Below are 140,619 nucleotides of genomic sequence, written 5' to 3' on the forward strand. Positions count from 1 at the left end.
TGCTTAATTACCCCTAGACTAAAACTCCCTCTCTTCCCCCCAATATTGTGATTTTTTTTTTACTCTGTACCTCATCTCTATTGTTGAACCACCAGGGTTCAGGCACCACCACAATACTCTGTTAGCTCTACTCAAAAGCAATTAAACCAAGAGATCAGCACATCACCGAGCTCCAATTTTTGCTTACCACAAAACCTGCAATTAAGGGCCTTCACCGTACGACGAGTTTCATGATTGCTACCCGAGCTGTAATAGTCATTGAGCGATGTGTGAGTGTCTGGGAGAGGAATTCGAGACCTCGAGTAGAAAAATTCAATAATTGAAATGGAGATGAGAAGTTTAGAGAGGAGAAACACATAAGGAGAAGAGAGTTTTCGTCTAACGGCAATTTAGTCTTTTGAACATCAATTTTGGTTAGTTTTCCCCTAAACCCCAGCTTACAAGGAAAGAGTGCCCAAGATGTCATAAACCACGCCAAGACATGCTATTTTTTCAACATGGGGCAATTGGATCCTAACATTCCCACACGTTTTAAAGGCCGCACAAGCATGAGTTGGAACGACCGGCCAAGCACGGCATGTACCAAAAAACTAGATCCCTCAGATTTCCAATGAAATGGGAACAACAGATTAAAAAGCAAGACCATAAGTTCCATGTGCTCTCAAATGTCACCAACGTACGTTTTTCAGTACCCAAAACAAACAAAAAAAGGTTCGTCTCGGGTTCGACCACCGAACAATTCCATAATTAGTGGATAAGCATTGAGGGCAAGAAGAAGATTATACAAACACAACCCTACAAGAATGAGGTAACATGTTGTTTCTCTATTTTATACACGAGCACATGATAGTAGTAACCTCAAAATACAACCAAAGCCACAGGTCCTTGTTTTCCCCAAATATGCCGCTTGCAGTGTCGGGCAAATATGCGCCATGCACGTTGTAAAGCTTTTCCCGGCTATAACGAAAAGGGTTCCTGTGCAGGTTGTTTTGTATTACCAAATTGAAGTCCTTATCCCGAGGCCATTGCACGTCAATATAAGACCTTTGTAGCGGTTTAGGTACTCCTGTGGTCAACAAACAGTAAGTTAGAAGGAAGAAAACCACAGAAGGAAATGTAGATGCTGGAAAAGAAACATATCTGATGGTACAGAAAGAGGGAATTCTTACACTTATATTATAGTCGTAGACGTAAAGCATCCCTTTTTTGTCATATTCTATTCTCTTCGCTGGATCACTCAAAACTGTTTAATAAAATCAAAACTCTTGGTCAGATCCAAATCATTTGCTAGACATTTCATTAGAGTTATATTATGGGTCCTCCAAGAAGCAAGAACCCATTTGTGGAACTACCAAAAACGAAAAATAAATTGTACATAGAAGCCAAGTGACATCTGAGTTCTCTTGGGGAATGTACCAAGGAGAAATAGATATATACATGTACAAGGAAAATTAAAAGGCATGAAGGCCTCACTCGGCTAAAATAAGTTTAATGTAAATCAGTTGAGTTACAATATTCTTCTTCTGACTTTATATATTGTTCAGTGTAGCATATCCAATCATCAAGCAGCATAGTCTAGATGTTACCTTTGGGAAGCATGCCTTCCGAAGGTTAACGGTTAACACACATATGGCTAACGGGAAACTCATATCTAGATAGTATTTCCCAGATACCTTTTCGTCAAGTTGGAAAACTTAATGGATGAACTACACTGAAGAACAAGCTGGCAAATCCGTTTTTGCAAAAATTTGCTTCCCCGCTGTATTTTTTTTGCAAGCCTTTCCAGTAATTCCCCATATTGTCCATGTTTCGTTTGATGTTTTGTCATCCAGAGGTCATTTCTAATTATACAGTAATCTAAGGAGCCAGTAATTTCAGTACCGAATACCAACTTCACACTCCTTCAGCTTTCTAAAAACTCCAGATTATACTCGTATATTTGGTAATAAAACAATCATGCATCAAGCGGACATCTATTGGACTATTATCACTGTAGGGCTCAAAAACTACTTTCATACAGCCTCTGTCATAATACGTTTGGTGAGCCATGGAAAATTGATGAAACACAGATGGATTCGATTAAATTACTAATAGATGTTGGTTTGAATCAACTACAGCATGAACCAGATAAGCCACAAGTCTACACCTCTAAATTAAATTGTCATATGAAATGCTTGCTGCAAGTGCCATGGCCAACCTTCCTCGAAATCTCATCTGGCCATAAAGGGCAACCCCAGTCCCCAGGTTCCCAAATAACAGCTGATTCATTAAACCCTACACGAAAAGTCGAAAGTCATCTGGACACACCAGAGACTAATCAAAGTAGCTACGAGTATGATGAGAAAATGATTGAAACACCTGCTAAAAATGGTGGTGTGACTCAGGGAAACTGGTGACACCTAATTTTACAACAGAGTTCTCTAAGAATGGACAAGTAACAACTACCTAAATGGTCGACTGTTAGGTAGTTGCAACAATCCACCAAACAAGAGATGTTTACACTCAACAACCCTCTTCACTAACATACAGTTCCGTAAAAAAAACTTAACACCGCCCCAGACTTCCTAGCCCAAAATTTAAACCCCACATCACCGTATCTGATAACAAAGTCTCTGATTACTCCGAAATCAAAACTAATGTGTCAATGTGCACATATGGTCCTAAATTAGCACACAAATTACTCCACTCAAGTAGTATGTTCTAGCTCAAATTTTGCAGCAAACCCATTATTTCCGAGAATCCGAAAACTCTAAGCAACCGTCGCTAGCTCAAAAGTATGGCAAAATGCAAAACGGCAAGAATGTAAAATTGACCTTGGTAAGCTTCGTTTATCTCTTGGAACCTGGAGGTGGCACTGTCCTGGTCCTTGTGCTTATCCGGATGCCATTTCTGCACCCACAAACCACAAAGACGCAAACTTTAAAGCATTTCAATCAGCAAAAAAAGGAACCCAAGTAATAAAAAACAAAAAAAATAGTGTAAAATAATCGAAAATACAAACCAATGCGAGGCGGATGTAGTTAGAGCGAATGGCGTCATCATTGGCATCATAATCCACTTCCAATATCTTGTAGTAGTCCTACATACAGCAACACCCACGTAATTAACTAAATTACCAGCTCAAAATATCGAAAACAAATTATTAAGAAAACCCTAATTGTGCTGGGGAAAGAAGAAGACCTTGGGTTTGGAGAGGTCGGAGAAGAAATCGAAATTGAGGTGAGAATCCTGGTCGGATTGTTGTTGTTGTTGTTGGTCGGCGTCGGAGAAAATGGTGTCGTCCCACTCGTCCCACATCATGCTGGTGTTGTCGATGCCTCGGCGAGAGAGAGAGAGAGAGAGAGAGAGAGAGAGAGAGATTTGAGCTGAGTTTTCGGGAGAAGGGAGAAATGGGGGAGAATAATGGTGTGAATTTAATTTGTGTGATGAATCTGAGGTGGTCCAGCTACTGCTTTTCCTCTCTCTCTGTTTATGGCGACAAGAGGCTGCGTGAATTGGTAAAAATGTATATCTTTTATCCGTTTATGTAACCTCCTTGCTTCACTTCCTTCTTTTATTTGAGTTGCGGTCGCTCACCGTTTGATTTTAATTTAACTGTAAATTCTAATTTAATAGTTAAGACGAAGTATAATTTTCTGTTTGATTTTAATTTAACAGTAAATTCTAATTTAATAGTTAAGAGGAAAGTATAATTTTTTGAACTCTCTGGTCATAGGGAACAAGTGTGTTATTTTTCCTTCATTTTATTATTTTTATTTTTATAACAAAAACTAATAAAAAAATTGTGAATAATGCGGCATTACTATTGACCAAACACAAAAAGGAGAATGGAGCTACAAATACTGGGATCCTTACTTTGACTTTATTTGAAGAAAAAAAAAATGTTGAACACTATTGTGGGTGTTAAATATCGAATTGAAAGATAATTTGATTGATTTTGTTGTTGGGTTGTGGATTGATAAGTAGACCTATATTTTCTGAACCAGGAAAAGCTAAGTGTGGATTTTTCGGTAACTGATGGAGAAATATCTTTGAACTAGTTTGTCCATGTTTCTTGTCAAAACTTGAACCAGAAATATTTGGAGGAAAATAAAACTCATTCCACAAAGATGAAAAAGAAAATATCTATTTTTATTTTAAATTAGGCAAGATTTTATTTAAGCTTTGAGGAATACCACCAACGAGAGAGTAACACAAAATTTCTTATATTCCTCTAGAATAAGACATGTATTCAATTGGGATTTTTTTGTTCAAGGATTTTAATGCTTTATACACATTCAGGGACTATTATATCAAAATTTTAAAAGTGACGTATTCAATTGATTTTTAAGAGAGTTTATAAAAATTTACAAAATCCAAGTTTATTCAATTAGAATTTTAAAATAACTCGCAAAATTCAGGTGTATTAAAAGAGCCTATAAATTAGGAATTAGAATTTTAAGAGAGTTTATAAGTTAGGAATTGATTTCTAGAACTATTATTAGCATTCATAAAAATTTCATTATACACTCATACGTGTATTTTTTTTGTTCTAGATATAAAAAATTTGGAGTGCAAAATGAAAATTTTGGAATACCAACGATAATTTCCTAGTTTTTTTTTTTATGATTTTAAAAACTAAAGGATTTCGATAGAATTGGTAGTGTATTTAAGCATCACAACTCACCTCTTCCTCTGATATTTTGAAAGATTTACTTAAATTTGTGCATGGAATCTCAATATATCAATTAAAATCCATCAAACTTTGAAATTCCTCAAAATCTCAATTGATTATACTCTCAAAACCCATCATAGGCAAATTATGACGCAACTATGCAGTCTTGAGATCAGGGGCGTGATAAAGATGCTCTGCAGTCTCAAGTCAAAAACTTTTAAGATGGAAGTTTAATTCTACTAAGACAAGGAAATTTCCATTCTATAAGTCTTTCTACCTTGAATAACACCTTTTGTTTTATAAAGGTAATCACCCAAAGTAAGGGTCTTCATTGCTTGCTCTTTGAGTTTTGAATTGAGTTTTGGTTCACCATTTATGAGGTTTTAAATTTCATGGGAAACAATTTTTAATTTTTCATGTTAATCTGTGTTTCTTTCAATCGCATTTTAAATGTACGTGTTACTCAAATACTCCTCTTTCAGACAAAATTTTCCTTCAATTAGAGACTTATTAGAGCCTTCCTATACTTACTTATAGGGGTGGGCGCGGTGCGGTTCGATGCGGTTTCGAGTGAAACCACAACCGAAATCGAAACTTTTTACGGTACGGTGTGGTGCGGTTTTGAAGCCAAAACCGAAATGAAACCAAACCGTTTGGTTCGGTTCGGTGCAGTTTCAAATGGTTTCGGTTTGGTTTTTGAGGAAAAAATGTACAATTTAAAATATACACCTATTTATGCATAAGACGATCTTATTTTCCTTATATATTAATTAATGAATATGCAGCAAAATTGCAACAAAAACAGCAACAATGCAGCAAAAAACAGTGGCAAAACTGCAAAAAAAATGCAGCAAAAAACAGCACCAAAACTGCATAAAAACGCAGTAAAACAACAGAAAAACAGCACCAAAACTGCAACAAAAAACTTAGCAAAGCTGCACCAAACATGCAGCAAAAAACTGCATGAAAACTGCAGAAAATCTGCACCAAAACTGGAGCAAAAAATTGCAACAAAACTGCACCAAAAAGGAGTTTTAAGAAGATGAGTTAAGGAGATGTGTTTCAACCTTCAAGAGTCGATGGGCAAAACTAGATGATAATGATAGTCTAGTAACCTAGTTGAACTAATTAAAATTTTAAAATATAACATTTATTTATTAATTTTATTATATGGTGCGATTTTGGTTTCGGTGTGGTTTTGAAAACCCAAAACCGAAACCAAACCGTTTTCTTTGCCGCGGTTCGGTTTCGAAACCAAAACCGCAAAACCAAACCGTTCGGTGCGGTTTGATTCGATTCGTGTTTCGGTTTCGGTTTTCGGTTCCAAGTGCCCACCCCTACTTACTTAGGCAGCCTACAGGTAGAGCTACGAGGGTCCGACGACCATATCCCCTAAAGAGAAACATGTCTACTTGTGGGTCATTTGGGTACCGTTTGGTACGTGAGACATGACGGAATAGAGTGGGACGAGACGTTCCGTCCCACGTTTGGTGTGCCTAAAACATGTGGAACATGCTGTATTACAGGACAAGTTTTGGGTGATTTTTCATTCCGCTTCCCCCCTATAACGACTTGTTTCATGTCCGTGGAACATAAATTTATAACATTTAAAGACAAAAATACCCCTTGTCTTTTTCAATATTTACACCATCTAAATCATACAATAAACCCTAACTATCATCTTCTCTTCTCTGCCGCTGTGAACTTCTTCAACTCTGCATCTCCGCTTCGCAACCTTCCTCCTCATCCTCTTCCATGTAGCTTATCTGTGAACTTCAGCTTTGCATCTCCATTCCAAGTTCGATCTAATTGTGATTGTGTAGCCTCTCGGTCTCTCTTTCTTTGTATTTTGTAGTGCTTCAATCTACCCAATATTGTATCTGCAACTGAAAATAACAAAATTGCTTCCAGGAGGTCCTTTAATTAATTTTGATGTAAATTTGAAGTGGCATTATTATTCTTTTCTGATTTGCTTGTTTCGATGTCATTAACACCCAGTTCCTAATTTTGCTAAATTGCTTTTGTATTTTGCAGTGCTTCGATTTCTTTATATTCTTTTCTGATTTGCTTGTTTCGATTTCTTTGTATTTTGTAGTGCTTCGATCTGCCCAATACTGCATCTGCAACCAAAGATCCGCCTCTGTTTATTTGCTTCCACTCCCCCTATTGAGTAGTATTGCATTCAGAGGTATCTCTCTATCTGGATTTATTTTTTCAATGTTCAAGTTTCGATTTTTATGTGCTAAAATCTATAAATCTGATGTCTTGGGGTTCTGTTGGATTGGATTGGGTTACATGTTTTGGATTTTCCTCTGTTGGATTGGGTTCTGTGTTATTTTTTTAAACCTAATACGTTTTTGTTGCCCCAAAAACTTATGTTGTGATGTTTCATTTTTGAAAAGAGTTGTAGACATGGCAAAAGAAAGCTCTTTCAAGCATAAATATCCTCAGGGTTTATTTGTTTGCTAATTTGCTTTATATCTAGTTGTGTTACTCTTGCGTTTCGAATGAACTGGAGATCTCAAGTTCCTGCTGGGGAATGAGGAACCTCACCAACACTTATCCCAGATGATTGCACGGAATCAAGATGGAAATGCTTAAAGGTAAGCATCATAGTAAAATCATTAATAACATAATTATTTGTAGTTGCTAATTAATATAAGTTTTTCTTTTGTCTGGGGTTGCTTAAAGGTAACATACATAGAGGTCATTGTGCCTGATGTCGATAGACCAAGATATAGAACAAGGAAGGGTCATATAGCAACTAATGTGTTAGGTGTATGCACACATGACCTCAAATTCGTATATGTGTTATCCGGTTGGGAGGGATCAGCTACTGCTTCAAGAGTTCTTGGTGACGCTGTTACTAGAGCTAATGGTCTCAAGGTCCCAACTGGTAAGATAGACAAGTACCTAGTATTCTTCCTTACCTTTGTTGGCCAACAACTAAAATTTATTATCAACTAATATAGGTACATACTATTTGGTTGATTCTGGATATACAAATGGTGAGGGTTTTCTGGCACCATATAGAGGCACTAGATACCATTTGCAAGAGTGGGAAGACAATGCACGTGCACCTGGGAATCGTGAAGAATATTTTAATATGAAACACTCACGTGCTAGGAATGTCATTGAGAGATGTTTTGGCCTTCTCAAAAGACGTTGGGCTATCTTGTGAAGTTCTTCCTACTATCCAATCAAGATTCAGGGACGAATGATCATCGCATGTAGTTTGCTTTATAATTTTATCAGAATGTATATGGCGGTTGATCCTGAGGAAAATGCAAGGCTTGCATTTGATGAATTGCCTATAATGGAAGATTTACCAGAAATATTAGCCTACATTGAAACCGTTGAGTCAAGCCAGACATGGACTCAATGGAAGGATGATCTTGCAAGAGAAATATATGATGAGTGGAAAGGAATGAGAGCTTGAAAATTGGTTGACATGATAGTTGTTGTAATTGTCTTTTATTGAGATGTGGACTCAATATAGTTGTTGTAATTGGTTTGAAAATTCATAACATCAAGACTATTGACATGTTTGTTATTGTTTTTTATTTGCTGGAATGAGTTGTTTCCGCATGGTGATTTTTTAATTGTATGATAAATTTTCCAATGTTTTAGATTATAAGAATGAATTGCATGATACTCTTCAATTATGCACAACTTTTTCTACTGATCAGTAGTACATTAGAATTCAGCATGAAATATCTTAAACTTGCAATTCGTAACATAGATCGATAGCTTTATACGTTTGCAGCAAACTGATTGCAATGGCCTTTTCATTTCTTCATATTGTAGAATCAAGCATATGAATATAGAAGACAAACAAACGTTGGTTGCAATGGCATTTTCATTTCTTCATTTTAGTCCCTTCTTATTTGTCGTAAGTTGTCTTACTAGCTAATAATTAGGAGAATACTGCTGGAATTATTCCCAACAACTACAAGTGCTTGCAAAGACGCTAAATGAGTTAGTATCGTTTGTCCCATTTGGGGTATGTGTATTGAGTTTATGTTTCGATTGGAAAAATGGTGTATCGAAATAAGTAGACTTGAATTTGTAATGTGGTAATTGGGAGTTATCTGGATGTTATGGCTGATAAAGCTTGATGTCTTTTTCTTTACTGAATGAGAGTTCTTTTGTTTATGGCTAAATGAGAGTTATCTGGATGTTATGGCTGATAAAGCCTGGTCTTTTATTTGGTGTTCTCGTATACGCTTATCTCTCCTCCTTGTATATGGTTGTTCTATTGTTTAAGTGTTGAATGAATTACCATCTAAAAAAAACACGATGATTTGGAATTATCACGAAATTGTTCATCATTGCTTGCTGATCAATTATGTGGGTACCATACAGGGACGTCATCAAGTACTCATATTGTAGTACATTTTTTGGTTTCTTTCCTCCATCATAGTCTTACTTCTGTGCAAGGTAATTTTATTCTACCTTGATTTCTAGTAGGCAATAGATTATAATCTTACTAATATGTTTATTTGTGTTACTTATGTATTATATGGCTTCTTTGATAAATTATATGGCCACCTCACATAATTGGATTGATCATGAGGAGGATGTACTACTTACCATCCTCGAGGAGATGGTTGCTGATGGTGTTAGGTGTGAGACTGGCAGTTTTAAGGCTGGTACTTTTGTAATGGTTGCCTCCAAGATGAGGGAACATATTCCTGGCATTAATATAAAGTTGAAGCATATACAAAACAAATTGAAACATCTAAAAGAAAAGTATTCATCTGCATATGACATGATGAATACATCTGGATTTGGTTAGGATGATGAGAAAAAAATGTGTTGTTGTGGATAGTGACAAAATACTACATAAGTGGGTGAAGGTAAATTTTGTTTCTTATTCTTTCTCAATTAGTTGCTTTGAAAGTCTTAACCTTGATTTCTTTGGGTTCTTATTGTAGAAACATTCCAATGCATCTTGCAAACCAAATAAGCCATTCTCGTTGTATCTATGGTTATGTACAGTGTTTGGGAGAAACTAAGCCACATGTAGTATGGCTGAATTAGCAGCAGATGCAATCGAAAATATGGGTTTGGAAAGTGAGGATTGCGAGACTTCCAAGATGCCTCTGCCTTCACCTACCCCATCTCCCTATATTGCTACATCTAGTGCATCTTAACCTGTTAGGAAAAGGAAGAGGAGTATGAATGATGGTGATGCAAATATTGTATCTGTTATCAGTGAAGGTTGGAATAAAGCTGTTACTAAAATGTAGAAATTAGGGGAAAGTTTTACTTTCGGATAAACGAAAGCTAGACTACCTTCTGAGCTTTAGGCAATGGGTCTTTCGTACGATCAGGTGCTAAGAATTTCAATGAAGTTAGCGAAATATATCGATCTGATGTGTATTTGGTCTACCTTAAATGACTCATAGAAGCTAGATTTCATTAAAGTGTTTATGGAAAGCCTTTGAGAATTTAGGGTTTTAGTATTTGTGGTTTTAGTACGATGAACTTTATCAACTTCTAGTGTTTTCATTATTGCTTTAGCAACTTTAGCAAGACATTATTTGTTTTTTAAGTTAGGATGAATGTTTGATTTCGGATATTTCATGTTTAAGTTTTGGATATTTCATTTTCTTTGTTTAAGTTTTGAATGCTTAAACCCTAAAACGTTTACGACATGCATGATCATTAAACTTATATATTTTTCAACATTGCATGGCAACCATGACCATAGAGACAGAACGATCTCAGCCATCTCATTCATGCTAACCATCTCATTACGTCCAATGTTCACTGGCTCGAGGAAGTCTGACTTCATCAACCTAAACCATAGAAGACGTAAATTACAAATTTTAAAGGGGTTTGCATGTGGAACACAACATATACCTAATAAAATTTGGACCAAGAAAAACAAATAATGGATAAGCATATAGTGTTTAAATTTGAACAAGTTATAAAAAATAAAAAATAAATAAAAAAAAAGTCTTATCCCGTTCCACGCATAAATATTGTACCAAATAACATATGGAACATGGGTATTTTAGTCATTTAATCTTTTGGTTCCGTTCCATCCATGCGTTACCAAACGCAGAACGGAACAACCGTCTTGTTCCTTCCTGCGTATACCAAACATAACACGAAACATCCATTTTGTCTCGTCCCTGTCTGCGTACCAATCGGTACCTTGAGTTGGATCAACCTACTTCATACACAAAGGGTCGGTCGAGACACTTGAATCTTAACTAGCCTCATTTGAGTTGGATCAGCCTACATCATGCACGAGCAGATACCACCCATACCTTCCTAATATGATGTAAAGGTATTGCGAAACCGCTTGAAGATCCAACAAGAAAGAAGTGAACAAAATAGCTTGACTGCCTCAAAGATTAAAGTTATAATCTTTACACCTTCATTTGTGGGATCAGATCAAATTATGGGTCTAGAAAAGGGGCAAGCATGACTATCTAAGGCATGGCGCGAAACAAGACCTATAAAAATCGATACCCAAATCTGTCTCGAATTAATATCCGAAGCTAACCTCATCAATACTTGTTACACAAATTCACTATAAACCGACTAGTCAACTTCCTTCTACTCCCAACCAATGGCGGACTAAGGCCCATTGAAGAAAATTATGGTATTATCTTAGGAAAGTAGTTTTGAAAGAACGTTCCATTTGGTCAAAACGACAGACATTTATTTTCATTCATTCTATCAACCCAAGCAATGTTTTAAAAATTGGCCTAGGCGCTCGATGGTGGTGTTTTGATTCGATTCAAGCCAAAATGTTCAGAAAATCAAGGAGGATTTAGGCGGCTCTAGACGGCAGTCTAGGCAATGTGAGCGGTGTGGACATTCAGCGGAAACATCAACCTGCTATCGAACAACTCGCATCGATTTGCTTTGCTTACTGTGAATCTCGAAACGATGTACACCAATGGTTTAGATATCGACTGATAAGGTCGGATTTCAAACTTAATGAAAGCCAAAATCAACCAAAAGCAGAAAAATCAAAGCCAAATCACCATTGGCGGGCTGAGATGCAGACCTTCGCGAGGAAGAAGAAGTCTCTGAACTATTCTATTTTTTTCTAAGAGATGACGTCGTCTAGGTAGTTAGTAAAGTGAAATGTGTTTGTGGAAAAGTGAAACAAGCAGGTTTGGTGTTTATGTGGCATTAAATCCCTAATTCCTAGAATCCTAATGCTTTATAATTATAGAAAAAATAGAAAAAGAAAATTATTCCTAAAATCCTAATACCACGTAATCACACATAAAAGAGAATTGTTAATAAAAGTTATTCAAATACTCATAATATTTAGTGTGTACTATAATTTGTAATTAAATATATGTAACATATATACTTTTTAGTTATGTATTTCTTAGATGAGTTATATATGGTTTTTAGTATAATGATATAACCTAATTTTTATACAAAATATATTATTTTTTAAGTATAAGTGTGCACTTATTTATTTTTTATACAATAAATTTCCTTAAACCGCCTAATTTGCCTGAACCCAAGGCTTCAACAAGTAGCTTTGCTTCTTCCCCAGATCTGAATAGTGCATAAGGGATCTATTCTTGCTGGTCGAGCCCATTTCTCACAACTTCAGCGCAAGGAAATGGAATTGTTCCATGATATACTCCTTTAGGTAATTTAAAACATTCACATATACATGCAGTTAACGGAAGAGCAACAACCTTCCATTCTTCAACGGACTAATCTACTTAGCCCATTAGGGTTAAAGTAGCAGTCTGCTCACACAATCAATATAATTTCATCACATTGATTATAATTCACGTGCCATACTTTGATTGGACGTAGTTAATTTATGTCTTCACACCACCATCATGAGTAACCCTTCCCTTCTCTCTTATTTGAGAATTTACTTTTTCACTTCGGGGGAAGTGGGTTGATTTGATCTTTGTTTCGCTATATATTAGAGGAGATAGTGAATGGGTTGATGGGATGAAATGTGAGTACATTTTTTTGTAACGCCCCAAAATATTCGGAAGCTAAACATAGTGGTAGGCCAAAACAAAGCCATGGTTAATCTTTAGTCTATTAACCACAATGAGTTTCCTTATTTGAAACTTACTCATAAAATTTACTTTGGTTGGATCTAACTTTAGAGTTAGATTGCCTACGTACCATGTGAAGGGATTAAGCTAATCGTAGTTCACAATCATATTTAAACCGTTTACTATAACATTCAAGTGGTGGACATTAACGAAACTAGGTTCAAACTATAGAATTTCATTGAACGGATATCAAATATAGAATTAGAGTATCAAATTTAACCTAAAAAGACAAAGTCGGCCCACTGGCCACGCGCTGTCGCATGCGGCAGTTTTTGGTGAATGAAAACCAAAATTTCTGACCAACTCCAAAAATCACCAAATTTCACAGGATTGTAGAACATAACAAAGGGAAAGATTTTCATACCTGCGACAGAGTTTAATTTCGTAAGGAATTTCCTGAAATCCGTGAGAGGCTGCCGGAAACCCTAGGATTGGTGCCCTTCAAATTGTCATCCACTTGGACTCCAACGCCTCAATCAATGCTTAGGATTTGTTCCTGGGTTCAAGGGGAATCTACTAGTGTTGGTGGTCAAGGGAATAACCTTCAAAAACAGTGGATCGCCACCGCGGAATCCACGAACTCGCCGGAGGAGTTCATTACTAAATTGGGATAAAACTGAGTCGAGTTTGGGTGGGAATTAAAGATGAAAGGTCGGTGAGTAGTGTGGTGGTGATGGGTGGTTTCATCTCGTCGAAAAATCGACGGAAATGACTTCGGAAATTTCGCGAGGGACCGGGTTGGAAATCGGGTCTCATGCGGGTCAAGGGGATCTGGGTGCTGGCTCCCCCTTCTCCCATTTTTTTCACATTTCCCTCCTTTCTTCCTCTCCTCCTTGGGTAACCCCCCCTCTAATTTCTCTCATTTCCTTCCCTTCTCCAATCACAGCCACACACATGGCTTTTCTTTGCCAGAATATTGATCTAGCAAGAGCCTTCTAGAAATTGATGGTCCAATAACCATTGTGCCTTTGTCTTTGCTCATTTATTACTCCTTTGTTATAATTCTGATTTACGAACAGTTCTCACATACACGCTTATGAGATCGAGCTCTATCCAAATATGCCAAGAAATACAGTGAAACATGGAAGTAGTGAAATGATCAAATTACTCTTTCATGGTGTGCAATGTTTCTATTTAACGACAATCTAGATGAAATGCATAGAACATAGAAGCCGAGGGAAATTAGCTAAAAAAAATTGTTTGAGTCCTTAACTCTCAACATAATGTTTTTTATTTAAGAATTAAAAAATCAAAAGTAGTTATCAAACAATGGAAACTGAAAACTCAATTGGAAACCAATAGACGAAAATGAAAAAAGATAAAATTACAAGAACTCAAGTGGAAACCTCCATAATCTACAGGGCCTCTCAGTGCAATTTGGCCAAACAAAAGAACTCTCGGTTGATTCCACGCAGGATTTAAATAATCAACGGCACTGAAGCGGATGGATGCCTTTTGACCAAATTGTCCTTTCGAGACATCCGGTAGCCAAATCTGCGCGCCGGCAAAATGACCAAGAGCACAAAAGAGCGCGATGGCAAGGAAACGCAAGGTTATTCGCGGGCATTCCCGTAATAACACCACCAACGGAGGCCATTTCCGTCAACGAAATAATTAACTACCAACCAATCAATGTGTGAACCATGTCAAACGCCGGCCGCTCACGCCTAAAATACGTACCGAGAGAGAAAAGGCCAAAAAGCCGAACGCATTTCTCAACTGCAACTCCCGAGCACACATCCATGGTGTGACTGGGTGTGGGAGCACCAAAATCCTCAAAAGTTCCTCAATTGGCGATTCCAATGGCTTCAATCTCCGGCATTTACTCTGCTTCTCCGACGATCACGCGCCACCTGAAACCGGCGAGTTCGCTGCGGAAGGATTCCGCTTCGGTTTCTGTTGCGTTTCCCGGCCGGATCAAATCGGCCGATCGCGGCTTTGCTCTGTCGGTGGCTCGGGACGTCTCGGCGGAGTTAGCGAAGACCACCGATGGGGCTCCGAGTAAGAAGAAGGGGCTGGTGAAGGACCCACACGCTCTGTGGCGGAGGTACGTTGACTGGCTGTACCAGCACAAGGAGCTCGGGTTGTTTCTGGATGTGAGTCGGGTCGGGTTCACGGACGAGTTCGTTTCCGAAATGGAGCCCCGGTTCCAGGCGGCGTTCAAGGCCATGGAGGAGCTGGAGAAGGGCGCGATTGCTAATCCCGATGAGCGCCGCATGGTCGGCCATTACTGGCTCCGAAACCCAAAGCTCGCCCCCACCTCGTTCCTCAGGTTGCAGATTGAGAAGACCCTCGAGGCACTTCTGAAGTTCTCGAACGACGTCGTCAGCGGTAAGGTCAGATTTTTGTGTTTTAATTGGTTAATCTGATTAGTTACTGATAGTTTGATAAATAGATATGTTCGTATGATAATTTGATGAAATGGGATTTGTTGGAAATTGCAGATTAAGCCGCCATCTTCGCCGGAAGGTCGGTTTACTCAGATACTATCAGTTGGAATTGGAGGCTCAGCACTTGGACCACAGTTCGTTGCTGAGGCATTAGCTCCGGATAACCCTCCTCTTAAGGTACATTTATACGTGCATTGTGCTTTCTGCCCACATGCAAGCTTTTCTGTCACATTATAGACTTCCCCCTTCGAACTAAAATCGGTGTACCATATTTACATGCTTGAAGAATGCTAAGATTCGGTCCTGGTATGAAATATGCTAGCTACTGGGTGTAGTTCAATGCCAATCACTCTATCCCCTCCTATTTTGATCCTTTATATATATATATATATATATATATGTGCAAATGATTATTTTTGTTTTTGTCTTGTTTGCAGATAAGATTTATTGACAATACCGATCCAGGAGGAATTGATCATCAGATTGCACAGCTTGGGCCCGAGCTGGCTTCAACACTTGTCATTGTGATTTCAAAGGTTTGAATACAAAATCTCTTTGCCCTTTTTCTGTTATTATGCATTAATTGTACTACACGTCCGGTGAAATAGGTGTGATGGTATGGTTTAAAACACATCTAATTAGTGCTTGATAAACCTAAGAGAATATTTTTTACTTTACGCTATAACGAACAATTTTACTTCATCCACACTTTCCTGACAAAGCCACATGGACTGCAGATTTTTTCCAATTAGTTTGTAGTATCCCCAGAGGTCGCACTTGGTGCGATGGCAAGTGCCTTCGCCCATGAGCGGTAGGTCTCGGGTTCGAGACTTGGGAGCAGCCTCTCCATAAATGGGGGTAAGGTTAGCCGACATTCACCTCTCCCAGACCCTGCGTAAAGCGGGAGCCTTGTGCACTGGGTACGACCTTTTTTTTTAGTTTGTAGTATCCCCAGAGGTCGCACTTGGTGCGATGGCAAGTGCCTTCGCCCATGAGCGGTAGGTCTCGGGTTCGAGACTTGGGAGCAGCCTCTCCATAAATGGGGGTAAGGCTAGCCGACATTCACCTCTCCCAGACCCTGCGTAAAGCGGGAGCCTTGTGCACTGGGTACGACCTTTTTTAGTTTGTAGTATCCCCATATTTACGAAAAATAAGCCTTTTGTGGTACCATAAATGTGAGAAACTAATATGAGAGGAGACACAATGCGTACATTCAGTGTACATTTCCATCTAATTTTGTATTCTAAATTCTTTTTCTTGATTATGTTGTAATCCAAGTTGCTGATATGATGTCAATTTCAAATTATTAATTTCAGAGTGGAGGTACTCCTGAAACTAGAAATGGGTTACTGGAAGTACAGAAGGCCTTCCGTGAGGCTGGCCTGAACTTTGCAAAACAGGTTTTGATCTCAGGTTTTTCTTTCTGCTTTATTAATGTTCTGACAGTCAACTTATCAAATGTTAAATCTCGTCATTATAGAAAACTAGAAATCTGTGATGGCGCTATTGGAGCTAGAGTTGTGGAGAAGGATATTAGGTTTATTAGGTTGTAGAAAGGTGATGTTAAGCTCTATTTTATTTATTTATTATCATTTATGGTGTCCAACACTTTGACTGACCAACATGCCACATGCATTAGGAAATCGCATTGATCATCTTCCTTTTCTATGATTTAAGATGATGGGGAGCATAGGTACCTGTCATGGTATATTGTTCCTATTGGCTGTATCTTCAAAAACCTTTCCTTGAAAACACTATTGTTTTGTTCTGATTTGCCGGTTTTAGCCAACAATTCTAACAAATCCCTTGCATTTCCTTTTGTCTAAAGTGATGGTTAAGCCTCTAACCTCTTATTTTAATGAGTGCTTTGGACTATTAATCAAAGGGGCTTAGTTGTCTACACAACACCACCACCATTTGATGTTTAATTTCAATCAATTTTTATGGCTGGCTTCTTTTCATAATTTATAAGGAGTTTTAGAGCTATTTGGATTTCTCTATTTGTCTGTATCAGATTCCCTATTTTAAAGGTGAGATAGAACCTCATTGATCGAACTTTCACCTCATATTTAGTGTTGGGCAGTGCTTGCTGCTATATGGTGATGTAACTTGTAGTTTCATTTTTGCCAGTACTCTTATTTAGGTCTTTCTTCTCTTATTGTAATCGTCAACTTGTCATGTATTGCTATGTGCATGTGTAGGGTGTCGCTATAACTCAAGAAAATTCATTATTGGACAACACTGCCAGAATTGAGGGATGGTTAGCTAGATTCCCCATGTTTGACTGGGTTGGTGGCAGAACATCTGAAATGTCTGCAGTTGGTCTTCTTCCGGCAGCACTGCAGGTTGTAGACCTTAAATTCAGGTTTTGATATGATCATCATTCATTTTTATCATGGGTAACTCTTATATAATTTATCCTCTTCAGGGGATTGATATTAAAGAAATGCTCGCTGGTGGAGACTTGATGGATGAGGCAAACCGAACCACTGTGGTGAGCATCAGTTTGCTAGCTCTGTTCTTTATGGTTGATTGGATATAGTGCTGCCTGGTTGGTCAGAGCAAATTTTCTGAATCACAATGTCAGTGGGGTTGTATACGATAGTTTACATATTGAAAAAATCATTTTTTCTATTTTGATGGATAATTCTGCTGTTTTGCAAATTTTTCTATAATTTAACTTGATGTAATAGGAGTTGTGTAATATAGGTGTGAACCCTTTTCGGTTGGAAATTATTCCTTTACCTTGTAATGAAAAAAAAGTACCCAGCTGGCAGTAAAAAAAAAATTAAATAGAAGTACTGGCTGAGCTGCACCTTTCAGAGAACCTTCAGTGAAGTCAATTCCAGTGTACTTATGTGCCTTACACCACTGGCTCCTCCAATTTGATAGTTCTCTTTGGAGAAGTCATCGACTTACCTGCTCTCTTGCTGCTATATTCTGTTACTCTCAGCAGTAAAGTTATTTCTTCTTTTTAGTTTTTGGTAATACAGTTAGTCGTTTTCCCCAGCGGTGAATGATTTTCCAGTCTGACCTCAAGTTGAACTCCATGAGAGTAAAATTGCATAATTAAGTGGGAAGTAATGAGTAATGACTAGTTATGTTGTTTGGCTAGTACCCGAAATAGGAGTGGAAAACAAATAACCAATGTATTTCATGCTTTTTGGTTCAGCTTAGGAATAATCCGGCTGCGTTGCTTGCTTTATGCTGGTATTGGGCTTCTGATGGGGTGGGATCAAAGGTACTTTTTATTTGCTCTATTCTATACTCCCTAAATACTATCAAATTTTAGTGTGATCTCTTAGTGATGCTGTCCATTTCGAAGTTTCTAAATGTTTGCTCTTCCCACTTTGTCAGGATATGGTTGTTCTTCCTTACAAGGATAGCCTATTATTATTTAGTCGGTATTTACAACAGCTGGTCATGGAATCTATTGGGAAGGAATTTGACCTTGATGGAAATCGGGTACGTGCAACAATCTGTATGCCACTCTTTTGTTCATTTACTTCTATTTTGAGTGGGAAAAAGTTGATCACCTGAAAACATTTAGTTCAGTTTCCAAGATAGACTTGGATTTTGCGATATTTTTAGATTTTGCCTTCTGCGGGTAGGTATTTGCACTAAAAAATGGGAGTCTAGTTTAGTTTTGACTTCCGTACCATGTTTTTGCCCTTGTATAAGTTCCCAAGGCGATCAGGCTTCAATGCTTCATCACTTAGACCGGTTCACATATGTGATGTGTTTAGTGCTAACGTGGAATAATATGATATTTAAATGTGAACAAGCTTTGACTTTGTGTATGTAGCCTCGCAGATAGTGTCAAGCTTTTATTAAGTTCTGTAAGTCCTGCTCTTTGAATTTTGATCCCTCTCAGAATGTGTGTAGCTCCATTAGTTGATTACATAGGAATTCAGCATAGATTGCTTTCTGAACCCTCTTGATGATCAACATACTAGATTATTTAAGACTGTTCGTGCCCTAATTAGTAGTATCTGTTAGAGGTGCTCCAACGGTGGGTTATTTTTTGTAATCGATAGTTTTAGTGCGCACCTTTCTTTCACAGGTGAATCAAGGACTTACTGTCTATGGAAATAAAGGGAGCACAGATCAGCATGCGTAAGTCTTCAATTTTCATTACTAAGTTGATCCATCAATTGATGTATACTATTTGTGAGCTTCATGAACCTGTTTCAACAGCTACATTCAACAACTGAGAGACGGCGTGCACAATTTCTTTGCGACATTCATTGAAGTACTACGTGATAGGCCGCCAGGTCATGATTGGGAGCTTGAACCCGGCGTCACATGTGGTGACTACCTGTTCGGAATGCTGCAGGTTAGATTCATTATAAGAGCCGGTTATAAGTGACTATCTGTTGGGGTGTCACTTCCTGTTTTATTGTTTTATTAGCTATAACTTGTTTGCTACATTTTTATTTCCTAGCATACATGCATCAATGTTAAGATTCTAAACTGAGGTTTTGCAGGGAACAAGGTCAGCTCTTTATTCAAACGACCGAGAGTCGATTACGGTTACAGTGGAAGAAGTGACACCAAGATCTGTTGGCGCTCTTATAGCACTTTATGAGAGAGCAGTCGGGATATATGCTTCACTTGTCAACATTAACGCTTACCATCAACCTGGTAAATAACATGTTTTGACCATCCTTGGGTCTGGAAGTGAATGAGTAGACATGAAAGGTTATTTGTTTTATTTAGTTTTTGTGCATTATGCATTTGTCCCCAATATAGGTAGTAACAGAGAACGTTCATTTGTTATTGATATGTGACGTGAGTTACCTTCTTTTGTCTCTGTTAATCCTCTGTATTTAATTGTTGTCTCAGGTGTTGAAGCTGGGAAAAAGGCAGCTGGAGAAGTATTAGCCCTTCAGAAGCGGGTTTTAGCAGTGCTCAATGAGGCCAGGTATGCCGTCAAATTATTAGCAAACTAGCTCATTTTATGCATAGGTTCTGAAATGAACACTTTTGCAATTCTCTGTTCATCGTCCTCGCATATGATTTTATATTTTCACTAAATTAAAGTACAAAACCAATTTCTTTACAAACATTTCCCAAATGAAAGAAAACTTCTGCAACTGTAACAACAGGATCATTAGTTGAAAGATTCTTACAGAGAATCCGGATCAAGTAATTTTGTATTTTTATGAAATAAAAAGGAGTGGCAATTTGCTACAGAAATTTTTTTTCTGTCACTTTCTTGTGGGGAAGGTCTTATCTGTTGCACTAACACGAAATTCACAACCTTGTCATTGATTGGAAAAGAAACAAAATCCGAATGAAGGACCACTTCTACCGTATGTCACATAAGCAATGTGACCGGGGTGGTCATTGTTTGTTTCTAATTCTCACCGCCACTATCTGTGTTTCAGCTGCAAGGATCCTGTCGAACCATTAACGCTTGAAGAAGTAGCTGACCGGTGCCACGCTACTGAAGATGTATTACCAGTTTGCCCTTTTCATATCTTCCTTATTAACAGAAAACTCTGTTTCACGGAGTAGTTCATTTCTTTCACTAACGTTGTTACCTTATTCCTTCAGATTGAAATGATCTACAAGATCATCGCTCACATGGCGGCCAATGACAGAGCAATTATCGCTGAAGGCAACTGCGGTTCACCGCGAAGCATCAAAGTTTTCGGCGGGGAGTGTAATGTTGATGCGTTGTACGGTTAAGTTGTGTGTTTTCCTGTATTATGCATGTATTGGAAATTACACATCCGGAAAACTTCATCTTCTTCCCTTTGTATTTTGTCTTGTATTTGGAATCGCGAATCTGGTCGAGTTAACCCGGAAATAAAATTCCATTTACGACTTGTCGTTTTGAGCGTTTGTCACAAACGATGACGATGTAATTAGGAATAATAAGGTGGTTTATTTCAGAATATTATACTTTAAATCATCCTCCTTTGTCAACATTTTCTGCACACTATCGATATTGGCACACTAATTGTGTTAGTGCTATATTCTAATGTTGATTTGATTATAGTAATAATAATTGCAGACATTCCAATAACTCAATTATCTCTTGGTGCATATTTTCACGAGGGGTTCTTATGTGAGACTGTCGATGTGGTTGGTCATGGAAGAACAGGATTCTATTCGGATTCTCTTTGTGAGGATACTAATTCATCATATTCATTCGTCAGTTATTTTGCATTCATAAATTATTTTGAAATTTTATTTAAAATTGAACACAAATAATATTTAACGAAAGCTGGCTGCATAATGTACGATGAACGACTAAGATGAATTGATTCCTAAGATCCTTATAAAAAGGATCCGGAGAGAATCCTCATTCGGTCATGGATGTGGTGGGACACAAAATGAGGCTGAGTGAAAATGAAAAAATCAAAGGGGTGGGTAGGGAAATTTTCTAGTGTCTAGTATCCGCAAGGACACGTGTTCCAAATGTCGAACTCTAGAGTTTCCTTATTTTCATACATTCTTTTTAACGTCTCTTACAATTTTCTTTATTTTAGTTTGTTGAATGAACAAATCAAATAAAAATAAAGGATATAATTAAACAAAAGTGTAAAGAAAATTAAAAATAATATGTGTTTATCATTTTTCTAATCGAAAAGAGCATATGAAAGTTTTGTTGATGGAAAGGATTGAATATTCAAAGTCCAGCACTAGAAAATGACAGACAATCATAGTCAATAATCAAAAGCAAAACTAATGAAAATGATTTGAAAACTTTGAGTTTTAACGATAAAGATAAAATAAAGGGTAAAATAAATAGTAATAGAATTGACTTTTTAATATAAAAATATAATTTTCGTTAAAATGAACAGTATCGAAAATTTTTCATTAAAATTCTTGTGAGAAATTCAAATCCAATTTGTCAATATCAGTCGGTCATTGTCCATCTCCAACTGTTGCCTGCTACTTTCCACTTTAAGCCAGCCAGCACACGCCTAATTAAGGCTTATTGTCTCCAATTATTTGAAATGTCTATTTGTGGAAGCGGACTGAAACTCTTAATTTTTACTGCTTTTTCATGAAGCGTTTTTTAAAGAAAATATTTTTAACGAATGCGTTTATGAGTACAAATATATTTTAATTTTAACCCTTTTTTAGTTATTTGAAATCATTTTTAGTCATTAAAAAAATAGTTTCAAACAAATTCTAAACTTTATTGTGGGACGAAGTTAATTTTTTTTGCGAAATTCCATCATGTGCATATAATTATTATGTCCTTGTAAGCAGAAAGAAAAAATTATTATGTTTTCAATTTTTTCGGTACACAAATATTCTCTCACCTTTCATAATGCAGTAGCATCTTTCATTGATCTTATGATTTTTATAGTTTTGTACACTTTAAGAAAAAAATATCAACTGGTGGCTTCGCATTGAATGTATTGAAAATTTGAAACTCACTACTTTATAAAATAAAAATAAGCATCAGATTACTTGTACTCGGATTAACCGATTAGGATTTAAAGATGCTACATCAATATGGTATCCAAAATAATTAAAGATATAAGATTTGGAAAATGATTCATATATGAGATAAATCTTTTCCTTGACGAACTAGAACCAAAAAGTCCTTCCTACTATTCATTTTATGTGTTTAGCTTCTGTGGGATAAAGATAATTGTCAAGTTAATCCAAAATGCATATATGCAAAATCTTGAAGGAGTTAATCTAGTGCAAAAAGCAAGTGTTTGAAACTTACCACTCGAGTTCAAGTTTCCACAAATTCAAACATATTCATTTTTTGAAAGTTAAAATTATGTTGCTGTCTCATGTGATACGAAAAGTACATTGAGAGGGATATTAGCTACGATTTACTGTTGTGTCAGGGCTCATACGCATGATAATATTTCTTCAAAATTTGTTGACGTTGTTTCATATCGCCCGTACCCGTTCTTGTGTTTGAAAATTGCAAAATATTTGGTAGGAGAGTGAGTTTTAGAGTTACGCTTCTAGATGTGTACAGCTCAATGTCAGACAAAAATGACAGAGACGAATTAAAAGTCTTTGAGGATGTTTGGTTGGCAGTGTGAGTAGCATGTGGCTGGTGGCTCCCACCCCATGCAGAAATAGCTTAAGGACTAAGGCACTAAACAACCACTAATCTAGTAGATTTAGTTAATAAGCAGTGGGTTGGTCAATTCCAATCTCAAGTGGTATTGTAAAGTTTGAATTTTTTGTTTCAAATTAAAGTAGTGCCCAAAACCCCACCAATGACTTTACATTTTACCCATAACAAGCCAAGTCTGTAAATTACAGTTACATACACAAAAGTTATTTAATAAAATTACAAATTCAGTGTTATAAGTTTTTTAATGTTAGAGGTGTTCTATATGAAATTTATCTAAATGACAAAGAGAAAGATTCAAACATAATTACGTAAATAATAGCAAGTGATCATTTATCACAGTGGTGGAGATGAATGTTGTCAGTGTTGCCCTTACGGCGTGGTTCGAACCCTTTCGACTCTCTAATTTAACATCTAATTTAATAAATTTATCGTTTGACAGAAGAAAAATATGGTTAACTGGGTTCGAGGGGAAGGGAGGAAAAAAGGTGGGAGATTGTCGATGTGAGGAGGGCTAGAAGACTGTTTGATTTCACTATACCACTAACTTATTCATGTTGTTACAGTTAACTTGACTATAATTTTTGTTTAGCTGCATGCTGCAAAATCACAATCACAATGTATGTATAAAACAAATATTAAAATCACAAAAATATCTTGTCATGCATATCTTCTATATATAAAGCCAGGGTTTTTTAACAGTGATTTTTGGGATCACAAGCTTCATAAAAACAAAGTGCACAGAAATGTCCTTTAAACAAAATACTTCAAAAGCAGTTCAAAATAATACATCAAATGTGGTAGGGGTATTTTCGTTATATAAACAGTGATAAACAATGTTTTTAATATTTAACTTTTTCATGTATAGTGTTTTTTTAAATTTTTTTTTATAATTAGTACCTCACAAGGGGTTAGTAATAATATGATTCAATCAGTTATTTATTAAATATTATTTTCTCAATTCTTAATGGAAATTCAATAGAATGTAGATCGAAATTGAAATATTGATTTTATTATGTGGATTCAGCTGCTTTGATTGATTTATAAGAGGTTTCTTCTAGTATGATATAATATTATTCATCTAAAACGTGTAAGTCGCACGTAACACGCTGTGATTCAAAAAATATCTTCTCACGGGTGCATGAAGGCTAGTCGAATAAGTTACAAAAGATTTGCATGCAGTCTAATATCATGTAGAACAATGTATTGGATTTTCATCCATGTGTTGAACGTTCAGAACTTCCAATCCTCTTAATTTGTAATAACTCCGAATCTTTCTCTTCTCGATAAAAAAAAATTTAAAAAAAAATTACAAAAGAAGAAAAGTATGGCATGTGGGACCCCACCCCACTGCAGCACCAATCCATGTGAGTGGAAAAAAATATAGTTTAGCGCGAAATTAGACCAAAAAGGCGTGACCCCACTACAACGTTCGGAATTTAGGAACATTATTATTATTATTTTTCTCAGCTGATATAAATAATTCAAAAAAGGCTGAAAAACAAAAGCTCCGCTCTGCCACGTCGACTACCCGTTACTTTGTTGGCGGCTACGTCGGAAAAGCATTTTATTTTCCATTAATAATCTAACGTTAGAACTTTTAATTAATTTAATAAATAGCCTTTTTTGGTGAAGATTAATTAATTACACAATCCAATTTATTTCCTTCTACGTCGCCGTTCTGGCTTCCAAATCCAAAATATTCTTGCCGAGTCGACCACGTACGAGATTTGTAGGGATTTTTGAAAATCCCAACAAAGAAAAGGAAAGCAGTAGACAAAATCCTAAATAATTAAGAAAAGAAAAGAGAAAGAAAGAAGTCAGAATATAGTTCACAGTGTGAGTGACAGATTTCCACACCCAGAAGAAACAGAGAGATCATTAAACAAGCACGACTTCTGAAATTGCTTTTTGCAGAAGCACTTTTCTCTTCCGAAATCTCGCTGATTTTACTTCTTCTTCTCTGAAATCCCTCTCTCTCATTTGGGTTTTCTGCATTGCCATATGTAAGTTATTTGTGGGTGGTGGGAAGATTCTGGAGAAAAAAAGTTGATTTTTTTTAAAATTTTTTTTGGTTTGTGGGTTTTGAATCAGGTAAAGGAAGAATCGAGAAGAGATATGTTCACTGAAGGACTTGATAGAAGCGCCCTTCGTTGGGTTAGAGAGGTTTGTGAAGATAAATCATGCCCTCTTTCCTTTTTTTTTTTTTTTTTTTAAGTATAAATAAATAAATAATAAAGTAGAGTTTGATTTATACTGTTGTTTGGGTGAATGCTGCTTCTTGTTCGACTGTGTTTAGGAATTTAGGATCTGGGTTTGTGTTAATTTTGCATGTGTGCTTCAAAGTCAGAAAATTTTGTTCTGAATTCTGAGATTTGGATTTATGGGTTTTGTTGCTTAATCAGAAGGAGGAAGTTCCATTTTCGGGTTCTAATTTGCGGCCTAGGATTGATCCGATTATGCACATTCGCAGTGGTAGTGGCGGCAGGGGGTTTGGACTCCCCCCTCCGTCTAAATTTAGAAGTGGACACTTGCCCTCCAATGCCATACCGGTTCGGACAATTCCAGCTGATGGGGATGAGAGTGGGTCTGCTTCTGATAATGACAGAACCACTGATTCAGAAGATGGAGTTTATGGTGGCAGGTACTCGCTGGATTCGTCACCGCAAGATGATAGGGTTCCCAGTGCTGCTGCTCATAGGTATGGGAAGCCGTCGCAAGGGCAGACCAATTATGGCAGTGATTATACTTATTCAGACGTCAGTTCCTCCATGGACACTGTTGTGGGGAGACAGAAACCTGTGGCAGAGAGATTGGTGAGGGGAGCGAGGAAGTATCCAGTCGCGCAGAATGGTTATACGGAGGACGAGTCATCTGATTCGGCTGCAAGCTCCGAGTTTTCTACTTCACAAGCCGGAGGAAGCATCAAGAGTGGGTTGCCTCATAATAAAGCCTATGCTTCTGAGGGTTATGCCTCAAGTGCACCTTCACGTAGGAACTTGGAAAGTGCTGCTGAAAAGGTTTGTGAATTTATATCTTTAATTGTATGTGGATTGTTGTTTGACATCCAAGACAGCATGCTATCACTCACACTCCCACTTGAGATTCTATAGTTATGCTGACTAAATCATTGTTAGTTAATAACTGTTGGATAACATTTCCTTTTATTCACCCCTACTAAAAAACAGTTGGTAAAGCTAAAATTGGTAAGGCAAAAGTTTTATTTATGTATCGAGGGACTTTCTATCTAACAGACCAGCATTGCAGCATAATAACTTTTAAGGTATCTAAATGGTGTACTACCGCACTGATACTCTTTCTGAACCTGTCCATTTTGCAGAATTTGCATTCCACAAACCTGCAGAGTAAAAAATTTCCTGATGACGATGTTCCCAGTGCACCACCCTTTTGTGGTGCAACTCAGGAAATTAAACAGGATGATGAGAAAAGTCCTACTAGAGTGCATAGGACACCGCGTGCTACTTCTCCATCTGAATTCAAAACAACCCCCGGTAAAAAGCAGGATGGCGTTACTGGAAATGGGAATCTTGAACACTTTGCAAGGTATGCATATTACTGCAGTCCTATTTGGAAACAATGGCATGCATCTGTGCTTATGTTGGAAAGAAACATGAAACTTTTTGTTTCACAAACTTAGTACTTGAAGCATGCTGCTATTTTACATTTCTTAGTCATACAGTTTGTCACATAAGTATGTTTTAGTTTCGGTAACTGGACCAACTTATGTCAATCTCTGTTCACAGAACTACAACTAGTTCTGAAGCTGCTGCGCCATCATGCCCAGCTCGGCTCCCAACATATTATGCAAGGTATCTCTAACCAATGCCATAATTGTACTTGGTTTTTAAGTTTAACCTTTGTTTCTGCCATCTAAAATTTATTGACTTTATGTGCCATAAACCAATATCAGTGCTCTAGGGCCATGGCATGGTGTTATTGCATATGATGCATGTGTGCGTTTGTGCCTTCATGCTTGGGCAATGGAATGCATGGAAGCTCCCATGTTCTTGGAAAATGAATGTGCTCTTCTACGAGATGCATTTAGGTGAGTCCATGCTCTTTATCACCTTATTCTCCTATCTTAAACTTAATTTAGACGGCTTTTCATTGCATTCTTATTAGACCCTGTATAATTACATGTCTGTTGCCAGTTTCGTGATCAAATCCTCGCATGAATTCATAGTCTAAAAAAAGTTATGCAACATAGCAAATTAATATAATTGAGTTTATGGTTTGACTAAGCCAGAAGTGAATTAGGATACGATGGGTTTTGAGATAAAAAGTTTGAACCTTATGGGAGTTCATTGATGTTGACATTGTTTTTTATCAGACGATTAGTAAAATATTTAGTGTTGAAAGCTTAAACTAGTACAGTGAATGATGTGAAAAACTTCTTTACTTTTATCTTTTCCACCATTGACACTCCATCTCCTTAAAACCTTGCTGTCAAACTGTAGTTTACGACAAGTACTTTTACAATCAGAGGAAGAACTGTTGGCAAAGCAGACTTCAGAGCTTGCAAGTGAGAAAGCTGTTCCGAAACCAAAGAAAATTGTTGGCAAGATGAAAGTGCAAGGTAGCATCTAACGCCTGTTTTTAAATTCTTACTATTCAAGTGCATGGTTACGAGATCATTCTGAATTCTTTTTCATTGTACAGTGCGCAGAATTAAAATGGGCCTGGACCCACCTACTGGCTGCAGTATTTCGTCTATAAGACCACCAGTAATCAAACTGGAATCCATTCGTCATCATCTCTCCAGCTTCCAGTCTACAATTGCTTCTGGATGGCAAGCCCTTCGAAAGATTCGAGTTGCACCTCGGGTACCTGCAAATGGTTCTTTTTCACGTCAAAGCTTGGCGTATGTGCATGCTGGTACTCAGTATATAAAACAGGTGTCTGGACTTTTGAAAACTGGTGTAACAAGTCTACGAGACAGTTCGTCCTCATATGAAGTTGTGCATGGTATGAGCATGGAAAATTCAACTCTCTCTCTCTCTCTACATTTTATTTTGAAATGCCCCTTGTACCACAGGGATTGATGATAAAATTTCATTCATTCAACCTGCACCATCTCTTACAATATTCTCGATATCCCACTTCACAGGGAAAGATCTATTGTCTTCAGGAGTATAATTGATAGTGTGCAACCTTTCGTACAACTTAGATGAAGGAAACCCATAAATAAAGATATAGAAATATGCAATGAAACTCCACGCCCTAGTGCTTCCTAACAATTGTTGTACTCTAATCTGTATATCGAGACTATCTTAAAGCCTTAAAGGTTTATGTGCTTATTCTGTCATTAAATCATAGATTTAGTTTATAAGTGTTTACTTTAAACTGTGACTAGCATATTCTTGTATCCGTAACTTATGGCCGCTTATGAGGGTGCCTCATTTTGTTTCTTTTTTGCATGCTACAGTTTTCTGATAGTCTGCTGTGTTTGTACTTTGTAGTGTATATAACATAATTCTTTCCAAATGTCTTTCATGAATAACTGGAATGTTAACCTTCACTTTTAACTGGCATCAGAAACGTACTCTTGTTTGTTAAGACTGAAAAGTTCAACTGAAGAAGATGCCATCAAGATGCAACCTGGATCCAGTGAAACTCATGTCTTGTATGCTCCCTTGTTCTTATTTTTCTAAACTATATCTGCTTGAGAAAGTTGAGAAAGGTACTGACACCTCTTACAGCTTTCCAGATAGTTTGGGAGATGATCTAATAGTCGAAGTCTTTGATTCGAAGGGAAAGCATTTTGGTAGAGTCATTGTTCAAGTGGCAACAGTTGTTGATGACCCAGTAATGCCTTCTTAATCCTTATGGTGGTAGCCTTAGGATAAATAAAAACTATAATGGTTCTGGCAGAAAGGCTAATTTTATTGTTGATTGCAGGCTGACAAGCAACGCTGGTTCTCTGTCTATCGTGAACCAGAACATGAACCTGTGGGAAAGATGCAGCTATCTACATATTATTCAACAAGTTCAGATGACAATCCCAAGGTGTTTATTTGTTACTTTAGTATCCTTAAAGATATATTAGCCTTGTGTATTAAGAGTTTCTCCATTTGTTGTTTCATTTATGAATTAGTTTTTTTGTAATCTAATACAATGGTAATCCTTAAGAAAAAAAAATCTTAGTTTAATTGTCATACAAGGTTAACTACACACTTGTATCTTGACGAGTTTAAGAAGTGGATGTAGAAATGATCGTCTGATTGCTTTTTGTTATCAGGTGTTAGGATCTATAGATATGTAGTATATATTTGGGATGACTGACAGGACCTTAGAAGAGAATCTCTTCAATTTTAGTTTTAACTGGTGCATAACAGTATTTAGCTCAAGGGTTTCTTCCAATAGCAAAATAATGTATACCCTCATTAAATATTGTGCTGTAATCTTCTAAAGATGAAGGAATGATAAGATTTTAATCTTTTCTTGAGTGATTTCTCGTAGTATTCCTCAGCAATGTATATTAGCCACCATGTTCCAGTCCTGGGCCAAAAAAGGATCAGGAAAAAAAACAAGAAAGGGGAAGAAAGTATATAGTTAATTATTTGTTTATTATTTATAATTTTAACTTTAATATCGTACAAAGAATGATTATTAATCCATTAGCCGAATGTGGGAACATGGATACTTCCATTATATACGATGTATTGCAAAATGCCTTTTGTGATATTGGTTTTGCTTTTGGGGTTCAGTGTGGCTCTGTTGCAGAAACGGTTGCATATGACCTTGTTTTAGAAGCTGCTATGAAGGTTCAGCATTTTCAACAAAGGAATCTAGTGGTGCAGGGTCCATGGAAATGGCTTTTAACTGAGTTTGCAACATATTACGGTGTTTCTGATGTATACACCAAGCTGAGGTAATGGAATGTTGTTGGATTGATAGCTTGTTTCTGTTAAAATGATATGCCCATGTGAATGATTGTTATAAGCTGCTTCTTTTTGTTCACTGGTTCCATATCCGAGTCATGCTCCTAATATGAATATCTCGATTAGGTATCTCTCTTATGTTATGGATGTAGCTACACCAACAGCTGATTGCCTCAACTTGGTGTATGATTTGCTAAGGCCTGTTTTGATGAAAGGCCACAACAAGAGCATGCTGAGTCACCAAGAGGTATTCTTGAATCATTGTTGCTTTTGATATTAACTTTTATGTTGTGGCATGCTTTTTGCTTATTGCATTTTACTTTCTTGTCATTTCTATTCTAACAAAATTCTAATACTTTTGTTTTCACAGAACCGAATCTTAGGAGAAACTAAGGATCAGATTCAACAAACTCTTGCTCTAGCTTTCGAGAATTACAAGTCCTTGGATGAGTCATCTCTTTCAGGAATTATGGAGGTCTTTCGACCTGCGACTGGGCATGCTGCACCTGCATTGGAGCCTGCTGTCAAACTTTACACGCTTCTTCATGATATCTTGTCTCCCGAGGCGCAGACTGCTTTATGCCACCATTTCCAGGTTTGAGAAACTTCCAGTTTATTTAACAATGATTTGCGTGGGTGATGTACCTATTATTTTCCCTAATTGTTTTAAGTGACTGGCCAGGTTGCTGCGAGAAAGAGATCACAGAGGCACTTAGCTGAGACAGATGAATATATTACCAGCAATAGTGATGGTATATTGCTTGATAGTTTGAGTATGGCGACTGCTTACCAGAAAATGAAATCTTTGTGCCTTAACATTAGGGATGAAATCCACACTGATATTGAGATCCATAATCGGCATATACTCCCCAGGTACACACGCGAAACCGTCAAGTGATACTCTCTCCAATATGATTTCATTTTTTTTTTTGGCAAAATATTTTTCCATTGGAGGCACTATCTAGTATTTTTAAATAGTTGGCTTGTTTTATTGTTAGGAAATGATGATAAAAAGCTATCATTTGTGGTTACATTATTGAAAACCTACGCCAATTGATATTTTGACATATGGTGCTGAATCTTGTGTTGAGGTCTGACGTCTTATGTATATATGATCCTGTTCCTGTCAAACTATCTTTAGCAAAAATAATTATTTTATGTGCATATGTGCTCTGAGGTGAAATTCTTATGCTATCTGCTATACACTAACGATCCATTGGTTTAACTGAATAGCTCAAAATAGATAAACACTTCCCCTATCTCTGGTCAATGGATCTTGCTATGGAATGTGAGAGGACGCCCCTTGAAAATTTAGGCCCTAGGTGAAAGGAAAACTAGAAATTACCCTTTTAATATTTTATATATAGTATGAATAGTGTCAACTAAATCTCCATATTATTAAGAAGAGTTTTATTAGTCATTTTCCTCACATTTTGAGATGCAAAAATCACTGATTTAAGTCTTCATTAACATTGTAATATATGCTATAGTTTGTTTAATATTTCTTACGACATGGCTGATCATAGTTAAGATATTAATTTGATTTTCTTTGTGATTGTGAAAATATAGAAAAGCTGTATCGTTTACTCGAACCAGTGCAGTGGTTTGTTTGGCTGTTTGATGTTGGACAGATATAATTCCGATGCTTTATTTTTCATTGCACAGTTTTGTAGACCTCCCACATCTGTCAGCATCAATATACAGCACAGACCTATGCAGTAGATTGCGTGCTTTCCTCATTGCTTGCCCCCCAACGGGTCCTTCATCCCCTGTAGGGGACCTTGTTATAGCCACAGCAGATTTCCAAAGAGACCTTTCCAGTTGGAACATCGGGTAATGTTAATTTTGTTGCTACTACTATTGTTAACACTTAATTATATTATTTGGTTTGCATAGTCCTAATTCATTTTCTTTGTTATCTCAGTCATATTAAAGCTGGAGTTGATGCAAAAGAATTGTTCCACCTCTATATTATGCTGTGGATTCAAAATAAGCGTGGGTCTTTGCTCGAAGCATGCAAATTAGACAAGGTACTTATGTTATTAAGTGTTATTGTATATGACATTTATCTCAAATGAGTTGGTACTCTTTTTTGTGGTGGTTTATCGACAATTTTATACCTGCATCTTTGGAGGGCTATGCTAAACGATGCTTCTAAAGATATCCTCACTCGTAAAAACTGGTGTACGTTCAATAAAGTATCTAAAGATTATACACTTGCAGGTAAAATGGTCAGGAGTTAGGACACAGCATTCAACAACTCCTTTTGTGGATGAAATGTATGATCGTCTGAAAGCAACTTTGAGTGACTATGAGATCATCATTTCCAGATGGCCTGAATATGCCTGCATTCTGGAGAATGTAAGTCGGATTCCTTGTGTCTCAAAGTCTTTTGTCTACTTTAGTTTTTCTCATCACCATCGTTCATTTTGAACTTATCCAACAATTTATTGTTGGACTTACACATATGTACCACATCATGAATGTGGAATCCACCTTCTTCATTCATTTGCTTAATTAATTAATCTCTTTCCTACTTTAAACATGATGGTTAAAGAATGGAATACAGAGCTATTTGTTTTGCTTAAGGAATATGACATTTAGTCTTATAACAGTCTTGTTCATCCACATATTTTTGTATCCAGTTTATGACAAATAATCGTTTCCTTATTTTATAACTTTTGTTTTGTTTTTGGTTTTCTTGGAGGTTTACAAATTGAGTTTCTTGTCATCCGGTTATGGCTTCTTATTTTCTTGGCTTGCTTAGTTCAGAGTGAATCTCTCTTTACGCATAATTTTTGTCTTTATATTCAACATTAGAATATGAATCCAGAAAAGTGTACTTGTGCGTTGTGTTATCATATTAGAAATAGAAATAAATATACATATATTAAGCTTGTTTCGTAATTTCAACTATGTTTCAATACAAAGGCTATTGCTGATGTCGAGAAGGCGATCATAGAATCTCTAGACAAGCAGTATGCAGACGTCCTGTCACCATTAAAGGAAAATTTGGCCCCAAAGAAATTTGGCCTCAAGTATGTTCAGAAGCTTGCCAAAAGGTCTGTGAGCGCCTATACAGTCCCTGAAGAGGTTAGTTGACTATTAAAACTTTGGGGTTATCTTCAAGTGTGTATTCAACGTTTTAAAAAATAAAACTAAAAATTGATGATTGCATTTCAGTTGGGAATTCTGTTGAATTCGTTGAAGAGAATGCTTGATGTCCTTCGTCCCCAAATCGAAGTGCAGTTCAAATCATGGGGTTCCTGCATTCCGGATGCTGGGAACACAGTTCCTGGAGAGCGTCTCAGTGAAGTCACTGTAATGTTGAGAGCCAAGTTAAAAAATTACATACAAGCAGTTGTTGAAAAACTTGCAGAGAATGTGAGTATCATTGTGGTTTGCACCTTTCTGTTTGAATTAGTTGTTGTGTGATAGTGTTACAAAATTAACGAGTATATGTTAAATGAAAAAGAAGAGATGATCTGTATAGATAAGATGGATATAAAGGTTAAACATGTTAATTACCAATCTGTCATGATGTACAAAATGCCTAATTTGTCCATTGAAGAATAATTAAAGCGTGTATTAATGCATATTCTGGTGTATAAAGATCTGAATTACTGGTATATTCGTGTAACGATCTGAATTACTTGACCAATAAAAACTACTCGGCTTCTGCACGTGTTTGCAGTAAGCAACCACTATCTGCTTCCATTCAGTACCTGTGTGGATGCTTAATATTATTAAGTAGTGATTTTTGTCAAGTGTCACTGATTTTCATGTTTATTGCAGTCGAAGTTGCAGAGTGCTACAAAACTGAAGAAGATTCTGCAAGATTCAAAAGAAACCGTGGTAGAATCTGATGTGAGAAGTAGAATGCAGCTTCTTAAAGACCAGCTGGCAACCACAGTTACTCACCTGCATACTGTTTTTGGGACTCACGTCTTCATTGCAATTTGTCGAGGTTATTGGGACCGAATGGGACAGGTAAATTCTTCAATCTAGCATTTCAAGAATCCGGGGCTCTGTGCTGATGCTTTTGCTCATCTAATGTTGGCTTTTTTTTATCTGTCGCAGGATGTTCTGAGTTTCTTAGAGAACCGAAAAGAAAATAAGTCGTGGTATAAGGGTTCTCGCATCGCTGTCTCTGTAAGTAGTGGTTGAAACCTTCCAACCTCTTTGCCTCCTTTTCTTCTTGGTATGGTTGTTTCCATTCTAATGTGCAACCTTTTTCGTATTTGCAGATTCTGGATGATACATTTGCATCACAGATGCAGCAGCTGTTGGGGAACACACTGCAGGAGAAGGACGTGCAGCCTCCTAGATCCATAATGGAAGTCCGGTCTATTCTTTGCAAGGATGCTGCCAATCTGAAGGACAATACCTACTATTTTTAGGTGCAAGTGTATGAGGTGGGGAGACAGATTGCCATTCTGTATCGACATGTATAAGCCGGGTGCTGCTTATTTTTGTAGAGGGAGCAAGCAACTCGGCTGCTCTCGAGTCACAAGAGAACTCAATGTTTCACATGTTTTTGCTCGAAAATATAGGATTGATAAACAATTTTTGTATTGGCCAAATATTGGCTTAATATTTGTGTTAAAATCAAGTTGAATCTTAGAAATCTAATCAGTAAAATCCTTGTGAAATGAACAAGTCGTTAATCTTACGAGCAAGAAAATCCTGTAAATGGTGTTCATCGGTTGGCTTGCGAGCATCGACAAAACATGTTCAAAGTACAACTACCGTTTCAATGCACACCAACACGAAAAACGCAAAGGCATATCAGCGCAGATGAGGTACTTTTTGTACATCGAATAGAAGATTCAGAATCAAAATTGGATCATTAGCGGTGAAAGCGATTACAGTTTAAGCACGTATTAGAAACGGATTAGAAAACGGACTTGATAACTTAAACAGAGCCCTACCATCCTTGATGAATTCAAACTTTCATGACAACTCTGACAAATTCCATTTAACTTGTGAACGTCAAGACTCGAGATACATAAACTGCAAAATCCAAGCCGCACTTACATTACCTCGCATCTCACTTCGTCAAATAGGCTCAAAAGAGCATACATTACCTCGTATCTCATTTCAACTATAACGAACTCCTTCACCACGTACAACCTCACCAATGCGGTAAGCTTTATTAGCTCCATTTGCATCCTCAAGTATTCTATGGACTGCCTCTCGACTCACAACAAGAACCATCCCAACACCCATGTTAAACGTTCGCAACATTTCAGCCTCTTCTATTCTTCCGGCCTAGGGTTAGAAATAAGGACAGTCAGAAAACTAGATTACATAGTTTCAAGATGACAGCTCAAAGCGACATATCTAACAAAAATTAGAATTCCAAAATTGGTTGCCGGATGGAATATATTTGTACCTCTTGGATCCATTTGAAAACAGCTGGGACTTCCCAAGAACCATTATAGATGACAGCGCCTAGGCCTTTCGGAAATACTCGAGGAATATTGTCCGTGAAACCACCCCCTGTGATGTGGGCTATCCCCTTTACGCCTCCCTTACTGATAATGTCAAGAACCTGTTATTGGTGCATGGAAAAAAAGAGGAGAGCGTTTTCAGCAACTAGCAAAACACTAGACAAGCACAAATGCAAAAGAATTGGAAGTGGGTTAGCTTTCACCTGCTTAACGTATATCACAGTTGGGGCCATTAAAGCTTCACCTAACGTAATATCTTCCCCAGGCAAGTGATCCTTCAGAGAAAGACCACTGTGAGCCAGAACCCTGTAAAGATATACCAGAAAAATTCTTGAGGTTGATTGCTTCCGTTACATTTAGTATATGAAAACCACTACACACAACGTTGTTTGAGCAGCACCAACCTTCTCACGAGAGAGAAACCATTAGAATGAACCCCACTGGAGGGTAAGCCAATGAGCACATCTCCAGCCACAATGTTTTTCCCATCAACCACTGCATCTTTTTTCACACTTCCAACAGCAAAACCACTGAGGTCATACTCACCATCTGCGTAAAAATCTGGCATCTCTGCAGTCTGAAAATATATGCAATTCAGTGAGCCCTCCATTAGCCAAAATATGTGTAACACGTGTACCAAATATAAGCACAAACACCATATATAAACTAATTAACCGCAAGAAGACATGCTTGGCATATGCAATTCAGGGATCCATACATTGTCAAAGTATTAACAACACGAGCGTGAAAGTAAAATGCTATACATTCAAATTAACTGCAAAAAAAATGCTTGATATACATATTAACACAAGAATTGATTATTTAGCATACCTCTCCACCTAAAAGAACACAGTCAGATTGTTTGCAACCATCGACAATACCTTTTACAACCTAGAAAAAGGTAAAACAAACAAAAAACGGGAGTAAGCTTCAATTAGTGATATGTATTTACACAACCCAAGAAACTCAGGCACTGTGAGCTCTACCTTTTCAGCAAGATCAACATCGAGCCGGCTTGTAGCATAGTAATCAAGGAAAAATAACGGCTTAGCACCAGAAGTAACAATATCATTGACACTCATAGCAACCTGAGAATCGAAACTGATTTAGAGCAGCAGTTTTCAACGACACATTGTGTACCACATGACAATTCATTCGAACAAAATTAGCATTACCAAATCAATACCAATGGTGTCGTGAATTCCAGTATCGAAAGCAAGCTTAAGCTTCGTCCCGACGCCATCTGTGCCGGCAACAAGGTATTTATCATCTGCAATCACCACAAAACTTGATCAGCGCGAGTAATCAAAAGTTCAAACAAACAGTGCACAAAAAATTTCATCACCCAAGTACTAAAAAATTCAAACAGCTAGCATAATATTCGTACCGAAAGGGAAAAGACCCCCAAAACCTCCAATCCCAGGAGCCATTTTTTTAATTCGCCGAACAAGTTCCGCGCCGGCGTCAATATCCACACCGGCGCCCTTATACGTCAGACCGACATTCCCGCTACCACTTTCTCCGGACTCGTTTTTTGAAGCTGAAAGCACGTGGATTTTCCGGGAAGTTTCGGCGGAGGAAGACATGGACAGGGCGGAGAAGGCAGCGGAGTGAGACCCAGGTGGGAGTCTGCAGAGTTGGGTATGGGCGGGGTTGGCGTTGGAGAAAGAGGGTCTGGGCGAAGTGGGAAAGCAGCGAGAGAGCTGAGTGTTTGGTTTCAAGGAGGAGACCATGGCGACTGAACAGCTGAGTTTCTGCCGAGAGCGACGGAGCTCAAAAAGAGAGAGTGGCGGGAATAAAACGCGAGTTGAAGCTCCAGCTAGGGTTGTTGCTGTTGTTTTGTTAATTCGCCCGTCAACGAAACAGCTTTTGACTTATGCCTTATTTACCTTTTTACCCCTGTAAGTGTGTAACTAGTTTGGATTTTGGAACTGTATGGTCGTCACATATCTGTGTCTCCTTTACTTCTTTGTATTGTGTTTCATTTAAAATGGTAAGGATTGTCTGCCCTCCCACTTTCTATAACTTTTTGTTTGTATAGTTACGTTTAAGTCACGTCAATATTTTATATTACTATTTATTTTTGTCTTATTATTTCTATAAAAAAAATAATATAAAATGTTGACGTGGTTTAACCGTGACCATACAAAACAGGAGAGCACGTGAAGTGGGAGGGCAAACAATCCTTGTCCCATTTAAAATTGACTTGCGTGTTAAAAGTAGAATTTTTTTATATAGGGTCTGTTTGGTACTCTAATTGAATCGAACTTTTTAAACTCAAAAATAATTTTTAAGTTTTAGGCTTTAAAAACTTGTTTGGTATGACTATTTTTAAAAAGGAAAACTAATGAAAAGGGCTTGAAAACTTTGAGTTTTAATGATAAAGACAAAATAAAGGGTAAAATAAATAGTACCATATTGACTTTTTAGTGTAAAAATGTGGTTTTTCGTTAAAATGAACAGTACCGGGAGCTTTTCGTTAAAGTTCCCTTTTTAAAAACTGAACTCAAGACTAATTAAAAAATATAGTTTATTCTCTAAAAACATAAAAAGTGAGTTTTGAAAAATTTTAAACTTAAATTCAATCCTTTCATTTCTCTCACTCCTCCTCCAAATCTCTCTCTCTCTCTCTCTTTTCTTCTTTCTCTCTCCGCTCTTTTTTACATTTCTCGTCTCTCTTCCAATGTGTTGTCTTCATTCTCTCAGTTCTTTCTCTCACTTCTCTTCATCTCTATCTCATATGATCATCTCTTTTCTTTATCTTTCTTTCAATCATATTTTACTCTCTTTCCTCCTCTCTCCTCTTTCTCCTTCTCCTATGGCCCTCTCTTTTTATATCTCTTTGTCTAGTTTAAGTCGTAAGATTTAAAAATTTTAAATCGCAAAACAATCAAGTTTTTGAGTCTTAAAGAAAATTGTTTTCAAGAAATGTTTTGAGAAATGATAAAAAAAATTTCAAATATAATACCAAACAAGCCCTTAATTTTATAAAAATTGTGAAAGCATACATGTCGCTTAGTTACTTCTTCATCTTAGTCCTAGTGCAAGTGTGGCTTCCACATCAAATTATAAATACGTCTCTAGTTTGTCAAGACATCACCGAGAGACTAGACAATCAATCAAACAAACAAAAGACCTGAGTTGAAATGATTTCAAACCAACGATGCAATGTGTGTGACTAATTTTGAAAATTACTTGAAACCTAAAAAGTCTAAAACGTAGTTGGCCCTATTTTTAACAATCACCATATCTCCTACCATCCTTCACCACTCTTCAACATCCCTAATTTTTCCTATGTATCTTCTACGTGTAAAAGGCTAAACAGAAAAGTCTGCGGTACTATTCTTTTTAATGAAAAATCATATTTTTACATTAAAAAGTCAAACCTGGTATTATTTACTTTACTCTTTATTTTGTCCTTATCGTTAGAATTCAAAGTTTTCAAGTCATTTTCATTAGTTTTTCTTTAAATATTTGCATCAAAGAAACATAAAGCACGTTAACGTTGACTTTTATTTTTATCAAAGTGACAATAAAAACTGGAACAAGAAAAGTTGTGGTTCCGTCAATCCTAAGATACAATCACGAGTTAAGTTGACCTTAAAATCGAACCAGGATCCTCTCCTGAGCAATTCCCTAGGGATCCTAGGGATCCCGCCATCTTGTCTGTTCATTTTATATCGTGCGGTCAGTTTTCGTTAGGTACTATTCATATTTGAATTTTAAAATTTAAATTTTAAATGATTTCTGACCGCACGATATACGATGAACGGACAGGATTGCAGGATCCCTAAGATCCCTAGGGAATTGCTCGGGAGAGGATCCTGGTTCTTAAAATCAACTATACATAAGCCACTCCTTCATGACTGCTTACAACCTCACCAATGCGGTAAACATTCCTGTCCTCCTCAAGTATCCTCTGTGATGCCTCCGGACTCACAACAAGAACCATTCCAATTCCCATGTTAAAAGTCCGTCTCATCTCAGCCTCTTCTACTCTTCCGGCCTTCTGGATCCATTTGAAAATACATGGAACTTCCCATGAGTCTTTATAAATGTCCGCTCATAGGCCTTTCGGGAACACTCGAGGTATATTTTCTGTGAAACCACCCCCTGTGATATGAGCTACTCCTTTCACACCTCCCTTGCTTATTAGGTCAAGGACCTGCATGTTTTTGTGCAAAGCAATAATAAGTTAACAAAGAGTTCAATGATGGGAGCATTTGCACTCTGATTTTCAGCAGCTAGTTATTTAGTTAAACACAAACATGTATCTGCATAGTATAATAATGGGTTTGATCGATGTCGACCCTACCTGCTTAACATATATCACAGTCGGGACCATCAAAGCTTCGCCAAATGTAATACCTTCTCCACCAGGCAGTTGGTCCTTGAGAGAAACCCCAGCATCAGCCAGAACCCTGTAACAATATGAATGCAACAGTAGTAAGATAGGACTATTCTGTCATGAGTCAGCAAGTCAACCGACCGGCCAGCGAGACAAAATTTAATCGCATATTGCAAGCTACTTGCTATAGACTACAATAGTATCGTAGCTAACAAAAACTGAATGTTAATTTTTTTTTTTTTTTTTTTTAATTTGTAATAGGTTGAAGCACCAACCTTCTAACAAGAGAGAAACCATTGGAATGAACCCCGCTGGACGGCAGGCCAATGATGACATCTCCGGGAACAATGTTTTTCCCATCAATGATGGAATCCTTTTTCACAGCTCCAACAGCAGAGCCGCCCAGGTCATACTCCCCGTCTTTGTAAAAGCCCGGCATCTCTGCAGTCTGAAAACGTACACAGTTATCAGCAAGACGTGTATACCTTATAAAAAAGTTTGTATAAATTAAGGATTGCAAACATTAAGATTTATTCTCCATGTTCGGAAAGATTTAATCTCCAGCTCACAGAGTCACAGGGCAATTAATGGCGCAATTCAAAAAGACTAGTTAGTTACGAATACCTCTCCGCCTGAAAGTTTACAGCTGCAGCCGGATTGTTGGCAACCATCGCGAATACCTTGTATAACCTAAGAAAGAATATGGAACAAACGACGGTGCAGTCGGTGGGCATGGTAATGTATTTATTAGGCACTTTGTCTGTGAACTCTACCTTGACAGCGATATCAACATCAAGGCGGCCTGTAGCAAAGTAATCCTGGAAAGATAATGGCTTCGCCCCACAAGTAACGATATCATTGACGTTCATGGCAACCTGAGAGTTGAACAAACCAACAAACGAACAAATGAAAACAGAATGAATAGAGTCGGGTTATCGGAAAAGCAATTATCAATGGAAAAAAAATATGAATATTAGAAACCCAGGTGGTAGATTACCAAATCAATGCCAATGGTATCGTGAATTGCAGTCTCAAATGCAAGCTTAAGTTTAGTTCCAACGCCATCCGTCCCGTGAACAAGGCACAGATCATCTGTTGAGGATCATCACCATACAATTACCATTACAAACAGCATACAACAAAAATCAAACATTAATTAATTATATACATTGATTAATCATACTTACCGCCGAGTATCTCATCGTGGACAATGCCTCCAAAGGATCCAATTTCAGGAGCCATGGCTTTAATTTTATCAACAAGCGCCGTTCCAGCATCTATATCTACACCAGCATCCTTGTACGTCAGGCCTCCTCCTCCGGCGGCCTCCTGCTCCGGAGACAATACGCGCCTGCTCCGCGAAATTTTACCAGCTGAGAATGATGGTGAAGACAGAGAGATAAACCCAACTGACGATGGCGGCAGTCTACGTAGATGGGCTCCGGAGTAAGAGGATCTTAGCCAAGATGCTTGGGAGGCGCTGATCATGCCGTTGGCAGCCATTGTAAATTTGTAAGAGGGAGGACGACCGTTGTCTGCGGAGCAGAGGTCGCACTCACCTGATATCACACGAATGACAAACCCTAATCCACTCCTAAAGTGACTAAATTGAGTTCCACTCGCTAATCCCGATTGTGACGGGAACACGAATGATATATTACGTGTTTTAATAGAAGTAATGAGAAATTTTATTTTTTAAGTTATTAACTTTTTAATATACATATTCCATCATTTGTATAGTGATACACGATTTATCATACCGTGTACCGATTATATTAAAAAATGTCTCCATCAGTAGGGGCGCCGACACGACACAATCTAACTTTTCGATTTTTGGGTGGGATCGTCCCAATAAAAATGGGGCAAATCCAATTTCTTTTGTAATATTTTATGCACATTAGACAACAACCGTCCAAACAAATATAAGAATATTAAATTAGACAACAGTCCAAACAAATATTATTTATTTTTATGTTCAATAAGGAACAACGTACAATCAAAGAAAAATAGTGCTAATAATAGATCTCAATAAAAACCTTCTTGGAAAGAAAACCCGAATGAGGGGGAAAAAAGATCCCGCATCAACAAAATTAAGAATTCAACTTATCCTCCAATAGTAAACCTAAAATTACATCGGAAAATTTTTCAAACCAAGAAACTGACCGTTCCAACGTTAAACCCCGTCGGGCTAGTCGATGAGCCACAGAATTGACCTCTTTTCGCACAAATTGTGCCTTCCACTGCTGGAACGGTTGTAAAAGTGTACGCCATTCTGAATAGCAGCAATCACCAACAAGGCCATAAGGTCCATGATTAACATTCACACCATTCTGAATAGCAGCAATCACCAACAAGGCATCACCCTCCAATATTACTTTTTGTGTCCACCATTGTTGAACGAATAGCATAGCTTCACGAGCAGCTGTAGTTTCCACCAATAAAGTGGTTGTAATCCCCTCCAATTTTAATAACGCTGCAGCAACAAACTCCCCATCCGTATCCTTGATGACTATTCCGACTCTTCCCACTGCCCTATGTTCATCCCATGCACCATCAAAATTGCATTTGAGCCATCCCTCCTCCGGCTTTCTCCATTTATGAACATCAGCAGTTTTAGTCTTAGGCTGCACGACATTCCATTTCTTAAACTCTAGTAGCCAGGTGTGTGCTTTAATTGGAATTTCCTGTGGTGCTATCGTCACACCTTTCCAAACCAGCTCATTACGAGCTTTCCAGATGTTCCATAACAAAATAAGCACTAATTCAAAACTCTCCCGTGATAAGTGGTAAACTAAACGAGCCAACCAACCTTGTAACCCAATATCTCCGTGTTGCATAGATGGCAATCCCAATGGACTAGAGCACCATGTCGCCTTAGCATGAGGACACCGCAACAGTACATGCTCAATCGTTTTAGGTTCATTTCCACAAAATACACAACCATCATCCATAAGTACTTTTCTCATCTTTAAGTTGACTCGAGTTGGCAAGGCATCTAAGCAAGCCCTCCATATGCAAATTTTGACCTTCCCTGGTACTTTAGCACGCCACAATGCCTTCCACAGGAACTTGATCTCTGCTGACATCTCGGAATTAACTGGAACATCTCCACAAATTTCACTACATGTACGAGCAACAAAATATGCACTCTTTGTTGTAAAATGTCCTCTGGGTTCTTTAATCCAAATCAACTCATCAGGTGAACTAAATAAACCCAAATGAGGACTGAAAATAAGAGTGGCCTCTTCAGGACAAAAACATTTGCGATACCAACTGCATATTCCATCGCAGCCGATCCGTCTCAACCATCAGAGATCTAACCGTGAGGTTACGATGCACTCCTACAGGCAGCGGGCTCAAAACTTTAGCATAATTTTCTCTCGGCAACCAGTTATCCCCCCAAATCTTAACCTTCAAACCATCACCGACCCTCCATCTAGCCCCACGTTGAATCAGTACTCTAGCGGCTACTATGCTTTTCCAAATGATGAATTTGATTTTATTGGAGCACTGAGAAAATCCATATTAGGGAAATACCGAGCCTTAAATACTCGAGCCACAAGAGAATGCGGTTGTTTTATAATACGCCAACCTTGCTTGGCAAGCAACGCAAGATTAAAGGCGTACAAATCTTTAAAACCCAACCCTCCCTCACCTTTAGGCTTGCACATCTTCTTCCAGCTCACCTAGTGAATGGGCCTCTTACCCACCTCTTTCCCCCACCAAAATCGGGCAACCATTTGATTCAATTCATCACAAAACGTCTTTCGAAGCAAGAAAGTCTGCATGGTATATAGGGGCACCGCCTGGGCCACTGTTTTAATTAAAATATCTTTACCAGCACTGCTCAACAAACTCCAACGCCACCCATTCAATTTCTTTCCAAAGCCGATCTTTAATATATGCAAACGTCTGTTTCTTTGACTTACCAGTGTATACCGGTAACCCAAGATAACGATCATGGTCAGTAACTCGAGTCATACCCATGCAATCGGCAAACACCTGAGCATCCACTTCATTCACATTTGCACTAAAAGCCACACAACTTTTGGGCAAATTAACAGCTTGACTCGATGCCAATTCATAAGTGTGCAGTAAATTCTTCAATTCAGAACACTCCTGCAAAGTACTTCTTGCAAAAATAAAACTATCATCTACAAAAAGAAGATGATTTATACTTGGCGCATCATTACATACCTTGACCCTTTTTATCCGACCTTGGGCTTCCTCCGCATCCAACAAGGCCGGTAAACCTTCTGCACATATCACAAACAAGAAAGGAGATAACAAATCCCCTTGTCTGATACCCCTCTTAGGTTAGACAAAACCCACGGGTTCCCCATTAAGCTTGAAGGAGTAAGAGACTGACGTGACACACCGCATGATCCAAGTAATCCATTCATCAACAAAACCCAATCTTTGCATAATTTGATCTAGGAAAGACCATTCAATGCGGTCATAAGCTTTACTGATGTCTAGTTTCAACGCCATCACACCATTCCAACCACTATTCTTTTGCTTCATAAAATGTGCAATTCCGATGCCACCAAACAATTATCAGAAATTAATCTTCCAGTAAAAAACGCACTTTGTGATGATGAAATGATATCTGACAATACTAGTTTCAGTCTATTTGTAAGCACTTTGGAGCAGATTTTGTATATGACGTTACACAAACTGATTGGCCGGAGTTGATTCATGGAAGTTGGGTCTACTTTCTTGGGTATAAGAGTTACGTGCATATAGTTCACTTGCCGAAACATGTACCCCGTGGAAAGAAGATGGCGAACTCCCTCACATACATCATTACCAACAACTGCCCAATGTTTCTGATAGAACCCAGGCGTCATTCCGTCCGGCCCAGGAGACTTAGTCGGGTGCATTTGGAACAAAGCATCCTTTATTTCTTCATCAGAAAATGGCAACAAAAGCCCATGATTCATTTCATTTGTAACTTTCGGTACAATCTTGCTTAAAATTGCCGAAGCGTCTACTACACCTGTTGAATCAAACAACTTCATGAAATAATTAACAATTATTGACTCCATACCCTCCTTACTTTCGTTCCACTGCCCATCCTCAGCAAATAATCCTTGCAACCCATTCCTTCTCTGAGGTCGCGTTGCTTTTTGATGAAAGTATCTGGTATTTTGATCCCCAAGACGCAATCAGTTGTCTTTGGATCTCTGGCACCAAAACACCTCTTCCTGAGCAAGTAAAGAATGCAGGCGAGTGTACAACTCATGCCTTTGAGCAATAGTAGTGTCTGTGAATGGTTTCCCAAACAAATTTTGCAATTTATCTTCAGTTACAACTATTTCCCCATGAATGGACCGTTCAGAGCTCTTCACCCATTTTAACAAATATTATTTATTAAATAATAAAGAATATTAAATTTATTTTTTTGTGTAGTTCTCATTGTACTGCTTTCAAGTATTGTAAATCGGCACTTTGATACCCTTAGTTTTCTTCGTCTCACTTTCATACTTAAAGTTACGATTTGCTCATAAAATCATACTTTTTGTTAATCTAGTCGTTAAGTCCTCCATTAAGCAATGACGTGGCAAGACTTTGGCCCCACCAAAAATTTAAAATTAGTCAAAAATCAAAACCCTTTTTTATTACTAAAGAAACATAAATATTGAAAAGTTAAAAAAAAAAGGGAATTGTTATTCTTGAAGTTTTAGGTCTTAGGTGCCAAGGATCACACTTCAGAAGTGATGCCACACCTTGAGAGGCCCTAATTCTACCATATATTTTAAAAACAAGCCCTAAAGTGGGTAAGAGAGAGACAAACCTAGACTTAGGTTCGAATGGTTAAAGTTATTGATGCACAAAATCAGTGAGGACTTTGTTACAATAGAAAGTGTCAAGTTTGTGACCTTCACTAGATTGATCCGGTCACTGGTGTGGATAAATATGTAAATGGATAGAGACAGGGAAACAAACACAAGATGTACGTGGTTCACCCAGATTGGCTACGTCCATAGAGTAGAAGAGTTCTCATTAATTGTGAAGGGTTTACACAAGTACATAGGTTCAAACTCTCCTTTAGTGAATACTAGTGAATGATTTAGTACAAATGACATTAGGAAATATTATGAGAGAATGGTTTCCCTTTATAGAAGAGAGTTTCTAGCTTTGTTCTGACATTGACATGTGTCGTGTTGTGATTAGCTTCTGATGTTGACACGTGTCGCGCTATGATTGGCTTCTAATGTCGACACATGTCATGCTATGATTGGCCTCCTGGTTGGAAGGAAACTCTTCTGGGTCCTTGACGGTATAACGTTGACCGATACTCAGTAGTTTCAGGATTGGTCAAGTATGGTACAAACAAAAGCCAAAGCTAGAGAGGTCTGTTTGGTACGTCTCTGTCGAAGTAGAGCATACATTTTGGTGGGACCCAGTTGAAATTAGGTATCACCGTTCCGTAGACTCCAGCCGAAGCTGAGTCTATACCGTTCTCACATTTGTGGTAGTAATCAGATCCGAGAATTTGGTAAACTTATGTTCTCTACATTGCTATTTCAGGAGCTAGTTAGAAACAAGGAATGACAAGAAAAATATTCTTCAATCAAAATTTGATCGGATTTATAAACTTTAGAATCATACTCATTCATAGATGTAATCATGGTATGCTTAAGGCATCATAATTAGAAGGTCTGTATGAGCAAGCCAAAGAGCCATGGAATCCTCGTTCAGGAGGTATTTCCGTTTGTAAAGCTTCGGGCATAAGTCTTCGAGTAAAGATTGTGGCAGAGGCTTATTCAGCTCTTCCATGCCATTGTTGGCTTCAATAGTTTCAAGTTTCTTGATAGTCAAGTAAAGATTCAAGTCTTGTACCCACATAAAGTGGTTTCTGTCAAGAAATGTCCAAATCAGTGAAATCGACCTTGTTATGGTTCGACAATCCACTGAATGGAGGGAACAAGATTGTGATTGGTGCTATGGAAAATAAAATATCCATAAGCATCAAGTTTAGAACATTCGGGTTCCAAGACATGGTTTACATGAAAAAATTTGGGTTTTCATGGGTGTATTGTTTTATGAAAACTTCAAGTTTCAAAGACACTAAATTTGAAACTACAAGTTTGAGTTTATTTATGAACTTCAGGTTCATAAAAAAAGAGGTAGCTATAAGAACACATAATACAATATACAACTAAGTGTAGTGGATTTGGGTTGCTTCAGGAACTTAAGTGTGAGTGCTTCAGGAACTTAAGTGTGAGTGCTTCAGCAATACGAAAGGGAGTCAGCAATTCAAAGAAAAGAAATAAAGTATTGAATCGTTAATGTCCAAAATTGGACTTCATGCCATTAATTTTGGATGTCTTGTCAAATTAGTGGACTGCTGATCACTTTAATTAATTCAATAGGTCGGGACCATTCGAGGTCGATCGTAGCTACAGGCTACATGGAAAAAGTAGGCCCAAATTGAGCTCGGGGAGGCCACATGGGCAGCCCATGTGTACTGTTCTAGCCGCGAGTTGCAACGGGATGGGTTGAGAGGTAACAGGCCCAAAGCAAAACAAACAACAAAAAAAATGAAGCCCAAATGGGATGAGCCTGGACAAGGCCCAAACAAAAAGAAATGGTCGTGTCTGGTCTGGTTGGGTACACCCAGCAGCAACTGGGTGTGATCTTCGTTGGACAAGACGGTGGCCTTGCCATATTTGGCGATGATTCAGACCAGACGAAGATTGGGGATGTCAAACCATTGCACAACGACGGAGAATGATCTCGGCATCAGAGAGGTCCAAAAAAATCAAAGATTCGAGTTGAATCTCGAAGTAGCCCAACGAAATTACGACTGGAATTTCGTGGATTTGTCATCGGAGACGACTAATTTCACCAATGAACGACGATTGCAGGTTGTTGGCGTTGATGAATTTGAACTTTGGGCTCTGCAGGTGGTGGCCCAAATCGATTCGGGAAGGACAAGGTCGTCGTTCTGGAGCCCCAATGCTTGGCTCCGTAGCTTATCTCAACTCTAAAAGCACAGCTTGGCTTGCGGGCAACTCGGCTTGGCTCAAATTTTCCCCTTTTATTTTTTTTTTAACAGATTTTAGGGTTTTCAAAACCACAAAAAAAAAGAAGCATGCTTCTATTTTATTTCGATTATTTGACTCATAAATTTCACATAGCGATTTATAATTGCGTAATGCATGAATATATATATTGACAAATATATGAACATATACAATCTCTATCGGAAGGAAAATATAAATGTAGGGGGTTCATGCATCATGGGGAATGTTTTCATATTTCACGGTCGTTTCCAATATCTTAATTTATTTTAAAAGAACCTGATTGCCAGAAAACAATTGAGAATTTGAATTTGTAAAAGATCATTCTCAGAAAGCCAGAATTGCATCTCCAATACGTTGTATCACGTTTAACATAGAAAAATTAAATTAGCTTGTTAATCAATTTAATAAAATAATAAATTAATCATAAAAGAATGATTAAAACGTAATACTTCAATGATTGAAGAATAAACTCTCTTTAGCACAACGTCAAAAGCGTGCTGATAACGTGTTATATGAAAGATATATTTGTGAAAACTAGTTCATTTAAGCAACATCTATGCATGTTATTAACAATTAAAAGGCTGAATCATGGTTGTACGCACTCAAAAACAAAACTTAACCCATGAAATTCAAAGCCTAGTAGTTATGGTGAACCAAGACTTAACTCAAAATAATGTGAGTTGAGAAATCTTATACCTTTGTTGATTCTTCTTTACATAAGCAAAGGCTAATCACGCAAGAGAGAGGGCATTTATTCCTTACTTCTTATCTCCATGGATTTCTTGGAGGAGGATGGATGAATGGATTCTCCAAGTTCCCAAAATAGAGAACTTAAGTCTCTACACCAAGGAGAACATTGATGAAAATATGAGTGGCCTAGGAGGAGATAGATGCTAGTAATCTCTCCCTAGGGTGGCCGACCTTCATTAGAGAAGAGAGAGCTTTTGTGTTCTCTTCTCTTCCCTTAGAAAACCCTAATTATGAAAATGTTATAAAGTCTTTTATATAGTCCCTTCAATTAAGTGACCAAAAGGAACCAAAACCCATTTCCTTTTCTATATGGCCGACCTCTTTGTGCCTTTGGGCTGTTTGGGCCCTTTGGAGTTTTTAGTCACTAAGTTGTCATACAACTTATGTTAATGGGCTTGACATTCAACTCCCATTGGGCCTTGAGGCCCAAAACAAACTCGAGGTCTATAACGAACTTATTCGTTTAATTAATTAGCATATTAATTAATCATAGCCATAAACAATCAAACCATTTAATTATCCTTACTCATCTCCGTGGTTTCTTCAATCTCTACCTTACTATGTATACAATTCATTAGGTTTCTTTTAGCGAGGTAGTGGGCGATTAGAACTCTTCAAATCGATTGTGAATTAAAACTTACTTTCAATTCTCCCTTTAGTGATTATACACCTTTAGAGCTTCCACAAACCATGAATGACACCTAGCAGTATGTCATGGCTACCCAAGCTAATCAGAAGAGGTGAAGAACCTATTCAGTTTAGGATTACAATGCAATACAGTCTTTCTCTAATACCATACTCTTGACCACATTGTTTGGTTTGATAGTTTATTCATGTCTATTATCAAATATGATTCTCTTATATGATTACTTTGAACATGATTTCGAACGACTTCCTAAATCTCATTCATACTCTAGTAAGAGATTCTTAATCATATCATAGATTATTCTCCCTCAAACGGTTTGAAGGTTAGAGATCTCTTGTTGCGCATTCACTTAACTCCATGGCTAAATGGCTTGACCTCAACTATGCCATGGACACCCTCTGATGGAGTGATTTTGATATAGTCAAAGATCAAAGACCTAACCACAAGACAACTATGATGCCTCAGGTCAAATGACTACTTTGCATTATCCCAACCATGATTTCTCATGTGACATGAGTATGAGAACTCCTTGTTGATTGTGTTCAGTGAACTCATTCTCCATTGAGCACTTACATGCTTGTCTTGATGTCAGTCATACCAATGACTCGAGACCAGTCACTCTCCCTAAGAGAAAACATAACACGTACTGATCTTAACAGACTATTAATGCCCAATTGGCAATCCTATGATCAAGAACGTTTAGGATATGTATACGAAAGAGAATGGTCTCATGAATCTAACTTCTTTAGATCACATTCTCCCAATTACATATTCCTTGAACTTATCGTTTAAGTATATAACATTTATATGAGACAGCTTCAAACAATAATTTTTGCCCTTTATATTAAACTAGATTAGTTTAATATATGAAATGTCTGTAATGTATCATCATATGATTGGCTTTAGGGCACATTTCTAACATTGGAGGCCTAATTTACTAAATGGTACTTAGTATTAGAGAGGGAGAGGGACGTCGGCAAGAGAGAGGAGAAAGAGAGATGTGATTGTGAGGTGTGTGTTATATTACCCCCATTGTGCATTTATTTATAGTACTAGGGAATGTTAAATCTTTACCCTAATAGGATTACAACTCTAATAGGATAATATATAACTTATGAAATATTCTAAGATATCCCTATATACACTAAGATTTACACAATCACATTTCTAATCTAATAGAACTGCAACAATGCTTACTTTTTAAAAGCAATAATCTTCAAACAACATCTTTTAATAATAGCCTCATTAGGTTGCTTTTGAAATATGCTTTTACTAAAAGCAAAGTGACTCATTTAGTGAGTCTTTTAAATTCCATTAATATTCTCATTAGGTTTTGGAAAATGACATTGCCTACCACCCAAAATAAAAAAATAAAAAAAATATCGTCACCATCATTCCACCGACCATCTACCAACATTGCCACTACCACCACTCCCTTGAGGATTTGGATTCCATCCGGATCCAAATTGTGGGAATCCTAAGGATCCTCACATCGTAACTGTTTATTGTATATCGTACGAAATTTAAAATTGGTTCCAAAAGTTACACCCTTGATAATTTATAAGATGTCTTTTAATTCACAATACATTAATTGAGGTTCTTGAATAACACAATGGATTGGAAGGAAACTAAATTGAAGGGAACGAGAAGGCTTGAGAGAAAATTTGAGTATGGGGTATGCCATCGTCGGAGGCTGCCAAAAAGACACGACTTTCTGGCGCCTTATCGAATAACGTGATCATCGCACCAAAGAGATTTCCGGGACACGGTCAAGGATATGAGCTCCAAGTTTGGTCTAGAGCCAATGTCTTCTTATTTATGTCCAAAACAAAAAAATTCGAGTTCGCCAAAAAGGCAGAACTTTCCGGCGCCTTGTCGAATAACATGATCATCGCAACAAAGAGATTTCCAAGACGCGGTCACGAATATGAGCTTCGAGCTTGGTCTAGAGCCAATGTCTTCTTATTTATGTCCAAAACAAAAAATTTTGAGGTCTTGCTGTGCAATGCGAAAACTTTGGTAAACAGTTAAAAAATAATAACATTGTAATTTCACCAACACTCGAATTTCTTCAAACAAAAAATATTTAAAAAAACATGTACCTAAGTATTAAATAATAAAAAAAAAAACCCCCCAAAATCATAATTCACCAACTCCAACCTGCTAGCTATGGCAACGGGATGTCTCATTCAGTAATTTTCCTAGATTTAATCTAATTTTAGACATGAGGCTGCCAAACTCGCCCCAGATTTCGTTAACCTCATTGACCATATGCACATTCAAGTCACAATAACATGCAGATCCAATCTAGCTAATAACATGCACAAATGAATACATGGGAAAGCTTGGTTGCAATAGCACCTGTATCAATTATATCCACAAAATAAAAGCTTTTGTAAAAAGAATTGAATCAAATACTTCTCCAACATGTTAGCTATTGACAAACTTCCAAGTTTAGCAACACATTGTCATTTATAAAACTGTTACATGAGCTTCAAATTTCATTCTCAAAAGGAAACACAATAGGATAATCACATAAAGAACTTCAAATCCTCATACCAGCATTGATAAAAGATATGAAAGGAGGTATCTAAAATATTATTTGCACAATAAAATTCAAACCTTAGCATACAAAGGTCAATATATTTTAACACAACTCATTTATTCAAACACAGTTCAAATATATCAAGGTAATAAAGCATTTAAACAAATCATCTCAAGAAGCAGAAAACACTAAGTAATACTCATTAAACGGAACCAATAATATATAAAGAAATCTAGAAAATGACATTTTGATTAAAGTAATCTGAAAAAGTATCCAGGTCTACGACAAGTGGATTTTCACTTTCTCAAAAGCAGCACAAATCCCTAATTCTTATGGGGCATGTAATTTTTATTTAATCTCATAATTGATATGACGAATCTCCATACTTCTTCTTTAATCTCAGATATTATAACCAATCTCCCTAATTCTTCTTAGAATTGCTAGCTAACCTGTAATTTAATCTAATTTTAGACACAAGACTCACCCAGATTTCATTAACCTCATTGAGCATATGCATCCAGTCGTTCGAAACCAAGAAGCCGGTAACATACTTACTATTTTATTGCAATTTACAAACTAATCCTTAAACCATAAATATTCTTTAACATAAAATTATGTTATTGTTTTTAATATCTAAGATGATTGCTGGTGAGTAGTCTCAGTTGAATGTTTGCAAGCCGTGTTACACATGAACACCAAAATCCGACTTTTGCTATCCCCACAATGGATTGTGCCCCTAGGGTTCATGTGCACCTAACTAAAAGAAACTTAGCCTACCACTCCGAGAATGGCCGGTCCATCCGTTGGACGCCCTACTCTACATGAAGACTCATGGTGTTGCATTGAAGACCGACTGGCTTTATATGGGCCACCCAATCAATGTAAGTCAACCACCTTCAAATTCAAACATGTATTTTACATACATGTTAGTTAAATTATTAGGTGTTTAACTAGGTGTTTGAAGGTGGTTGGCTTACGTTGATTGGGTGACCCATATAAGGCCAGTCGGTCTCCAATGCAACATCATGATTCTTCATGTAGAGTACGGCAATCATGTAGATTAGGGCGTCCAACAGATGGCCCAGCCTTTCTCGAAGTGGTAGGCTAAGTTCCTCTTTAGTTAGGCGCACATGAATCCTAGGGCACAGTCCACAATATGTTGTGGGGAGAACAAAAGTTGAATTCTGGTGTTCATGTATACCACAGCTTGCAAACATTCAACTGAGGCTACAACCCAGCAATCATCTGAGATATTAAAACAATAACTTAATTTGTGTTAAAGGATATTTATGGTTTAGGGATTAATTTCTAAATTGCAATAACAATAGTAACTATGTTATTGGCTTCTTGGTATCTAACGACTCGATGCACATGCTCAATGAGATTAACGAAATTTGGGCAGGTTTGACATCATTGTGTCTAAAATTTGATTAAATCCACGAAATTACAGGTTAACTAGCAATTCTGAGAATAAAGAAGATTTAGGGAGATTGGCTAGAAATTCTGAGATTAAAGAAAATGTAGGGAGATTAGACATCAATTATGAGATTAAATAAAAATTATATTTTCCATAAGAATTAGGGATTTGTGCTGTTTTTGAGAAAGTGAAAATCCACTTGTTGTTGACCTGGCTACTTTTCCAGATTCATTTAACCAAAATGTCATTTTCTAGATTACTTTATATATATTGATTCAGTTTGATGAGTATTACTTAGTGTTTTCTGATTCTTGAGATGATTTGTTTAAATGCTTCATTACCTTGATATATATGAACTATGATTGAACAAATGGGTTGTGTTAAAATATCTTGGAAACACTTCCCTTTGTATGCTAAGGATTGGATTTTATTGTTTAAATAATATTTCAGCTACCTCGTCTCATATCTTTTGTTGGTACTGGTATGAGGATTAGAAGTTTGATTGTCTGGAGAGGTAACACCGAGTGACACTATGAGTGAATGAATTTGCTGCAGGAGAAAGAAAAAAAGCATCGCAGGAGCTAATGAGCTAACAGGTTCGAATAAATTATTTTCAAAGAATGACCTAAAAATAAACGGTTTGAATCATTCAACACCTAGAGAAAAGTTAGGGTAAAAGGGTATGAATTCGCGAAATATCTAAACAGATAACTTCACTAATATGTTTCTTCATAGTATCTTGACGATAACTAAATGCCCTTCCCCCAACATTTGATCTTTTATTTACAAGTAAGGAACGCAAGAAGTAAAAGATGAATCTTGAACCAATCCAACTTGTAAATCAGATTTTCAACTTCCCCAGATGCCCAAATCACACCAAATTCTATCTGTATCATCAAAAGTTTTAGCCTTTCTATTCATCCCCAACCACCAAACTAAAAAGTTAGGACCTTGCTGTAAAATGCAGATATTCCAATTCATTTCGGGTCTAATTTTTCAAAAACCATCCAAAAAAAAAAAGACACAGAAACAAATAAATATGAGTGGTTCTTAGAGCTCCGGATTCAACCCTTTTACAACCCGATATTAAATTTGGGTCTGGAGTATAAGGATGGGCAAATACCCATTGATTATGGGTAACCGTGATTACCCGCCTATTTAAATTAAACGGTTACGGTTATAGGTAACCGTTTAGATAAATAAACGGTTATGGGTATAACCGTTTACCCGTAAAATTTAAATGGACGGTTATGGGTATTAACCACGATTATAAACAGACAACCGTTTACACATTTATTTTATATATGTAAAACTAACATAAACTATGTTTTCGATCCAATAATACTTAGCACCCAATAAATTAGCAAGGAGTTCATCGGTCATTCTCTCAATAACACTACTACAGGAATGATGATTCTCATCATCAAAGAATTGACTAAATTAATTTAAATTCCTTGCGGGTAACCATGAAATTGACAAAAATACTTTGACAGAAATATCTTCTAAATAATTTTTGTAACCCAATAATACTTAGCAAATATTATATTTATCTTCATTGATAACAATTAAAAATATCGTCCGTAAATTATTATTTCAATTATTGGAATGGTATAAGGACTTAAAAAATTAAAATATAAAAATGTATGATGAATGTAACTATAACGGTGTTTAATTGTCAAAAAAAATTATGATAATTTTTTTTTAATTTACAAGCTGTTAAAAAATATGTAGATGAGTGAAAAAAGAGTAATGATAAAAAAAAAAAAAAACGGGTTAAAAATGATAAATGGGTAAATGGGTATTAACGGTTACGTTAAATGGATATACGGATATGATTAATCATTTATAAACGATTATGGATATAGGTATAACCGTTTAGGCAACACACAGAATCAACACAATTCAGGCATAAATCTGCATATAATCAGATTGTATAGATAAGAAAGTAAAAGAGGAGATCGATGTATAGATAGAAAGTAAAAGAGGAGATCGAAAGATCTGAAATTCCCCGAAAGAAATCAACACAATACAGGCATAAACATGCCTATTATCAGACTGTATATATAAGAAAGTAAAAAAGGAGACGGAAAGATTTGAAATTCCCCCAAAGAAATCAACTTTGGGAAGTTGGGATCTTTGTATCAATTTCAATGAAAAGTTTTAAACTTTATCAAAATAGAAGTCGAGATTTAGATAATTACCCACAGAAATTGAGCGAGCGGAGGTTCGATTCCAAGTTTCCGAGGTTTCTCCTTGCCGTTTGGGTCGAGAGAAAGTGACGAGAAGAGAGAGAGAGGCTTTTTCTTGTTTTAGTTTTAAGCCTTTGGGTTTGGGGTTGTGATTTTTTATTGGAATGTGATATACGCATTCTATTTTATTTTTCACACATTTTTTTTAATTTTCGGTTATAGAATCGGATGAATTAAAGAAAATCAACGGGAGGAAATTATGTGAGAAGTAAAATAAGGTATGTGGATATCATATCTTTTTTATTTTCTAGGACCGGCTAACAAGAATGAACGGTGTATGATATGCCACGTGTTCCTTTGACATAGCCCGTTGGTTGAAGACTTGAAGTTGAACGAACTCCTGATTTGGCAGAGTAGTTTAATTAGGTTCGGTGCTGTAAACTGTAAATTCTAAATCCCTTCCCATAAAAAAATAAAAGAAAATTTCAACTGCTCCTCCAATTCCGAAACCTAACTCCAGGTAAGTCTCCCTCAACTGATCACTTGACTTGTTTGTAATTATATTTGCACCACAAGCACAAACAAATTGATTAATTTCTGATAATTATATAAAATTGATGAGGAAGCGATTTGTGATAATTATATTTGCTCCAACTGTTGTGATAAATAATATTATATAATATTTGCACTCCAATTGTTCTTGGACTGTAAATAGATGGATGGATAGATTCTTTTGGTTTTGGTTTTGGTTTTAATTTTGGTTCTGGTTTTGGTTTGCTTTGGTTTCACAAAAGCAATCAACTTTTACGGGCTTGTGTCAAATATCATGTAATTTGATTCTCGGTCGCAGACCAACCGATTTAACCCAAGACGCAAATGCAGTTGCAGATGTGCAGTGTGTAGGGGTGGAGAGCATGGCGGCAATGGCTTTCCGCTTTCCCTCTGTGGCTCGAAAGCTTGGGAGTTGGAGTAACAGTATTACGTTTCACCTTCATAGGATTACAAGAGAGAGAGAGAGGCACTACCAAGCACAGCTCCAACAGGGAAAAATTTAGCAAAAACTTTAAGTCGTGTTTCACTTTTTCCTCTAAACAAATATGTAATTTGGGTTTTAAACTATGTAAATTTTCAAATATTCCCCTATAATTAAATTAAAATTTTCTATTAAATTTTCTCGTGTGATAGGCATATAAGGTTAAGGGAAAAACTTTCAATTAAGTTCCCTTATTTCTCTCTTCCTCTCGTTCTCTAATTTATTTCTTGCTCAAGCTTTCCAAGGTTTTTTGGGTTTGAAAGTTTTAGGATCTCTTTTCACATGTGATTCAAAAACAAAATCAAAGCTTAAATACATGATTTGTGCCAATATGAGAGCAAAAGCCATATGCTTAATCAAGTACTCGCAAGCTTTATGAGGTAAAAGGATCACAAGTTTGGTGTTTGAGAAGTTAAAAGTAGTGGGTGAAAGCCGCTTCCCACACCGAAAGCACTAGTTCTTACCGGAAAAGAAAAGGTAAAAAAGAACTCTCCACTTTAATGGATTATGAGACATTTAAAGAGATAAAGGGTGTAAATTGATAAAATTTCCAAATCTCAGGGCGAAATACAAGAAAATATAAACCTCGAAAATCATCTCAAACCTAAAAGGTGTAAAACTTTTATTTATTTAAAACTTTATCCATCAAGACTCAAATTGGTTTGTTTTAGGCCCTTCATTATGTTTCTTCTTTAGTTTTGTTCCAATAATGGCACAAAAGAGTGGAATTTAGAATCGGTTCCGGAAGTCACACCCTTGATAATTTATAAGATCTCTTTTAATTAACAATACATTAATTGAGGTTCTTGAATAACACAATGGATTGAAAGGAAACTAAATTGAAGGGAACGAGAAGGCTTGAGAGAAAATTTGAGTATGGGGTATGCCTTCGTCTTAGGTTGCCAAAAAGACCGGACTTTCTGGCGCCTTGTCGAATAACGTGATCATCGCAACAAAGAGATTACTGGGACACGATCACGGATATGAGCTCCAAGCTTGGTCTAGAGCCAATGTCTTCTTATTTATGTCCAAAACAAAAAAATTCTAGGTCACCAAAAAGACAAGACTTTCTGGCGCCTTGTCGAATAACTTGATCATTGCAACAAAGAGATTTCCGAGACTCGGTCGCGAATATGAGCTTCGAGCTTGGTCTAGAGCCAATGTCTTCTTATTTATGTCCAAAACAAAAAAATTCGAGGTCTTGCTGTGCAATGCGAAAACTTTGGTGAACGGTTAAAAAATAATAACATTGTAATTTCACCAACACTCGAATTTCTTATTTCTTCTAACCAAAAAAAACTTTAAAAAAAAGATAAAGTACCCAAGTATAAGTATTAAATCATAATAATAATAAACCCCCAAATCACCAACTCCAACCTACTAGCTATGGCAACGGGGACATCTCCTCCGGTAATTTTCCTGGATTTAATCTAATTTTAGACACGAGGATGCCAAACTCGCCCAAATTTCATTAACCTCATTGAGCATATGCACATTCAAGTCAAAATAACATGCAGATCCAGACCAACTAATAACATGCACAAATGAAAACATGGGAAAGCTTGGTTGCAACAGCACCAGTATCAATTATATCCACAAAATAAAAGCTTTTGTAAAAAGAATTGAATCAAATCATTTGCTTCTTCTCCAACATGTTAGCTATTGACAAACTTCCAAGTCTAGCAACCCATTGTCATTTATAAAACTGTTACATGAGCTTCAAATTTCATTCTCAAAAGGAAACACAATAGGATAATCACTTAAAGAACTTCAAAACCTCATACCAACACCCACAGAAGATATGAAAGGAGCATCTAAAATATTATTTGCACAATAAAATCCAAGCCTTAGCATACAAAGTTCAGTATTTCCAAGATATTTTAACATAACTCATTTATTCAAATGTATCAAGGTAATAAAGCATTTAAACAAATCATCTCAAAAAGCAGAAAACACTAAGTAATACTTATTAAACGGAACCAATATATATAAAGTAATCTAGAAAATGGCATTTTGGTTAAAGTAATCTGTAAAAATATCCAAGTCTACAATGTAACATTCCACATCGTCCAGGGGAATGATCCTTAAATGTATATTATCATCCCTACCAAGCACGAGGCGAGCTCACTGGCTTCGGGTTCCATCGGAACTCCGAAGTTAAGCGAGAAGGAGGTCAGAGCACCCACATGATGGGTGACCCACTAGGAAGTTGCTCATGAGTTCCCAAAAACAAAACCGTGAAAGAATGGTAAGCCCAAAACGGACAGTATCGTGCTACGGTTGTGGAGCAGGCCCAGGATGTGACATACAACAAGTGGATTTCCACTTTTTCAAAAGCATCACAAATCCCTAATTCTTATGGGAAATGTAATTTTTATTTATTTAATCTCATAATTGATATGGCTAATCTCCCTACTTCTTTAATCTCAGAATTTCTAGCCAATCTCCCTAATTCTTAGAATTGCTAGCTAACATGTAATTTTCCAGGATTTAATCTAATTTTAAACATAAGGATGCCAAACTCGCTCAGATTTCGTTAATCTCATTGAGCATATGCATCTAGTCATTCGATACCAAGAAGTCGGTAACATAATTACTGTTGTTATTGCAATTTAGAAACTAATTCCTAAACCATAAATATCATTTAACATAAATTAAGTTATTGTTTTAATATCTTAGATGATTGTTGGGCTGTAGCCTCAGTTGAATGTTTGCAAGCCGTGGTAAACATGAACACCGGAATCCAGCTTTTGTTCTGCCCACAACATATTGTGGACTGTGCCCTAGGATTCATGTGCGCCTAACTAAAGAGGAACTTAGCCTACCATTCCGAGTATGGTTGAGCTATCTGTTGGACGCCCTAGTCTACATGAAGAATCATGGTATTGCATTGGAGACCGACTGGCTTTATATGGGCCACCTAATCAATGTAAGCCAACCACCTTCGAATTCAAACATGTATTTTACATACACGTCAAATTATTTAAACTTTTTTCTTAGTGTCACTAGGTGTTTGAAGGTGGTTGGCTTACGTTGATTGGGTGACCCATATAAGGCCAATCGGTCTCCAATGCAACATTATGATTCTTCATGTAGAGTACGACAATCATGTAGAGTAGGGCGTCCAACAGATGGCCCAGCCTTTCTGGGAGTGGTAGACTACGTTCCTCTTTAGTTAGGCGCACATGAATCCTAGGGCACAGTCCACAATATGTTGTGGGGAGAACAAAAGCTGGATTCCGGTGTTCATGTTTACCACGGCTTGCAAACATTCAACTGAGGCTACAGCCCAACAATCATCTAAGATATTAAAACAATAACTTAATTTATGTTAAAGGATATTTATGGTTTAGGAATTAGTTTCTAAATTGCAATAACAATAGTAATTATGTTACTGGCTTCTTGGTCTCGAACGACTGGATGCATATGCTCAATGAGGTTAACGAAATTTGGGCGAGTTTGACATCCTTGTATCTAAAATTTGATTAAATCAACAAAATTACAGGTTAGCTAGCAATTCTGAGAATAAAGAAAAATTAGGGAGATTGGCTAGAAATTCTGAGATTAAAGAAAAAGTAGGGAGATTAACCATATCAATTATGAGATTAGATAAATAAAAATTACATTTTCTATAAGAATTAGGGATTTGTGCTGCTTTTGAGAAAGTGGAAATCCACTTGTTGTAGACCTGGCTACTTTTCCAGATTACTTTAACCAAAATGTCATTTTCTATATTACTTTATATATATTGATTCAGTTTGATGAGTATTACTTAGTGTTTTCTGATTCTTGAGATGATTTGTTTAAATGCTTCATTACCTTGATATATATGAACTGTGTTTGCACAAATAAGATGTGTTAAAATATCTTGGAAATACTGTCCTTTGTATGCTAAGGATTGGATTTTATTGTGCAAATAATATTTCAGATACCTCGTCTCATATCTTCTGTGGGTACTGGTATGAGGATTAGAAGTTTGATGTTTGAAGTTTTTTATGTTATTATCCTACTGTGTTTCTTTTTGAGAATGAAATTTGAAGCTCATGTAACAATTTTATAACTAACATGTTGGAGAAGAAGCAAAGGATTTGATTCAATTCTTATTAGGAAAGCTTTTATTTTGTGGATGGAATTGATACAAGTGTTGTTGCAAGCAAGCTTTCTCATGTATTCATTTGTGCATTCTATCATATTAATAGATGGGTTGGGTCTGCACGTTATTGTGTCTTGAATGTGCATATGCTCAATGAGGTTAACGAAATTTGGGCGAGTTTGGCATCCTCGTGTCTAAAATTAGATTAAATCCAGGAAAATTACATATTAGCTAGCAATTATGAGAATAATTAAACAATGAGTCATATCTTTTCAGGAAGTATAATACCTGCTCTGTGTGTTAAAAACTCATGCTCTTTGAGTAGTATCTGATGTGATGCTTTTGCAGCCTTTTTACTCTTCCTCGTGCCACTTCGATAGGTACCTCATGAATTTATAAGTCCTAAGAAAAGACTACAAACAAGCCCTAAGAATCTGCAATAGATGCATAACCACATATGAGAACTGAGGACTTTTATCAAATAATAGACGTTTAAAATCTTCGGTTATGGATCACATCTTCAGCAACCCTAGGAGGCAAATTTCTTACATAGACAGATTTTAGAAGTTCACTTGTAACAATAATTTAACATGAGGTTCGACTTACAAATACTTAAAATGTACCTAGTTATACATATAAAACTACAACATCTTGACATCTGCACAAACTAAAATTTCAATCCTAAATTCCTCATACATGTTGGAGCTCACCAACTAACTTCTCATTTCAAAAATCAAATGATGAATCTGTTATAATAAAAATTAATAGAATGATATTTGCATCAGTTTCATTCTGACAAAAGAAAATAATCTATTAAATTTATAATACAATAGAATGCTATGTAACCAGGTGTAACAACCAGCATGGACAACAAAATAACAATGGATAATTTAGTTCGCTGATGTCATAAACCATAAAAATATGGCTCAAAAAGCTACCTTCTTCCTCCAGTGCATAACCTTCCCTTGTTGCTTCTGCCCCAGACTTGGACACAAATGCCTGGGCAGAGTTGGATTGTTCACCAGCGACCTGAGGTGAGGTGTGTAATTCCACTCTGACGACGTAAGTTTGAGCACTACTATTACAAGGTTGTGGAGCTACTGCTGGTGCAGATGGTCCTTTAGCAACCTGCAACTACTATCTGTCAGTCATTTTCAACAAAAAATAAAGCATAAGTTACTAAAGCATGTTCACCGAAATAGAGCTAACGTAATGTAAGACTGTTGCGCAGCTGCAGTATAGTCAAAGCAGTTTCCAGTTGATGCACAAAAGAAAAATTCACACACGCAAAGATGCACAAAAGGACATAAAGACATTGTCGCACAAAAGTAGTAGGAGACAATGGATTTAGGCACATACTATAGAAGAATAAAGTCTCCTTTTTCAGGCTCTCCCACCGGTTCCTCCACAGCAGCAGCAGGTGCGTCTTGCACATTGTTTACACACTTTGAAACAAAGAATATGTCTCCTCTGCAGGAGTTTCCTCCATCACAATTGCAGTCTCAAAATCGCATTGCACCTGTTGCTCTAGGGGAGCCATAAAGAGTCTGGACAAATTTCCTCCTTCCACTTGATTCCCTAGTTTTAACAAACCCTTTAACCATAGAATACCTCCATCCCAAGTACGACTAGGATTGATTGTCTGGATCTCAATTGAGGTAACACCTAGTGACACTATGAGTGAATGAATTTGCTGCAGGGAAAAAAAAAAAAAGCATCACATGAGCTAATGAGCTAACAGGTTCGAATAAATTATTTTCAAAGAATGACCTAAAAATAAACGGTTCGAATCATTCAACACCTAGAGAAAAGTTAGGGTAAAATGGTATGAATTTGCGTAATAACCAAACAGATAACTTCACTAATATGTTTCTTCATAGTATCTTGACGATAACTAAATGCCCTTCCCCCAACATTTGATCTTTTATTTACAAGTAAGGAACGTAAGAAGTAAAAGATGAATCTTGAACCAATCCAATTTGTAAATCAGATTTTCAACTTCCCCAGATGCCCAAATCACACCAAATTCTATCTGTATCATCAAAAGTTTTAGCCTTTCTATTCATCCCCAACCACCAAACTAAAAAGTTAGGACCTTGCTGTAAAATGCAGATATTCCAATCCATTTCAGGTCTAATTTTTCAAAAACCATCCAAAAAAAAGACACAGATACAAATAAATATTAGTGGTTCTCAGAACTCCAGATCCAACCCTTTTACGACTCGATATTAAATTTGGGTCTGGAGTCCTAGGTTTGTAGCCGCGGGAGATTGAAGTATCAGGCTTCCATTTCAATGAAAAGAAAAAAGAATTGTAAACTCTTTTGGAGAGCTTTTAACTCACAGAATCAATTTCAATGAAAAGTAGCAAAATAGAAGTCGAGATTTAGATAATTACCCATTCGATGACAGAAATTGAGTGAGGGGGACGTCCGATTCCAAGTTTCCGAGGTTTCCCCTTGCTGTTTGGGTCGAGAGAAAGTGACGAGAAGAGAGAGAGACAGAGAGGCTTTTTCTTCTTTTAGTTTTAAGCCTTAGAGCAACTCCACCGTGGGTTGTTGCTCGGGGGACAGGCCAGCAAACAGGGCCTAGAGTCCGGCCTATTGACTCCAGCGTGTGGAATCAGAAACTATGAACAATGATATAGATATTGAGAAAATTGATGTAAGATTTGTGAGGATAGATGTTGAATTATATGAAGGATTCAGAAATGATTAGGTTGTAGATAATATCACGTGGCAAGCCATCATTTGTTAAAAATCTGACTTAAATCTATCCTCAAAGATTGTAAACATATTGTGACACGTGGCGTGATATAATTGGTTAAAAATCTTATCGGAAATCTATCACCAATAATTGTATTTTCAAATAATGACACGTGGGGCAACAAGAACAATTAAAAATCTTATCGGAAATCCATCACCAATAATTGTCTTTTAGGATAATGACACGTGGAGCAACGAGAACGAATAAAAATATTATCCGAAATTACAAATAAAATTATTTTATAAATAAAAAATAGTAATATTTTACTGCCAATTGCCAGGGTTATTCAGTGTAGGGGTGGAGATGCAAAAGGCTATTACTGTTCATCAAGGGCAGTTACTGTTCACTGGGGTGGATTGAATAATGAATAGCCTGGGGAGAGGGCTTCCACGCTGGAGTTACTCTTAGGGTTTCGGTTTGTGATTTTTTATTGGCTAAATAGCCAAAATGGTCTCTGAGATTTGCATAACTAATCACTCTGGTCCCTGAGATTCCAAATCAATAAAAGTGATTCTTGAGATTGTCAATCATCCATCATTTTAGTCATTCCGTTAAAAACTCCATTAAGTGTCCCGGAGCTCTTGGCCGGAAGTTTAGGCAATTTTCAAAGCTTCATAATTCAATCGTTTCTTAACCAAATTAGACCCATAATATATCAAAATGAAGATAGGAAAATGTAGAATAAGATTATACTTATTTGGAAACCTAATCGTTTTTCAGCCAAACCACGGCTATCTAGTGGTCGAAAAATGTACCATTCTCTTCGTCTCGTCAAGAAGTATGATTTTTGTTTTTTGAATCACTTGATTTCGTTGAGTATTGAAGAAGTTATGAATGTTTAAAGTTTACCCAGTTTTTGGCAAGTTTTTCAATTTTCACTCGGACCAGTCAATTTGAGGCTATTTTCTTGATATCTCCGGCAACCATTGGGCTTTCAAATGGTATAATCTTATTCTACACTTTTCTATCTTCATTTTGATATATTATGGGTCGAATTTGATTAAGAAACGATTGAGTTACAAAGCTTTGAAAATTGCCCAAACTTCTAGCCAAGAGCTCCGAGACATTTAACGGAGTTTTTAACGGAATGACCAAAATGATGGATGGTGGACAATCTCAAGACCACTTTTATTGATTTGGAATCTCAGGGACCAAAGTGATGAGTAATACAAATCTCAGATACCATTTTGGCTATTTAGCCTTTTTTATTTTCTAGGATTAGCTAGCAAGAATGAACGGTGTGTGATGTGCCACGTGTTCATTTGACACAGCCTATTGGGCTTTTGTTTTTGTCTTTTTCTCTTGGTTGAAGACTTGAAGTTGAACGAACTTCCTGATTCGGCTTAGTAGTTTAATTAGGCTCGGTGAAGAAAACTGTAAATAATAAAAGAATAATAAAATAGTTGAACTTACTCATTCCCTTCCCTTCCCATAAAAAATAAAAGAAAATTTCAACTCCTCCAATTCCGAAACCTTAACTCCAGGTATGTCTCCCTCAACTGATCACTTGACTTGTTTGTAATTATATTTGCGCCACAAGCACAAACAAATTGATTAATTTCTGATAATTATATAAAATTGATGAGGAAACGATTGATTTCTAATAGTTATCTGTGCTCCAACTGTTCTTGGACTCTAAAAAGATGGATGGATAGATTCTTTTGGTTTTGGTTTTGGTTTTAATTTTGGTTCTGGTTCTGGTTTTGGTTTGCTTTGGTTTCACAAAAGCAATCAACTTTTACGGGCTTGTGTCAAATATTATGTAATTTGATTCTCGGTCGCAGACCAACCAATTTAACCCAAGACGCAAATGCAGTTGCAGATGTGCAGTGTGTAGGGGTGGAGAGCATGGCGGCAATGGCTTTCCGCTTTCCCTCTGTTGCTCAAAAGCTTGGGAGTTGGAGTAATAGTATTACGTTTCACCTTCATAGGATTACAAGAGAGAGAGAGGCACTACCAAGCACAGCTCCAACAGTATTATCCAACAACATTAACCTGCTCCAGCCACGTCCGGCCTCTTATCTAGACCATGAAAACATACTTCCTAGAAGATTTACATGTCCCATCTATGACGTTGGTAGATGTGCTCGTCATTAAGAGAAACATGCCTTTTTCGCTGTCAAAGAGTTCAACAAGCAAGAGGTAATAACTAATTATAACTACTCACTAATGTGTTTTGTGTATGTGTGCACGCTCCTGCGCGCGACAGAGGCATGTGTTTGCTAGTGTACACTCTGCTGGTAAAAGTTCCAGTGAAGACAAGCAGATGTTCCCTTGAGGATGAGATGTTAAACACCTTGCACGAATTGCCCCTCCAAAAATATTAAGTTTTGGAATTTGACATTTTGTTACTTTAGTATTATATTCTTGAAAACAATAAAAGTCAAAAAATTGTTTGGATGCAATAAACTTGTTCACGATACTATTTAAGGTTGTGCAAAGTTAACCAACACCTGCGTTTTAGGCCAATGTTATACTTGCATCTTGGTTCGGCTCTTGCATATTCTACTAGTATGATGCATGTGAAGCTAACACAAGTACAAAAATGTTTGTGAAAGTTAGCGGATGTGGCCTATTTTGCGCATATCCATCAAGTCACAATAACATGCAGATCCAGCTAATAACATGCACAAATGAATACATGGGAAAGCTTGTTTGCAATAGCACTTGTATCAATTATATCCACAAAATAAAAGCTTTTGTAAAAAGAATTGAATCAAATACTTTGCTTCTTCTCCAACATGTTAGCTATTGACAAACTTCCAAGTCTAGCAACCCATTGTCATTTATAAAACTGTTACATGAGCTTCAAATTTCATTCTCAAAAGGAAACGCAATAGGATAATCACATAAAGAACTTCAAATCCTCGTACTAGCACCAATAGAAGATATGAAAGGAGGTATAAAAAATATTATTTGCACAATAAAATCCAAGCCTTAGCATACAAAGGTCAATATTTTCAAAATATTTTAACACAACTCATTTATTCAAACACAGTTCAAATATATTAAGGTAATAAAGCATTTAAACAAATCATGTTAAGAAGCAGAAAACACTAAGTAATACTCATTAAACAGAACCAATAATATATAAAGTAATTTAGAAAATGGCAGTAATCTGGAAAAGTATCCAGGTCTACAACACGTGGATTTCCACTTTCTCAAAAGCAGCACAAATCCCTAATTCTTATGGGAAATGTAATTTTTATTTAATCTCAAAATTGATATGGCGAATCTCTCTACTTCTTCTTTAATCTCAGATATTATAGCCAATCTCCCTAATTCTTAGAATTGCTAGCTAACTTGTAATTTCTTGGATTTAATCTAATTTTAGACACAATGATGCCAAATTCACCCAAATTTCGTTAACCTCATTGAGCATATGCATCCAGTCGTTCGAAACCGATAACATACTTACTATTGTTATTGCAATTTAGAAACTAATCCATAAACCATAAATATTCTTTAACATAAAGTTATGTTATTGTTTTTAATATCTAAGATGATTGCTGGGTAGTAGCCTCAGTTGAATGTTTGCAAGCCGTGTTACACATGATCACCAAAATCTGACTTTTGCTCTCCCCACAATGGATTGTGCCCCTAGGATTCATGTGCGCCTAACTAAAGAGGAACTTAGCCTACCACTTCGAGAATGGCCGGGCCATCTGTTGGACGCCCTCCTCTACATGAAGACTCATGGTGTTGCATTGGAGACCGACTGGCTTTATATGGGCCACCCAATCAATGTAAGTCAACAACCTTCAAATTCAAACATGTATTTTACATACATGTTAGTTAAATTATTAGGTGTTTAACTAGGTGTTTGAAGGTGGTTGGCTTACGTTGATTGGGTGACCCATATAAGGCTAGTCGGTCTTCAATGCAACATCATGATTCTTCATGTAGAGTACGGCAATCATGTAGATTAGGGCGTCCAACAGATGGCCCAACCTTTCTCTAAGTGGTAGGCTAAGTTCCTCTTTAGTTAGGCGCACATGAATGGCACAGTCCACAATATGTTGTGTGGAGAACAAAAGCTGAATTCCGATGTTCATGTGTACCACGGCTTGCAAACATTCAACTGAGGCTACAGCCCAGCAATCATTTGAGATATTAAAACAATAACTTAATTTATGTTAAAGGATATTTATGGTTTAGATATTAGTTTCTAAATTGCAATAACAATAGTAACTATGTTACTGGCTTCTTGGTCTCTAAAAACTCGATGCACATGCTTAATAAGGTTAACGACATTGGGCAAGTTTGACATCATTGTGTCTAAAATTTGATTGAATCCACGAAATTACAGATTAACTAGCAATTCTGAGAATAAAGAAGAAATAGGGATATTGGCTAGAAATTTTGAGATTAAAGAAAAGGTAGGGAGATTAGCATTATCAATTATGAGATTAAATAAATAAAAATTACATTTTCCATAAGAATTAGGGATTTGTGCTGCTTTTGAGAAAGTGAAAATCCACTTGTTGACCTTGCTACTTTACTTTAACCAAAATGTCATTTTTTAGATTACTTTATATATATTGATTCAGTTTGATGAGTATTGCTTAGTGTTTTCTGATTCTTGAGATGATTTGTTTAAATGCTTCATTACCTTGATATATATGAACTGTGTTTGAACAAATGAGTTGTGTTAAAATATCTTGGAAATACTGCCCTTTGTATGCTAAGGATTGGATTTTATTGTGCAAATAATATTTTAGCTATTCTGTGGGTACTAGTATGAGGATTAGAAGTTTGATTGTCTGGATCGCTAGGATTGATTGTCTGGATCTCAATTGAGATATCACCTAGTGACACTATGAGTGAATGAATTTGTTGCAGCAAAAAAAAAAAAAAAAGCATCACATGAGCTAATGAGCTAACAGGTTCGAATAAATTATTTTCAAAGAATGACCTAAAAATAAACGGTTTGAATCATTCAATACCTAGAGAAAAGTTAGGGTAAAAGGGTATGAATTCGCGCAATAACCAAACAGATAACTTCACTAATATGTTTCTTCATAGTATCTTGACGATAACTAAATGCCCTTCCCCCAACATTTGATCTTTTATTTACAAGTAAGGAACACAAGAAGTAAAAGATGAATCTTGAACCAATCCAACTTGTAAATCAGATTTTCAACTTCCCCAGATGCCCAAATCACACCAAATTCTATATGTATCATCAAAAGTTTTAGCCTTTCTATTCATTCCCAACCACCAAACTAAAAAGTTAGGACCTTGCTGTAAAATGCAGATATTCCAATCCATTTCGGGTCTAATTTTTCAAAAACCATCCAAAAAAAGACAAAGAAACAAATAAATATTAGTGGTTCTCAGAGCTCCAGATCCAACCCTTTTACGACTCGATATTAAATTTGGGTCTGGAGTCCTGGGTTCGTAGCCGCGGGAGATTGAAACATATGGGAAAGCTTAGATTTTGAAGTATCAGGCTTCCATTTCAATGAAAAGAAAAAAGAATTGTAAGCTCTTTTGGAGAGCTTTTAACACACAGAATCAACACAATTCAGGCATAAATCTGCATATAATCAGATCGTATAGATAAGAAAGTAAAAGAGGAGATCGAAAGATCTGAAATTCCCCGAAAGAAATCAACACAATTCAGGCATAAACATGCCTATTATCGGACTGTATATATAAGAAAGTAAAAAAGGAGATGGAAAGATTTGAAATTCCCCCAAAGAAATAATGGAGATTTAGATAATTACCCATTCGATGACAGAAATTGAGCGAGGGGAGGTTCGATTCCAAGTTTCCGAGGTTTCTCCTTGCCGTTTGGGTCAAGAGAAAGTGACGAGAAGAGAGAGAGAGAGGCTTTTTCTTGTTTTTAGTTTTAAGCCTTAGGGTTTGGGTTTGTGATTTTTTATTTTATAGGACTGGCTAACAAGAATGAACGGTGTGTGATATGCCACGTGTTCTTTTGACATAGCCTGTTGGTTGAAGACTTGAAGTTGAACGAACTCCCTGATTTGGCAGAGTAGTTTAATTAGGTTCGGTGCAGTAAACTGTAAATTCTAAATCCCTTCCCATAAAAAAATAAAAGAAAATTTCAACTGCTCCTCCAATTCCGAAACCTTAACTCCAGGTAAGTCTCCCTCAACTGATCACTTGACTTGTTTGTAATTATATTTGCACCACAAGCACAAACAAATTGATTAATTTCTGATAATTATATAAAATTGATGAGGAAGCGATTTTTGATAATTATATTTGCTCCAACTGTTGTGATAAATAATATTATATAATATTTGCACTCCAATTGTTCTTGGACTGTAAATAGATGGATGGATAGATTCTTTTGGTTTTGGTTTTGGTTTTAATTTTGGTTCTGGTTTTGGTTTGCTTTGGTTTCACAAAAGCAACCAACTTTTACGGGCTTGTGTCAAATATCATGTAATTTGATTCTCGGTCGCAGACCAACCGATTTAACCCAAGACGCAAATGCAGTTGCAGATGTGCAGTGTGTAGGGGTGGAGAGCATGGCGGCAATGGCTTTCCGCTTTCCCTCTGTGGCTCGAAAGCTTGGGAGTTGGAGTAACAGTATTACGTTTCACCTTCATAGGATTACAAGAGAGAGAGAGGCACTACCAAGCACAGCTCCAACAGTATTATCCAACAACATTAACCAGCTCCAGCCACGTCCGGCCTCTTATCTAGACCATGAAAACAGACTTCCTAGAAGATTTACATGTCCCATCTCTGACGTTGGTAGATGTGCCCGTCATTACGAGAAACATGCTCTTTTCGCTGTCAAAGAGTTCAACAAGCAAAAGGTAATAACTAATTATAACTACTCACTTATGTGTTTTGTGTATGTGTGCACGCCCCCGCGCGCGACAGAGGCATGTGTTTGCTAGTATAAACTCTACTCTACTCCAATCCAATTTTCTATGTTTCTCTCTTTTAGGATGCCCAACTGCAGTTTGTGAGGTGGGTAAGGGAAAGTCAGCAGCTTTTTTGCGGCTGTATGAACTATTTTATAACATTAGAGGCCGCTGATGCTGGTACGGTGAAGCTTTATCAAGCAATCGTTGCGCAGACAATCTCAAAGGAGCTCAGATTGTTTGGTCTTGTTCTTGATGGTGGAAGACTTTTAAAACTGATTGATAACAGGCGTACAAGCCCAAAGATCAATCGCACAAGAGATCCAATTGATACCAGAGGTAGCTAGTTATTTACAGGGCATGATAGTTTGATTATTTGCATTACAATTTGTTAATTTCGCTGACGATTTGAGAAACCAATGTTAATTAGTTGTAAGAATATTGAAAGATTCATTTGCATGATATACACATCTTTGCTGAATCATACTTACCATCTTTTCTTTTCGCTTCTTTTTCAAATTTTACCATCGCTTTTATAGAACATCTCTTTATCTTGTTCGGATTTTGTATTTTGCATTCAGCAGTGCTAATACTGAGCTACCTTCAAATGCACTCATCGGTGTCTTCTCTAATGTTTCAGAGCTTTACTACCCCGAGGTAAAAGTTCCAGTGAAGACAAGCAGATGTTCCCTTGAGGATGAGATGTTAAACACCTTGCACGAATTGCCCCTCCAAAAATATTAAGTTTTGGAATATGACATTTTGTTACTTTCGTATTATATTCTTGAAAACAATAAAAGTAAAAAATTGTTTGGATGCAATGAACTTGTTTACGATACTATTTAAGGTTGTGCGAAGTTAACCAACACCTGCGTTTTAGGCCAATGTTATACTTGCGTTTTGGATATTCTACTAGTATGATGCATGTGAAGCTAACACAAGTACAAAAATGTTTGTGAAAGTTAGCGGATGTGGCCTATTTAGCGCACATCCATCAGGCCAACCCCTTAGGACAACAGTTGATACGGAGGAAACAGAGTTCGGATATGAAGACGAATCTGGTTTACCCCAACATTGCTTTGAGAGTGCCATAGAAATACTTGTACCTTTTGAACATGATACCCTTGAGTTTTAAGGATTACAAATTAGGAGTTGTTTTATTAGTGTTGTGCAGGTCTGTAGAAGGTGATTGTGTAGACTGCCGTTATTGTCTGCATGGCTTGTAATTGTTTTAATGAAATTGGGAGAGAAATGCAAACATGTACGTACGCTCTGCATGTCTCCCGATTCCACCCACTGGTGCCATCATCGCCAGACCTCCGTCTTCCGGGTATCTCTCTCTTTTACATCAAGCTTTTATGCATGAATTTATGTTGGACGTGTTTCAATTTCTGGTACCTCAGCTGTGAGTTTACCCTACGTGTACATGCAACTAGTTTAATTCCTGATATCTGTAAGTCCTCCATTTATAAAGTTCTTTTAGCTAATTACTTAACCAAAGCTCCTCGTAGATTTTATTTATAATTTTTGTCCACTTTGATTAGTATCGGTGTATAGGGATACCCCAGTCTATGTTATTTATGAAATGGTAGTCTTTTAGGCTGCTTCTAATCAAATTTTGCACCTTGGTTTCGGGGGAATAGAAAGATGTTTCCGAGCAGAGCGGTAGTGTTGTTTTGTGAAGAACAATCACAAGGCATTATACAATCTGAGGGGACAGGGGAGCAACACTAACACGATCTGGTCTTTAGTACTTAGTAGGGTGATAATTGGTGGCATTGTTACACGTCTAACGCTGTGTGGTCTCTAAATGACTGATTTGAAATGAAATAAGCATTATAGCCAGTCTAATAATTTCATCCCCGCACCCGCAAGAGCTAGCATCTTAGTATGCTCAACCAAGAGTATGCCCTTACAGGCTTGCAGCTCATCTTACTTCAGCTTTTGCTCCATACCGTGACCTTTTCGGGACTGGTCTTTCTGTTGTCATGCCTGAACCACCCTCTGAAATTGAAATCTTGGGTTTGTGGGGCGTCAAAAGTGTGGACTTGCTCTTTCTGTAAGCTAACTTGTTGCGATTACTGCTGTCTTTTGTTGCTCTTGTGTTGAGAATGAATGATTCTGTATGTAATTTTTGTGCTGTATTACTTTTTTCCTTGCCCATAGTGATTTTCATTGTGCTACCGACGGCCGTAAATCACTCTCCTATTTAAAGACATCGCCTATACAACACTTGAATCGAGTATCAAGTTTAATCATGGATTGATGATTGTTTACGCAAGGGTTAAACTTTAGTGAATGTGAGCATTTCATTATTTACGATTAGTTACATTTATCATTTAAGATGAGGAATGAGTTGAAATTCGACCTTGGGAGCGAAAAAAGGTGGACGTCGTCTATGTAACCAAGTTGGCTTGAGTGGGGCGATCGTCCTTCTACACCCAAGTTTGAAGCTCCCTCTTAATCGTTTAGAATTTAGAGTGGGGGAATAATCCATCAAGTAAGAACAATAAAAGGCTTAATGAAGAAAGAATGACGATTTGAAATAACTAGAACTACAAACAATATCAGAAACACACATCCAGTGACTCTGCAGTGGCCCTCCGAAAGATCTCTAGGACATCAAACTTGTTTTTCAGTTACACAATACTAGACTTCGAACGATCTCTTAGCATCTAGCTCTACTTTGACTTGACATTGCAGATCAAGCATCCTCACTCACATACGCCTTAGCAAAAACGCGTACTATGGAACAATCAATGTCTGTTCATATTATAACTAGATATTGGTTATCGCCTAGATGCTAATAACATCAGTGTCTAAGAAAAAATAAACAAAACGAAGTCTTAGAGATGATAATTCAAATAGATCATTGAACTAAAGCCATGAGGACGATCTCCATGCTACTTTGCTCCTTGCAGTGGACACACACACACGCATCTTCACCTCGTTCGCCTCTGTGACAGTTGACATGTACAGTAGTCTACCGACAGCAAACACCGTGCCACGAGGGTTCAATAATGGAAATCTTGTGACCGATGAAATCACTTGTGCACATTAGACCAGAACTTTACACATTAAAAATGTAAACGAGAATTGTTACCAAATAGAAGAAGAAGAAGATGCAAACCTAAACAAAGATACACGAAGAGATCCGGACCTCTGGAGTTTGAAGCATCATTCATCAAAAAAGTTGTCTGTTTCAAACAAATAATTGATGATCAATACTAATAATACAGAATTAGGCGTAACATACCAGCCCTCGCCCTAAACGCGTAATATGACAATGATCAAAGCACCACATGGTGTAAATCAAATAAGTGTGTATAGTTACCTAAGTGATGATATAGTCTTAAAGAATAATGTTCATCCATGACGCAAAACACTTCCAACCACATTATGTCATCAACGGAATCTACCGCAACTTGTGCTTGGTAAAATTTAACCTCATCGGCATCAACTGCCTCCAACACCAGTTCATAATAACGTTGATAATAATATCCCGGGGAACGCCACAACTCTTTCCTCATGTGCCTGCAGGTTGCCTTCAACACTCTCGAAATCTGCAGTTGGGCATTCTAGAAGAGAGTGCCAAACCATAAGATGTAAACATTAATGCATAAGTTTGCAAAACCATTAATAAAGTCTTTAAATCTCAAGCTACAAAAATAATGGCCATTATATTATTACGTGTGAAATTCTAATCAAAGCTACACTAACGCCCTACGTATAAAGGCGGAAAATTTTAATACACATACATGAGATTCAGATATTGATGATATGAGTTTATGGATACCTTAAGCCTGTTGAACTCTTGTGTTGCGAAGCGGGCAGGCCCTAATCCTCCTAAATCCATATGATAATCAAATTCCTGGTATTCAAATTCATTATGAGAGAGAGAGAGAGAGAGAGAGAGAGAGAGAGAGAGAGAGAGTTGTGCAAATTCTTGTTGCAATTTAATATGAGCATTGGTTTTACCTGTTTCTTAGTATTTGTGGGTGTGGGTGTGGAAACGCTTCTTCCATGGCTTCCAATAAGTCTTCCATAATTCTGAATGTATTTACTACTGCTCCCCAGCACACGTCTCTGAGCCATGGATATATATCTCTACTACACAGAGAAAAGTTAGGCTAAAAGGGTCTGATGAATTCGCGCAATAACCAAACAGATAACTTCACTAATATGTTTCTTCATAGTATCTTGACGATAACTAAATGCCCTTCCCCCAACAATTGATCTTTCATTTACAAAGTAAGGATCGCAAGAAGTAAAAGATGAATCTTGAACCAATCCAACTTGTAAATCAGATTTTCAACTTCCCCAGATGCCCAAATCACACCATATTCTATCTGTATCACCAAAAGTTTTAGCCTTTCTATTCATCCCCAACCACCAAACTAAAAAGTTAGGACCTTGCTGTAAAATGCAGATATTCCAATCCATTTCGGGTCTAATTTTTCAAAAACCATAAAAAAAAAAACACAGAAACAAATAAATATGAGTGGTTCTCAGAGCTCCAGATCCAACCCTTTTACGACTCGATATTAAATTTGGGTCTGGATTCCTGGGTTTGTAGCCGCGGGAGATTGAAACATATGGGAAAGCTTAGATTTTGAAGTATTAGGCTTCCATTTCAATGAAAAGAAAAAAGAATTGTAAACTCTTTTGGAGAGCTTTTAACACACAGAATTAACACAATTCAGGCATAAATCTGCATATAATCAGATTGTATAGATAAGAAAGTAAAAGAGGAGATCGAAAGATCTGAAATTCCCCGAAAGAAATCAACACAATTCAGGCATAAATATGCCTATTATCAGACAGTATATATAAGAAAGTAAAAAAGGAGATGGAAAGATTTGAAATTCCCCCAAAGAAATCAACTTTGGGAAGTTGGGATCTTTGTATCAATTTCAATGAAAAATTTTAAACTTAAGCAAAATAGAAGTAGAGATTTAGATAATTACCCATTCGATGACAGAAATTGAGCGAGGGGAAGGTCCGATTCCAAGTTTCAGGGGTTTCTCCTTGCTGTTTTTTTTTTTTTTTTTTTTTTTGTTTGGGTCGAGAGAAAGTGACGAGAAGGGAGAGAGAGAGAGAGAGACTTTTTCTTCTTTTAATTTTTTGCCTTAGGGTTTCGGTTTGTGATTTTTTATTTTCTAGGACATGGCTTGTAGTTGTTTTAATGAAATTGGGAGAGAAATGCAAACATGTACGTACGCTCTGCGTGTCTCCCGATTCCACCCACTGGTGCCATCATCGCCAGACCTCCGTCTTCCGGGTATCTCTTTCTTTCACATCAAGCTTTTATGCATGAATTTATATTTGACGTGTTTCAATTTCTGGTACCTCAGCTGTGAGTTTACCCTACGTGCACATGCAACTAGGTTAATTCCTGATATCTATAAGTCCTCCATTTATAAAGTTCTTTTAGCTAATTACTTAACTAAAACTCCTCTTAGATTTTATTTATAATTTTTGTCCGCTTTGATTAGTATCGGTGTCTAGGGATACCCCAATCTATGTTATTTATGAAATGGTAGAGTCTTTTAGGCTGCTTCTAATCAAATTTTGCACCTTGGTTTCGGAGCAATAGAAAGATGTTTCCAAGCAGAGCGGTAGTGTTGTTTTGTGAAGAACAATCACAAGGCATTATACAATCTGAGGTGACGGGAGCAAACTAACACGATCTGGTCTTTAGTACTTAGTAGGGTGATAATTGGTGGCATTGTTACACGTCTAACGCTGTGTAATAATTTCATCCGCCCACCCGCAAGAGCCAGCATCTTAGTATGCTCAACCAAGAGTATGCCCTTACTGGCTTGCAGCTCATCTTACTTCAGCTTTTGCTCTATACTGTGACCTTTTCGGGACTGGTCTTTCTGTTGTCATGCCCGAACCACCCTCTGAAATTGATGTCTTGGGTTTGTGGGGCATCAAAAGTGTGGACTTGCTCTTTCTGTAAGCTAACTTGTTGCGATTACTGCTGTCTTTTGTTGCTCTTGTGTTGACAAGGAATGATTCTGTATGTAATTTTTGTGCTGTATTACTTTTTTCCTTGCCCATAGTGACGGCCGTAAATCTCTCTCCTATTTAAAGACATCGCCTATACAACACTTGAATTGAGTATCAAGTTTAATCATGGATTGATCAAAGCAACCACATGGTGTAAATCGAATAAGTGTATAGTTACCTAGGTGATGATATAGTCTTAAAGAATAATGTTCATCATCCCTGACACAAAACACTTCCAACCACATTCTGTCATCAACGGAATCTACCGCAACTTGTGCCTGGTAAAATTTAACCCCATCGGCATCAACTGCCTCCAACATCAGTTCATAATAACGTTGATAATAATATCCCGGGGAACACCACAACTCTTTCCTCATGCGCCGGCAGGTTGCCTTCAACACTCTCGAAATCTGCAGTTGGGCATTCTAGAAGAGAATGCCAAACCATAAGGTGTAAACATTTAAGCCATTAGTTTGCAAAACCATTAATAAAGTCTCTAAATCTTAAGCTACAAAAATAATGGCCATTATATTATTACAAGCGATATTCTAATCGAACCTACACTAATGCCCTACGCATAAAGGCGGTAAGTTTTAATACACGTTTATGAGATTCAGATATTGATGATATGAGTTTATGCATACCTTAAGTAGGTTAGGAGGTCGTGACCGGACTTCATAAACCATTGAATTCATTAGTAATGAACCATTGAATTCATAAACGGAGAATATCCATTTAGTCAGCTCCGCAAGGGAGGCTATTGAGTTCATGACCGGACTTCTGAGGTACGCGTATTCCGATCCGCCTTACTCTAGCCCGGGTAAATCATGGTCCCACACATATCTTTGCCATAGAAGTTTCATAATGGGAATCGTTCAATTTCTTAATCTTCATTTGAAGATCGTCCGTACAAAAAATCATTCAAATCAGAGATTGTTAAGTCATCCAAATGTATCAAATAAATCAACAGTGTATGTACCAAGTTACAGATTCATGATAAACAGCTGATTCAACTGATTCAATTGATAAGCACGATATTCACAATAGGCTAGCCATAATAATTGATTCGAATTACCCTTTGGCAAAGATCGAACCTAAGACATCTCATTTATAAGTGAAATTGAATACCACAGGACCGTAAAATTAGCTAAACTAATACATTTATATGACTAAACGGTGTCCGATTCAAAATCTATGAGGCCCTGTGGCGTGACGCACACAGTTCTCCCCCGAACAAGTAATGTTTATGTTCAGTAGGTAGCTACATAACAATGAGATTGAAAATAAGAAAGCCTTTCCTTTTTGTTTCTATGATTCTTGTGTGTAAGGTTGTTGGACAAAGACTTTGTCCAATTTGCTTGAGTAAGAGAATTCCTTACCAATACCAAATGCCAACACGTTTGGAGAAACGTACATTCGGTACGTTAGATGCTTTATGAGGCATCACTTAAAAGACGTTTTTGCTTAATTTCAACATCCGAGATAGAACGCAACAGATCTTGAATTTTCCTATGCGAAAAGTTCGCCTAATGCGATCGAAAACATCATTGGTGACATTGTGCACAAGTAAATAAATATCTAAAATGTCCGACACATGTTCAATGCTGTGTTACATAAATTTGAACTGCACTCTTCAATCGGAAGCAAATATTTACAGGATTAAATTCATCAAGGAATCACGCCATTCGGTATCATGAAAAGAATGCCAGTAATGTTACGCACTTTTTGAAACACAAAGCTGCGTTGGAAGTACACAAAGTACTAAATACAAGAAGCAAATCCTGCTTTTCCCGGCAGCAGAGACAAATTAGAGAAACTTTGATATAACTTCACAAGATGTCCAGAAGGCTTTCGTGGCAACCCTTATGATCACAGGGTTTTGGTATATCCTGTAAATAACGAAAAGAGAGGGTCAAATAAGAGAATTCAACTTAAGACCGAGATAACGATTTCTGTATAAAGTTACACCAGTAAAAAGTTCGGTAACTAAACAAATCGTTTGATTATGAGAGTAATCCACAACATGCTGCATGATGATGGTGAGAAATTCCAAAACCATCAGATTAGGTGAGACTGGGTTGAAGTAAGAGTAACCTACCCAATGGCAGTTGCCCCCCACGATGCTACATTATAGATAACTTTGCTTCCATCCCATGCCTTCCGAAGCTTTCCCTTCTTCGTTTTCACTGAGAATGTTTTGCTAAGGGCTAACACAAGAAATAGGACATGTAAGATTCCATTTGTAAAATGCGGACACCAAATCTAATCAAATAAAGCACAAAATGCATATGGCACTACCCGATTTGAAGCTAGAGTTTTTTATTCCGCTTAAACTTAAGAAGTAATTTAAAAACAGATATTAGACTCACCTTCCTGAAGTTGATTAGGGGTCAATTCCTGCAAATCAAACAGCAACCAATTAAAAAGAGTGGATACCTCTAAACAATCCAATTTGGTGTATAAAGCATGCTCAATTGACAAAAGAGAGGCTACATATGCACAATTTATAAATCTGCCTGAATACTGTTTTGACAATCATAGAACGAAGACATGTCAATTCGATAAGTTAAAAATTCTGACACTAGTGCTAAAGCGTAATGGTTCATTACTAATGAATTCAATGGTTTGACCTCCTAACCTACTTGCATTGATCCACACGGTTAATGATATGTGGAAATACTAGCAGCAATAAAAGATGGAAACTACAAATGCAGTGACAGCCAAATCTCTTAGGTATGTCATGTCATTAGGTCATACATCACACACCAACCTACTTTATAAAAGACTACCAGATGGACTAAAAAGAAAAGTTCCACAAACTGTCAATAAGCAAGCTATTCTGTATGGTACTCCTAAGAGAAAAAAAAACCCTTCTTTTAAAGGATGACGATGGGCTTTGAAGCAAAAGCAAGAGATCCATATCCACCTCACAGAGATGAGAATTTTAAGATGAAAATGATAGGAGTAATCAGAAAGGATCAATTTAAAAGACTGGTTGGTATAGACAGATTGTGAGTGGAACCAATTAAGTGCAAATAACAAGAAGCTACGCTTACAGCTATGTATTAGCAACTCATCCGTGTAAAGCCAGAATAATGCTACGATGTCTTATGTATGTGATGAGAATAAAAATGTAAAAATCTACGTAGAGAAACATTGGGAGTGGCATCTCAGAGTAATAACTCATAAGACACAAGAAATTCGCTACCGCATAGATTCACCCTAACAAAAAGGAAGAATAGTTAAAGTAAATGTAAAAGATCAAAAGGCCAACCAAGACTAACATGGATCAAGTAATAAAAAACGTTAAGAACATACTGCATGCCCAAGTATTGGCCATACAGGTCAATGCCAAATACTAGACTAGGATGAAACTAGGACCAACAGTGGGACCAAAGTTTTCAATTAGCATTATGCATGTTTAACCCTAGCATATCCACAAAGCAGGATAAATAATCAATCCCTGTGTTTCTTTTTATTCATTCTCTTTGTAAAAACTAAGATGGATATACTATTCTGCTAGACAGTCATATAGGTTGAATTTTCTCAGTAGGTCAATCATAGTGTTTTTTTTGGGCAGTGCGTGAATCATAGTTGCGGTAGTATAAAATCAAATGAAGTAGCTGAGCAGAGTTTGAAGATACCTTAGTCTGTTTAAGGGACAACAGGTATGCAGCCATAAAGCACGCAATACCCTCTACTATATCTTCTTGCCTAACAAGAACATAATCTTCTTCACCAAGGTTGCTATCCTCATCTTCCCATAGATCATTCTCACTAACCAGATCCCAAGAATTACCTTCTTCTGCTGCCATACAATAACAGTTTAGCATGTACACCATATAGAGAACCCGATGTCTAAAATGCAACTATCTTTGGATGCATACCAGGTATATTTTGTGGAACTAATGCTTGTGCACTTTCTAGCTTTTGGAGGAAGTCGGGGCATTCAACTCTCGATTTAAGAAGGTCGCATAACTGCATCAAGATGCAAATTGTGTCTACTTCAGAATATGTAAAGTTGCAAAATAAAGAGTAAAAGTCCCCTTATGGGGAAAAAATAATCAATAGCAAAAGCAATATTAGTGATACAAGGTTTCAGAATGGACTAGACAATTTTTTAGGACCACACCAATTTCTTCAGTGAAGATATCATAACACACAAAAAGATTGGATCAAGGACTCAGACGTCCGCTGCATAATGCCAGATTATGTATCGTTCGGCACATATATTGTTTACAGAGCTAATCAAAGCAATTAAGTCGATCATGAAAAGCTACATCCTTTGACCTTATAAGAAATAACCGTCCACACCGTTATCAAACTTGACAATCCCCCGTAACCATAGTAATCAAGTCCGAAGCTTGCAATTAACTCAAAATTAACTATAGATTGTACCAGAAGCAGCTCGATTGCCAACTTAATTCAATATTTATGCCAATTTCAAAACCAACTGAATCCCAGTTTCAAACTACAAACCAAATTGTTAAATTTCAAGCTATTTATGTACAATTTATCCCCAAAACCCCAAATTTCAACCTAAATCAATCCCCAAAACCTCCCAATTCCCACACAAAATCCTAAATTCATCAAAATCATCAACAGTCCATACCTCGTCGGCCTCGCAATCAGCCCGCGAACTAGTCGATCCCCGGCCCTGTTGGCGCTCGTCGTCAACGGCCGAACCACGAGAACTGTTATCGTCATCGTCTTCTTCGCCATCATCTCCATTATCCTCCTCGTCAGCACCGCCAGTTGTACCGAGCGACTCGAGCGCTCTCTGGCACTGCTCGAGCACCGCCTGCAGAGTCTTCCTCTTCACGCGGAGCTGATCCTTCTGCGAATCCACTCTCCTCAATATAGCGTCGGCCGAGGGTTTCGAGCCGGAGACGACCTCGACCTCCATGGCTGCGAGCTTCGTAATTGGAAGAAGATATGGGGGTTTGGATCCGAAGATATTGTCGGGTCGGCAGTTGCTGTTGCAACATGCGATTGATTAAAAGATTAAGGGGTTTTTTATTTTGTTTTCTTCTGGTGTTTTTCTGTCTTCAAAAATAGTTTTTCTTTTCTTTTCTTTTTTGTTGGATTTGGTTAAACAATTTGTATTAGAGTAGGATTTTCTCCTTTCTTTTTTTCCCTTCTCTTCCCTTTCCTCCCCTTCTATTTGAACGATCACGGTTAAGTCACGTCAACATCTTATATTAATTTTTATAGCAAAAGAAAGACAAAATAAGAGAATGTAAGTTACGTCATCATCTTATATTAATTTTTATAGCAACGGAAAAACAAAATAAGACAATATGAAAGGAAGGGATGGAAGGCGATGAAAAGAGAAGTGGAGAGAATTCTACTCCATTTGTATTACATATGTATACCAATACGCGACGTACTTTAATAATAATAAAATAATTTACATGAATTTGTATTCTCTCTAATATCAAAAAATTAGAAGAGTATTTTGGTAGAAACAAACAAATCCTCTCCTAATGCGAACAATTCAAATTTTGCAAACCAAATAATATCAGTCGCTCGCTTAAAATAGTGCGGTTGAGATCAATCTTCCTCTTCAACTTTCTCATCTTTCTCTTTCTCCTCAACAACCTTACCTTCTTTTTGACAAAGTAGTACCGAATAGAAAGAAAGAAGAAAAAATTGGGAGGGGTTGAAGGTCGGGAAAATATGCAGTGGAAATTGGGTGGCAGGGGAAGGTGAGTGATAATAGGAGAATTGGATCCTCTCCGATCTTCTCACTGGAGATCCCGGGAATCAATTAATACAAACTGTTCGTAAAAAATCGTGCAGACATAATTTGTTTTTTATATCTTCAACAGTAAGGCAATCTCGTTTTGCGTGAAAAATATAAAAAAGAAAAAAATGTGGCCACATGATTTTTTACGAACGTTTGGTATTAATTGATCCGTGAGATCCCGAGAGAGAATCTAATTCCAATGGGAGGGAGGTCCGCATGATCGGAATGGTTCAAATCTAGAGAGGATATATTCCTATAGTGGTGTATATGTAAATTTTTTAATTTACGTATATTTTTATTTTATTATTATAATGTATTTTCGTCACTGTAACAATATATCCGTAAATTCATGACAGTAGAATCATTCATGAGGAGGAGGACGAATGCGAAAGGCTGCGTTTGGTTCCGTGGAAGGGAATACATCCCACTCACACGAAATGACGGAATGGTTCATTTGTTTTATCAAATAATATTTATTTTCTGTAGGTTTACGTTTGTCAAGTTACGTGTCTTTGATGAGGTGAGCTGGAATATCGTTGGTGATTAAAATATTGTAAAGTTGTATTTGGACACCTAATTAAATGTTTGCCAAATCCTGCCCAACCACAACATTAACTCATCATGATCAACACTTGGTATTAGGAGAGAAGGTTTCAATATCTATGTTCCTTTTAGGAAATTTACTCTTACACTCTTGATTTTAATGTAAATATATTATTTTGTGTGTGCGTATATATATATAAAAGAAAATATATTTATTAAATTTAATGTGGAGTACACCGTAGTATATAAGAAATTTCATAAGGTACTCCTTAAATTGGGATCAATTGTACAAATCTAACTAAAAAATTACAATAGTATTTGAACTATTTGTTCACAAAAATGGAATCTTGACTTTGAAGCATCGATTCTTCCGATTAATGTCAAATCACACTATGAGAGCTAAAGAAACGAGATTTGCCAGAAACTGGGTCGGTGCGACTTGGAAATGGTTGGAATATTGATGCAGATTAGAAAACAAAGGTTGTTGCGGCGACTCGGCTAGTGGAAGAAGCGAAAACAAAATTAAAAGCTCTAAATCCAAAACCACATCATTTTGGTTGTTTTGATTTGGTACAACCACTTAAGAGCACTTACAATGTAGGAAGGCCCTCATGGCAATTGGCAATTGAATCCTCCCCACTGAATAGGAACAACTTGTAATGAACGGTAATTGTCTTTTGTATCTCCACCTCTAAACTGAATAGCCATGGCAATAGGTAATAAAATATTAATATTTTTTTATGTTCTAAAATAGTAAAAAATAATTCTATTTTTAATTTCAGATAAAATTTTTAACCGATTTCGTCACGTCCATTGTCATTATCCGAAAGTACATTTAAAGTTTAAGTTGGGGGTGTAGAGTAAAGTTATATGGGTTTAAATAAAATTTCCACATATGCATTGCATGTGCCTGACGAGAACGCGTCATCAAATACTTCCACATTTGCCCGAAGACCTTATGCGACCACTTCTCTAGTTCTACATGCTCAAGGGAGAGTGTTGCAGTCAATATTATTATAGAAATGTGATTGCGTGAACTAGATGTAGGAATCCTATAGGATCTAGAAGATTTTTTTCTTGTATGATTTGTATTATCTGGAGGCCAAGAAAAGTCCATCGTGATTAGTATAAATAAAAGCAAGACCAAAGGGAAATCAATCAAGTTAAACAACTGAACCCATTCTCTCATCTCTTTATGCCGTCCCTTTCTTTTCCTTCTCCCAAGTACATATTATTTACTACAACAACACGGAATTTAAATTTCTCATTTTTCTCACAAAAATACAACTTAAGGCCTTACACACTAGACCAAAAAACGAAGTGTGATACTAATATAAGAATCAAACTTCTACAATTGGTCGAAAAATCTGAGAATTATGAAAGTGATTCTTATTTTGGAGTTTAATATATTGACGTATGAGTGTGATATTTATACAATAAATAATAAGAGAGATAAAGAAAATAGGTAGTCAATCATAAAAAAATAAAATAAAAAAGTAGATGGGTCCTCATTTAATATATAAAACTTCGTATCAAACTCACATCAATGTAACAATAGTGTAACATAAATCAATCTCACAATACCTAATTTTCATATATAAATATCACACTCACTATAAAAGACCTAATAGGCAAAAATACAACTTAGATTAGTGCACTCAATTAAATTCCCCATTTTCCCATAAAAGTACAATTTAAAAAGAAGAAACGTTTCCTCGGGGCACTGCATGCTCAACATTTTGGATGAGAATTCTCTCCCTTCCTAATTTCTCTCTCATTTCTTCTTTTCTCTTCCTATTTGAATGGTTACGGTTTAACTATGTCAACATCTTATATTAATTTTTTTATAAAAACAATAAGACAAAAAATAATATATAAGAGAAAGAAATGGAAGATTATGAGAATAGCAGGTAAGAGAATTTTACTTCAAACATTTTTGGATTCATCTTAATGGAAGAACTCTACTCGAGGCAGTGGAATGGACTTGCATGGTTTACACCTAATCCCAATAAATTTTGGTAGTTTTTTCGGTAACAACAATTTTGGTAGTTCATTTCTTACTCATTAAAAAATGATTCTCTTTTATTTTTCTATCACCTCGTATTTTTAACATAATATTTTAAAATGTTAGCATAAAAATTAATGTAAATTGTGAGGTGACAAGAGTCTTACTTTGAAAAGTATCGTTAGCATTTTTTTTCTCTATAAATATAGAATCCATCCGCTACTGTTTCATCATCCAATAGTTTTCAATTCTGTCGAAACTTGTTGAGTCAATCTTAATGGGGTTCCTCCTCTCCAGAATCTTTGTTTTTCTCACTGTCAGTGAGCTCTGTAATTTTAGTTTTGGACATGATTTTAGTTTTTCTCACTTTCTCTATATACCTCTTACTAATGAGAGCGCAAATGTTGCACGCAGCTCGCAATGGTGGGAAGCCATGTGCTGCCTTACCTGTACCACCACCTCAACTTTACTGGAACTCCGTCCTTCCAAACACACCAATGCCGAAATCTCTCAACCAACTCGTCAAGCCCGGTTAGTGCACATATTTGCCGTTTGCACGAATTTTCATTTTCGCTCTTGCAACGTTTTTAATTTTGTTGCAACTTCGTCATGTTAGTTCAATTTTGTTCAACTTTAGCATGTAAAGCAAATTGGTATGAAATCCATTCTTTTTCGCGTGCACCTTTTCGTTTGAAAATTTCATTTCATTTTTTTTTCTGGTTTTTCGTAAAAATAACTTAGGGTAAAGTTCGAAAAATGTTTGACTCCCTGCTGAGTGCTGGCTGCTGCATATCTAACTTGTTTTTTATTTATGATGGTAAAATTTCCGCAGACTTCATTAGTCTTGGCAAAGGGGGAGTTATCCTTCACAACCAAGTTCAAAGGGAAGAGAATTGGGTTTATTAAAAAGATGCAGATGAGAACGCTCTTAAATACTCAAAAGGTGCAGATGAGAACGCTCCGTTTAGATACTTAAATGGTGCAGATGGGAACCCTCCATTTAAATACTCAAAGGATGGCTCTGAAAATGTAACCCGAGCAATTTTCGTCTCGTAGAAGGACCTTCATCTTGGCACGACAATGAATTAACTCTTAGCAGGAAATTCTTCAATTACCATACCTTTCCTGTCCCGCAACACTGTAGAGTTAATCCCCTTCAGCTCAAGCAAACTGCCAGAAATTCTCAACAAGTTCTCAGTGAAACCGGAGTCTGAGGCAGCGGATATGATTAACAATACTATTCAAGACTGTGAACTTCAAGGCGCGAGAAATGAAGCAAAACAGTGTGCCGCCTCGTTAGAGTCGATGATTGACTTTGCCACCTCCACGTTAGGAAAAAATGCTCTAGCAATCGCAACGGAGGTGGACAAAAAGGGAGCTGGCCTGAAACAGAAGTACACTATAACAACTCCTGGAGTGAAAGAGCTATCCGTATGCCGTCTTCTATTGCCATGCAATTGAAAAAACAAGGACATATATGGTGCCTCTGCAAGGAACTGATGGGACGAGAGCTAAAGCAGTAGCAGCCTGCCATGAAAACACATCTGAAAGGAACCCTTTATGCCTTCAAAGAGCTCAAAGTTGAGCCAGGAACCGTTCCCATCTGCCATTTTCTTAAAGTCGAGGATGTCATTTGGGTTCCAAACCAAAAACCTACTTGTGTTGAATTCGTCGACGGTTCTTGTACCTGATCCATCACTCAGCCCGTAAAGGCTATTGGGCTTTTGTATGTCCTCCAGTAATAAAAGTAAAGGAAAATTAATGAAAATGGTTTGAAAACTTTGAGTTTTAATGATAAGGATAAAATAAAGGGTAAAGTGAATAGTACCAGGATTGACTTTTTAGTGTAAAAATGTGGTTTTTCATTAAAGTGAACAGTACCGGATGCTTTTCGTTAAAGTTCCCAATTAATTCAATAAGAGGGTTAAAATCACTGAAAATACTTGCAATAATACAAGGTAATTGTAGTATAAATACTCATGCAATGTTGCTGTCCCAAAAGATTGTTTGACTAATTTGTAATTACTAACTCTTAATTAATTATTAAAACAGGTTTTTATCAAAGATTTGAGATTTATGAATTTTAAAAGATTAAATTAACAATAAAAGAAATCTGAAAGTTGGGAAATAATAACAGCAAAGAAGAAAAACGTTTTTAAAATTAACAATTTGGAGAAAACTAGGGTTTAGCTGTCACCGTCACAATCCTATGCAATTCTATCAATTACTTATGAATTTCCACATACATGCTTTGAATGTTAGGTTTTCCTAATGCATAATTTGCTTGTGATGTTCAAGCGAAAACATATATCAACATGCAATCTGTTTGTGATGTTCAGATCAAATATAAACATGCAAGTCTCATTAAGTTTCGCGAAAACTCTCTGAAAAACCATGCAACCCTTAAGAACGTGATGTTCTCCTTAAGTGAACTTACAATTACTAATCACAAGAAGCTCTCCTCAATTTCAGGATGATGTTCCAACAGAAATTGCATCAAATTACTTGTCTAAATATTCTAATGGTGATCAATCATTAAAATATATAGATAGTTTTAATTGCGGTGATTAATAATTCAAAGCAAGCATGCATCCATTCATAAGCAAATTAATAAAATTACATATTCATGCTAAGGTTCATGGCCTAACCCTAGTCAAACGAATTAGTTATGCATACTCATAATTAAAATCAAAGAAAATATTATTAAGAATAAAAGAAATGAAAACACCTTAAAGTAGAAAATTTCCAAGAACACTAACAATTATTCTCTGTCTCCAAAGTTGCATAAAAGAAAGCATAGAAAAGACTAAGAATGGCAAAGCAATATATTTGCTAAACCCCCGCACAAACCCTAAGACATGGGTCTCTTATTCCAACTAGGAAACTAAATAATAATAAAATAACTTAGAAAATAGAGTACTAATTAAGCTAGGAGAATCTGCACAGAAACTGTCCAGACACGTTTTAACCTCAAATCTCCTCCAAATCCGGCCCATAATAGCTTGTTTTGAAGATCGGGACGCTCTGAACACATCTCCAGAAGGCCACAAACCCATCTGAGGTCCTCTTAGGGCTCTAAAAACGCAATTCAAGCTCAAAAATGTCACTTTCCAGCACCGCGTACTGCTCCTTTATTCTATCACTAGCTTAGTAGAAAAATATGATATTTTGATATGATCAAGCCAAGTGACTCACGAACGTTTTCCAACTAGAATTACTCCAAAATTTGTCCATTTGGTTCTTTTTTGCTCCAGATGAAGTCGAAAGTCTTATATCAAAAGTACAACTCAAAGTATCAAAATTATTTCAAAATATTAACCAAAGTATACTAAGAATATGGTTAAATATATAATATAAAATCTACTCAGAAAAAAAGCCTAGGCATGTTTCTATTCATGCTGGTTTGGAACTTTTGTAGGCGTGGTTTGGACAATATTGTGTAAAACCAAAACTACTTTCCCCACAACTTGCAAAAGTTTACTACAAAATCAGCTTATTGCCTTGCTCTAGAGGAGAGAAAATTGGGTGAATTCCGAAGTTATTACTGTTAAAAGACCAAAATAGTGAATTACAATAATCGGAATCATTTATGTGCACATGGGAAGAAAATGGTTGGTGATTTAGGCAAGTTGCGGGCCAATTTTTCTATGTATGGCCGAGTAATGTGCTGGTGTTAAGAAGTCATTCGTAAATCTTATGTTTATTTCTTTGTAACGGTCACGTCGCGTGCTGAAAACACCACCCAACTTCCTATGGAAGACACAGCAGCAGAACTTGATCATTCTTAACAGTCTGATTCTCCCACAATCTTATGGAGCTGGAGGAGGAGGAGGAGACATGCAGTGGGACAAGGTCTCTCACATAAAAAACATCCAAATTTTAATTAATGGTAAGTCTTATGTTTATCACAGACTTGGATTGTCTGCCCTCTCCATCCCATACCCTCCCCATGCCCTCCTATTTCTGTGGTTACGGTTAAGCCATGTCAATATTTTATATTCCCATTACTTTTTGTCTTATTATTTCTATAAAAAGATCAATATAAAATGTTGATGTGACTTAACTGTGACCACAGAATATAGGAGGACATGGGAAAGGCATGGAATGGGGAGGGCAGACAATCCAAGTCCATTTATCACTCCTCAATTTGGACAAGTGTGTAAAGAGGAGATAATGATAATTGATCATAATGAGCTTGTGTGCACTCCCCAATTTGAAGTCTCTTTTTGAATGATGATGCTCGGACTTCTTTACGTGCCAATTGATTACAAATTTACCACCACGATCATAAAGGGGGCACTCATGGCAATGCCTTCTGCTATATGAAAGGATTCATTTATAATTTCTAAGACTAATTTCACGTTACACCCTTTTGATTTGGGTTCCACATATTTTTCTTTCGTATCTCCCTCCCCGCCAGCACGCTCCTTTCATCCACAGCCATTCATAATATTTCCAAACTCATTCAATGGTAAAGATTATGCCACATCATCAAGCCTCCCCCCAAGGTGTAAAATGTAGTTAACATCAAATCAATATATATCATCGATGTTTATTTGTTGTGTTGTTGATTAGTAAGTTATTGATATTATTGCAAATGATATTTTTCTTTATAGTATTAGAAGAGATGCTAAATACGGACGCAGGTTTTTGTTGGTAAAAAACAGGCGCACAGTGGATTTTGCATCATAGCATATGGTTTTACAGCTCATCAGGGCCATTGGACTTAGGGCTGGTTTGGTATTGTTGTGCTTTGAAAAAAAACTGATGTGAGAATAAGCGGCTGTGAAATAAATCAGCAGAATGTTTGGTAAACTTTTTTGTAAAAATGCTTTTGGAAAAAAAAAGCAGTCTGATAGTGGGTCTTTTCATTAAAGGAGCACTGTAGCTCTGTGTGCTTTGAAAAAAAGCCAGTTTTCCAAAACTGCATATAGTAGCTTCAGTTTTTTCCTTTGATTTCAGCTTATTCTCACAGCAGCTTCCAAAATAAGTCATTTTTTTCAGTTTACCAAACACCTAAAACCTTCACAGCTTTTTTTCATAGGTGCTTTTTTTTTAAGCACCTCACTCCCAAACCACCCCTTGGTGGTGTGGGCAGTTGCCAAAATTAGCGCAAACAATTATTTGTCTTTCAAAGTTGCGCGGACTGGCTCCTCTAATTTGGAGTCACTTTTCTAACTCACAAGTGACAATGACATAAATGCACCAGCATATTTATAGTTAAAAGAGCTTTAATAATTTCTTTTTCTATCTTAATTATAATGTTTTTGCGATGATATAACACGATCTAACAAGTAACTAATATTTTGTTGGGTCTTTATCACAAATGGTTTATGAAATTATTAAACTCATCATTTTGATCTTTCACTTTTAAAATCAATCAATATCATTCCTAACATTTATTATTTGACAAACTGATCTACTTTAGTAAATGTCAGGACGATATTGTTTGATTTTGAAAATGAGGGACCGAAATGATGAGTTGGATCAATCTGAGGGATCATTGGTGATAAAAACCCTATTTTTTTCCTCAGAAAATAAGTAACTAATATGGATGCGGTAGAAATGAATTTGCAAACTAAATTTGGAGACTAAATTTGCAAACTAAATGATATGTCACCCCATAGGAATAAACACGTTTATTAATGTTTAAGTAAGGGAAATTTTATTTAAACCCATCTAACCTATTTCTACACCTAACTTACTCTTTGCACCCATTTGATTTTTAACTAAATTATTAATATCTCTTTAAACCCAAATTTGATACCTAATATACCCTCAGAAACCCAATTCAATATGTGGATTTATTTTTACACCCATTTGATTTTTAGAAGCTAAATTTGAATAATCATGTGCTTTATGGCGGTGCTGAGAAAGGCACTATTGGAACATGATATAAAGGCTAGGATTATGGATTATTTGAACATTCCTGAGAATGAGTATGGTCTTGTGTTTACTGTGAGTAGAGGTTCTGCATTTAAATTGTTGGCCGAATCATACCCTTTTCAAAGGAACAAAAAATTGTTGACTATGTTTGATTATGAGAGCCAGTCTGTGAATTGGATGGTTCAGAGTGCCAGAGAGAAAGGTGCAAAGGTTTACAGTGCCTGGTTTAAGTGGCCAACCCTCAAACTGTGCTCAACTGATTTGAGAAAGCAAATTACGAACAAAAAGAAGAAGAAAAAGGATGCTGCGACTGGTCTTTTTGTTTTTCCAGTTCAAGTTACTGGGTCCTTTCACACTAGACATTATTCATCGTTGGATGCTTTCGTTGTTGTTTTAGCATAAGGTAGGATGCCTTCGTTGTATTTGTTGAAAAAAATTACAGTAAATAACTTCTACTATCTAAAAAATTGAAATCAAACGAACAAAAAATTCATAAATTGAGTCATACCCTGGTTGGAGGATTCAAAACTTCAAAATCACCATTTATCAATAAAAAAACTTATTTTTCTCTATGAGAGCTATTAGGGTTTTAGCCAGAATAAACGTAGGATAAACAAAGAGTAATCGTAGGATTTAATTATAATGTTTGAGTTTATTGAAAAATTTGAGTTTTATTATTAATTTCAATTTTTACTTAATAGTAATTATGTAATAGAGTAAAATAGACAATTAATATTTAAAATTTAAGTTGGGTGTAAAAAGAGGTTAAATGGGTTTAAATAAAATTTCTCTTAAGTAATAAACCAATCATCAACTTCCATGTCCTTTATTTTCCAAAACCTTGTTTACAAAATTAGTCTCTTTAGCATTACTCACAGGTTAAATATAAGATATCGCTTTAATTGGAATTATATAAAAAGAAGAATTAATTTGTCATCAATATGTGTTAGGGTAACTTTTAAATTCAGAAAGTAACCATATTTATGAATTAACATATATGTCAACAAATTAAGTGGTTAGCTTAAATAAAATTCGAGTCATTAAATCAAAGTTGACTATTGAGACTTATCGACTCGTACCTAAACTGTCCCGTTGGAGGCAGATTCTCTGCCCTTCCACTTCCCATGCCCTTCTGTTTTTATGGTCACAGTTAAGACACGTCAATATTTTATATTACTATTCATTTTGTCTTATTATCTCTATAAAAATAATAATATAAAATGTTGACGTGGCTTAACCATAACCACACAAATCAAGAGAGCACAGAAAGTAGGAGGGCAGAGAATCTGCCTCCCTGTCCCTATTCTTCAAATGTTGCTTACTCACATTCCAATGTTGTCCGTGCATGTTAGTCATCTTTCAATATTTTATTAGTTTGTTCAAATCTAGTTAATTTCGATATGTTCAATAAGGGATTTATAGTTCAGTTAGTTAAAATAATAATAATTTTTTTGCATTTGCAGTCATGAGTTCAATCCCCTGTCACCCAATAGTGCTAGTATAAAAAAAAACAGACATATTTGAACTAGACTATGAATTTCCCGGCAAAGAAAAATAGTAAGAAGAACAAACTTTTGCACAAAAGAAAATGAAAAATAGAAAGATCTTTCGAAGCAGTTTTGTCAAGAAATATGAAACAATATTTATTTTCATTACTAAGCAAGGGAATGTTAGTAACATTCTAACTTGAACCATTTCATTTTACTTTCTTGATTCTTCTTTTTATCATACAATGTTATTTGATGATCAAAATCGTTTACATTCTATATTATTCCTTAATGATTAACTCCGCAAAAGTTTAACCAAATCAAACCGTTAACCGTTATATTCATAATCCTGAAATGTTAAGACAGACAATTACGACAACAACGTGTCCTAACGAGTTGGCAAAGTGACATGATTAAGGGAAATACGATGCCACGTGTCGGCACTGTCAAAACCTTAAAAACAAGGGAATGATACCAAGTTAGAGAGAGAGAGGGGAGGATTGGTGAAATTCCAAAAGAGGGCCTGCACGTTTTTCCCTCCAACACGTTGGAAGGAAGAATGACCAGGCATAGGTGTACAACTGCCCCGTTCTCTTTGGGCTCCTGATTGACCACCCACCACCACACCCCAGGTTTCTTTCTCTTTCTGTTTCTGTGTTTGTGTCTGTTTCTGTTGGGAACAACAACACAACAATCTCTCTCTCTCTCTCTCTCTCTCTAATCTAATCTCTCAGCAAAAACAAAAAAAAAATTCAGAAGAAAAAGAAAAAGATTCCATCGTCTCCTTTCTCTTTCCAATCCAACAACAACAACAACCCGCATTTCGATTTTCCATGCAAGGTTCTTTATTTTTTTGTGATTTTGGTGAATTGGGTTTTTTCTTATTTGTAAAATGGATTCTGGGTTTGATTGTTTGATGAGAAATGGTGTTGCTTCTGTGGGTTTGTGTTGGTTTTGGTTTCTGGGTTTGATCGTTTGGATTATATTGTTGAGTTTTTTTTTTTATCAATGTAGGCACCGGTGGTGCTGATCCGTGTGGGATATGATTCTGTAACTCTGGAATCCATCAGAGGATGACTAACCGAATCACCGATGCGCCTCAGGTATATATATTTTGGTTTAATTACAAATGCCGCTTTCCTTTTTCTAATAGCTTCACTCTATAGGAATCCACATAGATATTGCACATGCATATTAATTGTTAGGCAAATTGACAAGGACAGACTCAATCTGAATGTACATAAATTGTGGCGTGGTGAAAAGGAAATTTATCGGATTGCTGTGTGTTCCAGGGAGAAGGCGATGCTCCTCCTCCTCCTCCTCCCCCATCTGGTGGCCCTGGTCCACCTGAATCTCAGCCTTCTCGTGGTGGCAACACGGTAATGTCATCATTTTATATTCAATCATAACTTCATCGTGGCTGAATATGTTTACAGAAATCTAATATTCATTTTCATCATTCAACAATACCATGTTCGGCCCCTGTGCTTGGCAGATCCTGTTAAAATGTCAAGGACAAAGTTTTGTAAAAAGGAATAACAACATATGATTGCAAATTGCAATGCCAGAGAATTGTAGCTTTATTTTTTATGTTGTTGCAACCTAAGCTTTTCGACTGACAATTAGAATAGAACAATACCATTTGCAAAAAGACAAACGCACTCGAGACTCTAAGTGCTCGTGAGTAATTTATATGCAAGAGGGTGATATAATGTCCTATGCTATTCATTGCCATGTAATATCATGTTTATTATCTCTTGGTTAACCAAAGTAAAACTATGCACTCTGAAGTATAAGCTGTTTTGCAGATTTTCAAGAGTGGGCCGCTGTTTATATCATCCAAAGGAATTGGATGGACGTCCTGGAAGAAAAGATGGTTTATCTTAACCCGCACTTCACTCGTTTTCTTCAGAAGTGATCCAGTAAGTAATTCTTTTCTGCTAAATAGTGTGCATGTGCTTGCATCTGTTCTTCTTGTAGACAATATTACTCTTTCTCTCTCTCTCTCTCTCTCTCCGAATGTTTCATTTACTATTATTCTACGTTGCCAGAGTGCTGCTCTAAAGGGAAGTGAAGTGAATTTGACCCTGGGTGGTATTGACCTCAACAATTCAGGCAGGTTGGCTTGTAATTCGAATTATAATGATCTGCTGTTCTGCTCTTGTATTACTGCTAACCTCACGTCATTTAATTGTACAATTTTTCTAGTGTGGTTGTCAAAGCAGACAAGAAACTCTTGACCGTGCTCTTTCCAGATGGCCGTGATGGACGAGCCTTCACACTTAAGGTGTGCTTTCCTTTTTATCCCGATTATTTTGCTTGGTTGAAAACTTGAAATGCTCCTTTTTCCTTGGTGGAATTTTTAGATTTACAACTGCTTTTTCCGAAATATGAAAGTTAATTTTAGCAAGTCACAACAGTTTCTATTGATAACATCCCCATAAAAGAATATATTCAACTGAATCAGAAAACAAATTCCTCACATAAATCTGTTGTTTGCTCATGGATAAAGATGATCTATCAGTAAAATCATCTGTGTTTGTTGTCCTGTATTCTTTGCATGATAAAATTGTCTTCCTATAAGGGTGATGGATTATTGTTTTGATGGTATTTTGAGTACAATTTTTTCCATACATTCCCTTTAAAGAAGGTAAATGTTTGTTGATTAATTGACTTTAGGTCTTATTTGGTGTCATCGTATTCTATCATAACCACATTTCAAGCTTGTTGGGACACTGCATTAGTTGTGTGACCAAATCAGGACTTTATGAGGCACTACTTGTAGGGACAATGCATTGGTTGTGTGGCTGAATTCCATGATACCATTTCATAGAAATTCATTCATACTCTTTTCTATAAAAGTAAAATGCGTTTATTTTTATGGAAAACATTGAGAAGTTGGTTAAAAACAAAGTTTTGTTAGAAATCCTTTCGCCCAAAAGTTATATATGGACGATGTTGATCCTTCTATAGTCTGCTGATTTGTTTTTTTTATTACCTCTTCTGCAGGCTGAAACTTTGGAGGATCTACATGAGTGGAAGACTGCACTTGAAAATGCGTTGTCACAATCCCCAAGTGGTGGCGCTCATGCTATGGGGCAAAATGGAATCTTAGGGAATGATAAGACCGAGGCAGTTGATGGTTCTGCGGATCAGTGTATGCTCTTCTTACAGTGCCTCTCAAGACATAGTGTTTAATACTGCACATATTTATGCCATCCATTTTTCTTTCAGCTGTTCCCAGAGTCTCATTAAACCAGTATTTGGTGTTAAATTATACATTACCTAATCGTCTATTATATCTCCTTTATGTGGTATACCAGAAACGAAACTTTGTACTTTGTAAGAAAAATGGAGAAAACTTCACCATATTTATTTAACTAAAGAGTTAAAGCGCAAAACAATATGGTAAGATAGCAAAAGTAGTCAAGTATTGATGTAACTTCAAGCCATTTTACAAATTCAATTAGACAGTTAAAAATACAAAGAGACGAGTTGTGCTTTTATATGTATAATGTTTCGCCACATGATATTTAGTGCTCTGGTACTCAGTCTGCATCATGGCTACCAACCGAGCATGAAATCCTGTCAGATTGTTTAGCTAGTATCTGTAAGACAAGTTTTCTTATGATCGGGTCTTGCATTGGATGTTTTTTTTCTTTTCAACTTTTTATTGCTATCCTTGTACCACCTCATTGAAATATTGTTGTTGTCTGTTTTTCTTTACAGCGAAGGATAAGAAGCCAGTGAAATCTACAGTCATTGGAGTGCCTGTTCTGCTGGCCTTGGAAGAAGTTGATGGAGCTCCGTCTTTCTTGGAAAAAGCCCTTAGGTTTGTAGAAGAATATGGTGGGTTCTCCGTATCTCTTGCTATAAGATGTCATTTCAACTTACCTTGGTGGTCTAATAATATACATATATACAATCCGTTGCACCCACCCCCAGTTCTTGTAGTAGATTGGCTTTTCTTGTGCTTTTGGGAACGCTTTTTACGCCTGCACCGTCTGAGAAACCTTAGTTGGCAGTTAGTCTTCTGATTTGGATGTTATATTTTAATGCATATCCGTTGCATAATTTTTAGTCCTCCCTGGACTCAGTTGTTCTATTGAGCAGTGCTATGATCGTGTGATCTATTATTTTTATTTTTTGTCTCATTTGCTTTCATTTTTATTTCTTTAGTTAATATCAGAATAAACATATAATAGGTATTAATGTTTAAGATTTCACTCATAAGTCATATGGAAGGCTCTTAAGGTGAAGCTGTCACCTAAGGGGTACTTTTTAATTCGAGTATGAGCAATCTTAAGTCTGGATGACCTCTTCCATTATTGGTTTTGAAATAGATTGATTTCTTTTCTTGTTTGAAATATGTATCTGATCATTTGATACAAATAGGAGTCAAAGTAGAAGGGATCTTACGACAAGCTGCAGATGTTGAAGATGTGGAGAGTCGAATAAGAGAGTATGAACAGGGTTAGTGTTACTTTCATTTTTAGTAATATTTGGTGTTCGTCACCATTTTTTCAAAGTTATATATTTATCGTTCAATGGAGCTGTTATGGACCATTTATATATACAGTCACCTCTATTGAGGGATCCCTCAAGTAAGGTTATGGATTATATATCTTCGAATTTTTTCAATGATCCAAATTGTATATTTTTATTCAGGATTGGCTGTTTTAAATTAAATTCTAGAATCTAAATTCAGTTTATCACTGGTGGCTTGTGGAGCTGTATAAATAGGAAAAAAAAAAAAAAATTCTAAAAACTGATCTTTTTCGATATCTATAATATTTTCGGGTTGTATTTTTATGTATCAGGGAAAACAGAGTTTTCTTCTGAGGAGGATGCGCATGTTATTGCTGATTGTGTCAAGGTATCTATTTTGACAATAAATGTTGATTTCTTCGTGTAGATTATAGAATGTTCTGAAAGTTGGTTTTATATTTTCTTTCTTGATGCAAATTTCCAGTATGTCCTCCGGGCGTTGCCATCTTCCCCGGTCCCTGCATCTTGTTGTAACGCACTACTAGATGCCTTTCGTAAATCTGGTACGGTACATCTGATTTAAACTATACCATCTGTTTCTTAGTACCTTTTCAATTAGTATTATGATATTTATTGTGTCATAAGGTTGGGCTAAAAAACTATCACATAGAAACGCTGATTCTTTTAACAGTCTCGTAATATCAGATATATATATATATATGTATGTATATAAAGTTTTACGTACGTATGCTGTCACGCTATCTATTAGGGCCAACTCAATGAAGCCTCATTTACCTTGATCTACATTCTTTCTTGGCCTGGCTTTATGTTTGAGGTCAATCAGTAGAGTTTCTATTTTCTAACAGGGAAAACAAAGAAAAGAGAAATCGAGCTTCAAAAGCACGATGTTACTGAAGAGTTTTTCCTGGATTTTTTTGTTTTTGTTTTGTGAATTTGGAGTGGCAAGTAATCGTGAAAATTATTTGAAACCTAGTGAGAGGGGAAGTTTTACATTTTCAACCGCTTCAGTTTGGCCTTTAAGTCTGTGCGTGCCATCTTCTACTCAAGATTTGACGTATAAGAGTACAGTGTTATATCAGTATTACTGTTGTTCTACTTTCTTAATACAAATTTCCCATTGATTAGGTAATGATCGTGGTGGTAGAGTCAATGCTATGCGCACAACAATATGTGATACGTTCCCGGAGCCAAATCGCCATTTATTGCAAAGGTTATTTTATGTTACTTCATTATTTCTGAGTTTTGGTTTCGTTCATTTTGTCAATGAGTATGTTTTGCGCGTGCGGTTGATCTAAAGCTATGTTATCTTTTTCCATGTTTGATTGAATAGATTATTGCTTTCGTTTGTTAATAATTTGACCCTTAGATTTGTTTTCCTCGTTTCTTTAAGTATCAGGCGTTTTCTTAAAAGAAGTTTTAACATGCTTGTGCGGTGCCAAATTATTGTGCTAGCAAAGATTACTAGAAATAATTATGTTTTTAGTAAGATTCCTTAGCGGTAATTATGTTTTACTAGAAATAATTATTGTGCTAGCAAAGATTTCCTTTTTGTTCCCAGTATTATCTCGCTTGCTTTACTATCTTGCATTCATATAATGCCCAGTTATCATTTTTCAAATTTAATTTGTATTTTTCCGTTCAGAATTCTTTTGATGATGCAAAGTGTGGCTGCCCAGAAAGCTGTGAACCGGATGAGCTGCTCAGCTGTTGCAGCTTGTATGGCTCCCTTACTTCTTCGTCCACTCTTAGCTGGGGATTGTGAAGTTGACAATGATATTGATGTGGGGGGTGATGGTTCTGTTCAACTATTGCAAGCAGCCGCTGCCGCTAATCATGCTCAAGCGATTGTTATAACTTTGTTGGAGGAGTATGATCACATATTTGGGGTACGCTCCAAGAAGCCTTTTACCTTATACCATTACTTAACACTTTCTACTTTTCGCTGGTCTGGTTTTGAGCTATGAAGATTTTCTATTCAGAATGTTGTTCTTCAAAAAAGATTTTCGACTAGCTCACTCTAGAGTCGCTAATTATTTCACATGAATAGTTGGGACTCCGGATTTCTGTATAGTTATGATGTTGAGAATATTTCATAATTTGGAAGTTGAACCAAGTCGGTTCTTTCTCCATGTATTTGCAGGAAGGTGGTCCCCTGTCCCAGGAACTATACAGTGACACAGAAGAGAGTGAAAGTGAGACCGAGGGGGCAACCGATGATGACGATTACTATGAAGATGATGAAACTGATGCAGAAACAGAGGATGAAGATGTTGAAATTGTTTCTGATGGAGATAGAACGTGCAGTGAGAGTGGTCAATCTGAAGACAAGGATCGGCATGATGATAAGGCTCGTTACTATACTCCATGACTTTTCTACATCAAACTATACATTCAGTGTGATGATTAAAAGTCCTACGTACTTAGTCCTTCAATATATTAGTGCAAGACCTTGTCATTGAGATTTGGTGCTTTCAAGTTGGTTAAATTATTAGTGCCAGTCATTAGCATTCTGGTTTTTGTTCATGTCTTACTGTTTGTTTCCGTTGCCAGAAAAACTTGGAGATTCATGTATAACATATTCACTGTTTGCAGGATGATGATGGTTTAAGACTAGGTGTGAAGACTCCTCATGGAGGCAATGATGGCAAAGCTCACGAGAAATTGTCATCAAGCTCAATTAAAGTTTTGCAGCCTCAACATGCTGTAGAGAGCAGTAAGAATGAACTAAGCTTAAGTAAAACCAATGCGCTAGAGCAGGCTAATGAGTCATCTGTAGTAGAAGAGGTTTCTAGAGAAATAAGTTCACCGAACCAGCCACCCGTTCCATCCCCATCCATCCAAAAATCTTCAACTATATCCAATGGACCTGAGCATGGCAGGAATCGTACTGATTGGGGACGTACCGCTGTAAGTCTATGTTTTCTGGATTGGTGATAGTCTTTTGCTTATTAGGCCTTTCATCATTATTTATACCTTCCTAGATTATGTTATCCAGGAACGGACTTTGAATACTGTTTCCATTCAGAGAGTTTTTGTTAATTGTGTTTCTTTTTTCTTTTGATGGGTGGTGGGATTCGGGTCCAGGCAAAGAAGAACCTTTCCATGGAGTCCATTGACTACAGCCTTGAGGAAGAGTAAGTGATGCATATTTCATCTCTGTAGAGTTTCTTTCCCTCATGGAGATTTGCCTATAATCTTTTCTGCGTGAATCTTGTATCTTGTTTAATGTCAGTAGATGCCCTGTATTGCACGCTTCATACATACAGGCACACTCACGCACATAAGCATGCATCAGTAGTATATTTTTTCCAAGTGTATCAGTGTTTTACTTACTCGAGATCAGCCATTAGTATATTTTTTTATGAAGCTTCTCTTCAGGTCATGTGGTTTGTTCTAACATATAATTTTTCCTCCTGTGTGAAGGGCTGAAATCCAGAACCTCGAGATGACTAAATCTGAGTTAGAAAACAGAATTGCCGAAGAGGTATCTCACTTTCCAATTACCATGTATCTTCCGTCAAAAAAAAAAAAACCTTGTATCAAGTTGTTTGGAATATGTGATACTTAGTTGTTAGTTTCCTTTACAGGCTGAAGCGAATGCTGCTCTACAAGCAAGTCTGGAGAGACAGAAGATGGCCTTGCATGAGCGTCGCCTAGCTCTCGAGCAAGATGTAAATTCCATACTGAGAACAAATTTTCTTATTAGCAGAACATGCTTCTGCAACCCGTAGAATATAATGCTTGTTCGATTATTATTTAATGGTTATCAAGTGATTAGCCAAGAAGGGTGAAGCTAATACTGATATTGGGCATTAATATACTTGTAGGTGGCAAGACTACAGGAACAGTTACTGAAGGAGAAGGATTTAACAGCAGCTCTTGAAGCAGGACTAAAAGGAAAGGGGGGACGTGTGCCCAATTTAGCCACAGTTGATGAAAAAGTTAGTATTGACTGTGCTCTTAAACTGGTCTGGCCTAAGAGCTTTTTATCATGCACCAAATGATTTAACTTGCATATGTGCTATATAGACAAGGGCAGATCTTACTGAAATAGCTCAGGCAGAGGAGAATGTTGCCAACTTGAACAAGAAGGTTGATGATCTTGGTGTGCAGCTTAATCAACAGTGTGATCGAAACCATGGCTCTATGGCTGATCCTTCCATTTCATTCAGAAATAGTCGCGATCATCTAGCAAAACTGTGAGATCTTTAGTTATTTCACGATGCTTTCTTGTTAGATCATTCTTCCATTTTTGTCAAGGATAGTTCGTGATCTGTGGTTATAATAATTAATGCTTAAAAGTTTTCGAATGCAAGTTACATGAAGATGCAGACATAGCCAATCATTGATGACTCATTTGCACTTTATTTTTCCCCTTTTCTGTGTCATTTTTAGGCACACGACAGGTAGACAGGACAGTGAAACCATAGTCCCTTCACATTCAGAATCGTCAAGAAGCAAGGTACATTTATTTTGACATTTGAGATATCGACATGAACAAATGTCGTGATTAACTTAATTTTTGTACTATTTTGGTCCTGAAACTTGTCCATTTATGTTTTAAGCTAAACTGAGCCTTTAGAAGCAGATGTGGGCATGGTCACATTGGCTAGAGCAGAAGTGGTCCTGCCTATGCACCCGAGTTATTCCCTCTCGGCACTTTAGATTAGTTCAAAGTAGAATATCTTTTGCATAAAAAAAGGGGAAATTAAGCCTTTAGAAAACTTGTAGGATGAACTTAACAAGCAGTTCTTGCTAAAGTGTATTCGTTAAAAGTAATAAATTTGTTCGAACTAATATCTGGACATGTTCAACAGGATACTCATCAAGATGGAACAGAAAATGTGAATGAAAAGAAGATAGATGCAGCAAACAAAAGCAACTCCCGGTCCGTTGGGCTGCCAGCTGATTCATCTGCAGTAGACCCAGTGGTAGCGAAGCCTACTGCTTCAACGAACTCCAAGAAAGGTGGTGGGGGTGAGGTAAGATTGGTCACATTAGTTCTGATTCAATAGGAATTTTAACCAATAGATTACCATTTACCATCAAATTGAAGATTCAATTTCCACATTGCACATATGCATTCCGTCTTTCGTTTTGATGATGTTGATTACCATTAAGGATTGGATACTTTGATTAATGGGGAAAGGATTACAACGCCAATTGAATAAACTAGAAAACGTTTATGTTTATACTTGTTGCTTTATTCTGAGCTGATTTATTTGTGTGATTAGATAGAAGGGTAGAAATAGTTACATACCTCTTTGCCTGTGGCATAACAGGGAGGTAGTTCCACAACTTCAGCAATAACGAAGTTGACATCGCGACTGAATTTTTTGAAGGAGCGGCGGAGCCAAATAGCAAATGAGCTTCAAGGCCGTGGCCCTGCTCAAAATTTGGATAAAAGCCAGTCGCTCCAATACACATCAGAGAAACCGGAGAAACTTAGGAAAGCAGAGAGTCATTCAGAGAGAGGAGGAAAGAGATCTGAAAGCCAACAGCAGCAGCATAGCCTGGACAGAGGAAAATCGGAGAGCCATTTGTCTGTTACCGTGGAGAAAGGTCGAGTTGTAGAGAGTAGTAAACAGAAAACTTCTCCGAGGACGGACGCCAGATGATAACAAATGTTTTACATGTTGCGTTAAGGCTGAGAGGGATGTGTGTACAGATGAAGCATTTCCTTGTAGTAAAACTGATTTATCCGCAACCCCAAACTGTTCATTTATGCTGTCGGGCTCTCACACAGCACAAATTGCTCAGTTATTTGCGTGCGTTGTACTTGTATGGATGAATAAAAAAAAAATATCGTATCCAGTGTACAAGGCTCCTGTTTTACGCATGGTCGTACTTGTATGGATGAATGAATATGTAATTTTCTGCAAAACAATTTTAGTTTTTGGGTCTCATTGTTGAACTCAATATCAAATGATTTTACGAACATGATTCGTTATTCATACCATAAAAGTCATCATGCAATCACACTGTTGGAAGACCGTCATGAAGCGTGAATAACAACTCGCTTAAGAAAAGCTCATTTCTACTCAAATTTCTTTACACTCTATTTGAATGAGGAAATTTGCGATTACTAAGAAATTTTAAAATGACGGAAATTGAAATTACAGATTTTATTTTCTAAAATTTATGAATTATCGTGTTTGGTTAACCAAAAAAAAAAACAATAGTATTTGAATACGAAATTAACTCTAACTCATAAAAATTAGAAAATGACACCTATTTACTTAGAATTTAAACTTACGAATTATAGGTTCTAAATTTCAAGTTTTTTTCCACGTTGAAATTCTAAATTTATATATTTATGAATCCAAACAAAGAAATTGATGCATCTCAATTTATAATTCTGATTTTGGTTTAAATTTCAAATTTATTTCCCCATCTAAATATAGTGTTAGTTTCAATGCCATTTATCACATGGTTGATTGTTTTAAAGTTTAGTTGAATCAAGATGTTCCATTTTGAGGTATCATAATTTGGACAGGGTGATGCAAATGATCAACCATGGAAATAAAGTTGTAATAGAAATATCTAACATTGGTTGTAGTCGAATTTTGTTTTCCACACTAAACTTTTTATTTTGGATGGAATTAAAATTTTTACTGTATTCAGATATCAATTCGCACAGATTTTTAGTTATTTAACTTATTTTTAATTCAAGGATCAAATATCCAATTACCTCAAAACGCTTCTTTCTTGCTAATCGGGTATCGGATTATTTGCATGGCGAAAAAATTATTTAAATTATAAATCATTATTAACCCATAAAGAAAAAAAAAATCAATGGCCAAATTCCAAAGGTAAAATTCATTAATCAATAATAATAGCCATAGTCGAAAATAATAATAATAATATTATTATTATTTTTCATGATGGTAATTGGTCGGACTCCGACTCTCAATAGTCCTTAAGCACTTTCCTGATCTGCTCAAGCGTCACAAACAGCACCACAGTGAACGGTCCCTGCCTCGAAATCGTAGGGATGAAGCCCTTGTAAAGGGCCATCGGCCCCTCCGCCCTCACAGTCTTTAAGGCACAGTCGAGGGCCCCAGTGTAGGGCGGGTCCCGCCCAGCCTCCACCTTCATGTTCATAACCCTCGTCTTAATCACGTCGATCGGGTTCGAGGCCACGGACGCCACAAACCCCGCCGCGAAACTCGCCGTCACGTGCGTTCCAAGGCCGTCCTTCATCAAGTGCCTATCGAGAATCGCCTCCTTGATCTGGTCGTACGACGCCAGCTGCGACGCCGTCACGATCATAGCGCGGTTCACTGTAAGGCTGGACCCGCGCCACAGGCTAAGAACCCCTTCGCTCCTCGCCATCTTGGAAATCGCGTCGATCACGTTCTTGTAGTCGCGGCCGCCGGCTTGCATCCGGACCATGGCCACGTCGGCGGGGTTGCCGACGGCAGCTCCGACTCCACCGGCGACGAGCCCGGCGAAAATTTTGCGGGCCAGTGGCAGGTTCCCGGAGTTCGGGTCGGCCCATTTGACCTTCAAAATTTCGTAGAGGCCCATTCGGGTGGTGGAGTACAGAGTCTGGCGGAGAACTGTTGCTGAGACTCCCGAGAACAACGCCTTAACGCCTTCGGTCTGAAAAATTTTGACTCCGACCGAGATTGGACCGGCACGTACGGTGGCCGGTGGGGGCGGCGGGGCAACAAGGGTGGCGGAATGGGAATTATAAGCAAAAGCGGGGCGGAGATTGTGGATGGGCTGGGGGGCGGCGGCGCGAGCGGGGTTGCTCTCGCCCTGGAGCTGCATGCGGACCTTGATAAGATCCAGCGGGTGGGTGGAGCAGCCGGCGACAATGGAAGCGACGCCTCCCTCGACAAATCCTTTGATACCCATTTTCCAATCGAATCAAAGGTCGAATCTTTTGGGGTTTTTTTTCCCTTTTTCTGGGATCGTCTGTTAAAAAATGAATGAAAGAATAAAAAAAATAGGATCAAAATTGAATGGATGGGTTTAGGAGGACCAATTAGGGTTCATATCACTGGAGATTAAGAGGTGGGAGTGGAGGGCAAAGGCAATGGAGGAGGAGTGAGGGACGTTGGGCCTCTGAGACATATGCTGTATGTAAGTAGAAATGTGTCCGAATGGTTGAGTTGGAGGGTGAGGGAGTGGGGGTTGTATTTATATAGTGGGAAACGGAGACGAGTAAGGAAGGGAAGTGGGAAGGAGGGGGGAAGGAGATGGGCGAGATGCGCCGCGGCTAGTAAAATTTGGTGGGAGTCTTACGACGCGTTTCGGTTGATTGATATCTGGGACCCTTGTGGTTTATGCTGCTGCCCTAGAACTAGTAAAACATTCAAACTGCCAAAAATACCCTTCTCTTCTTACAACTTTTTAAAATAACTATTTAATTAAAAGATTGAAAAGAAACAAGTGCATCCCCCCACCTCTAGAAGTTATTGGCCTTTTAGGAATTTTATTGGGTATTAATTAAGCTTGACTTCTAAGCATGCCAAAGGGTCAAGCCAAATGGTAGCCCTAGGACAGCCGTCGGTCTGTGCCTCCCAACTATTTGGGGGACCGGGTCTCCCAACCTTTGAAAATTTGACACGTCATTTTTAGTTTGGAACTGAAATTTCCTTGTCCTCTGGACGAGTTCTCAAAGCATCTACCGCCGCGTTGGACTTGTATTTTATTCTTTATGGTATCGTTTGGTATGCAAATGGGACGGGACGAAACATAATGGGATAAGACGGGATAGGACAGGATGGGACGGAATGGAGAGGAAGTAAAGATGCTCTCAAATGAAAACAAGGAGGAAGAAGAAAGAGATGGAGAGATTATAATTTTGTGTTCCATGGATGTGGAACGAGTCGTTTCATGAGGTGAGGCAGAAGAAAAATTCATTCAAAATTCGTCCCGTGGAACAGTGCGTTCCACCCATTTTAAGCGTATCACACGTGGGATGGAATGTCTCATCCCATTCCATTCCTTCTCGTCTCACGTACCAAATGGTACCTATATTCTCGTTTTGTTAATTCATTAATACTTGCATATGGAAAGCTTTGAGATTAAAATCATAATATGATTCTTTTATGAAATAAAAAATATAACGTAGATGCTCCCGAATTCCTTCAATTTATTATGTTGCTTCCTAAATTTGTACCTTCCTATATAATATGCTGCGTATTATATTATGCATGCACACTTATTTTAAATGATTATAAGTATGTAGACCCAAAATTCGTTTCACTCTCCATATTCTAAGGGAGGTGCAGTCAAATGATCATAGATATATCCACAATAAAAATTAGGGTTTCGGTCGAATGATTACTTTGCATTATTACTACTTATGAGTTTTTACATCACAAGTATATATAAGAACTCTTTGTTAATCGTAGTTAAGTGGCTCAATGACCTTTTAAGCATCTATGTGTTTGTCTTAGTTTTTAACACTAATTACATGAGACAAGTCATACTCATAATTGAGTTGACATAACACATACTAACCTTTAATTGATTGTTAATGCCTAATTGACAATCCTATGGTTAGAAACCTTTAATGAATGAACTTAAGAGAAAAGTCTCATTGATCTTACTACCTTAGATCACTTGAGTTAATGCATGGTCCTTTTCGACCCCAATAGGCCTAGAGGAACACAAGCCCAAAAGAAGGCCAAGGCCCAATGGGCGTGAAATGGTGAAGCTGAGCACTTTAGAAGGTCTATGGCCTTTGAGTGTCTTGTCAAAAATCAAGCCGAGAACTTCCTAAGAAAGTGCCTTCCGAGCACCAGAGGGCATGTTGGTCATTGACAACTTTAAGGCACGAGGACCTAAAAGCAGAAGGGGCAGGCCTAGTCAGACATCAACTCCAAGCCACGTGGCGGTTAGACAAAGGAACACAAGTCTACGAATGGGCAAAAAGGCTGATAGGTAAGGCGCTCAGTACAAGGTCCCACCAACTCCAGGGCCGAGTAAGGCGCTCGGCTGCTCTATCCTAGAAAAATACACAAGTGGACTTGCTCTAGTGTCCCCTAGTTGCCACGTGTCGGACAAAGAATGAAGGGATACTAGCAGGTCTAGCCTGTGGATTTAGCACATTAAATGAAAGGAAGTGATGGACTAAAACCTAAAGGTTGAAGGTTGAGAGGAAGGCTATATAAGGAAGATGAGTACTCCTTAAAATGAGCCGGACAAATTAAGATAAAAATTGTTCTATTCTAGCTGACTGCTATTTGTAACCTTGTTACCAATTTTTACAAGAAACTTAATGGTTGTAGCCTAGTTTTGAGGAGTGAACAATTTAAATCATGTGTCTATTATCATTTGTCTGCAAAGCCTAAGTCTATCACAGACAAACACTTGATTCATTTAACTTTTGTTAGCCTCACCATTTGAGCGTTAACAACTTATCTCTTAGGTTAATTACATTCATTGAACTATATTATTGATTATACACATAATTTGGAAGAAACCAAAATACATTTCGGATTCCACAATGTCGCATCCATGGTCACATAAGTATATCAAGTAGGTGGATGATAACAACGATATCCTTTCTGATGAGTAGCAAACATAAACACACAACACACAACATTTGTATGTTGATGTTTTGGGAGATGAACAAATACAACGCGGCCAAACACTTCAGAAGGAAGCGTCATAATGGAAGGTCGGGGCCCAAGACTTGATAAATATTCTATTGATGTCAGACTTGTATATTATTTTTTCATATGCTCGATGTGAGATCCTATTTTCTAACACACCACTTTTAGTGGCCTCACACATGGTCAAACGGGAAACCAATTCCCACATCAAGAACTGGTCAAGTCATTATCATTGAGATAACGCCAATCTTTTCGGGAGCCCAGTTGGTCAGTATTGGAGCCAATGTTAATATTTTTTAAGGCCAAGTCATCTCGGTCAATATTCAGTCACTAGAGCTAACACCAATATGATCTAGTTGTTCAATCAGTATTAAGCTAGAGCTAGCACAACTTTTCGAAAGCACAACTTAAAGAAGCAGATTCAAGCCCAGTAACTTAAGCCCAAGACATGTCAAAGAGATTAGCTTGCTCTGATACCATGATAAACTTGTTGGGCCTAACATGGTCAACCACCAACATCTCCAATATTGTCCCAACTTAACCACATATTACTAAGTGTTAGGTTTTATTACAAAATGTCTCAATGATATTAAGGGTGAAAACTCTTATATATTAATTATATATTTATTTTAGGAAATTATTATCGGCATTCCAAAATCCTCATTTTGCACTTCAAATTTTCTATATTTAGAAAGAAAATACACTTATGAGGAATGCAAAATGAGATTTTTTAAAATTGCAATAACACTTCCCTTATTTTATGGGTAAATTACACAAAACTATCTTAACTATTGGTCGAACCACAATGTCATATCTCATCTTTAAAACATTACAATGTCATACCTTATCTTATAAATTTATTGCAATGTCAAATCTTCTCAAGTTGTCTGTCAATTTCTCTATTAAATGTTGACGTAGCTTATACTGGATCCCACTCCCTCTCTAGAAGTTTCACGTTGTTTTATGAAACACGTGGATTATGTCATAGGATGACACATGTATATTACATTAAAAAATTTAAAAATTAAAGTTCATTTTTCCCATAAATCGTGCAATTCAGCCCTAACCGTGGGACCCAGATCTACTCCTGAACATTCACTGCCGAGCCTCCGACCCAATTTGGTCGTGGCAGTTACAAGCATATCTTATGACTGATAACAAATTTTCCTTTTATAATGGGGTTTCACATCAAAAAGTATGTTTCTCTCTCTTCTAATCTCAATTTCACCCAATTCCCCTTGATCTTAATAATGGGTTTCACATCAAATTTTTTTCTTTTAATAGAAAAGTTAACTGAGGTATAACATTACAATAAATTCGTAAGTTGATGTATGACATTGTAACGATTTTATAAGTTGATGTATGACATTGTAATTTTTAAAAGATGAGGTGTGAGTTTGTTGGAAAATCCAAAGTTGAAGTGTTAAAATGTAATGTACCCTTATTTTACAATATGACTGATATGAAATTCTAGTCTCCGACAATAATTGTAATTTAATTGCAACAAATCTCGAATTAAAATACTAGACGCATTGTCATAAACATGCAACAATATAATTGTTTTGTATTCCAAATAATTTATTCACAAAACGTTTTATAAAACGTTATTACAAAAAGTGTGACTTTCATGCTCATTTGCTCTTCTTGGTCAACCAAAATTGTATTAGTTTGATTCGTGATTTTAAAATATGGGGAATGTTTGGCCCATTAATATGTGGCGAATCGTTTGGTCCGTCCATGACCTCTAGAAGTGTTCGGTGCGAAGTTGAACAAATGATCGCACTTGTTCACATTAGATTCAACCATTGACATCACAAAGGCTATTTGCAATTTTTAATTTTTATTTAACTTTCTCAGAAAAGTCGACGTTCCACCAACGGCTCCAAATTATTTAGATGAATTGGCAGGACTTGTTTTCCTGCATGCATCATTGCCCAACACTGACTCACCCAGCATAAAATATCTGATTCCGTGTTCAGTGTTCGCAACCTACGCCACTAGAATTGTTCTGCCCATCTTCCAGTAGTTTTCATTCCCACTTGAGAGAGAATGTTACACATATATTCAAACTCATAACTATAACATCGCAGAAAGTTGCGATTTTACCGTTAAATTAATTGGTCATATGAATAATAATTAAATTACTCGTAAACATAAATAATGCTTCTTTTCGATGTGGAATTTAAACTCTCAATAGGCCCATTTTCTTATGTGTGACAAATTTTTAAACTTAACACGTTACAATAAAAATCGAGTGACGTGAAGCACGTTTATTCATTGAGGTTCACACGTGAAATTATCTGTTCTAAGTTCTAACACTATAAAATAGTTGAAATTTCACTAGAAAATCTCTTGGCTTCTAAAACTGTAAACTGGTATTAGTTTTACAATTTAATTTCACTCACGATAAAAAGTGTCGGAGGTTAAACTAGGAAAGTGAAAATCAGTACTCACATAACTCTTCTTTTATCAGTTGAGGTCATCCATTTGGCTTGCTTTATAAATAAAAAAGTAGTAATAACCAATGGCCAAGCGACAGATCCACCCAACATAATAATTATCAAGGATTTCAATTTCTGTGGTCAAGCGCTTAATACGGGAATAAAAATCTCATTAGATTTTAGTGGACGTAATTGAAGCTTCGTTCATATCACATGGCAAAGAAAGTTGACAAAGAAAATTGACAAAGAAAGTTGGCAGGGGAGGTAACAACTGAGGCAGGGTAGCACTAATTCTCGATCTAATTTGGGATTTTCCCAATGAATTGTTTGAAAAATGGGTTTCCGCTCTCCTCTTTAACCTTCTGCACAATTGATTTTTATTTCATGTATTGTTAAAACAAATTTTATAATACGACTATATTGTTATATTATTATACGGGATGTTATGGTGCGCGATGTCATTTAAGTTATTCTATTTTTTTTTTGGGTTTAATTTTCACTCGGATAGACAAACGAGAAAAATAGTATTTAAAATTAAAATTTTTATTGGCTTATTTACAGCAATACTTTCCGATGCTCAATTCCATTCTTACTTTGCCTCCTAAAATTTAAATTTTCTCGCTTCACACGTTGAAATTGAAATTGTGTCTCTGCACGACTTTGACAACTGGTGTGAGTCGTTACATAAAATGGTACCCCCCTCTTGCTGATTTGTATGTTATGTGGTAAAAAATAATTATAATAAAAAGTTAATTTGTAAAATTAATTAGCTTATATAAAAAATTAAAATCTTTTTCAAGAAAAAAAAAATCCAAAAGCTTCTCTACCCCATCCCGTCCCGTAAGTCGTGTTCCCTTCTTCCCATCCTAAACAGTGCCATGGTTGCAGCCCAATGCTTCCATCCCTGTAAAACCCACGCAACAATACTCTAGCCATGTTGATCGGAACTAGCTGTAATATTATCAAAATTGGAGGTATTTCTTTAGATTAATTCCATGTTCCAAAAAATAAATAGAAATCCAACAACCAAGCATTTGCCATCTTTTGCTTTCAGTTTATATTGTTGTTTGGGTCTGAAATATTGGATTTGGACCGAAGATAGATGTGGTGAAGCCTAGATTTCTTGTGAGGAGGAGCCTCACACAAGTATAGAAGAAGAAGAAAAACCGAATAGTGGTTATAAAATTACTAATGCAAACATCATAATATATATCTAAATAATTAAGTAGTCAAAATTAATATATGCATGGATAATTTTATCTATTCATAGTAATCATAATTATTCTCAATGTATTTCATATTTTGAAACCATTGCATGATGTCATCTATACTATTGAAAGAATTATTAAGAGAACTTTAACGAAAAGCTTCCGGTACTGTTCACTTTAACAAAAAAATCACATTTTTACACTAAAAAGTCAATTATGGTACTATTCACTTTCCCCTTTATTTTGTTAATATCGTTAAAACTCAAAGTTTTTAAACTCTTTTCATTAGTTTTCCTAATTATTAAACTCGATAGAGAGAATTACTAAAATAACCCTAAAACTCAAGTAAGAGGTGTGATAGAATATAAACAAATGTTTTATAGTGAATAATAGAGTATTACAAACCTTTTTGTTCTTTATTTAGTAAATTTGGGATTTGGAATGGCTAAATATATGAAATTCAAGGAGAATAGGGAATAACTGTGCTAGCACATAAGTGAAAGACAATTTTTTAATTAAAATTGAATGATGGTTTTTTTTTTTTTGGACAAACGATATTATCTACACTAAAAGGAGGGGGTAGGCTTAGCCTCACAATGGGCTAGCAATAATGTGGTTCAAATTCGCGTTTGGCAAGAATCAAACCTAAGCCCTCTCACTTACAAGTGAAGAGAAATACCATTAGACCGTAGTACTAGGTGGCGAATGATGGGTTATAATTTAAATATTATTGATTTGTGATAGGGTGGTGCTATCCACACACATTTTTTTTACCTTCCACATATTCCTCTCAAATTTTGACCGTCAAATTGAATGAATTGAAGAAGACCGAATGACATAAATTAACAGTGGGTGTGTGAAAGGTAAAAAATGGTAGGTGAATAGTACCACCCTCTATGATAAATGACCATTTAAAATATATACTTAATTTTGGGATGGGATCTGTTGCATGCAAAATAGATAATGATTGAATTTGTATTACTTGTTGAGAAAAGTTGCAAAGCAATAGAAACAGGTGTAATACTAATCTTATTTTTTAACTCAGGGTAGGCCTAGGATTACTGTAGTCCTTAACTGCCTCCACCAGTGGATGGATGATTCACATTAGGGTTTAATTCTTGGCTCAATATAATGCTTTATGCTAGGTCATAGTGAGATTCGGCTAAGTCCTAACATAAGTGGATTCTTAATGGATCAGGTTGAGAAATGATTCAGCCAAGTTCTAATTGAAGTAAATTTTTTATAGATCAGAATGAGTTTTGATAAGATTCAAATTATTACAAGAGTCAAAACTTGTGGTTGATCAAAAAAGAAATGAATCTAATGCAATGAGGACTAGGTTCAGAATCCTAGTTCTAGTCTAAGTGATCGAAACCATGTGCAGATCGGTTTTGGTTGGTGATAAGATAATGTTGAGAATATCTACAGAAGCGCCGAAGAAGTGTATTCTGTTAGGACTTTACTTCGACATATGTGGTCATTACAAAACTTGCTCTTATAAATAGAAGTGAGTGTGCAACGACCTTTAACTCAACACACAAACGCTCTTGCGCGTTTTATGCGAACCCTTCTCACACTCTGAGAAATCACTAACTACTCTAACTTCGTCATCACACCTTCAGTATGGGATAAGAGCACTGTGTTGATTACCGGCGACATCTTTAGTTTGGATTAATAGCACTGGAGCCATAAAATTAGGCGATCGAGAAGTATATAATGTTTAGATTAATATCACTACTTCAAGTTTGACTGATTATCTATCCAACTCTTAGTCAGCGATGAGTCTTTTGATTATTTCGCCAAACGAGGTCACTTCACTATATTCCAGCAATGTGAAGTGTTCTATGATTGGTTATTCCCAAGTGCATTTCAGAATTCGACATTCTGACAGCTGAATAATGTTTACCATCAAAATACTTATCTCTTTTGAGTATTCGTGTCCTTATAGTCTGATACTGATTCGGCGCACTTATATTTTCACAAATATAGTTGAGGTAGTTGAACCTGGTGTAGGAGATCCTAAACTTCGCAGTGACTAGCAACCTTGTCTTCAGGTTGTAGAGCCCTAATCCAAGATGTGTTCCTTCCGCGGTTGATCACTCGAGTACAAAAGTCAACAACACATTTGACACCACCACCACATGCATTCTACTCGTAGAACGAGCTCGGTCAACAAGTTGGTAAGCCTGTAAACACCAGAAGATATAATTAGCTTATTAATTGCTTGGCCTGCATGCCACGTAGACTTGATAATTTTTAGGGTCAACAGTTGTGTTAATTTATGCCGTTGAGGAAGAATTTTTCTTTTTAAAAGCAAAAATTTTCAATTGTTTGTTTCCGGGCTTAGCTAGGTTACTTCCATTCTTTGCTTCGGGCGTCAATCAATCTATCACAGGCCATTCTGTCATTGTTTAATTTCTGGTTGTCTGATCACACTTGAAATTATGTATTCACTCACTTTCTATTCTGGTTGAGAAAGGGAATATGTTTGATCGGTTTTATAAGTAACTCTCATCTGCCTGACTTGGCTCAGCTTGATGCAGCTGTACTTTATATTGATTGGATTGCTCTTGCTTATTCTTTGATTTTGACTTTTGAATATCTTTTTTTACTACGCAAAAATAAATGCAGACATAATGTTCCTCTTAATTTAATTTTACTAACATGTTTTTTTCACATGGAATACATTTTTAACAAGAATTGGATCCCACTTCGCCTCACATCAGCGTGTTAACGGCTTTATGAGATTTTTTTTAATAGAATGGGACAATGCGTGATATAATTTGAGTTTTAAAGTGTTAATAAGAATGAAATTGAGTTTTATTTGGAAAAGATATTATCTTCGGATCTTTTCCACAAAACTTATGAATCAATAGATCTGGACGCTTGATATTTGATCCACCGGCTAAAATTATTATGATTTTTAAAGGAACCTCCTATTTTAAACCGTTGGATCAAATTTTAAAGGTCCAAATTTATTGATCCACGGGGTTTTGGTGAAAGAGATTCAAAGAGGATCTCTTTCCTTTTATTTGTAGTAAATGTCTTTTTTATTTTTAAGTTTCGAATGTGGTTCACATTTTTGTTATATATAACGGATAGAACTTCACTAATGAAAAGATCAGTAGCAGCTCCTGTTGTTTATGCCTAATCACGGCTGGACATGTGTCCAAATTTTCATAAAAAAATAAAAATTTGGACAGCAGTCGAACTGGACGCTAAATTAGCAGATTTTCTTTGTGTGGGACCAAGCGCAGGAAAACAAGAAATAAAAAATTTGAAACGACGCCTGAGAGATTCGAACTCTCGCGGGGAAACCCCATGTACTTAGCAGGCACACGCCTTAACCACTCGGCCAAAGCGTCGCTTTTTGGTATGCAGTGCTGCTTTACTACATATACTAGAATGGGAATTATAGGACTTGAACAGGCAAAAGGATTTTAGAAACCTAAATTTCAAAACTGTTCGTCACTTTAGATGAAAAATCACAACACGATAAAGCAAAAGAATTGACTTAAAAAAAGAAGAAATAGAGCAGAAGAAATAGCAAATGGTTCATCTGCCGACATGAAAACTAAGAACAATTCATGTGGGCTTTTAAAAGAGGCCTCGACACCCCCATCTAAAAATGACTTTCATTACCTCAATTTATTTTAAGTCCGTCATACATCCCCACGTAACAAAGTTTTAATTTTTAATTTAGGGATCATTTTGATAGAAAGAGACTATGTAGTAACCTTTTAACTATAAATGATTTTCTAACCCTAAGGGGTTGGTTTGGAAAACGAAGAAAGGTTTTGAACACCTAACTCGAGTTTGAACTCTCAGAAATGCATCAAGGCCATCGACTATGCTTTGATGTACAGTTTGACTAGGGGTCAAAAGTTATGTAGCCTTATGTGTTACATGACATGCATGAGAGGTAAGTTGCTTATCATCAGTGTGTGGTGAGACACCTCATATATTAAAAAATTGATATTTGTTGTGGCCTATATTTAACTAAGGGGTGCGGCATGAAGAGAAAGAGAGTGGAGAATAGACTTGGGGAATTGTGTGTGAATTCCCCAGTCCTTGTGTCTTTATTTATAGTAATAAGGAGGAGAGAAACTTGCTCTCAAGTAATACAAAGTCTATTGGGAAAGATCTTCTAAATCCCAAAGGATTTCTAATCTATCTTTACTTAGGATTTACACAATCACAATATGTATTAGAACATATGTCACAACATTCCCCATTGAGTGTGCAAATACTCAAGTAGATGGTGCATCAGATCTTCAGGCAAGTGTAGAAGCAGTTGATGAAGTCATCTCATCTAGTTGGCACAAGTAGTGAATGCGAGTCTCAAAACAAACGAAAGAATGCATGGGGTAGTAAAACTCACAAAACCTTGTTACAGCAAAACCTAAGGTGGGACAAAAACCCATAGTCAAAGAAGAAAAGTGAGAAGTTGCATTAAGTCAAAACTATAGGTCTTCTGGACGCAAGTAGGATGTACACAAGGGTATGACCAACCCAGGATAGGTGCCTCGTCAAAACCTAATCAGGTAGCAAAAACCCAATGGGAAAAATGCTCCTAATGGTAGGGAAAAAAAGTACATCAAGGTCAAATGAGTATACTTCTGGATACTCATCCTGAGTTTGACAAAACTTTCAAATGAAACTACAAGCATTGCAAGTGAGAAAGTTACGCATGCCAATTCCTTGGACAAGCTTCTGGAGGGTAGACTTTGGCAGTGACGTTGTGTAGAGGTCGGCAAGGTTGTCTGAGATCGGACTGCTTGACTTCAATCTTCTGATACTCATGCTGATGTAGACACAATATGCTTGGTGTTGACTTGTTGGATGTATCATGATTTGGTTGATACATATGACATTGTCTTCATGGATCATTATTGGGACTCAACGATGGATGAAATTTGCAAGGATTTTGAATATGCTCAACAAGAGTTCTTGACCATATCTCTCATGTGATGAGATACAGTGAGTCTTGGAATGATTCAAAAGTTTCGCAACAAAGGTCTATCTGGTTGACCTCTAGGATATTGCGGTGTTCTTTAATGGTAAAGACATAACCATTTGGGAACGTACCTTGTGCGGTCAGACATATGACCTAATTTAGTGAATCCCACAAGGTAGGCATCATTCCGAAGATCAAAAGGGTGTGATCTATTATAAGATGCATATGGATAGATAAGCCTAAATCTGTAGTAATGGAAAAAAAGTCTTTAACACCAATTTGGTGGTATCATGTAGGTGGAGTGCTCCTTTATGCCAAAAGATTATCAATACATAAGATGTCCGATTCTAGTGCATTTGAGCTAAGTACAACAAACGCTAATTGTACTTAGATATGGTTGCCTCATGTTCCAATATGGAACCTTATGCTTCATACCCTCCGTAAAGGTCTCATTTGTATCTAGCGTACAGATGATCAGAGTATACTCGAACATAACACCTTTTGGGTCAAGTTCCACTAGTGGACCATAATACCATCAGAATTAGCTCGAAACTTTAGGTCGAGGTAATGTTAAGTTTTCCCAAGATCATTCATCTTAAAGTCCAACTTTACGTGCGAGTTAGTTTTCTCAACTCCAGCAATTTCAAAATTTGTACACACAGGGGCATATATCCCTAATTGATCAAATATTCACTTAGACAGGTATACCATATCTGCTTGGATAGTTCTGCATCCACAAAATGAAGGCCTCTTGAGAACTGAGAGGATGTTCTTGTGGTCTAGAACTGTTTGAATTAGTACATGTAAGTCCTTTAGAAACTCTATGTAGGTTTCGTATCAGGATCCTATAGATACTATGACCACGTTTGTAATGCTGCAATCAATCATAGAGCATATGAGAGAAACTTTGCGCCACAAGGCGTCACATCACACTATTTCATTCATCCCATTTGTTATGGATTGATTCTTGTAGTTGACCAGTCAGTTTTATGTTGACATTAATCAACGGAATTTGATTCGTTATCGTTGCTTTTCATTTATGTCAGTAGTTACCATATAAATGAAACATCATCTATGACAATCTCATTGCAATTTCATATGTCATCCAAACTAGTATACTGGACCAAGAATTTCAGGTTTTATGAGTAATCCGAATTTAATCTCATGAGATGAAAAAGATTGAGACAGCGATCGAGGGGCGGATTCATTCGTGCCACTTTCCTCTACTTTTGGGAAAGGTGAATCATTCGAACCAAGTGATCTACCATGCTTCTGGCTTAAGACAGATTGATTGGCTAGCTGCTAATGTACGAAGGTCAGCCACAGTAGTGGCATTCTTGCTTTCAGGATGAAGATCTGTTGTACATGTGGTACATTCATCTTTGCAGGCATATTTGCAACTGGTATATGTGATCTCGTCACTTTTGCTAGATCAGAGGAAATGTCTGGTTATACTCAGATGATCTAGATTGGGATCGAGATGAGACATAGTAGGGATGTCCAGGATAATTCTCGTCATTCTGTAGGAAAGTTGACGTTCTTATCTCCCCCTAACGACGGGAAGACTGTCTCTTAAAAGTGACAATCTGCAAAATGAGCAGTAAAGAGGTCGCTTGCCAAAGGTTCTAAGTAACAAATATTAGAAGGATAATCATAACCGACATAGCTTCATTTCCCTGAGGACCATTTTTTTCTTTTGTACATAAGGGCGGCACAATTGGCACATATACCATACAACCAAAGACGCGTAGATACAATATGTCAGGTTCGTATCTGGTAACCAACTAACACAAAATTTATAAGGTTGGGTCGTGACGGGTCTCAGGCGAACCAACTTGGTTGCTTGCAATATTGCAAGGCCTTAAGCAGAGATTAAGAACTTGGTACGTATGACCAATCGATTGCACAATCATTGGAAGGTGTTTAATGAATGCTTCTATTGGGTAATTCTGAGTATGAAGATGGGGTACTTGATGTTCAACTTCAAAACCCAACTGACAAGCAATATCTATCGAAAGTTTTCGATGTAAATTCTCCAACTTATCTAATCAAATAGATCAGGGTGGTGATCCCTAAGTTTGTTAATTTGAGCCACTAGTGTGAAGAATGCAGCTTGTGGACAACAGCCACATGTGTGACCAATGTGTAGAAGCATCAACCAATACCATAAAGTATTTAAATGGTCCGCAAGGTGTTGAATCAGTCCACAAATGTCCATTTGAATCCTTTGTAGAAAAGATGGAAGATGCTAAGGCATGATATGCTTCAAGGTATGATCTCTTTACTTCTGGTAAGAGGATGCCCAAAATGGCACATCACAAATCATCCTAGATATCCCAAATGTACATCTATAGTGAAAATCCCTTTGAAATCACTAGCTTCTAGTCGGCCACATAGTGGGCCTGAATGGGTGTAATCCACTCGTTAAGTGTTCCATCTTTTCTAGAATATGCTTCTGGCTATATTCGTAGGAAGTGCAATATGGTAATATGCGAAGGAATTTTACTCCATTTTCTATATTGGTCTCAATATGGTAATAGTGCTCTCGAATATCCTTAAAACTAAAAAGGCGTTCTTCCGGAACGAGTGAGTATAAGACTTCCCTTTATGGTAAAATTAGTACTATTGGACAATATAAAGCAGTGCCATGCCCCACAATTAGGTTGGATAAGCTTGAAAGGTTGTCAGGGGATGATTAAGTATGAAGTTAGCATAAAACCAAACTGCTAACTTCCCCACAAAACATACCTAAGCATGAGTTAATTGTATTAGTCATATGTGCTAATTTTTGTTAATTAACTCCTATTCGAGAATAGTGATATCCCTTTTAAATCCAAGAACAAAATAAATTATTCACAAAGTAAACCAAATATACAAGGGGGTTCGACCAAAACAGCCTTCCATGTCAAATTTCACTCTTCTAAATGTGTTAGGTGGAGCAAAATTAGTCTCACAGATTGACTACGGGAATGGTACTCCTCAACAACATTGGTAGAGGCACATACAAGTGCATAACCAATGATCTATTCCATCAAAACGAAGTTAGATTCTGCAGGGTTGAGGTTTAGGAATACTATCCCTTAGTCTTGAAGTTTTAGGTGCCAAGGATCATGCTTCAAGCGTGATACCACCTTTTGGTAGGCTTGATTCTACCATATGTTGTAAAACAAACTCGAAAATGGGATTATGAGATAGAGACATACCTAAACTTGGGTTCAGTAGGCTCCAGCAAAAGCTGGATGGGTTTGTTCAGCTCTTCCACACCATAACTGGGTACAATGATTTCGCAACTAGTCATAGTTAAGAGGGGTGTCACGTTTTGTATCCACATAAAGTAGTTTCTTTGTTGAAACTTCCAAATCAGTGAAGTCGAACTTGTTACGGTTCGACAGTACACTGAATGGCGGAAACAAGAATGTGATTGGTGCTTTAGGAAATAAAATTTCCACAAAATCAAAGTTAGAACATTCAGGTTCTAAGACACGGTTTGGTTTAAACAGATTAAGCATGGAGAACTTCGGGTTTCAACATGAGTGTTGCGCGTTAAGAAACTTCAGGTTTCTATGACACTTTTATGAAACTTCGGGTTTGAAAGTATGAACTTCATGTTCATAATATTTGCAAACCAACAAGAAAATATGCAAATAGAACTTCTGGTCTATAATTATAATTGAATTAATTATTTAGATTTCCGGCCAAATTTAAAGTGGGTGAAAAAAATTATAAAACTCAAATTGTCTAAAAAAAATAAACAATTAAGCTCGGGGTCCAAAAACATGGACCATAAACCCACGGGTGGGTTGAGTAAATTGTACCGTGGTTTAGGCCCAAAAAACGGGTAAACGGGGCTAGGGGTTAGGCACGGGTTGATCAGGCCCCAAAAGGGTTGGGTTGCCAGCCCAATTAGTAGCAAACGGGTTGCAACAATAGGCCAAAAAGTGAGAGGCCCATATGAGCACTGATCAGGTGCGTTAAGAAGCAACCTGGGATGACAAGTGTAACACCCTGACCCAAAAATTTTAATTCAGAAACTAATTTCTGTGATAGGCCAAAATTAAACTCTTGTTTATTTTCTACCATTTATCATAATTCTTTTATTTAATTCTTAGTTATTCACAAAATCTATAACCCAATTTGTTTACAAAAAAACATAAGGTTAATTTTTAAATTAGTCACCCAATTACTTTTCTTAAACAAATTAAAAAAAAAGATTAATCTCGGTTATATTTTTAAGGCTGCATCTAACTCCTGTTAGACTGCTTACGTACTCTTGAACATGATCAAACATTTCGTAGTTCATAATTCATTTTCAATCCATTTTCAATTATATTCAAATAACCGAAATAACCAACATTGGGTTTAATAATCGAAACACATCAATTTGATACCAAATTCATATTTAGAATATTAAAAATTTTCACAAAATGGCAACATCAGCCCATTGGCCACGTGCCGCAGTGGGTGGCGATTTCCGGCGAACGGAAACCTAATTTTCCGATGAACTCTAAAAATTACCAAATTTTATAGTCAAGTAGAGTTCAATGAGAGGAACAACTTTCATACCTGGGCTGAAGTCCAACTCGGCCGGGAAGTTCTCGGAATTGCCTCGAACCCGTAGGAACCTTAGAATTTAGGTGTCTTTTGATTCGTCCATTTCATGGCTCCGCCACCCCCAAACTTGTTTGGGCTTCAATCCAGTCCTCAAGGGCAGTTGGACAAGGGTTGTGGTTGTCGGTGATACCTGCAGAAACATCGAAATTTCACCGTGCACCCATGGTTCCCGTCGGGTGTTCTTCCAAAAAACCACCACCAAATTCCTTCTATTTTTTGGTGGAAATGGAAGAGGGAAGGCTAGGGAATGGTTTCCAGGTGGCGATTTGCCTCGATTCGCTATGAAACACCGTGGGGGGATTCCTTGCCCCTCGTCTCTCTCCCTTCCTTTCCTTTCTTCTCTCCCCCATTGGTCACTTATCTTTTCTCCCCCTTCCTAATTCGTTCCCCCTTTCTTTTTCTCTCCCGCATCTTTCCTTTTCTTTCTCTCTCACACTGCCATATGGCAGCTTTTAGACTCATCTTTTTTTTATCTTTTTTTTTTTTTAACATCAAATTTCTTCGTTCCAACTCCGATTCACAAATGGTTTTCGCCTGTGCGCTTGTAGGATCGTCCACTATCCAAATATACCAAGAAATATGATAAAATATATGAGGATAAAATATGTTGTGTAATTACGTTAAACCAACTAGGGGCATTTTTGTTATTTCCACTTATCGATAAATTTTTCAATGTAAATTATAATAATTTCTGGTAACAAAATTATAAAATTTCTCAATTAAATTTTCATAACCATAAATCGATTTATTTTCAATTTTCTCTGCATATTCATAATTATGAATATTCTATTTCATATATTTAAAATTTCAGGGTATTACATTCAATCCCCATTAAAATAAATCTTGTCCTTGAAATTTCAACCATCGAATAACGGAAAGGAAAATTAGAACTCATTCCACCCTTCCATTTATAGTGAATAAAATCATATGATTTTATTCCAGCTCAAAATAAATAGATCAATGATCATGATTCACATACATTTTCCCAGATTTCCAATCACATACATTGGTAAAAAATACCAGAACTTCTAGCCACAATCCCTGTAAAAAAAATTTAGAATCCAAAACCAATCCGCAATTTCCATTTATATTAGACGAACTCAAATCTCATTCTATAATTTTATGCATATCCACAAATAATTCAATAAATGAAGAATCTCCATGGTCTTTCCACCATTTCAATTATAATGGACAAACCATAACCTCAGTTTACGATTTCATTCCTGTTCGGTAAATCATCATGACTTCCATAAATATTAAAATTTATGTCCATCATTATCATTGGCCATACAAATATAAAAAATTTCTAAGCATAATCATCATTGGCCAAACATAATTCAAATTTATGAGTTTAATGCATACACAATTTATGTAGAATCTAAAATTCGAAAAACGTAAAGTTGAGTCATGCATTATGGTGAATGTTCATGCTATCAGGGCTACAAAAATATTGAGATAAAAACCGTTGTTTTGGAAGAACCTTATTGTAGAAGTGTTTTTTCTTCTTCAATTTCGGCTTTCCATCTTCAAAGCTTGTATCACGTTCAACACAAAAAATAAAATTGAATCAATAAAAGTATATGAATTCAATAAAATCAAAATTTAATCAATTAAAGTAACTGAAACGTAATATTCCCCTGATTCAAGATGAATAAATTCTCTTTAGCACAGCATGAAGAGCGTGCTGATAATGTGTTGTAGCCTATATTTAATTGAGGGGTGTGACATAGAGAGAAAGAGAGTGGAGAATAGACTTGAGGAATTGTGTGTTAATTCTCTAGTCTTTGTGACTTTATTTATAGTAATAAGGAGGAGAGAAATTTTGTGACAACGCGTCCCTACTTTTACGATTTTATTAATTTTAAAAGAGTGATTGGATGAAAATGCCCTTGAGGGGAGATTGATGACCTTCGTTGACCAGCGTGTAGTGAGATGTACAAAATATTCTTTTAGCGTATTTGTGTAGTATTCGATGGTACGAACACATAAATGAAAGCCGATTGCGAATCAGGATTGTAACAGAAAAGTTACGGACATTTGGAATCATTTTATTACCGTTTAGATTATAAATTAATAAACTCCCACCTTGTGGGAAAAAGGCCCAATTAGATTGTTGTCGAGTGACCAATTAGAAATTTAGGGGAAAAAGGATTGGACCAATTAGAAATGAGGGGGAAAAGATAGAACCAAACAGTAGAGGAGAGAGGGAAGGACCTCCCCAGCCTCATTTTCGACCCGTACACCCAACCGGTTCGACCCGGTGTTATTTCGGCCAACTTCCACCATTTTTCAGGCGAAATTCATACATCCATCACCTGTAATCTCTTACTCAACCTCCCCTCTACCGTTTCTGCCCAAGATCGAAAGGTTTTTGGTTTAAAACAGTGATTAATAATGCCGGAGAACCCAGGGGTGTTCGACGGCGATTCCACTGTTCCAACGAGTTGCACAACAAACCACCACCCTTAATCAACTCCTCTTGAGCCCAGGAGAAAACCCCAAACAACCTTGGAGGCGGGGGAGTACTGGAGAAGGCGAATCGAACACACCCATTTCTAGGGCTTCCGACGGGTGCAAGCCAATTTGGGGCATTTCCCGGCCAAATTGGACTTGGCCACAGGTATAAAACTTGCTCTACTTGTTGAGATCTTTATTTCTGTAAAATTTGGGAATTTTTGGAATTGTTCAATTTTCCGGCAAGTTCGATAGTTTGCTATAGTTCGATAGTGTGAACCTAGTATGGAGTACTACGTCATTTGACCATTTTATGATTCGACGATCCGACCATTGGACCGTCACCAAACTTTAGTACGTTGTAGTATGTAATATTTGAGGACATTAGGAACTTACGGATCGGGAATCCGACATAAGGATCTTCACAAATTGGATTTGTCAGTTCATAAAATAAAACGTTAACCGCCACTTGAATTGTGACTGGCGGAGATCCGACCGTCGAATCGTGGTAAGATTTTAGTATGTTGTTTTAGAAGCATAATTTGGATATTTGGAAGTCACGAATCTGAAATCCGAGGTGCGGATCTTCAGGATCGAGTTGCGTAGGGTTGTGGACCTTACCGTCGACCTTTGACCAACAGTTGACTATTGGTCAATGGGTTTCAAATCATTCTAGAACGTCCTTGGGGATGTGTTTTATGTAAGTCACATGTTCTATCGATAAGAATTCTGAGATGTGATTTGATATTTATTCTAGGCGACGATATTTCGTGACGCCTAGATATTCGTGCTTGGGAGTTGTAGCGCGGACTTCAGGTGAGTGAGTCTTTTCTTTTATATAATGTATACATATTTGTTAGTTTCCATTTATACATTGAAAGAGAATTTATTACATATGCCTAGCTTAGACTAATGCTTATAAGAATTAGCAAAATAACAGAAAATTATGTAGTGATCATAAATCCTACGGGATGCACAAGTATGCATATGTTGATTGATGCTATGATTATAACTACGGCTATGAATGATATTATGTTGATTAGAACTATCAAACCACTATGGAATGACTATATTTATATTTTTTGCTCATCGTTTGCTGCACTAGTGTTAGTGCTCGCCTAAGGCTAATGCCAGGGCCAATTTTTCACTTGTATGTTCACATCCGCACCGTATGCTCGCCTTGGATCCAAGTAGGTGCCAGTCTTGTTGTACAAGTTGCAATAGGCAACTCCGACTCGTATGTGACCGTGAATAGCCTCAGTCTTCATGTGATTGTAGCACTATAGCGTATATCATTATTACACTCAGTCCTGTTCATATTATAATAACTCTGCATGAACTCATGTGTCAGCATGTGTCGATGAGCACTTGGTTTGATATGTTTGCTTACGCGAAAGTATATGATTACTAACGTCATGCACTTATATATGAACTATTGTGCCGTATTGATATCTTGATATTTTGCAGGTTATGGTGAGTATTTTCATACTATATGTAGTATGTATTGTAAACACAAAAATTCATGCGATGAATGAGACAAGAACACGTGTACAAAATAATATTTTGTATTAATGATTTTGAGGTTACAATCTCTCTCAAATTTAATCATCTGATTCGATTTCCGTAAGGTCTTGATTTGTGGATGGGCTACTAATCCAAAGGGCTGTCGGGGCTTGATCTTTAGGATGAACAGTGGTGTAAGGATCTTCAAGGGCTTTTGGGCTCGATCTTGAAGAACAATGGATGAATTTATTGATGTTGTTGATCTAAAGGGTCGTCGGGACTTGATCTTAAGATGAACGGTGATGAACGATGAAAACTTTCTTTAAGGGGCGTTAAGGCTGGATCTTGAATTGGTGGAAGTTTTTCAAGGGCCGTTGGGGCTTGATCTTGAAAGAGGATTTGACGAAGAACGAAGAGAGCTTTCTTGATCCTTCGGGATTTGCTTGGGAGCTTTCGAGTTTTAAAGCTTCAAGGTTTTGGTGTAATGTGAATTAGTTATGAATTTTGTGTCTCTAAAATGAATGCCTTGGCTTCCTATTTATAGAATTCCAAAACTTGATTTTTGGATTTAAATAATCAGATGAAATAAATCATTTCTGCCAAGTGTTGACACGTGTCATGTTTGATGACTTTTCTGATGATTCTCAATTTTTCGTTGAGTCACATGCTATGTGTAAAATTTATGTGACATGTAAATATTGAAATTTTAATTATTGATCAACATTTATTTCACCGAAATTTTGATGTTTACAAACGCCCCCACTTCAATGCGCGTCGTATACATGTGTTTGTCACGTGTAGAAGATGAGTTTTGAAGTCCCTTAATGTAGATGTCGATCCAAGGGCCATTGAGGCTTGATCTTGAACTGGGCTGGTAATTTCTTCAAGGGCTGTCGGGGCTTGATCTTGAATTTGGCTGGAAGATTTTCTGGTTTCCTCCAATTGTTAATTTTCCACAGGCTCAATCTTGAACTGGGCTGGAGGGTTTTTTGGTTTCCTTCAAAGGTCTGAACTTACTCATTTTATCTAGAGTTGAATTTGATTCAAGGGTTGAGGACGCTTGATTTTGAATCGGACTTGTGATTTCTTCAAGGGCCGTTGGGGTTTGATCTTGAACTTAAACATGACCATGAACGGTTTCAGGATTTGGACACATAGCAGGTAGGCACGAGATAGAGGTGATGTTCTGTTTCTTTGTTCAATCTTTCCAATTCATATTGAAGAGGGTTAGGGGATAAGGTCAGAGGCTACAAAAGATTTGCTCTGAAAGATCAAGGAAGTTCGTGGCATTTTCATATGAACCCCGAGTAGTTTGGTTAACGGTATGATCTTTAAGAGTTATCGAGACTTTGCTCTTCAGTGACAGTGTCAGCGACAGGCTGTTGAAGCTTCTCGAACTCTTTGATTATAGCAATGATGGCGGGCTTTGATTTGACTTAGACTCATCCGTCTGGATTATGTAGTTCTACTGAGAAGGGTGTCCTGCTTTAATGATTTGTTCCAGCTTATCGTGCTGCATTGTTCTCTACTTGTTTCTTTCGCCTAGCAGAAGTGGTGCGCAAGCTTTTGCCTTTAAATGGTTCTTCAGAGCATCACTTCTTAGCGACTCATCCATGCTTGGTAGCTTCAGTGTAAAGAGCCAACATCATATCAACTGTCCTGAAGTATTTGCTGAGTAAATTCGAGACCCGTCTATAGTTGAAGATGAGCACTCGAGAGCAGTGCTAGGTAAGCAACCAGGCAAAGGTTCTGGGCAATCAGTTCCTGATCGGAAGTTTGATTTCAGGTTCTGACTGATTGCTTTCTTTCTCCTTGTTTTGCAAGCAAGAGCAAGGGCAAAAGAAATGATAGGGGAACATCATGATATGAGATACATTTGCTTTCGACCTTGATGATACGAGATACTTTTGCTTTTGAAGAAGTAGCGGATGATCAACACATGTATTTGTTGTGCTTGTCTCCACATGCTTCGATGCATCATTTTCACTTACCTTATCTATTCTTAAGGCATCTGGCATATGAGTACTGGAGAGCAGTGCTAGGTAAGCAATCAAGGAAGGGGTTCCAGGCAGTCGGTTCCAAATTGGAAGGTTGATTCCGAGTGCCGACTGATTGCTCTCTTTCTTCTTGTTCTACGAGGAAGAACAAGAACAAAGAAAAGGACGGGGGGAAAACATGCTATGAGATACTCTTGCTTTCGACCCTGATGATATGAGATACTTTTACTCTTGAAGGCTTGGTTGAAGAGGTATTTTTAGGGAGGAAGAAAACTGAGTATGTTGAGAGGTTTGGTTGCAGATGTATTCTTGGCAAGGAAGAAGAGTCAGGCATTTTGGATGTGTGCCTTACCATAGAGGATGAAGGTCGACCTAAATAGTGATTTCCCAATAGCAGGTGGCAGTGCGTATGCGGCATTGTCACCCACGCTTGTCGGCCAAAAGTGTGGTAGTTGGAATAATGAACTTCACGCGTTTTCAACTCTGTCAGTGATCTTTGACAAACTTGCACGTGTTATCCAACAAGCTGAGGTTGCATCTGAAAAGTGTTGACGGACTTTATGCAGAAAATCTGGCTTTTGAAATTCAGAGAGTGGCGTCTCTTCGATTTTTGAACTGGTGGTTGTGTTATCGATCACATCCCACATGCACATTTTGAAGATTGCCTGCTCATGAAAATTGTCTCTAGTGTATTTATGAGATTTTACTCCCTCCAACCCTTTTCTTTTACCATTTTTGAAAATGCCATACCCGTCTAACATTTGCTTAGATTTGAGTCTCTGGAGTGATACAAGTGCGCCGCGTTAAGGTAATATATGGTGCCCGTCCTTCTTATCTTCTAATGGCCCTTTACAGTTGAAGACTCTGTGATGAGGGATGTAATAACGGCAACGGTAGTAGCCAGAAACCTCATCACTCCTAGAGATAATAGGTTGCTTTCAAGGCGGTTCGATGAGTTGGCTGTCCAAGACTCCCTGGCTTTCGGTGTTCAGTGTGCGGGCTTTGTGTCCAACATGGGCCAGCGCCTACTTGCTCGAACTCGCCAAGTTGAATCATTGATGGCCGAGGTGGAATGCCTTGGATGAGAGATCAAATGTCTCAAGCATGAGAATCGAGAGTTGTGCATGCTTGCAAATGATTATTCGACGAGCATGAAGAGAAAGCTTGATCATCTGTAGGAAACTGAAGGTCAGATTCAAAGTGACTATCAGAATTTTGTGGCTTTCTTCCAGAGGCATCTTTTGCCTTCGCTATCTGGCGTTCGATCAAGTATTGAGACGCCATATGATTAATCTTTAGTGCCTTCTTCTTCTAGGGTTCTGCCGAGTGCTGAGGCTTCATGTGAGCAAGCTTTGTGAAGTCTTTTTTTTTTTTGTACTTGTAATTTCTCGAAGATATCAATAGACATGCTTTATTTTAATCGGTGTATTGTGCTGAAACACATATCTCACTAAGACATGTTACTTCTCTTTCTTTTCCTTCCCTTTGTTTTTTTTTTTAATCACATTTTTTAGGATAGTGGCATGCATAATCATATTTTCCAAGTGCACCATCCCGTCACCTCTTATTGTGCCGTGCATAATCATATTTTCCAAGTGCACCATCCCATCACCTCTCATTTTGGTTTTCTTTTCCAGGCACGGGTCGTTGTTTGCACAATCACTGTTATTTGCACAATCACCATGCTTCACTCTTCTCTGCATGCTGGTCATTGTTTGCACAGTTGTCGCACTGCATTTTTCTCTGCAGCATTTTCTGCATGCGGATCACTATTTACGCAGTCGAGGACCTGCATTCTTATCTGCATGCAGATCATCATTTGCACTGTGCGCTGCACCATTATCTAAATAGTCACCGCATTTTATTTTCTTCTTCGAGGACCTCGATAGGATTCCTTACCTACATCCTTTTCTGCATGCGAACTTGCATAGTCACCGCACTCCATCTGCATTTCTGGGTTCTTGTACATATATATACATATATACATGTATATATATGGGATCGCACCATCACTGCGTAACCATTGCATAGCCGCTGCAATACTTGCTGTCTTGCATCCTGACTGCCTTATCCCGCGCTGCTGCTGACTGCAATCGCGACTGCATGCACTGCTTCCTCGCTGCACTGCGTTTTCTGTGTCTGCCGCTCACTAAACTCGGTACTAGACAAAAAAAGTGGCTGTGAGTGCAGGTTCGAACCGTAAGGGTGAGTTACCTTCGAACTCTTCGACCTTTGTAACTCTCCGTACTATTTGTGGGAGTTCGATTGCACTGGAGACAAGGCGGAGTCATCACCGCACCTCTTCGACCTCTGTAATTTTTCGTGCTTTCCACCTCTTCGACCTCTGCAATTCCTTCATGCAACCTCTACTTGGTGAGTCACGTATATGGAAAGTGGCTGTCTTATCATCTTCATACAACCTTTTCACGTGTGTGTGTATATATATATATACACACACAGCAAGTTGCTGTCCTGTCACTATGCATACATATATATATATATATGTAATATGATGTGTTTATTTGTATATAATATATATGTGTACCCCACCGATGGATTTCTTTGCTGTAATTCCAAGAATCTTTAATTTTAAGAAGGCAGAACATGATCCCGAGACTCTCACGAAGCTTTCAGAGACGTGGTTGTTGGTGGCGGAGTGAGCAAGTTGCCTAGTACTTGTTCCAGAGACTGCAACGAGGTTTTGCTGTGTAGTGCCTTTTGATCACAGTTTTCCCTCAGTGGTGCGCTGCTATGTGGTGCTGTGCAAGAGCCTGCAGCGGGGTTTCATTGTGTAGTGCCTTTTGATCACAGTTTTCCCTTGGTGGTGCGCTGCTGTGTGGTGCTGTGCAAGAGCTTACAGCAGGCTTCGCTGTAGCCTTTTGGTCACAGTTCTCCCCTTGGTGGTGACGTCGCTGTGCAGCGCAAGAAACTGTTTGTGTAACCGCTGCGGGGTTGCGTAGTGCGATTGCATGGCATTTTGGTTTCTTTACTACTGTAGTGTTCTTTGAAGGACCGTCTTGCAGCTGCCCTTTTTGCTGCTGCTGCTGCTTGAAGCTTGTTCCCGTGCATCACTTTTACCGTGTGGGGTTATGCAAAAGACTGGAGCGAGTTTATGCTGTGTAGTGCCTTTTGGTCATAACTTTCCTCGGTGGTGACGTTGCCGTGCATATTGACCTTGCTGCTTGCGGTGGACACTTTGCCGCTGCTGCTTGGAGCTTGTTCCAGTGCGTCACTTTTACCATGTGGGGTTGTGCAAAAGACTGCCGTGAGTTTATGCTGTGTAATGCCTTTTGGTCACAACTTTCCTCGGTGGTGACATGGCGTGATGCTCACCTTTGTAATACGGCTTTGTAACCAAATCATTCCTTTAAAGAAATAAAGTATTCATATTTTGAATTTGCTTCAAAGTGTTTGTGTTTTTTGTTGGTGATGTGACTATACTCGAAGTTTTGAAGTTTCAAGTTGCCTACGTACCTTTGGTTGAGGAGGGATCAGGTCATGACGTAGTTCAAATGAGTAGTGGATTTTTTTATTTTTTAAATTTTTTTGTTTTGTTTTGTTTTGTGTTGTTTTATTTTGTTTTGTTTTGTTTTGTTGTACACAATTTATGCTCTTGCGGGCTAGGAGCATGATACATGGAATACTTATGCTGCTTGAACTTGTATTTCTTGCAGAGCTCATCCACGAGTCGGTTGGAGAATTGTTTTCCGTTTTTAGTGATGATTTAGGGAGGCACACTATATTGGTGGATGATATGCTCCTTGATGAAACGGACGACAGTTTCCTTCTTGACTTCCCTTAAAGGTATGACTTCAGCCCACTTGGAGAAGTAATCTATTGCAGCTAGGATGTAAGCTTATCCTGCTGATGACTTTGGTGCGATTGGCCCTACGACGTCTAATCCCCATGCATTGAACGGTCATGAAGCAACTGTATGATGTAATGGTTCAGGCGGTTGATGTATGAAGTTAGCATGGAATTGGCAGGCTTGGCACCTTTTGGCATGTTCCAGGCACTCATTCACCATGCTTGGCCAGTAGTAACCCATTCTTTTGAGCTGGAAATATAGCTTTGGTCCAGACTAATGCGCCCCACATACGCTTAAATGTGCTTCTTCCATGGCTTGATTGGCTTCTTCCTCACCTAGGCATGTCAGAAGTACTCATTTGAAAGAGCGTCGGTAGAGTGTTTCTTTGTAGTAGAGAAAGCGAAGTGCTCGTCGACGTATTTTGGAGCGGTGTCTAGGATCATCTGGAAGTTTTCCATGCTCTAAGTAGTCGATCAGTGGCTGTCTCCACTCTTCAGCGTCGACCGGAAGTACTGAGATAACGTTTATATCATCTAGTAGTATTTTAGTGACAAGCGGGATCACCCATCTTTGGCAAACTGGCATGTCTGTCGGTTCGTCTTCTCTTAATGTCATGCTCGAGGCTAGGTTGGCAAGAGCGTCTGCCATCTGATTTTCTTTTCTTGGAACATGTTTTAGTGTTACAGCCTTGAACCTTTGCAGCAATTGAGTTACCAGTCAGAAGTATGGGACAAGATCATCTTTCCTCACCTCATATTCAGTCAAGAGTTGATTGATTATGAGCTTGGAGTCGCCATATACCTTAAGGGCTGTGATTTCCATGTTGATTGCCATTTGGAGCCCGATGATCAGTGCTTGGTACTCAGCAACGTTGTTGGAGCATAATTCACTTAGTCGGAAGGAATAAGGTAGTATTTTCCTTTGTGGCGACATGAATACTACTCCTGCCCCCGCTCCATCTGCTCGTGTAGATCTGTCGAAAAACATCGTCCAGGTCGGTAAAATGTCGATGTAGAACACTTCATCGTCAGGCAAGTCGTCTGAGATTTTCCAATCAGCTGGGATTGGTTGATCGACAAGGAAATCTGCTAGCCCTTGTCCCTTAACGGCTTTAGCTGGAACGTAGATTATCTCATATTGATTAAGAAGCAGAGCCCATTTAGCAAGTCGCCCTGTCAAGACTGGTTTGGACATGACGTATTTGACCGGGTCAGCTTTAGCAACTAGGTGGATGGTGTAAGCATGCATGTAAAGCCTGAGCTTATGGATGGCGAACATCAAGGCAAGGCACATCTTTTTTATTGGAGATTTCCTTTTTCTATCGAGGTTTGCAACACGTCTTGGTTTGGCTATCTGACCCACGGCTTCCATGACACGACGGGAATGTGAGGCCTTCTACCTTCTATGGTGATCATCCTCATCCTCCTCCATGAAGAAAGCTTCATCTCCACCTCCATCTTCCTCGAGATTGGCCAATTCTGCCTGTTGTGCCAACAACCTTTTCTGTTGCTCCTGCAACTATTTATACTCTTCTTGAAGAAGACATTGTAATAAGAACTCAAGATTTGAAAACGATGAACAAGGATTCTGAGCTAAAAATAAGGATTGAGCTTGGTGTGAGGATGGATGTAGGGATGTAGGGTTTATATGGACAAAAAAAAGAAAGGATGAGGTTATGGACAATGCCACGTGGCACTACGTGATTGGTTAAAAATCTTATTGAAATCTTGGCTAAATTATTGTAACCCGGAAGTGACACGTGGCGTGTCGGGATTGGTCGAAAATCTTATCGGAAATCTATCCACAAAATAGTACGTTTGGATAATGACACGTGGCATGACGTGATTGGTTGAAAATCCTATCGAAAATCTATCCACAAAATAGTACGTTCGAATAATGACACGTGGCATGACGTGATTGGTTGAAAATCCTATCGAAACCTTGGCTAAATTATTGTAAAACGGAAGTGACACGTGGCGCGTCGGGATTGGTTGAAAATCTTAGTGGAAATCTATTTACAAAATAGTACGTTTAGATAATAACACATGGCGTGACAAGATTGGTTAAAAATCCTATCCGAAATTAAAACTATTTTATTTTTTTATTCTTTTAGAAAAAATTAAAAAATATTTTAAATGGGCTAGGCTGGGTGCCAGCGCATTTTGTAGGGGTGGATATCGTTTGTGCCAGCGCATTTTTTCACTGGGTGCCAGTGCATTTTTTTAGGGGTGGAGATGCATTGGCCTATTCCTGTTCATTAGAGTCTGTTACTGTTCACTGGAGTGGATAAATGGGCTGGGTGCTGACACAAAGTCCTTGGGGGTGGACTTGCTCTTATGTATCCAGCTAAGGAATTATTGTTTGTTTGAATTTCGAATGAGGCAGAAAATATGAGATGATCAATATAAAATATATTACCATATGTGGAGGGGATATTATAGGAAAAAAGAACAATAAAACCTTATAAAATATGAGGTGAAATATGCATGCTGACATGGACATGTGGTTAAGGAATTTAATTTAATTTTTAATCTTCGTTAAGGTTTTAATCTAAACGTATTTTCTTCTAAGAATTATAGTGAAGTTTTCTAATTAATTAATACTAGATACATACCAAACTAAGCCAGAACATTGTTCTAAACTAGAATCAAATAAAGGGTAATGCACTAATGTGATCATTCTAAATCAGCTGTGGAAACTCCTTTAATTGGCTAGTCCACATTCGGTGTACGGAAAAAACCATAATGCTTGACAAAAAAAACGCTAATGAAGTTCTTTCCCCTACTTTAAGAACACCCCCTCCACAGCCCCCTCACCACCACCACCACACCTCCAGTACATGTAGAACCAAACATCCCTCTCAATCATGAAAACTACAACAGATAATGACCCAGCTTCCCCTCTCCCTCATCTTCCTCTTTTTCCTCTCCCGCCCAATCCTCACCGTCGGAACCCCATTCACTGAAAAGGTACAGCTCACCAAGGACGCTATCGATGTTGGTCTAACCCATGCCCAAGGGCACCTCGACTTCGTCTCCAGCATCCCCCGCCAATCCGACCCACGCACTGCTGTCGCCCTTCACGACTGTGTCAAGTTGTTCGGCGATGCCATTCAATCTTTCCGCAACGCGCTCAAGACGTTGAACCAGCTCAGCACCCCCGGCAGCCCGTACTTCCGTGAACAGATGTTGAATGCGAACCTCAGGCGCCGCGGGTACCAATGTGGAGACTTGTAAAGACGGCTTTGAGCTTGCAGCGGAAGGCCGCCTTAAGACTGAAGTGTCCAAACGAGTGGAGGATATTAGTAGGGATTCGCACAATGCGGTTACGCTCCTTGAAAAAATTGGGGAGGGGGCGGCGCCCTAATCAGAATGTTCTTTCCCTCTTTGCAAAAGTTGCAACTGTCAATTAAGCCGAATAATTAATGAGATTAAATTGAGGTTTAAATCATATTTTATTATCGGTTTGTATTTTCTTGCTTGATTGAGGTCTAAATCATATTTTATCATCCGAAAAAAATGTGGAAAAAAAATGTTTATAAAAATAGAAAATACCATTTTTTTTTCTGTAGAAACCCAATCATCTTTTTCACTGCCACACTAAAAATATAGCTTATTTATGCTTTAAAAATAAAAAATAAAAAAATTAACGCATATCTAATATCTCTAATCTCTAATATTAAAAAGCCAGAAGTCAATTTTGGTATCTCAAAACTTCACCACAAATAGTCTCTAATATTAAAAAGCTAGAAGTCAATTTTGATGTTTCAATACTTCACCAAAAATAATTGGACTAAAAAATCCCTCAACCAAAAAATTAAAAAGCTAGCCGAAAATAATGAAAACAAATAAGCAGGGATAATTTGGTCATAAAAATTTTCAAAAACTAGAACTTAAAAAGTAAATTGGAAAAGTTATATATAAAAAAAAAAAAAGATGGAGACATGATGAACCTTCAACTGCACTACACTACCACTTCGCGAAAGAAACGGTTTTTCCTCCTGATTAAAAAAAAAAGAAAAACGAAAAAAAGAAACCGTTCTTTTCTCCACTACTTCGCCAAACCAACTGCACTACAGCACCACTTCGAATGAAATGTTCCGTTTCTTGCTTCAGTTTTCCAAACGATTGGTATTGAAATGCTCTCTCTCTCTCTCTCTCTCTCTCTCTCTCTCTCTGTTTTTATGCATGTTTTAATTTTACTATTGGATGCATTAGGTTCAATTTTATCATAATCTTCAGGGAATAGGGGCGCACAGAAAGCTGAGGATATTTAATTTGTTTATTAGTGATAATTGAGATGACATTATGGTTGCTGGTTGGTGTTGTAGGAAGAATGAGTAGCTATGCGGCATGCTCTGTATGAGACTGACCCTTTACCGAGTTAGTCCAGTCGGAAAGGGAATGACCCGGACTGCATTTTGGGAATTTTATCACCATCCCATTTCAACCAGAAATACAACCCAATCAAAAGGATGTAATAGATTAACTATGTATATGCATAGCGTTTCTCTTATGTCCATCGGAAAGCAATTAATATATATATTACTAATTGTAAAGGTATGTGACCAAATATGTTTGATGATGCTGTCATTTGTTGGTTTCACTGTACCTATTAGTGGTCCTCGGTTACCCCTTATGCAGGGCATTAAAGGTGAAGCGTCTTCGGTGTTCAGGCATCTATGGTGTTAAGGCCTCTTAATTTTTGGATTGCATTTTTTGTTTACATGACTTTGGAGAAGATCAGATATGGTATGTGCAATTTTCAACGTATGCACTATTTCAACTAAAGTATATTGGTGTGTTTTCATTGCATTTTCACTAACAAAGAACCCATTGAGCATTGTTTAGCCCATTCGCTAGGGCATGTTGGCAGTGGAGACAATCAAAACCAAATATTATTGGTAGGTGGTGGGTTAGTTAAGAGTGTAGGGAAAATAGGAGTATGTAAAATTGAACTACCACAGTACCACATATTCGTGTACTCCACAAGTAATTCCTGAACTACAACATAAGACTTATTACATATTGGTTGCATACCTTACGACACATTATATATTGGATTAAAGTTATACAGTTCATATGGTTTAATGGCATTTGTTTGTAAACCATGCTTAGAAGAAATCCCTTCATTTGAACTGACTTGAACTTTTTTTTCCTAACATTTAATTTTTGTTTTTTCTAATACCAGACTTTCGATGAAACTTACAGTTTTTGAATTGATTGTAGAATGTTAATTATGTTGTTTTCTAAATTTCTACAGTTATAGACTTTGATAATCTCATTGCATTTAGGTACTGAAATTTCCAAAAAATAAAAAATAAAACAAACAGATGATGAATTATATGAGGCTATCCAAGACATGAACTTTAGTTTTGAAGCAGCAGTATAAATAAATGGTTAGTTTTTATTTGTTTTTAAGGTGTGCTAACCATTTTAATCAATTTAAAACGTTTTTTCATTGTTTTAGGTGTTATCACGATACTTTGAGTATTAGTGTTAGGTTTTGTTTAATGATTCCATTACTTAATTGTTTTAAATTTCAACTTTAGTTGTATTGCTGAAAGTTTGATTAATAAATTACTTTGCAGAAACAGAGTTTACAAGAGCTAAGAGGATACTGAGCAAAGACTTACAACATACATAGTGACTTAAAGAGGATACTGAGCAAAGACTTACAACATACATAGTGACTTAAAATAGTCTTACTACTATTCTCTTTTGTTTCTCTTCCATATTTTGTTGTATGTATTTAACCATTCTTTTGTGTTAATAATTTGTCTAGATGCATGTACATGTTGGTAGAGATTGGTTTTGTGTACAACTACTTTCAAACCTTCTCACAATGCAACAGGATCGTTTCATACTTTGTGTAGTAAAAGTTGATCATTTAATTTAAAAATAAGACGTCTGCCAAACATGTGGTTTGGACATAAATAAAAGATCTTTAGGGACGCGTAGCACCCGTGATAATAAGAAAAAGGTCTCTTGCATGCACGTGCAAAGAGGTTAGTGTTTTATAAAGCCATGTAGAGTTCTAATTTGGCTAGGGAGTGGGCCTTGCGCATGCCACATGTAGTTAACAAAAATTGACGGACAAGGAGACGGATGTCTGACATTGATATGAATTCGGAAATGGAGGTATGACATTGCAATATTCAAAGATGAGTTATGAGTAAAATTTAAGGAAAACTAATGAAAATGGCTTGAAAATTTTGAGTTTTAAAGATAAGGACAAAATAAAGGGTAAAGTGAATAGTACCATGATTGACTTTTTAGTGTAAAAATGTGGTTTTTCGTTAAAGTGAATAGTACCGGAAGCTTTTCGTTAAAATTCCCTAAAATTTATGCAAGTCAAATCTGTCGGCAATTTGATAGTGCACTTGCATAATGAAGTTCCCGTGTTTTGATTCGGGATATCTTGGAATATTCTCTAGGGTTAGGTATTATTCTATTAGAGTTGTAATGGTAAGGAATTAACTTACTATAAATAAAGGCACAATATGGTGGAATACAACATCTCACAATATTTAAAATCTCTCTCTTCTCTCTCTCTCTCTTTCTTGCCGCCGCCTTCCCCTCTCTATTCCCTTATAATAGTTCAGTAAAATAGGCATAACTTTAGCTTACCTGATCTTTTGGTTCGAGGAACCTCCTGCTATAATTTCCGATCTTTTATTGGAGGATAACATTAGTCGTTATGTTTTTTATGGAATCAAATTCAATTTGGAGATTCCTATGTGACGTTCGTTTTGGGAAACACAACCAACAAAAAAAGGTGACAAAGTTTTACATGTAAAGTTTGTACGCCTAGCTATAAGCTATGCATGCATGTCGTGTTCTATTTACTAGTACCAAAAGTGGTAGTGCTCGCTCTACATGTCTACGACGCGCATTCACATATAAATATAGTATGACATAAATGATAAACCTATTAAATTACCAAATGAGAACCCTATCAAAATTAGAGGTAAAAACTTCACGACTCTTCTTGTGAATAGGGAAATTAATTGATTGGCAACGCATCTTCAAACTGCCAACTATTTCCAATCTCCTCTCATTCTCTCCAATCAGCTACACCGCCAACAAACAAAAGAATCATATGTTCATAACAAAAAATGGAAAAATGGGGTTGTTGCTTATGTCTTAGCAGTTTTGAGTTTTCCCATTTTTGTCATGAACGTATGAGTCTTTTTACTCTATAGTGTTTACAACTTTTCCTTCTGGTGTTGCCCCATTGGGAGAAAGGGAATATAAAGATGCCAATCAATTAATCTATTAAATAATCAAACATAAGCAGCCATAACGGCTGACCATTCGTGTAGTGCAGCCCATCCATGCGGCCGACTCGTCTAACGGCTGTGATGACTATCTGTAGGACCGGTTCCCGAAAATCCAAATAATTCACGGTTGAAACTCGACTTAATTTTTATTCTTCACCAAACAATACTTGACTATTGAAAGATGAGTAGGAACTCATACTCAAAATTTTTTAAAATTGTTTGTTGTCAATTTATAAAAGTTCATGTTTATAATCAGAACCATTCATATTATAAATTATCTTATAAAGATTGCCTCTGCAAAAAATCAATTAAAATAAGGTCGTTTAGTCATCAAATTGTTTAAAAACAAATGAACAGTATTTGTAAAAACATTACGAACCGTCTATGTATTTGCTACAATAGATTGACTAAATGACCTTAGTTTTAATTTATTTTTTGTAGAGATGATCTTTACAGTGTGATTCATAATATGAGCGGTTATGATCATAAACACAAAGCTTTGTGATTAAAACATTAAGAGTTTTGAGTATGAGTTCTTACTCATCTTTAAGTAGTCAAGTATTGTCATTTTTCACACCCTCATTTGCTATGAGCAGGGTGTGACTTGTAGGGCTATAATTCCCTGCTAAATTCTTCTCATACAACTAATTAATTTTTATGTTCTGTTTAGTTACAAGCACACAGTACTAGGCTGGGTTTTCTAATATATGGTCTAAAAAAATGTAAAGACTATTCTTAATCAACTACGTTTCAATCACAAATAAGGCATATTGTGATTTTTAGAAAATGTTATCTCTTTGACATTTTCCTATTCATATTGATAAACATATATATGACAGCTGTTGTAGCCTCCATTCTCCCTCGCCAGTGTTTTTCTCATTTTTGGTTTATTGGGATTTTTAGGATTTTTTTATTTATTAATTGATTGATTTGGAAAGAATTGTTTGAAGAAAAAAATTTCTAACTGGCAAATATAAGCAAAAGGAGTATGATAGGTTCATAAAATAGAGGTTTTCAAGAATTGATCGCTGTAAATTAATATCCCTAATCCATAAATCAATAGTACGCGTTTGCTTCTGAATTGTGAAGACTGACGAGCGACAAGCACTCTTTGGATAAAATGGGGACATTCACTACCAACTTTATATTCTCTAAAATAATAGTCAAATTCCTGATCATATTATATATAGATGCACATACCGTGACCTTATTACAAATTAATTCCTCAAACGTTTCCATTGTAGCAATGGCTTCTAAATTCTTTCATCTTGTAAAAGTTTCATCATTTCTCATAATCTTCCATTTCCTCAGCTTTCAATCTCTAGCAGATGTCACTCCAAACACTCCTCTCCCACCAGAAACCATTTGCAAGTCCACCCCTCATCTTCTTACTGCATATCTGTCCTTCCTCACAGCAATGCCAATGTCTACGACTTTGGCAGGTTCTCAGTCCAACAATCACTTTCACAATCCTGAAAGTTTTTAAATTTGCTCAAAAATTATCTTCGAGGCGGCTCAATTTTACCACAGCCTGCAATCCAAGCTCTAGAGGATTGCAGGTTACAGTCAGTTAATTTTTTGAATTGAACTCACTTAAAATAGCAGAGTCGTAAGATGTCGATCCATCTCCTGCACTCTTATTTCCTGTGATTATTGTCTGGTTGATACCGTCTCCAATCATCAACAAGTACTTTTGTGATATGATTGACACGTACTCTTGGTAAAGACCTGCAGTGACATATATCACGAAGTATCCTCAACCAGCAACAGAGTCATTTGGTGCAGCAGCAATGGCAGCATTGATGGTGGTGAAGTTCCCACTTCCATCTTGACTCACAACCACTTTGTCCTTGTCTAAAACCTCTTTACCTCCCACTTGAAGAAGCAAGAGTTCCTTTCCGAATCTAATATGCCTCTTGGGTTGTTTTGGCACCCCATTTCTGTCCTTAGGCACCCAACCCTTAGTTAAAAATGCCAAAGTGACACTGTACAACTGTGTGTTGATGGAAATTGGGATTGACAGATCACTAATGACACTCCCAACTGAAGAAGGAACTAGTCTTGTTAACTGCTTCGAGGGAGGTTGACAAGAAATCAATGCTTGACAATGTAAGCAACCTGCAATCCTCTAGAGCTTGGATTGCAGGCTGTGGTAAAATTGAGCCGCCTCGAAGATAATTTTCGAGCAAATTTAAAAACTTATAGGATTGTGAAAGTGATTGTTGGACTGAGAACCTGCCAAAGTCGTAGACATTGGCATTGTTGTGAGGAAGGATAGATATGCAGTAAGAAGGATGAGGGGTGGACTTGCAAATGGTTTCTGGTGGGAGTGGAGTGTTTGGAGTGAAATCTGCTAGAGATTGAAAGCTGAGGAAATGGAAGATTATGAGAAATGATGAAACTTTTACAAGATGAAAGAATTTAGAAGCCATTGCTACAATGGAAACGTTTGAGGAATTAATTTGTAATAAGGTCACGGTATGTGCATCTATATATAATATGATCAGGAATTTGACTATTATTCTAGAGAATATAAAGTTGGTAGTGAATGTCCAAAGAGTGCTTGTCGCTCATCAGTCTTCATAATTCAGAAGCAAACGCCTACTATTGATTTATGGATTAGGAATATTAATTTACAGCGATAGGTTCATAAAATAGAGGTTATCAAGAATTGATCATACTCCTTTTGCTTATATTTGCCAATTGGAATTTTTTTTTCTTCAAACAATTCTTTCCAAATCAATCAATTAATAAAAAAAATCCTAAAAATCCCAATAAACCAAAAATGAGAAAAACACTGGCGAGGGAGAATGGAGGCTACAACAGCTGTCATATATACGTTTATCAATATGAATAGGAAAATGTCAAAGAGATAACATTTTCTAAAAATCACAATATGCCTTATTTGTAATTGAAACGTAGTTGGTTAACTTCTACAAATTGACAACAAACAATTTTGAAATTTTTTGAGAATGAGTTCCTACTCATCTTTCAATAGTCAAGTATTGTTTCGTGAAGAATAAAAATTAAGTCGAGTTTCAACCGTGAATTATTTGGATTTTCTGGATTTTCTGGAATCCTCTAGAGCTTGGATTGCAGGTTACTTACATTGTCAAGCATTGATTTCTTGTCAACCTCCCTCGAAGCAGTTAACAAGACTAGTTCCATTCTTCCTAGTTTTGATGCCGAAGATGTCAAAACTTTGCTTAATGCAATTTTGACCAACCAACAAACTTGTTATGATGGCATTCAGTCTCTTCCTTCTTCAGTTGGGAGTGTCATTAGTGATCTGTCAATCCCAATTTCCAACAACACACAGTTGTACAGTGTCACTTTGGCATTTTTAACTAAGGGTTGGGTGCCTAAGGACAGAAATGGGGTGCCAAAACAACCCAA

The 140,619-nt window shown here is 37.1% G+C and overlaps 12 protein-coding genes, 1 long non-coding RNA gene, 1 other non-coding gene and 2 pseudogenes across 31 annotated transcripts; 7 read left to right on the forward strand and 9 right to left on the reverse strand.

The window, feature by feature from the left end:
• Window positions 1–629: 629 nt before the first annotated feature.
• Window positions 630–3,490, reverse strand: LOC126605553 (uncharacterized). Its single transcript, XM_050272967.1, has 5 exons — window positions 3,181–3,490; window positions 3,002–3,079; window positions 2,814–2,889; window positions 1,170–1,243; window positions 630–1,066 (listed from the first exon to the last, which is right to left on the reverse strand). Exons 1-5 carry the CDS (start codon window positions 3,298–3,300, stop codon window positions 995–997), a joined length of 420 nt encoding a protein of 139 aa, XP_050128924.1. The 5' UTR covers window positions 3,301–3,490; the 3' UTR covers window positions 630–994.
• Window positions 3,491–6,058: 2,568 nt separating this feature from the next.
• LOC126603029 (uncharacterized) lies at window positions 6,059–9,452 on the forward strand. Its single transcript, XM_050269797.1, has 5 exons — window positions 6,059–6,091; window positions 6,689–6,842; window positions 7,199–7,256; window positions 7,333–7,550; window positions 9,193–9,452. The coding sequence occupies exons 1-5, from the start codon at window positions 6,059–6,061 to the stop codon at window positions 9,450–9,452; spliced, it is 723 nt and encodes a 240-aa protein (XP_050125754.1).
• A 4,915-nt stretch (window positions 9,453–14,367) lies between these two features.
• LOC126605416 (glucose-6-phosphate isomerase 1, chloroplastic-like) lies at window positions 14,368–21,030 on the forward strand. Its single transcript, XM_050272814.1, has 14 exons — window positions 14,368–15,056; window positions 15,165–15,287; window positions 15,548–15,646; window positions 16,427–16,510; window positions 17,312–17,455; window positions 17,539–17,604; window positions 18,283–18,351; window positions 18,468–18,575; window positions 19,174–19,226; window positions 19,308–19,446; window positions 19,598–19,754; window positions 19,956–20,034; window positions 20,501–20,567; window positions 20,670–21,030. The coding sequence occupies exons 1-14, from the start codon at window positions 14,523–14,525 to the stop codon at window positions 20,802–20,804; spliced, it is 1,857 nt and encodes a 618-aa protein (XP_050128771.1). The 5' UTR covers window positions 14,368–14,522; the 3' UTR covers window positions 20,805–21,030.
• A 3,833-nt stretch (window positions 21,031–24,863) lies between these two features.
• LOC126605415 (uncharacterized) lies at window positions 24,864–34,736 on the forward strand. Its single transcript, XM_050272813.1, has 23 exons — window positions 24,864–25,181; window positions 25,270–25,341; window positions 25,581–26,195; window positions 26,516–26,739; window positions 26,940–27,005; window positions 27,107–27,241; window positions 27,654–27,772; window positions 27,856–28,161; window positions 28,732–28,819; window positions 28,896–29,001; window positions 29,095–29,202; window positions 29,904–30,067; window positions 30,204–30,324; window positions 30,448–30,672; window positions 30,760–30,950; window positions 31,743–31,910; window positions 32,002–32,107; window positions 32,301–32,438; window positions 33,009–33,170; window positions 33,261–33,461; window positions 33,873–34,067; window positions 34,158–34,229; window positions 34,325–34,736. Exons 2-23 carry the CDS (start codon window positions 25,294–25,296, stop codon window positions 34,475–34,477), a joined length of 3,711 nt encoding a protein of 1,236 aa, XP_050128770.1. The 5' UTR covers window positions 24,864–25,181; window positions 25,270–25,293; the 3' UTR covers window positions 34,478–34,736.
• A 292-nt stretch (window positions 34,737–35,028) lies between these two features.
• On the reverse strand, window positions 35,029–37,372 carry LOC126605417 (phosphoribosylformylglycinamidine cyclo-ligase, chloroplastic/mitochondrial-like). Its single transcript, XM_050272815.1, has 8 exons — window positions 36,918–37,372; window positions 36,706–36,800; window positions 36,517–36,618; window positions 36,362–36,421; window positions 35,935–36,107; window positions 35,734–35,836; window positions 35,473–35,631; window positions 35,029–35,348 (listed from the first exon to the last, which is right to left on the reverse strand). Exons 1-8 carry the CDS (start codon window positions 37,261–37,263, stop codon window positions 35,178–35,180), a joined length of 1,209 nt encoding a protein of 402 aa, XP_050128772.1. The 5' UTR covers window positions 37,264–37,372; the 3' UTR covers window positions 35,029–35,177.
• A 1,583-nt stretch (window positions 37,373–38,955) lies between these two features.
• LOC126605420 (phosphoribosylformylglycinamidine cyclo-ligase, chloroplastic/mitochondrial-like) lies at window positions 38,956–41,491 on the reverse strand. Its single transcript, XM_050272817.1, has 7 exons — window positions 41,066–41,491; window positions 40,876–40,970; window positions 40,652–40,753; window positions 40,503–40,568; window positions 40,154–40,326; window positions 39,846–39,951; window positions 38,956–39,695 (listed from the first exon to the last, which is right to left on the reverse strand). The coding sequence occupies exons 1-7, from the start codon at window positions 41,379–41,381 to the stop codon at window positions 39,594–39,596; spliced, it is 960 nt and encodes a 319-aa protein (XP_050128774.1). The 5' UTR covers window positions 41,382–41,491; the 3' UTR covers window positions 38,956–39,593.
• Window positions 41,492–41,591: 100 nt separating this feature from the next.
• Window positions 41,592–45,881, reverse strand: LOC126605418 (uncharacterized). Its single transcript, XM_050272816.1, has one exon. The coding sequence runs from the start codon at window positions 42,962–42,964 to the stop codon at window positions 41,969–41,971; it is 996 nt and encodes a 331-aa protein (XP_050128773.1). The 5' UTR covers window positions 42,965–45,881; the 3' UTR covers window positions 41,592–41,968.
• Window positions 45,882–51,253: 5,372 nt separating this feature from the next.
• On the reverse strand, window positions 51,254–70,044 carry LOC126605423 (uncharacterized). Of its 8 annotated transcripts, XR_007616949.1 has the most exons (7): window positions 69,079–69,269; window positions 62,982–65,465; window positions 61,944–62,277; window positions 61,523–61,712; window positions 59,596–61,018; window positions 52,352–52,883; window positions 51,254–51,566 (listed from the first exon to the last, which is right to left on the reverse strand). It is a non-coding gene; the product is annotated as an uncharacterized LOC126605423 (long non-coding RNA). The 8 variants fall into 8 exon arrangements; XR_007616946.1 differs by lacking the exons at window positions 51,254–51,566; window positions 69,079–69,269 and adding an exon at window positions 69,925–70,044 and having other exon boundaries at window positions 51,713–52,883; window positions 62,982–65,272; XR_007616947.1 differs by lacking the exons at window positions 51,254–51,566; window positions 69,079–69,269 and adding an exon at window positions 69,445–69,539 and having other exon boundaries at window positions 51,713–52,883; window positions 62,982–64,822.
• LOC126605421 (uncharacterized) lies at window positions 55,873–71,684 on the forward strand. 5 transcript variants are annotated; one of them, XM_050272820.1, is made up of 5 exons: window positions 64,736–64,807; window positions 69,427–69,455; window positions 69,818–70,143; window positions 70,278–70,533; window positions 70,835–71,056. In XM_050272820.1, exons 3-5 carry the CDS (start codon window positions 69,850–69,852, stop codon window positions 70,936–70,938), a joined length of 654 nt encoding a protein of 217 aa, XP_050128777.1. In that variant the 5' UTR covers window positions 64,736–64,807; window positions 69,427–69,455; window positions 69,818–69,849; the 3' UTR covers window positions 70,939–71,056. The 5 variants fall into 5 exon arrangements, with proteins under 5 accessions (XP_050128780.1, XP_050128775.1, XP_050128777.1 ...); XM_050272823.1 differs by lacking the exons at window positions 64,736–64,807; window positions 69,427–69,455; window positions 70,835–71,056 and adding exons at window positions 55,873–55,978; window positions 71,369–71,684; XM_050272818.1 differs by lacking the exons at window positions 64,736–64,807; window positions 69,427–69,455 and adding an exon at window positions 55,874–55,978.
• Window positions 71,685–72,712: 1,028 nt separating this feature from the next.
• LOC126605422 (uncharacterized) lies at window positions 72,713–75,488 on the reverse strand. Of its 4 annotated transcripts, none has more exons than XM_050272825.1 (6): window positions 75,162–75,488; window positions 74,173–74,301; window positions 73,991–74,065; window positions 73,529–73,772; window positions 73,325–73,391; window positions 72,713–73,222 (listed from the first exon to the last, which is right to left on the reverse strand). In XM_050272825.1, the coding sequence occupies exons 2-5, from the start codon at window positions 74,287–74,289 to the stop codon at window positions 73,372–73,374; spliced, it is 456 nt and encodes a 151-aa protein (XP_050128782.1). In that variant the 5' UTR covers window positions 74,290–74,301; window positions 75,162–75,488; the 3' UTR covers window positions 72,713–73,222; window positions 73,325–73,371. The 4 variants fall into 4 exon arrangements, with proteins under 4 accessions (XP_050128782.1, XP_050128784.1, XP_050128783.1 ...); XM_050272827.1 differs by having other exon boundaries at window positions 72,713–73,177; window positions 74,173–74,304; window positions 75,162–75,486; XM_050272826.1 differs by having other exon boundaries at window positions 72,713–73,241; window positions 74,173–74,304; window positions 75,162–75,486.
• Window positions 75,489–77,804: 2,316 nt separating this feature from the next.
• Window positions 77,805–81,249, reverse strand: LOC126605427 (uncharacterized). Of its 2 annotated transcripts, none has more exons than XM_050272830.1 (6): window positions 80,822–81,249; window positions 80,097–80,187; window positions 79,854–80,017; window positions 78,579–78,606; window positions 78,308–78,416; window positions 77,805–78,098 (listed from the first exon to the last, which is right to left on the reverse strand). In XM_050272830.1, the coding sequence occupies exons 1-6, from the start codon at window positions 81,113–81,115 to the stop codon at window positions 78,017–78,019; spliced, it is 768 nt and encodes a 255-aa protein (XP_050128787.1). In that variant the 5' UTR covers window positions 81,116–81,249; the 3' UTR covers window positions 77,805–78,016. The 2 variants fall into 2 exon arrangements, with proteins under 2 accessions (XP_050128787.1, XP_050128788.1); XM_050272831.1 differs by having other exon boundaries at window positions 79,854–80,014; window positions 80,822–81,246.
• Window positions 81,250–84,907: 3,658 nt separating this feature from the next.
• LOC126603030 (BURP domain protein RD22-like) lies at window positions 84,908–86,197 on the forward strand (annotated as a pseudogene).
• Window positions 86,198–92,381: 6,184 nt separating this feature from the next.
• LOC126603178 (rho GTPase-activating protein REN1-like) lies at window positions 92,382–102,352 on the forward strand. 3 transcript variants are annotated; one of them, XM_050269938.1, is made up of 23 exons: window positions 92,382–92,511; window positions 92,894–92,982; window positions 93,172–93,258; window positions 93,688–93,801; window positions 93,931–93,998; window positions 94,088–94,166; window positions 94,889–95,036; window positions 95,609–95,728; window positions 96,275–96,352; window positions 96,700–96,755; window positions 96,852–96,930; window positions 97,514–97,598; window positions 98,031–98,274; window positions 98,529–98,735; window positions 98,981–99,295; window positions 99,473–99,522; window positions 99,812–99,872; window positions 99,976–100,059; window positions 100,216–100,329; window positions 100,418–100,587; window positions 100,784–100,850; window positions 101,206–101,370; window positions 101,671–102,352. In XM_050269938.1, exons 2-23 carry the CDS (start codon window positions 92,953–92,955, stop codon window positions 102,004–102,006), a joined length of 2,757 nt encoding a protein of 918 aa, XP_050125895.1. In that variant the 5' UTR covers window positions 92,382–92,511; window positions 92,894–92,952; the 3' UTR covers window positions 102,007–102,352. The 3 variants fall into 3 exon arrangements, with proteins under 3 accessions (XP_050125895.1, XP_050125894.1, XP_050125896.1); XM_050269937.1 differs by lacking the exon at window positions 92,382–92,511 and adding an exon at window positions 92,518–92,719; XM_050269939.1 differs by lacking the exon at window positions 92,382–92,511 and adding an exon at window positions 92,518–92,719 and having other exon boundaries at window positions 101,731–102,352.
• Window positions 102,353–103,192: 840 nt separating this feature from the next.
• On the reverse strand, window positions 103,193–104,527 carry LOC126603179 (mitochondrial uncoupling protein 5-like). Its single transcript, XM_050269940.1, has one exon. It carries the CDS (start codon window positions 104,249–104,251, stop codon window positions 103,298–103,300), a length of 954 nt encoding a protein of 317 aa, XP_050125897.1. The 5' UTR covers window positions 104,252–104,527; the 3' UTR covers window positions 103,193–103,297.
• Window positions 104,528–113,894: 9,367 nt separating this feature from the next.
• TRNAS-GCU (transfer RNA serine (anticodon GCU)) lies at window positions 113,895–113,976 on the reverse strand. Its single transcript has one exon. It is a non-coding gene; the product is annotated as a tRNA-Ser (tRNA).
• Window positions 113,977–138,469: 24,493 nt separating this feature from the next.
• Window positions 138,470–140,619, forward strand: part of LOC126603031 (probable pectinesterase/pectinesterase inhibitor 7) — a 3,156-nt pseudogene continuing 1,006 nt past the window's right edge.

Source organism: Malus sylvestris, chromosome 15 (assembly GCF_916048215.2).
Source record: "Malus sylvestris chromosome 15, drMalSylv7.2, whole genome shotgun sequence".
Taxonomy (NCBI): domain Eukaryota; kingdom Viridiplantae; phylum Streptophyta; class Magnoliopsida; order Rosales; family Rosaceae; genus Malus; species Malus sylvestris.

Coding starts and splice junctions, on each gene's coding strand:
- LOC126605553 (XM_050272967.1), bottom strand. CDS start 3,300: ATGATGTGGGACGAGTGGGACGACACCATTTTCTCCGACGCCGACCAA. Junction 2,890..3,001: donor ACTACATCCGCCTCGCATTG/GTTTGTATTTTC, acceptor TTGTGGGTGCAG/AAATGGCATCCGGATAAGCA. Junction 1,244..2,813: donor GATAAACGAAGCTTACCAAG/GTCAATTTTACA, acceptor TTTATTAAACAG/TTTTGAGTGATCCAGCGAAG.
- LOC126603029 (XM_050269797.1), top strand. CDS start 6,059: ATGTCTACTTGTGGGTCATTTGGGTACCGTTTG. Junction 7,257..7,332: donor TCAAGATGGAAATGCTTAAA/GGTAAGCATCAT, acceptor TTCTTTTGTCTG/GGGTTGCTTAAAGGTAACAT. Junction 7,551..9,192: donor TGGTCTCAAGGTCCCAACTG/GTAAGATAGACA, acceptor CTTCTTTGATAA/ATTATATGGCCACCTCACAT.
- LOC126605416 (XM_050272814.1), top strand. CDS start 14,523: ATGGCTTCAATCTCCGGCATTTACTCTGCTTCTCCGACGATCACGCGC. Junction 17,605..18,282: donor AGGCAAACCGAACCACTGTG/GTGAGCATCAGT, acceptor TTTTTGGTTCAG/CTTAGGAATAATCCGGCTGC. Junction 19,227..19,307: donor GGGAGCACAGATCAGCATGC/GTAAGTCTTCAA, acceptor CTGTTTCAACAG/CTACATTCAACAACTGAGAG.
- LOC126605415 (XM_050272813.1), top strand. CDS start 25,294: ATGTTCACTGAAGGACTTGATAGAAGCGCCCTTCGTTGGGTTAGAGAG. Junction 25,342..25,580: donor CCCTTCGTTGGGTTAGAGAG/GTTTGTGAAGAT, acceptor TTGCTTAATCAG/AAGGAGGAAGTTCCATTTTC. Junction 27,242..27,653: donor CTTCTACGAGATGCATTTAG/GTGAGTCCATGC, acceptor GTCAAACTGTAG/TTTACGACAAGTACTTTTAC.
- LOC126605417 (XM_050272815.1), bottom strand. CDS start 37,263: ATGGTCTCCTCCTTGAAACCAAACACTCAGCTCTCTCGCTGCTTTCCC. Junction 36,108..36,361: donor GTGTTCTTTTAGGTGGAGAG/GTATGCTAAATA, acceptor ATATATTTTCAG/ACTGCAGAGATGCCAGATTT. Junction 35,632..35,733: donor CTGTGATATACGTTAAGCAG/GTGAAAGCTAAC, acceptor CACCAATAACAG/GTTCTTGACATTATCAGTAA.
- LOC126605420 (XM_050272817.1), bottom strand. CDS start 41,381: ATGGCTGCCAACGGCATGATCAGCGCCTCCCAAGCATCTTGGCTAAGA. Junction 40,754..40,875: donor ATACCATTGGCATTGATTTG/GTAATCTACCAC, acceptor TTCAACTCTCAG/GTTGCCATGAACGTCAATGA. Junction 40,569..40,651: donor ATGTTGATATCGCTGTCAAG/GTAGAGTTCACA, acceptor ATTCTTTCTTAG/GTTATACAAGGTATTCGCGA.
- LOC126605418 (XM_050272816.1), bottom strand. CDS start 42,964: ATGTCAGCAGAGATCAAGTTCCTGTGGAAGGCATTGTGGCGTGCTAAA.
- LOC126605421 (XM_050272818.1), top strand. CDS start 69,850: ATGGCGGCAATGGCTTTCCGCTTTCCCTCTGTGGCTCGAAAGCTTGGG. Junction 70,144..70,277: donor AAGAGTTCAACAAGCAAAAG/GTAATAACTAAT, acceptor TCTCTCTTTTAG/GATGCCCAACTGCAGTTTGT. Junction 70,534..70,834: donor AGATCCAATTGATACCAGAG/GTAGCTAGTTAT, acceptor CTAATGTTTCAG/AGCTTTACTACCCCGAGGTA.
- LOC126605422 (XM_050272825.1), bottom strand. CDS start 74,289: ATGGCTCAGAGACGTGTGCTGGGGAGCAGTAGTAAATACATTCAGAAT. Junction 73,773..73,990: donor AAGAGTTCAACAGGCTTAAG/GTATCCATAAAC, acceptor ACTCTCTTCTAG/AATGCCCAACTGCAGATTTC. Junction 73,392..73,528: donor AAGACTATATCATCACTTAG/GTAACTATACAC, acceptor TGTTTGAAACAG/ACAACTTTTTTGATGAATGA.
- LOC126605427 (XM_050272830.1), bottom strand. CDS start 81,115: ATGGAGGTCGAGGTCGTCTCCGGCTCGAAACCCTCGGCCGACGCTATA. Junction 78,607..79,853: donor TGTCCCTTAAACAGACTAAG/GTATCTTCAAAC, acceptor TTTGATTTGCAG/GAATTGACCCCTAATCAACT. Junction 78,099..78,307: donor TGGGGGGCAACTGCCATTGG/GTAGGTTACTCT, acceptor CGTTATTTACAG/GATATACCAAAACCCTGTGA.
- LOC126603178 (XM_050269938.1), top strand. CDS start 92,953: ATGACTAACCGAATCACCGATGCGCCTCAG. Junction 98,275..98,528: donor AGTATGATCACATATTTGGG/GTACGCTCCAAG, acceptor ATGTATTTGCAG/GAAGGTGGTCCCCTGTCCCA. Junction 99,523..99,811: donor GACTACAGCCTTGAGGAAGA/GTAAGTGATGCA, acceptor TCCTGTGTGAAG/GGCTGAAATCCAGAACCTCG.
- LOC126603179 (XM_050269940.1), bottom strand. CDS start 104,251: ATGGGTATCAAAGGATTTGTCGAGGGAGGCGTCGCTTCCATTGTCGCC.